Genomic DNA, 141847 nt, shown 5'->3' with positions numbered 1-141847 from the left:
TTTAGCACAAGTCTCTGTCAATAGTCTGCTGGGTCCACTGACCCAGAGAAGGGTTCAAGGTCGTGTGGAAATTAATGAGCAACTAACCTCATCGCACTACCTGCTGAGGTCACACCTGAACAGCCGACAGACCTGGCTGGCTATAGAGAGCACAGGCGAGACGTTAGACAATTCAGTGGTTTAAAACAGGAGAGCAGCCAGTAAACACAGCAGATAGGCTGACCAGTGGCTTCACGGTGGAATTCACCAGGCACTCAGACTGCATTTTGCTGCATGTGTGTGCACTATGAATCCTATCTACAAGCAAGCAAAAGCCCAGACAGAGCAGATAAAGACAAGGAGTGTGACGTGATTTAAACAAGTCAGGGTGGGGAGCAAAAGTTACTACACTTGCAGTGAAAAATCATGGTGCAGTTTTTAAAATAATGCAGTGTAGAAAGCAGTGTTGTGCTATTTGTGCAGTGGGGGGTGACACTTTGGATGTTTCAACACACTCAATGATGATCTGGTTAGCTTTTATGAATTGCGCAACATCCTCCTTTTTCCAATTCATCACCACTAGAAGAATGCTACACCCACATTTAAAAAACACAGTGTTATCCTACATAACAATAGCTGTAAGGAGCTGTGGTTTGGCTTCAGGCTTTCTGGTATGAAATGAAGCACGACAAATGACATGTATCATTTATTGCCCTCTTCAGAACCACATTTCTGGTCTCCAACGCTGTCTGAAGATTCTTTGAAACATTCTGTGCATTCTTTTCTTCAATGACCGCCCCCTCGCACGCTGTGTTTCCCAATACAGCCACGAGCCGCCCCACTCCTGCTCCTGGCCCCCCCAGTGCTCACAGGCGGGAGGGGGAAATTCCCACACAGGATGACCTCTTGTCTTCAGAGTTACGTCCGGCCTTCTTTCCTCGTTTTACCGTCAATGGGCAGTGCTTGTCAGTAAAAGACTCCTTGTTGCATCACATCCCCTCCAAACTGGTCTGTTAAGAGCTCCTCTGATGAACCAATACAAACACACACCTGTCATCCAATTGTCTTGTCCTCTCTGTGCCACTTGTGAAATGGAGGAGATTTTCCCTCCTATGAGTCATATCAGTGTGTAATAAGTTGGCCCTCAAAACACATTGCTTACACTGCTGTGCTTTAGGAACGTATTCTTCACCTAGATGATATATAACTCCAAATAGACTTATTAATGCTATCGTTTAGCAAAAAACATCCAATAATATCGCCTTCTCTGTACAGAAAGAAGAAGGCTTCTCTTTGACTCTTTAAAAACAGATGAAAAAGGCCAAACAAAAAGAATAACACTTATATAATGCTTAATAATAATGCTTAATGTACTGGATGAGGTACCAAGATCATGATCAGCAGTGTGATAATACTTATCTTTTCAATCATGACACTTTTACAGCAAATAAAGAAAAGAAAAATGCTTGTTTTTTGTTTATAGAATTAAATTAGCAATAAAACACCAGATTTAAGGGGAAAAATGTATCCTACCTTTTAGGTATTCATCTGTTTTGCCACAACACTTTTAATCACCCCCTATCTGGTGTACGAGGTGATTTTTTCCTGATGGGAGCGGTCTTCTCAGGACAACAATTTCCAATTCCACTGTCCTAAACAGAGGGTTTCAATGTGGTCTTAAAATGTTAAAGTGTAGAGTACACTTTTATCAATTTACACCAGCGATGCACTGATTTGCCTTATCTGGCTGATGCCAATTTTTGGTTTTCTTGGAGGTCTGAGCCAGATTGCTTTTTAAGGTCTGTAACATGTATAAAATTCACCTGAAAATGGAGTTAAAGTGAATAATATTTGTATTCCCATTTATGACTACAAGCATATGTCCCAAACTTTTGTCTGATTTTTACAAAACTCAAAAATAACCTTGCAAAAATAAATTTTAATTATCCGCAGTAAAACCATTATCACAAAATTCCATAAATATATCCTTATGTAAAAACATGGTCCATACAAAAAGCTTAAAACATCAATTAGACTGGAGAATTTTTTTCACAGATTTTCATCCATTTGTTTAGTTTGACCAACTTGAGTCAAATACAGTCAATATTTAATACATCAGACTGTTTACCCTCATCAACTCCATTTTAATATAAATGTCAACACCCACGTGAAACAGACTGTTGCTATATTACAGCCGATGAAGCTGAAGGACACGGAGCAAAATAAAACTGCTTCAAGAGCATAAACGCTGATGAACAGCCTCACAGATGACCTCATGATCTCCTCGCTTTGATAGATCAGCAGCACGTTCTTATCCTTCACCATCTAACAACCTCACCCCTAACATCTGCATCACTAATGTCAAAGTCAGCAAAAGGATGAAATCAATAACAAAAGGCACACTTTTCTCCTCCAAAAGGGTTTCTGGAGAGAAACTTTTATGTTTTCATATTAGATGTAGATAAATGATAGAAATGATGTCACAATTAGCCTTAAGTTTATGATTTTGAATGGACTGAGCTTATATATAGCTTTTCCATTCATACTCCAAGCATTTTACACTAGTCACATTCACCCAATCACACTCATTTGTGCACCAATATGCAGATCATTAGGCAGCCTGATGTTTGGTGCCTTAGCCAGGGGCACATCCACATGTGGTAGGAGGAAGCTGGAATTGAACCCACAACCCACAACGAGGTGACTGTGGCTCAGTGGGAAGAGTAGTCGATTCATACGCAATCTGCGTATCGGTGTATGAATGGGTGCGACTGGGTGATTGTGGCTCTGGTGTAAAGCACTTTGAGTCTTCCCATTGAGCCACAGCCAGCCTCTTTTAAGCAGCATTTCATGGATTTTGACATACTAATAAAACACATAGACTATCATACACCTTTATCTTTCATAACTTTATTTTACACATTTGTTTCACACAAGGCAAAACTAATAATGTCCAAACTGATCCCAGGATAGATAAAAAGTAAACAGGTCACCCAGGGCTAAATGACAGTCAAGAAAAATCATTTTAGCAGACGTTTTTAATCTTTATAATCGCACTTGTGTTGTATATGCAAAGAAGGCAAGGTAATCTAAAGGGTTACACAGGGACAAGAGGCCATAATTGACCGATCAGCAGTTCTGTCTGCAGTTGATTCCTGAATCCTCTGCTTTCCTTTTTTCCTTCCTCTTTTTGTCACCTCATATCTTTGAGCCCAAATAGTTTTTTAGAAATGGTTCTCACTGTTTTTGGAGCAGACAAATAATGAGCAAACATTGTATAAACCTTTAATGTGAATTTATAGTAAATGTTTTAACAGAGACATAAAAATCAACCTCAAAAAATAAAAGTGAAAGTAGAAACTGGGTCTGGAATATGTAAGAATCAACTAAAATGTAGTTTTTTGTGAGGTAACCCATGCTCCTTAGTTTTCAGGAAACATTTCACACATGACTGAACAGCTGAAACTCTTTTTAACTCCATTTTTATTGAGTTAGTTCAACATCAGAGCTGTATGAGACACAGCATAATCTAATTGTTTAAAGTGTTGCTGCACAGATATCACTTGTTACACAAATTGGTCAATTGCCACATAGGATTTGTTGACATATGGAGAAATAGAATAACACCCCTGGCTGCTCTGTTTAGTAATATAGGCCTTCAATTAAACCGTCCTTTACTGGTTCTGCATTTTGTGATTTATTGCCCCACATGGAGGGAAAACTTTTTAACCAAACACCTCTTCCGAAAATGTTTTATAACCTTGTAATTAATAGCTGAGAGGCAGTTCATATTGATTCTGCCTGAAAGATTTAATAAACTGGGCCCTGTTATCTTCTTTAAAAATTTTAAATTTATTTCAGTTGCTGTGTGTTGACTTCATCATCTAAGATTCCTATTTTTTGTCTCAGTTGAAGCTGAAACATTTTATTAACATCGAGTTATTAATATCAGTTTTACTCATCAGACCGATACCGATATGTTAAAACTTGGCTAACATCGGCCAATACCATTGATAATGCCGATATGCCTATCCATAAAAATACAGGTCCTTCTCAAAATATTAGCATATTGGGATAAAGTTAATTATTTTCCATAATGTCATGATGAAAATTTAACATTCATATATTTTAGATTCATTGCACACTAACTGAAATATTTCAGGTCTTTTATTGTCTTAATACGGATGATTTTGGCATACAGCTCATGAAAACCCAAAATTCCTATCTCACAAAATTAGCATATCATTAAAAGGGTCTCTAAACGAGCTATGAACCTAATCATCTGAATCAACGAGTTAACTCTAAACACCTGCAAAAGATTCCTGAGGTCTTTAAAACTCCCAGCCTGGTTCATCACTCAAAACCCCAATCATGGGTAAGACTGCCGACCTGACTGATGTCCAGAAGGCCACTATTGACACCCTCAAGCAAGAGGGTAAGACACAGAAAGAAATTTCTGAACAAATAGGCTGTTCCCAGAGGGCTGTATCAAGGCACCTCAGTGGGAAGTCTGTGGGAAGGAAAAAGTGTGGCAGAAAATGCTGCACAACGAGAAGAGGTGACCGGACCCTGAGGAAGATTGTGGAGAAGGGCCGATTCCAGACCTTGGGGGGCCTGCGGAAGCAGTGGACTGAGTCTGGAGTAGAAACATCCAGAGCCACCGTGCACAGGCGTGTGCAGGACATGGGCTACAGGTGCCGCATTCCCCAGGTCAAGCCACCTTTGAACCAGAAACAGCGGCAGAAGCGCCTGACCTGGGCTACAGAGAAGCAGCACTGGACTGTTGCTCAGTGGTCCAAAGTACTTTTTTCAGATGAAAGCAAATTCTGCATTTCATTCGGAAATCAAGGTGCCAGAGTCTGGAGGAAGACTGGGGACAAGGAAATGCCAAAATGCCAGAAGTCCAGTGTCAAGTACCCACAGTCAGTGATGGTCTGGGGTGCCGTGTCAGCTGCTGGTGTTGGTCCACTGTGTTTTATCAAGGGCAGGGTCAATGCAGCTAGCTATCAGGAGATTTTGGAGCACTTCATGCTTCCATCTGCTGAAAAGCTTTATGGAGATGAAGATTTCATTTTTCAGCACGACCTGGCACCTGCTCACAGTGCCAAAACCACTGGTAAATGGTTTACTGACCATGGTATCACTGTGCTCAATTGGCCTGCCAACTCTCCTGACCTGAACCCCATAGAGAATCTGTGGGATATTGTGAAGAGAACGTTGAGAGACTCAAGACCCAACACTCTGGATGAGCTAAAGGCCGCTATCGAAGCATCCTGGGCCTCCATAAGACCTCAGCAGTGCCACAGGCTGATTGCCTCCATGCCACGCCGCATTGAAGCAGTCATTTCTGCCAAAGGATTCCCGACCAAGTATTGAATGCATAACTGTACATGATTATTTGAAGGTTGACGTTTTTTGTATTAAAAACACTTTTTTTTTATTGGTCGGATGAAATATGCTAATTTTGTGAGATAGGAATTTTGGGTTTTCATGAGCTGTATGCCAAAATCATCCGTATTAAGACAATAAAAGACCTGAAATATTTCAGTTAGTGTGCAATGAATCTAAAATATATGAATGTTAAATTTTTATCATGACATTATGGAAAATAATGAACTTTATCACAATATGCTAATATTTTGAGAAGGACCTGTAGGTTCTTGATGTTAAAACGTTTCAAAAAAGTGCTAATTTTGGGGTTTAAGGCCAGGAGAACATTTTAATGTCATTTTTCTGTCTTTCTGACCTTTTATATATTTCAAAAATGAGGCGATATGAAGGCCACATATTTTCCTATTTTTAATTCAGTCTCAGCTGAGCTGTTGTTGTATCTTAACTCCTAAAGCTCCACATGTTTTCAGGCTGTGACAGATCTGCTGGGCTGCAGCTGGTACATTGATTCAGACTTAATAAGCCCAATGTTGTTGTAGGGTGATTTTTCTGTAATGAAATTCATTGTTCAAAAACCTGTGAGCATCAGCCGCTATTTCTGGGAATAAATTAACCAATGACATGCCACCTTATAACAAGCTAAACAGTCTCATTGGTTTTTAGAGGAAGAAATGGTGTTGAACACCTTGAAAGAAAGCTTCTATTGTGATTTGTTATTTCATTTACTTCTTGTTGTTACATTTTTATATGATCTGGAACATGACATTAAATTGCTACTGATAAAAGTAATGTTTTGTCCTAATTAGCTACTGGCTAATTAGGAGACTTGGTCCATCGTTAGGCTTTAAAATTACAAATACGAGATGACACAGAGGAGCAGAGAATAGGGCTGTCAGCTTCCCCTAGGACGTCTGGGTCCAAATGACCTTCTAGTGGTCATTAAAAGGCCAGGGTTGCTTGACATGAAACAATATGAAATACGTCATTTATTTGGTAGCATGTTGACTTGCTGCAGAAGGTCCTGGGTTTGAATCTTGGCCTGGGGGTCTTTCTGCATGGAGTCTACATGTCCTCCTCGTGCATATGTGGGTTCTCTCCAGGTACTCCGGCTTCCTCCCATAGTACAAAAACATGACTGTAAGGTTAACTGGTTACTTTAAAATGCCCTTAGAGTGTGCATGGTTGTTATTCCTGTGTGTCTTTCTGCTGCCCTGTGATGGACTGGTGACTTGTCCAGGGTGTATCCCGCCTGTCAGACCCAAATCCCTTCCACCCCGCCCTGCCCACAACCCTGCAAGGGTAAGTGGGTATATTATTAGGTTTTCTCTGACTTTGAGGTTATTAGGAGCTCAAACATTACATGTCTTGATGCCAAAACAGCAGGATGACTTACCTAAGAAGTCAGTGTAATTTCTTTGTCAACAATGTCTCTCTGCCGGTCTGCTTTCAGCCTCCATGATAGCCAGCTTTCATAATCCCTATTCTATGGTGGTATTCCTCACTAATTCTATTAGTGCTTTTTGTTTTGCTCCAAATATGTAGCATGACAACAGGACGTCATGCGACCGAGTGCTTTGTTGTTATGATGAAAAGATGTCAGCTAACAGCCCCTCTTCTGCATCCAGCTGGAGATGTTTCTATAGAGATGGTGAAAAATAAAAACAACGCTGTCTCATACTCATGGGGGTGCGTTCGACATGTGTACTTGAAGATGTAAATAATCCATCCTGTTATCCAAGGGATGGGATCATCAGCAGGCAAAAGCAGTGTTGTAACTGTTTCTTGGAGCTCAACTCAAACCCCTGCCTGGCTAACCCCTTTGGTACTCAGCTTTCAGGTCTAAGCACACCACATTCCTTGAGAGACTGAAATAATCTGAAAACCTTTGACACCTTGAACCTCAGATTTAAGCTGCAAATCCAAAATAATATGCAAATGTTTGACCTTATCTGGTTTTTGGATCTCCTTCTGACTGAAAACAGCAGTTATTATAAACTTAGAGCCTGATCATGAAATACATTGAGACACTTTTGATTTAGTTTACAAACACAAAGTAATTTTAAAAATCACTGCGAGTCTTTTTCTGCCATTAAATTCCTGGCGTGGAGTCTTTGCAGTTGCATCATTGGTATACTTCTGGCACTAAGCAACTTTCAAGTAGTTCGCTAATACTGAAGATTAGGAACAGAGATCATTAAGTACAGTAATTTCACAAGTTTTAAAAAACAACCTTATACCAATAACAAATACTCGCCATTCTCTTTTTAAAATGAATTTAACAAGAAAATTACGTTGTTTTATTGTCTGATAGTTGCATATGTATCTTAAAAATTTAGTACAAAAAGTAAAGTGCACACAGTATATTTAACAGAATACCTTCACATACTGCTGGAAAACTCCACCTCTATGATGATGATGATGATATTTTAATACCCAAATTTTACACATGTTGTAATGCATATTTTTAGTTATTTAAGAAACATTTACAAGGGTAAACCATTTTGTTTTTCTCCAGTTGTTCCTGATGTCTCCAGAAAGTGACAGAAAGTAGCCAAACTCATAATTATCATTGGAGTCTCCCTAAAATCAGAGGCAGGTTTGTGCCATTCTACCTCAGGTTTACATCCAGCTCCATAATTAATGGAAAGGCCCGCCGGATATCCGGACCATTGGCTGTGACGGGAAGCCAGGCCGGCTGAGATACCGTAAGACAGCCAGAACATGATCTGCCTTGAAGTGAACCAGGATTTCAACATCTTGGTTCACTTCTGCTATTTCACCGTAGATGACTGTGAAAACACAAAGCTGACGTGTGGAAGCAACTTGTGGTCACTACGCAGCAAGTAACACTGCCCAGATGTTGTGTAACAGCCCGCCATCTTTTTGCACAACGAACGCTGGCTTAATTATTGGAGGAATATTTGTGTTTTAATGAGTAGGGATTATTTCAGTGCAACTGCAGTGTGATCAAGAGCTGCAGTAAAACTTTTAAATGAATATATGATTGACGCCTGATAACACTTCAGTAAAGATTTTTATTAATCGTAATCTGACTTGACTTAATGGTGTCCTAGCTACTTCTTGTGTTAAAATAATAAAAGGTTTCATGTAGCTTTAAAAACGTATCAAGGAATGACAACTTCATGATCACCAGAAAGTATTTTAAAATTTAATTTACATTTTTCAATTAGTATTTGTGATCAAATTCGTCTTGTTCAGTAAATATTGATAAAAGTAAGCAGAGATAGAGGACACACTGACAGTAGTTATTGAAAGTAGTGATAAAATAAACAGCAGCTTTCACTTACGATGACAGAATATCCACTGTCAGAGCATAACATTAGGTCTGTTTGGTGGTTAGAGTTATAGTTTGGATGCATTTAGCAATTTATAGATTTCTTTGTGGGTTTTTTGTAAACTGAAGAATAACTTCAAAGATTTAATGAGTTTTAAAGGCTTCTATATTACATTTTTGTGAAGACTCAATATTTACCGTGTTTGACATTCTTAACTTCTGCAATGCTCTCTGAAATGTTTGGTGTCAATTTCTTGGTCACGCTCTGTCTAATGGTGACCCATTCTTCTCCTATTAGTGCTTGGAGTTGATCACAATTTTCTGGCTTTTATTACACTACTTGCTTTTTAAGACTTGACTGTATCTTCTTAAATGGCTTAAGATCTGGGATGTTTCTATGACAAAACTTTCAGCCTTATGGGTATAAACGGCCTCATGTATAAACGGTGCGTACACAAAAAAACCTTGTTTAAATCGGAATGTAAAAAAAATGAACGTTGCATTAAAGTGTGAAGCAGCTAAGCTAAGCTAACAGTTTTAGCCTAAATTTTTAGCCACAGTTTGGGGGAATTTTATTGATCTGGGCAATATACAGATTAAGCCGTCCCATACAGCACGGCTCAGGGATGACTGTAGAATACCCGGCCAGTCAGCCACCTCCATCTGAAAAGCTTCGGTTGCCAAGATTGCAGCATAGTGAGAACTTGAAATGACACCAGTTACACATGGTTCCTCCTAGGTTCCCTCTGTAGCACTGGGCAATCTAAACCAGCCAATAAGACACCCATCATCATGTGCCAGCAGGTCAGTACGAGCTCTGAACACATGCTCCTTCCAACTTCTTCCATTGGCAAAGTCCTCCAGTTATACCAAACCTGCCATCATTCCACAATTACGAGCAACTTTACATAGCTATTTCTGAACATGTGTGATTGTCTCCACCTTGTCCACTTTAGGAATCATCACACCTGATTTGTTTGGAATTAACCAGCTGAGGGTGAAGGTGCCGAGAGTGGTAGGAATAGGTCCTGTAACTGGTGGGTGGCCGTTTTCTAAATGTAATCAGAGCTAGGACTGCACTCAAATTGCTATGGGGGAAACGTCTGGAAATGAATTTGCTTTTGTGAGTAGAAAGCATCTTCATTCTTTCAATGTGCAAACTATTTGTAATGTGCAAATGTCTCACAAATGTAGTGGCATGTTGGCCTCCTCAACTCCTGATTCCTTCATACTATAATAATTATAATGATTATCATTATTCTAATTATAATAGCTGTGTTGGGAACAAACTTCAACAAAGTACTGTGTTCAATGGCTCCTTCTAGTTAATGTTTTTTGTTTGCCTTTTTATGTGACATCCTTGATCATTTTGAAGGTTTAATGTACTTCACATGGTTTGTGTGGTGACAGACCTCCTAAAAGCAAGATGGGAGGCATATCCACGTCACTACAATGATTTGGTATACATTACAATGATCATGAGGCGCTAGTCTTTGAGCCACCTTATCATTTTTGCCTTCTGATGGTGGGTCCCATCATAATGGAAAATACACATTCACCAAATTGTGTCTGAATAGCTTTTTATTGACAGTAAAGTTCTTGGGCAGAGTTGTGAAAAAGTCCACTCCCTTGGATATGACGCAACCCCAAACATGGATTGTATCAGCATGTTTGCACAACACAGGTTTTGTGGTTGCTCTCACCGGTTATTTTCCAGACAATTATTTTTCTATATGTCTTGAACAATTAAAAAAAGGATTCATCTGAGGAAATAATTTTGGAGTATTCCTTTTCTGTCCATCCCTGTACTTCCTGCAGAATTCCAGAGTACGCTGCGGTACTCTGTAAACACAGACGCGTTCACACCCACCTGCTGCAACTCTTGAGAAAGCTCTACAATGATGCAAGACATTCTGGGGCGCACTCCTCAGGAGTTGATGGTCCTGGTTATTGGTGGACACTGTTGGACATCAGCAAACTTGCTTCACTGCAACTTAACTTCTTACTGTGATATTTAAAAGATCTGGAAAACTACTCTGAAGAGTATAATATCCTTAGCAGCAATTTTCCTACATGTGAGGCTGTTTTCCTGCAAAGCATTGATAGCTGCACATCTCTTTCTTTTGAGAACCCAATTGCCAACACATACAGAGTTCATTTTCACAACATTTGTCTACTCATGTATAAAATGATTTTGCTAAATAGATGGAGTGATTTCAGCCTGATGCTTTTGATGTCCTGATGATATGATTAAACGGAAGAGATGTTTTAAGCCAATGAAGCTCCTTTCAAGGGATTATTATGCATCTGGTCACTCTGCACGGTAACTTTAAAACAGTATGAGCTGGCACCACATAAAACCAAAGCCACAACTAGAACGGGAGCTTGAACTTTCTGACCCAGAGCCCAGACTCTCTGCACATCAGGAAGCAAGACATCAGGTACTATCATGCTGAGTACAGGTGTCCCTCAGGGCTGTGTGCTAAGCATGCTGGTGTTCATGGTACTCATCCATGACTGTCCTGCAAAGTCCAAATGATTTTGCTAGTAAAACTGTTGTCACACGACAATAATAACGAAGGTCCACACAGAGGAGAAGTAGGACACCTGATGTGCTGGTGCCAGAACAATAACCCGTCTCTAAATCAGAACAAAAATGTCGAGGGAGTTGTTGACCTGCAGAGGAGACCTGCTGATGACCACCCGCTGTTCATCAGCGGCTTTGAGGCGGGAAAAGACAAAGCCACCAAACTATTTGCAGCTGAAATCTCCAGGAAACTTACCTGGAGCATCAACAACAGCTCAATTGTCAAGAGGATGCAGGAATGTCTTTAGTTCCTATGGAAGCAGAAAAGGTCTTAATACCTTCTACAGTGGCACTATGGAGAATGTTCTCACCAGGTACATCATCACGTGGTTCAAGAAATGCTCAGAACAGGAGAAGAACCTGTAGCATGTCATAAAAACACCTGAAAATATCATAGAGGGTCCTCTCTCATCCATCCAGGACCTTTTCATTACACACAGTGTAAGTTCAGCCTCTGCTATCATTGAGGACCCTTCGCACCCCTCTTTTGGACTGTTTGACCTGCTTACATCATGCAGCACGTTAGTCAGCATTAAAACACATTTCACAAGATTATGCAACAGCAGACATTTCATTCAACTGCATTTTTTAAAATTTAGCAGAACAACATTAAAGTCGATGTGACTTTCTCTTTGAAAGTTACAAAACACAACATCAGTGTCACTGCCAAGCTTCAGCCCATGGAACCACGCACTGTAAGTTAGATATAATTTAAGTACTACTAAATGCGGCAATATTGATGACTACTTAAACTTAAGAAGATTTCTGGAGTGGCCTAGTTAAAGTCTTGTCTGTGGCGTGACCTTAAACAGGCTGCTCATTGATGAAAATCCTCCAGTGTCTCAGTATTAAAACAACTGAAACCATTCCCTAAATACATATGATCAGCATATTAAATCTTTGTCTGATATTAAACTTGTCTGGTAATCCAAACCATTTCAGTGTAACAAAACAGCAAAAAAAAAGAAGAAACCTGAAAATGCAAATACAATTAAAACCAGATATTTACACACACTGAACAAACAGAAACAAAAAAGAAATTCCTGACTTACATGAAATCAAACTTAACTTGACAAAAAATATTTCTATTTACTTAATTCAAAAAAGAGAAAGAAATTGCTTTGGGTGTTGCTTTTTACTTTTTTCAAATTCACAGGTTTACATACACTAAGATTACCTGATGAGGCTGCCATTTATTGTTATGTTGTGCTCAGCAGTATTTTTACAATGTATTCTGGGTGGTAATGTTAATTTGTGCCCTGTTCTGTATTGTTCTGCCTGGTAATGGGAGTCCAGGGGCTGGTCTGTGGAAAATAATTTCCCTTTAGGGACAATAAAGTCTAATGTCTTAGATTACTATTCATTTAAACAACATAGGAAAGCCTAGATGATGTGGCCATGGCCTTTTAGGGTTCTCATGTGAAAATCTCCACTCATCAACAGAGATTCCTCAGATTTACATTTCATAGAATAGAGTTTGGGCTCACTGGATGCTACAAGTAGCCAGATTTGGACATCAGCTGATTTTTCTCCAGTATCTGTGATGTTTACACTCAGCTTGAGGTTGTTTCAGGTGAGTAATTAACTATAGAGCAAGTTTCTGTACGTTCCTAATCACTGTTAAAAACACTGATGTAAAGTTCGGGTTTGGTCCATCATTTTTTCCATTATCACTATAGCTGAATAAGAATCGTTAATGTTCTCAAATAGCAGACTTTGAAGATAGCTGAGGGTCCTCTTTGTTTAGTTTTATTTTGGCTTTGCTTTTTAAAGCTGTGAACTTAGTACTACACACAAATATTCTGCATGTAATCAGGTTTAACGCAGCGCAGTATTTGTTTTTCTATGCATGCATACTGAACCAACTGGGCTGTACCAAAGATTTGTGGAATTAATTTGTGTACTGTTACACCCCTCCCAGCCCTCAGGAAGGAAGGTTCAGGAAGGAGACGGATTCTGTGTCCGAGAGATGAACATATTTGGTGTGAATCTACCCCACAACAAAAACAACTTAAACTTAAAACACTTAAACTGTTAAGAGAATTTAATTTGTCACAATGAAGCAAGTCCTTTAGTAGCATGGTCTAAACAGCCAATCGGCAAGGAAAAATCCATTAGTCCAAAAGCAGCATGAAAAGCCAGATTATAGTTTGTAAATCAACCCAAAGTCAAAAAACCAAATTTTTTTTAAGACATGTCCTGCAGTCTGATCAAAACTGGAATACAATGTGTTGGTCATAATGACCATTGTTACATTTGGAGGAAAAGGGAGGAGCTTGAAAACCTGTGAACATTAACCAAGTAGATGGCATAATGCAGAAAGAATGTATAAATATTGAAACAACCTGTCAAGACATCAGCCAGGAAGTCAAATCTTGGGCACAAATGGTTCTTACAAATGGGCAATAATGCTAAGCATAGAGTCAAATTAGTTACATAGTGACTTAAGGACAACAAGGTCAATGTTTTGGTGTGACCTGATTTCAGTCACATTAAAATAATTTGGCAGGGCAGAAAACTTGTGTGAGAGCAAAGCAGCCTACAAACCTGACACAATTACACCAGTTCTGAAGAAAGGGCCACAATTCTAGCAAACTATAGTAAGAAGGTGGTGGAAGGACATCCAATTCATTTGACCCAAGTCAAACTAGGTAGTTCTAAAAAATAATAAGGAAAACCTCTGACTTTATGGAAAGTTAACAATATCCATCCATCCATTGTCTACCCTTTATCTGAGATCGGGTCACAGGGGCAGCAGGTCCAGGAGGGACCCCAGACATCCTTCTCCCCAGCAACATCTTTCAGCTCACTCTGGTGGATCCCACCGGGGTTGTATCCCAGTGGGACATACAGGTAAAACCTCCAAAGAGAGGCTCCCGAGGGGCATCTTGATCAGATGCCCTAACCATCTCAACTGGCTCCTTTCGATGGGGAGAAGCAGCAGCTCTACTTTGAGCTCCCCTGGATGATGGAGCTCCTATTCTATCTCTAAGACTAAACTCAGCCACCTTCTGGAGGGAGCTTATTTGGCCTGCTTGTATCCTTTGGTCATGATCCATATCTCCCTAGGTGAGGGTCGGAACGTCGACAAGTAAAATGAGAGCTTTGCATTTTGGCTCAGCTCTTTCTCCACCACAACAGACCGGAGCAGCATCCAAATACTGCATACAAAGCCCCAATCAGTCTGGAGAAAGATATAAGATCTCTGCGAGGTGGCAGAGGTGAAGCGTGTGCACCATGCACAGAGGCTAATAGTTCTCAACACAGCCGTTTGGGGTTTGATTCCCGACCGGCATTAGTGGCCTTTATTGTACAGTAAGTAATTAGACAGGAAAGAAGACAGAGAAAAGGGGAAGACATGCAGCAAATGGCTGAGATCGAGATTAAAACCCAGAACAACCATGTCAAGGACTATAGCCTCTGCACATGGAGCATACGTTCTACCAACTGAGCCACAGGCGCCCCATTCTGTCTCTGCCCATTTCCTGTCTTTATACAGCAAATAAATGCCACCAGTACCACAAAAAAAAAACCTCTCCCATTGTTCTGATATTTGGCAAATATTAATCTCCTTTTCTTTCGGCTTTTCCCTTTCAGGGGTCACCACAGTGAGTCATCTGTCTCCATCTAACCCTATCTTCTGCATCTCCTTCTCTCACACCAACTACCATCATGTCCTCTATCCATAAATATCCTCTCTGGCCTTCCTCTGTCCAAACAATCTCTGGCTTCTCTGGCTTTACCTCCAACACATCTAACATTAGCCATTTCACTGATATACTCATTCCTGATCCTAGCCATCCTCGTCACTCCCAAAGAGAACGTTAACATCTTCATCTCTGCTAGATCAAGCCCTGCCTCTTGTCTCTTCCTCAGTGTCACTGTTCCTACAAAAACACAATGCCTCCAACCTTCTCTGTACTTCTCCATCTTCAAAGCAAATATTGCATCTGTAGTACTTTCTCTTGGCATGAAACCATGCCTCTGCTCACACATGCTAACTTCTGACCTCAGTCTAGCTTCCACTACTCTTTCCTATAACTTTACTGCATAACTCATCAACTTTATTCCACTGTAGTTCCCACAACTCTGCACTTCTCCCTTGTTCTTAAAAATTGGTACATACACACTTCTTCATTCCTCAGGCATCTTCTCGCTGTCTTATATATGATTGAACAGCCTAGTCAAAAACTACTGCTATCTCTCCTAGACACTTCATACCTCCACAGGTATCATCAGGACCAACTGCCTTTCCACTCTTTATCCTTTTCCATGCCTTCCTTACTTCATCCTTACTCATATTTGCTTCTTTCTGATCCATAATTGTTGCTTCCCCTGCTCTTTGTTCTTATTTTCCTCATTCATCAACTCATCAAAGCACTCTTCCTATCACACTTGTTGCACCTGTCAGTACATTTGCATCTTGATCCTTAATCACCCTAACCTGCTGAATATCCTTCCCATCTCTGTCTCTCTGCCTCACCTACCAGCAACCCTCTCTCCCTTCTTTCTGTCAAACATATACAAGTCATTATATGTCTTTATGCTTTGTTTGGCCTTAGCTACCTCTACCTTCACTTAATGCTGAGTCTCCCTATACTCCTGGTTACTCTCTTTAGTCCTCACAGTGTCTCCCTTCTTCTTTGCTGATCTCTTTCTCAGTACACACTCCTGTACTTCCTCCTTCCACTACCAAGTCCTTATCACCAACTCCTTATCAACTTTCCTTCCAGAAGACATAACACATACTCTTCTACCTGTCTCCCTTATAGCTTTAGCTGTAGTTGTCCAGTCATCTGAAAGCACTTCCTGGCCACCCAGAGCCTGTCTCAACTTCTCCCTGAAAGCCACACAACTTTCTTGCTTTTCCAGATTTCACCACTTTGTCCTCTACATACCACCATCCTGTGCTTTCTGGCAACACTCTCACCTACGACTGCCTTGCAGTCACTGAGTTCCTCCTAATTACATCATCTACACAAGATGTAATATGCTCCTACCTCCGCTCTTGTAAATCACCCTGTATTCCTGTCTCTTCTGGAAGAAAGCATTCACTTTTCCTGTCATTATCCTAACTTTCAAAGTCCCTACTCTCAGTCCTAGATTCTTGCCTTTCCTCTTCTCTCTGTGCCTCTGGACAAATCTTTCTCCTCTTCTTACTTGCTGACTAACAGAAGCCCAGTTTCCACTGGTACCCTTTTGGTCACCAGCACCAATGGCGGTTTTTGATAATCCAGGCCTCGACTGATTCGTTATGGAGATTATGTTCTTGACTCGCATGGTAGATGTGGCAACAGTTTTACGCCAGATGCCATTCCTGACGCAACCCTCTGCATTTATCCAGGCTTGGAACCGACACAAATAAGGTACAGGACACTGTCCCCCCTTTGAGGCTGCATTATATTTAGCAAATATTAAAAACTTTGGTAATCTGAACTGTGCAAAAACAATAAAAGTTTAGTTTGATTTAATGTCACACGATGAGAAATAAAAGGTCAAATGTCATTTTATACAGTGTATATAAAAATCCAGTTCCAGTTGTACTTTTTATATGGCATTGTAACACCTCAGAGTCATACAGCCATTGCATATTTTAAAAATCTCAGGAACATCATGTGTGGAATAAAAGATGGTTCATCACAATCTAATGTCATAGTGAAGGTCTTTTCCAAAGCCTTGGTTACAGGAGTTAAATGTATGTGAAAGCTGAGATCTAAGTTGTTTGTACGCATAAATGTAACATTTAAATGTAAATCTAAGCGAGTAAATAATAATGTTACTAATTCAATTGCTTTGTAATGGGAGTTATCAAGTCCATCAGTGCAGCAGTTCATGTTTTTCCTTTATTTTGTCACTTGCTTCATAAAAAACGGAAAGTCTTTCTAGGTGCCGCTTCATTATCAATACTGAAAGTTCAATCCACTGCTCTGTTCCTCAAAACTCTGCCTCCAAAACTTTCCTAGATTACTAGACATCTGACTCGCTGCGCCAGTCAGGCCAACATCTCATTTTATTTTGACAACCGTGTTCCCAATATGTGAATATTATGGAAGTGAGACTTTTATCCTCTTCTATTCGGATCACTTTCAAGAAACACTTCCTCCTGCTGTAAAGCCTGATAGGGATAGTCATTGTGTCCTAAATATTTTTATCATAAATTATGTTTTTCTTCTTAAAACCAAAGCAAGTTGTTGATAAATATACAGATTAAAATGGTATTTTATAATCCAGTGCCTCTCCAGAAAGAACTGCGGTTAGATTGTTCACATCAGATCTTGTAATTACAGGAAACAACCTAAGGGAGAATATTTTCAAAAGCGACAAACGTTTGTAGCTGACCTAAAGCAGCAGGAAAGTGTTTTTTTACTTGCACTTGTGAAATCACAGAACAAAATAATAAAACAGCAATAACTGATGTTTAGAATTAGACATGAACAGATTACTCAACAGGAACCAGGGTGTGTTGATGCGGGTGGCAACAATGAAAAAAATGTCACCACCCACATTTGTTTAACTATGTGGCCATCCTCACGTTCGCTGCATCTTCTTCTCCAAGTTACAGGCTGGTTCAGACTCAGAGCTGGTGTGCGTAACGTGCATCAAGAAATCAAACTCACAGTTGTCACATGAAACACATCAAGTAGTTGTCTTATTTTTTACCGCTGCTAGGAGTCAAAAACATCAACACCAAACCAAAAGAACACAATGATGACATCTGCGGTGAGCCAGAGAGGTCAACCAAACTTTGTTTACATGTATGTCGACGTCAAACGTCTTCAGTGAGCCGAGCGCATAAAACGGGGAAGCACCAGCTCAAGTCTGTCAGTATTTACGCTTTGACCTACATGCATGAACTTAGATTGTGTGTGCGTGTGTGACGGTTGGTCCTCAAAGCAGCAACCAGAGGGGGGCAGGAACAGGAACAGGAACAGCTCACGAGTGAATGTCTCAACAGACGTAAACCAAAGACATCAGACTCTGAGGCTGCATCTTGAGAACAGCACAGTGCTTTTCCATTGCAGTTCAGAAACACTTCAGCTGCTACTTATGCAGAAAGATGTTTCCCGTGACTGAAAACTCATCATGCTGTTGTGTTAATCATGATGTATTTATGCTGAGGTAGCATGTCTAGCTTGGACCACCTTCAGACTTTTGTATAATCATCTGCTGGGATCAATTCAACAAGCTTCCTGTCCTCGGAGCCAAAGCTGTTAGAGGAGGGAAATGTCTTTCTGGCCAGTAAAGGCAACAACCAGAAAAGCCTAATAACTGATATCTCAATATGAGGTCAATAAATAAGCAACTAAAAATAGGTAATGTACAGATTTGCACTACATGACAGACATAAGGTGGGGCATAATTGTCAAGTGGGAGGAAATGGGATATGTGGTTTTAAATCTTTTCCAATAAAAATCTGAAAAGTGAGAGGCTGCAAAAGACAACAACCTTAAACATACTGTACTGCCAGAGCTACATGGTGTAACTCCAAGCATATATATGTGTTAGAAGGGCCCAGTCAAAGTCCAGATATAAATCCATTTGAGAATCTGTGGCAAAACAGATGGTAAAAGGGCCAAATTTATATGGGGCTTTTCTACTCACTTTGACCACACAAAGCGCTTTTCACTAGAGCAGCATTCACCTAGTCGCATTCACAAACATGTACACATTCATGATCAGATCAGATCGAATGGCAACTTGAGGGTAACTGCCTTGCCCAGTGGCACATCGACATGTGACAGGAGGACTGTCCAATCAAACCTACAACTTTCGGATTGGAAGACGACTACTCATTACCAACAGATGTTGACAGATGATCTCCATTCAGTCTAGCGACTGAATGCAAATGCATGCCACACTTTTCCGGTTTTTATTTATAACAAGTTTTTAAAAAGCATATGTCCATTTCCTTCCACTTCAGAGCTTTGTATGACTTTGCGTTCTCAACAACTCACAGTGAACTTTACAATGATAATGTGACAAACGTTAAAAAAGTAAAAGGTAATAATGACTGTGGAAGGTAATGAATGTGGCACAAATGATCTGACATGAGAGAGCTGTCTTTCAGCATGACAGGCAGAAAAGATAGGCAGAGTTAATCAGTGACCTTAAGGTGTGCAGGGAGATGGGTTTTATTTACTCTGGACCTCCAGTTTCCTCCTGTTTTCAGTCTGTGTAAGCTAGGCTTCCTCCACCAGTACCACTCCTCATATCCAACTTGTCCTAAAGGTGTAAAAACATGTTTTCATCGTAAGGTAAAATAATCAACAGCAGCCACATTTGCATTATATCCGACCAAACCCAGTCATTGTCATTATGCGTCGATGACAGCAAAAAAAAAAAAAGTCATTTTTGAGGTGTGTAAAGGGAGAACAGGGCATGAAGAGACAACAGCGCTGCGTCTGTTGACTCAGACTTTGCATAGTCACACTTGGAAAGACCTGACTCTCCTCAATTTCAGGAATTTCCACAATCCCACAGGCCTCCTGAAGAAACTCATCAGCAGGCTACAGGCCTTGGTCCCTCCCTCAAGCCGCCGCTCACAGCTGGCCAGCTATTGGGAAGTTCCAGGTTAATAACTAAACTCAGGACACATGCTAGAAGAGTCAGCAGGGCAGGGCAGTTGTACTTTTTGGATTGCCTAAGATTGTAGACTCAGCACTGTTTAGTGTTAGTCTGAGAGAACACACACTTCACACTAACTCAGCGTGAACGTTTCCACAAATCTATATTGTAGTAAGAAAAAACATCTCCTTTGTGCTATATGGTGTCACAGAAACACTAAAACCCCTTTAACTTTTCAACTAATTTGTTTACATTTTCAAAATAACAATATCCTCAACCACAACTTACATGAGTCATGGCAGCCCTGTCACATCACACTTTAGTTTCACTAAACAAGTGTGGCTTTGAAAGGACTTCCGGCCCCTGGCTACACCTTGATTGTAGTTTTCCTACAGCAGCTTGTTCTATCTTGTTGGTTGGCTTGACGTCAGAAGAACGCTGCTGGGAGTGCTATTACTCACTCTGCTCAAGTTGCATTCTTGAACAGCACGTACCAGCGCGTCCTTCTTCTTTCCCAAACAGGAAGTCCTCGCCAAGACAGTTGCCAAATCATCTGTGCTACACCCCAATGCGGTGGAGTTTCCTCAAGCAGACGCAGCAGCCTGTATCTGGACAACTTCATCTTATTTTTTTCTTCCAAAGTTCAACTCACCCCCCCTCCCCACACATGGTCAGTTTTTAAACCAAGGTTTGAACATCAACTTTTCATATGTTTGTATAAAATACAGATTGGGGAGAAAAAAAAGTGTTTATCCGTGATACCAGTTTCAAGAGCGGCCAGAATAAATATTGGAATATAAAGTCCAGGTTTTAAAGACAAGGACACTTTTATTAAAAAAAAAAAAAACTACATGAATACCAGAAATGAGAAGAAAATGTTCCAGGCAGGCTAACATTTTATCTCATGCGAACAAATAAATTTTCATACTGCAAAACACAACAAGATTGTTGTGCAAACACAGGTACAAAACATGAAAACAGGAAAGAGTGAGCCAGAACACACGAAGACTTTATTATTTAGTGATAGCAGGAGGTTGGTTTTACAGTCCCATAGAGCCACCCTGTGACCATTATTACACATTACAACCTGAACTTCAGGACACATCTAAGAGCGTTTTCACACCTATAGCTCATTTGCTTTGGTCCTTATCAGCTGAAGAGTTTTACTTGTGATTTGGTTTCTTTCCACACAGAGAAAAGAGAATCAAAACCTGTCACTACAAACCATGAGAGAAAGCTTAGTCTGTTTGTTGTGTGTCCAGGGTGGGAGAACCAAATGTACATAAAGGAAGCAGAATCTGTTCCTAACTAGGAGAAAACATGGAGAATTTGATCATATTATTAGTTTGTTTCTGGATACTAGCTCGGTCAAACATATCTGAGAAGTATACAGAATTATTTTTAGAAGACGTCTTGAATGTTGCATGGAGCCTTATGCTTTACGAAGAAGACACTCCGCCATTATTTATTAGATCATTGACAACGCAAACCTGGCAAGGCGAAGTCGTTGGGGTCAAGCTTGCAGTGAACACCGGGGCCTGTTTCAGAAAGCGGGATTAGTGAAAACTCAAACGTTCTGGGGTAAGTTTGTGCATACCCTGAGTTTTTGATTTCAGAAAGCCAGGTAGCTCTTACCCTTACAACATACTCCGTGAACCAACCCTGCATGTTGTAGGGTTTATTGAACTAACCCTGGGTTTGGTCTACATTTTCGCTGAGATCTGGCACAAGGAAAGTGTCAGAAATGGCGTGACCTTTTCTGGAAGAGCCTGGAGACATTGGAGCGCAAATAGACTAGATGTGTTATCAATTTAAAACCAATAATATTCTCAGTCTGCACATTGCTTGTATGACACAACTGCACTTCGGTTTTATGCCAACAGCAGCTTTTTCTATAACTTAGGTGAAAATCCTTCAAAGGCTATCTAACTGTATGTCATGGCTTCAGGAAAGGCACTGTTCAGGTTTGTACTGTTAAGATCATATGTGATGCAGCCCACATCATCACCAGTGTGGAAGCCAAGTGGCCGGGGTCTGTGCATGACTGAGTTTTTCGTGAGTCATCATTTAAAACAGAAGTGGCATTAAGCTGTACAGAGACGTGACTGTTGTGCAAACACAAGTACAACACATGAAAACAGGAAAGAGTGAGACAAACACACAAAACCAAATACCCTTAAACCCTTTTCTGTATTGTTAGAAATACAGATAGTCAGCGATAAGAGAAAAAACATTAAAAGGCTCCAAATAAAGTTTTATGATGACTTTTATCTCCCCCTTTTGGTGGGTCATACTTTTAATTATTAAATTCTAGGGTTTTACATAGTTTGTTTAGGATTTTCTTTAGCTTTCCACTTTTCCATTTTGGGTAAATCTTTGAATAATAAGTGGTAAAATGTATAAAATGTTCGTTCGTTCGTTCGTTTGTCGTCTTCCGCTTATCCAGGACCGGGTCGCGGGGGCAGCAGACTCAGCAGAGACGCCCAGACGTCCCTCTCTCCAGACACCTCCTCCAGCTCCTCCAGGGGGAGCCCAAGGCGTTCCCAGGCCAGTCCCTCCAGCGTGTCCTGGGCCGTCCCCTGGGCCTCCTCCCGGTGGGACGTGCCTGGAACACCTCCCGAGGAAGGCGTCCAGGAGGCATCCGGTATAGATGCCCGAGCCACCTCAACTGGCTCCTCTCGATGTGGAGGAGCAGCGGCTCTACTCCGAGCTCCTCCCGGATGGCCAAGCTCCTCACCCTATCTCTAAGGGAGTGCCCGGCCACCCTACGGAGAAAGCTCATTTCAGCCGCTTGTATCCGTGATCTCGTTCTTTCGGTCATGACCCAAAGTTCATGGCCATAGGTGAGGGTAGGAACGTAGACCGACCAGTAAATTGAGAGCTTTGCTTTTCGGCTCAGCTCTCTCTTCACCACAATGGACCGGCACAGCGCCCCCACTACTGTGGCAGCCGCACCGATCCGTCTGTCGATCTCCCGCTCCATTCTTCCCTCACTCGTGAACAAGACCCCGAGATACTTAAACTCCTCCACTTGAGGCAGGAACTCCCCTCCAACCTGAAGAGGACAAGCAACCCTTTTCCGGTCGAGTACCATGGCCTCGGACTTGGAGGAGCTGATCCTCATCCCAGCCGCTTCACACTCGGCTGCGAACCGCCACAGCGCATGCTGTAGGTCTTGGCTAGAGGGGGCCAGCAGGACCACGTCATCTGCAAAAAGAAGAGACGAAATCCTCTGGTCCCCAAACCAGACCCCCTCCGGCCCTTGGCTGCAGTCTAGAAATCCTGTCCATAAAAGTTATGAACAGGACCGGCGACAAAGGGCAGCCCTGCCGGAGTCCAACATGCACTGGGAACAGGTCCGACTTAGTGCCGGCAATGCGGACCAAACTCCTGCTCCGCTCGTACAGGGACCGGATGGCCCCTAATAAAGGGCCCCCGATTCCATACTCCTGTAGCACCCCCCACAGGGCATCATGAGGGACACAGTCGAATGCCTTCTCCAGGTCCACAAAACACATGTGAACCGGTTGGGCAAACTCCCATGAACCCTCGAGCACCCTGTAGAGGGTATAGAGCTGGTCCAGTGTTCCACGGCTAGGACGAAAACCACACTGTTCCTCCTGAAGCCGAGGTTCGACTATCGGTCGGACTCTCCTCTCCAATACCCTGGCGTAGGCCTTACCAGGGAGGCTGAGGAGTGTGATCCCCCTGTAGTTGGAACACACCCTCCGGTCCCCCTTCTTATAAAGGGGGACCACCACCCCAGTCTGCCAGTCCAGAGGCACTGTCCCCGACCGCCACGCAATGTTGAAGAGGTGTGTCAACCATGACAGCCCTACAACATCCAGACACTTGAGGTACTCAGGGCGGATCTCATCCACCCCCGAAGCCTTGCCACCGCGGAGCTTTTTAACCACCTCGGTGACTTCAGCCTGGGTGATGAAAGAGTCCAACCCCGAGTCCCCAGCCTCTGTTTCCACCACGGAATGCGTGGTGGCAGGATTGAGGAGATCCTCGAAGTACTCCTTCCACCGCCCGATAATGTCCTCAGTCGAGGTCAGCAGTCTCCTGCCCCCACTATAAACAGTGTTGGCAAAGCACTGCTTCCCCCTCCTGAGGCACTGGATGGTTTGCCAGAATCGCTTCGAGGCCAACCGGTAGTCCTTCTCAATGGCCTCACCAAACTCTTCCCAGGCCCGAGTTTTTGCCTCTGCCACAGCCCGGGCCGCAGCACGCTTGGCCTCACGGTACCCATCAGCCGTCTCAGGAGTCCCACAAGCCAACCACAGCCGATAGGACTCCTTCTTCAGCTTAACAGCATCCCTTACTGCCGGTGTCCACCACCGGGTTCTGGGATTGCCGCCACGACAGGCACCGCAGACCTTACGGCCGCAGCTATGGGCAGCAGCATCGACAATAGATGCAGAGAACATGGTCCACTCGGACTCTATGTCTCCAACATCCCCCAGGATCTGGTTGAAGCTCTCCCGGAGGTGGGAGTTGAATACATCCCTGGCCGAGGGCTCCGCCAGGCGTTCCCAGCAGACCCTCACTATGCGCTTGGGCCTGCCACGTCTGTCTGGCTTTCTCCTCCTCCAGCGGATCCAACTCACCACCAGGTGATGATCAGTGGACAGCTCAGCCCCTCTCTTCACCCGAGTGTCCAAAACATGCGGCCGAAGGTCTGATGATACGACAACAAAGTCGATCATCGACCTCCTGCCTAGGGTGTCCTGGTGCCAAGTGCACTGATGGACACCCTTATGTTTGAACATGGTGTTCGTTATGGACAATCCGTGACTAGCACAGAAGTCCAATAACAAAATACCACTCGGATTCAGATCGGGGAGGCCATTCCTCCCGATCACGCCTCTCCAGGTGTCACTGTCGTTCCCCACGTGGGCGTTGAAGTCCCCCAGCAGAATAATGGAGTCCCCGGGAGGGGCCCTATCCAGCATCCCCGACAGGGACGCCAAGAAGGCAGGTACTCTGCACTACCACTCGGCCCGTAGGCTGAAATGATAGTCAGAGACCTCTCCCCAACCCGAAGGCGCAGGGATACAACCCTCTCATCCACTGGGGTAAACCCCAACACGAGACGGCTGAGCTGGGGGGCAACAAGCAAACCCACACCAGCCTGCCGCCTCTCCCCGTGGGCCACTCCAGAGTAGAAGAGAGTCCAACCCCTCTCGAGGAGATGGGTTCCAGAGCCCACGCTGTGCGTGGAGGCGAGCCCGACTATTTCTAGTCGATATCTCTCGACCTCCTGCACAAGCTCAGGCTCCTTCTCCCCCAGCGAGGTGACATTCCACGTCCCTAGAGCCAGCCTAAGCATCCGGGGATCGGGCCGCTGAGGTCTCCACCTTCGTCCGCCACCCAATCCTCTTTGCACCGGTCCCTCACGGTTCCCCCTGCAGGTGGTGGGCCCACTGGGGGATGGCCTCGCGTCTCTCGTTCGGGCTTGGCCCGGCCGGGTCCCGCGAGGAGCAACCCGGCCACCAGGCGCTCTCCGACAAGTCCCGACCCCAGGCCTGGCTCCAGGGTGGGACCCCGGCTCCGCCGTACCGGGCGACGTCACGTGCCTCGATATTTTGTTCTTCATGAGGGGTTCTTGAACCATTCTTTGTCTGACCCATCACCTAGAGCCTGTTTGCCATGGGAGACCCTACCAGGGGCATTTAGGCCCCAGACAACATAGCCTCTAGGATCATTTGAGCACTCAAACCCCTCCACCACGTTAAGGTGACGGTTTTACGCATCATACATTTGTATAAAATGTATGATGCGTAAAACTTGGGAAAGACTGGACCATTTATAAGCTAAAACATAGATGCACCAGTCGGGCTTTAACAGGTGGCCAATACAGACTTCTGGTTTTTCTTTTAGGTCAAACCTGTCGAGTCTAATTTTGGACCGATTCAAATTATTCACACAATGACGCTCAGAAATTTGCTTGTGTAAATTTTGTTTTCCTTTAATAGTTAAACATGGCTTTTAAAGGTTTGCCCTGTTTAAAAATTATTAACTTTTGTTTGTGTCCCCCAGGTTATGAGGGGTGAAAGGGGGGTGTAAAGAGGTCTAAAAAGAATGTGAAATCAACTATTGCACTACGGAAAATAGTCTAAAAATGGAGAATCAAAACAAGCCCAGGTATGCCCTTCTAAGCAAGATCACCCGGAAAGCCATCTACAAAAACACTCTAAAATGTCATCACAGGATCTACAGAAGGGCCTTGCTGTTGTTGATACAAATGTTCATGGTTGTTTCATGGTCGGCAAGGAGTAGACCTTTGCTCTCTAAGAAAACTTCGGTCAGACTGAAGTTTCTCAAGGCCTGTATTCACTGAAGGGAGTGAAGGGCCTGTATTTACAAAGATCCCCAGAGTCCTCTCAGAGATCTCCTAACTTTGCCTAAAAAATCCTGCCAAGGAGTTTTAGCTTCAGAGTGATTCAGTTCGCTGCTGAAAGCAACTCTGAGCGAGGAGAGGAAAGAGATTCCTATCTTAGTGTGGAGGTTTGGTTGAGCACGTTGCTAGTCTTGAGATTGTCTTCTAAAAGCTGTGATTGGTTCTTGCAAAAAAAAAAAAAACAACCGCACTCCTAGTAATTAATGGAGTGAAATTAACTAATCATAGAATTTAAACTGGATTCAGAAATGTGTAAGTCATGATAAAACTCAGCAAAATTAAATTAATTCTCACAGCATCAAAGTGTTTAAACCTTTTTTACAACCTCATCATTATTTTGATTTGCTTATTATGTTTCCTTGCCACGCTGGTCGTTTTTCTACTTCATCTATTTAATATTAATGTGGACACCAACCTGTCAGCATTTTAATGTGATTTCCTTCTTGTAAAAAGAGGTTTGATTTGGTAAAACAACCAAAACAATACGGAGAAAAAAAGATGGAGAAAACGGTACGGACCAGAGGAGCAGAGCCTGCTGCTGGCACAGCTGGTGGGGGAAAAGAGAGGAGTCTTAAAAGGTTTGGGGGTAGATGACCATTTAGGATACAACAAATACTTATTCACATCATTTACATCTTTTTTCTTTGCATAGTGTTAAAATGACTTTATCTTGTCTAGAGAGTGTATTTATATATATTGACTTTGTTTAACCTTTTTCCAAATGTTTATTTTTGAAAGCATTTTACAGTCTGTAAATAATCTTTACATTTTCTGTACTACATTGTAAATGTTTTCACACTTTATTTATGATTATTATTTTTATTTATTCATCCTTCCTAACATTACCCTACTAGAGGTGCACCTTTGATCTGTCCTGCTGATAAAACTAGGGGGATCATAATCTTATCTTTATATTAATAATTTTATGATTGTTTTCAACATTTATGTGCTCATTTACTGTTTAGGGATTGGATCCCTGCACCATCAAGCCCGAAGCGGCTTATTAATTCATTGATATTCATTATACGGAGAATATCTCTCCTTTCTCTCTGTTCTTCCACCATCTTCTCTGCTTCAGACACTCTTAGGCTGACTAAATGTCCTCCTCACTACTCTTAATATTTGTTCATTTTAGGAGCTGTCTTCAGGCCTCAGATGCTTTGTGAATAACTTTTGTCTTACTGAGGTAAAAGTCTAAGAAAAATCCTATAATTCCAGAAATTCTAAGATTATCCCTAGAATGACGTCACTAGGAGCTACTTTTATTCTCAGGATTGTTTGTGAATATGGGCCCAGATCTTGATCTCACTGAGGTGCTGTGGGGTGACCTGGACTGAGCTGTACATGCAAGAAAGCCCTTAAACATCTCACAAATAAAAGGTCTGGGACAAACTTTCCTCAGACAATGTCAGAGACTGGTCGATGGCTACAAGAAGCATCTCACCCAAATTATTTCAAAGGGGCCAACACTAACTATCATGGTGGTAGGTGGTACTAACTTTGTCCTCAACTAGAAAAAACATTTTTTATAGGTATCTTTGGCTTAATTTCTGACGTTTAAATACAACTAATCCCTTTCTTTTCCAAAGATAAAGAAAAACCAACATTACATGTTAACATCTCTTAATTTATTTAATAATGGAGGAAATTCTGGATGCTGCCAATTCCAACAAAGCTGATAACTTATTAAAACGTATTTGGACCTCAGTTTGAATAATACAAGACAGCTTAGTCCATTGTAGGACCTTAGGCTTTTCTCTACTCACTCAACTAAGCTGATAATCCAACATATTAGAGCTGCACAATATATTACAAATATATCAGTTGGTCCAGTATGAATGTGGCAAATGACTGGAAGTATATTCATGTTTGCTGTTACTGTTTGCATACCAACAGTATATTCAGCCTGTTGGAAGGAGCCAAGCTGCAGTAAACAGCTGGATCAGATGAGCATGAGAAGCTGGAGGTCAGAGAACATGTTGGAAACCTCCTGGCAGATGAGAAAGAAAGGAAAATGTGGATTTATTGCAGCTGATATCACACTGCTTCCTTATACAAGCCAGAAGAAAAACAGGACACACTTTTTTGTTTTCTTTATTTAAAAATGAAAACAAATGTAAATAAAAAAATATGTTTCTAAGCCCAGCATACGTATAGAAAATGGGAAAACCTGGTGCAATTACTGCACAAGTGCTGAGGTTTAATCCGTTAAAGCAGAAAAGGAAGTCAGCACACTTAAACCTGATCTAAAATATATATGCTTATATAAAAATTTAATAAGGGTGCATCCCGTGGAGAGGACGTTCATACATTCTAAAGAAAGGTACAGCCGTCGGACAAAGAGCTGAACTGTCTCGTCCCAAAGGTAAACGAATGGTAGCAGCTTAACTAATCTCTTATTTGGACAAACCTGGTGACTCACAAACGCTGCATGCTTTAAAAAAACAATCGTACAGAAGAACACGGCCAGCTCAGGCTCACTCTATGACACATTAATAATCAGAACAGTGCGTCCTTTTCATCCCTGTGCTGGTGTTTGATTTTTTTATTTTGGTTAAGTTTTAAAATCCCTGGTCCCACACTCATTCTCAGAGACCTACATGTACCTCTCAAATTAGAATAAGTTCATTTATTTCAGGACTTCAACTCACAAAGTGAAACTACTATATAGAGTCATAATACACAGAGTGATGTATCCCAAGCATTTCATTGTTAACTTTGATGATTATGACTTAACAAGAAAAACCCAAAATTTAGCATCTCAGAGAATAAGAACATATCAGACCCATAAAAAAAAGGATTTTTAATACAGAAATGTCATGTTATGGACTACACAATTACAGGGACGACTGCTGTCTTGCAAATAGTCACTGGCACTTGGTTAGACCCAAAAGAGAGAGCTATGTCAATGTGTATTAATGGAAAACTAGGTGGAAGGATAAAGAGTGGTAGAAAAAGCACAAGCAATAAGTAGAGAAGCAGTCTTGAGAGGATTCTGAAGCAAAGCCTATTGGAGATTGTAGGAGACTCGTGTGTGGACTGCAGCTGCAGTTAGAGCTTTAAGAGCCACCACACACAGATGTGTAAAGTACATGGGTTGAAACTGTCACATCCTTTGTGATAAGTCACTGCTGAATCAGGGACAACATAAGAAACATCCATTTTATTTGGAAATTAGGGTCCCAGAATCTAAAGGGAGAGTGGAGAGGCACAGGTTCCTCCAGTGTGAGGTTTCCACAGTTGGTGCTGGTCCGCTGGGTTTTATCAAATCCAAAGTCAGCGCAACCATCTATCAGGGAACTTAAGAACCTTTCAAGGTATCACTGCTTGATTGATGAGTAAACTCACATGATTTAAGGCCCAGAGAAAATGTGGCATTTGTCAAGAAGAGGATGACAGGTTGATCCAATTCATGCAACATGGCTTGCGACCAAGTTCTGAGGACATATCCTGTACAGTACATGGACATGCTTTTCAGTGTGCCCACATTTCTGTATTAAAAATCCATTTTTATTATTCTTTACTGGTAATTTCATTGCCTGAAAAACAGAATGTTGTGTTTTTAGGACCCGAGAGATAATCATCAAAATCACCACGAAGGAGCAGTTGGAATATATCGGTGTGCGATGAATCTATGTTAAGTGAGTTTGGCTTTTTGATCTAAAATTACTAAAATAAATAAATATTGTGATATCTTCTATTTATGAGATGCACGTGTGAAGGACACCACGTCTGAGTTACTTTTATTGCTAGCATATGGAGCTGGGTGTGAGCTACTTTGTGTCTGACAGCTACCTGCAGGTGAAGGTTACACATTTTACATCTACTGTGAAACTACAGACAGTATCTAAAGCCATGTGTTGGATTCCATCTCAGGATGAAACCGATTCTGCCTGGAAAGTGGCGGAGACACGTCACCTTATCCCTGCACAATGTTGTTTCAGGCGTCACTGTCGAGGTACCAGGAGGAGAAAACGGAGAGACAGCCCCGACTCTAGGAGGCGCCTTTCTGCATCTATTATCAAACTTACTGTAAATGTTGCATTCATAGTTTTCACTGAGCAGATTCAAAAATGTACAAATGGGAAAAAAAAGCATACCCAACCTGCCAAACAGAGCCAAGTAGTGTGTAAAATCCACACTTTCCTTCAGTTACTGGGAGCAAACTGGATTTTTTTTTGTAGTTTCACTCAACTGCTTGAAGAAAACTTCTCCCGTTAGTGACATGTTTTCAGTCAAGCTCAAGCAAAATCATGATCAGTCTGTACTACTAAATGAGTTTAGTATAAAAATGGAAAAACATTCAAAGGTGTCATTTTGGTAAATAAGAAAGAAGATGCATGTAAATTAGCCAGGGTTCACTGGTCCTGGTGGTCAGACCAGCAGTCCCAATGCAAACCCCTTCACCTTAGCAGACTGACGTGTGTTTTATGGGGAGTCTGCGTTTGGGTCGGCACACACACACGACTGAGATGTGGCGCCTGAAAAACCGAGGCCCTGAGCGTTCGAGATGGCATACAGAAAGAACGTTTGGGTAAAGAGTGGCAGCTGACCATTTACAACATTATCACAGGTGAACCTGAATTAGCTCAGCGCCAAAGTATCGCCAACCACCACTTACAGAGTCAAAGCAGGCTGACTGGCCAGCCAAGTCCACTTTGCGACATCATGGAACATAAAAACGAAAGGAAGAAGAAAGGACAGACATCAGTGGAAATAGACGCGATAGCAGATATAAGCACTGAGAGCCAGTGCTGTGCACAGGCACACGTGGACTGTTAGAGGGGACCAAGCCCCCGGCATAGGACTGTTTCCCTTTGGCTGCTCCGGTCTGTCCGACAACTCCTCCGTCCCCTCCTGCTGCTGGGATTTGTTCGGAGCGCTGGGGGTTAGATCTTGGATTCCCACATGCCCATCCAGCAGATCCCCCTTGTCAGGAGGAGGCTCCGGGACAACTGGGTTTCTTTTTCGCAGCTCTGTGTCTTGTGAAGACCTGAATGAAGAAACGGAGGGAAAGCAGAACAGATCAAGGCTTTTGTTTTTCTTTTGGCAAACGGGTTTTGTATTGAAAACATCAGCATAGGCAGTTGTCCTTTTATGTGACAAGACTTAAAAAATATTATCTTTACCAGATTATATCTAATCTAACTACAAAAAAACTGAAACTTTGAGTAATCCCTTTCCGTCAGACTTCATCAGACCTTCACGTTGCTGTGGAGAAATTTGACGCCTTCTGTTTTGTACAGCGTTGCTTCAGTTCTTTGAGGTTTGTTAGCTATTATTTCTGTACATATTTCTTAAGTTCCCAGCACAGAATTTCAGTTTTGGGTTGAGGTCAGGACTTTGACTGGGCCACTGCAAAACCTCGATTCTTTTCTTTTTTTGCCATTCTATTGTAGATCTGCAACGTTGCTGTTGGGAGACTCCGTTTGGACCAAGCTTCAGCCGTCAGACAGATGGCCTCACATTTACCTCTATAGTGGTTTGGTAGAAGAACACAGGTTTATATTACTCTGTACGGTACCTAAGGCCTGTGGCTGCAGAACAAGCCCTTATCATCACGTTTCCACCACCATGCTTAACAGTTGGTAAGAGGATGTTGTGCTGATATATCTTCAAAACATGGTGCTGTGCATTAAGGAAACACGTCTCTACTTACCAAAATACGTTGTCCCAGAGGTTTTGATGCACTGTTGCCAATTTAAGTCATGCTGCCATATTCTTTTTTTTTATACAGAAGAGGCTTTCTGCTGCAACCCTTCCGAACAAGCCTGCCTTCTTCTGTCGTTTTCTAACTCCACCCTTTGACATGCTAACTGAGGTCTGTAGAGTCTGACATGGAACTCTTGGGGGTTTTGGAATGACTCTGAGCACTAGAGAGTCTCGGCTTGTGGTGAAGTTTTTGGGACTTTCACTCCTACCAAGATCAGAACAACAGTCTGTTCTCAACTTGTGGATGATCTTTGTTTTTCTGTTTAGAATGATGGACTTCATATAGTTTTGAAATGGCCTTATAAGCCTTTCCAGATTAATGTGAAGCAACAAGTGCTCCTATAAGGTCATTGTTGATGTCTTTCCACCTCGTCATAATGTTAATACACAGCAGTACATTTCTAAGAAGCAAGCTGCCAAACTCCTGCTTTTATAGAGGGTGTCGCTGTTGCTGATGACCACTGAAAATGAGCAGTCTGGTTGCAGCGTTTCTCTTAAATCCTATAGAAGGAGCAACTGGTGTACTATGTTTTCCACGCACCATTTTGGTTTCATTTCTTTCTAATAATGACAGTTTGTAATCTGCTGTGTGTTTATGTATACTTGATGTTAGATTTAAATGACTTTAAACCTGTTATAGATCAGATCATTTTTATTATGTCCCGATATGTAAAACCTGAGAACTGCCAGAGGGATATTTTCTTTAACTATGACTGTATTAAGTCATTTTGTCAAAGATGTGCAAAGTTTGAAGTCAACATTTTAAAATATGACTTTTTTAAGTTACAAAGTGCTTAGACTGTGGGCATCAACACAACTTTACAAATATTTAACCTCTTATTTAAAAGGTTTGATTTCATGCAAAATAATTTTTCCACAATTTCCTAAAATTATTATTAGATTACTCATGATTAATTTCAAATAATCGTTCAGACAAACATTAAGATTCACTCTCAGAAGTTCAGTTACCATCATGACTCGGCCTATTTGACATGAAAACCGCATGTTTCTTTATGCCTAAATTGGATCAAATCAGTTTCAAGCTTCAGTTTTAAACAAACAAAACCTGATTTGAAAGTACTTGTTTCCTATCCTCCTAAATTTGGCCCAAAATTAAAAAAAACATTTGCCATGCTGAGTTTTCAGCTCTGGTCTGCATGAAAACATTACATGAGACATTACAGTAGCAGTGAGCCGTCATAATGTCACGGCTCAAATCCCTTCAGACATAATTACACAGATAAATGAGAGCAACATTTAGTGCACAAGAGTTTACATGAACAACAAGTCCCCCTTCGTTAAGCAGGGACTGAGATAATTGACTCTTGATAGTTATTTTCCACTGCGTTAGACACAAATAGGCATTTATTTTTGTTAAGTTTTAATATCATGGCTTACAGCTGAAAAATCCCCAAATTCAGTTTCACTGACATTTAGAACAAATAAGACCAATCAGACGACAGATTTTACTGCTGAAATTTTAGCCAAGCTGAAAGCCACTACGAGATGGGGTAGGCCTCAAAAGGTCATCGCTGGCTGATCTTTGAGTGCTCCATCCAAGCATATTAAAAGGAAAGTTGAGTGGGCGGAAAAAGTATGGCGCAAAAAGGTGTGAAGAATTTAGAGGAACTTTATAAGGCATGAGCTGTGAATGGAGTCAGTAGCCCCTTTAACACAACATTTGTCAAAAACCTGCAAAGACAAGCCGCCTCAGAGCTGCCTCTGACTATTCATAAATTACAAGTAGAAACAGCTGGCTATGGGGGACGACAGGAGGTGTTGTGTAGCATCGACATCAGCATCATACTATATATATGCTTCCAATAGGTCAAATTATTAGGCAGCATGGGATAAATTTTCACTGTTACGCTGATGATACTTAGCTTTACTTCTCCATAAATCCTGATGAACCCAACCAGTTAGATAGACTACAAGCATGTCTTGAAGATGTAAAAACTTGGATGACTTTTCCTCACATATAAAGCCCTTAATGATCTAGCTTCATCATACACCAGAGATCTGATTGTTCCATATGTTCCTAACAGAGCACTTCGTTCTCAGACTGCAGGTTTACTGGTGGTTCCTAGAGTCTCTAGAAGTAGAATGGGAGGCAGATCCTTTAGTTATCAGGCTCCTCTCCTGTGGAACCAGCTCCCGGTTTTGGTCCGTGAGGCAGACACCCTGTCTACTTTTAAGGCTAGGCTTAAAACTTTCCTTTTTGATAAAGTTTATAGTTAGAGTGGCTTAGGTTATCAGGGAGGGAGCCTTCCTCCCTCCATGTTGGATGGAGTAAGGGGGAGTCAGGTTTAGTCTAAACCGGCTCAGTTATGGTTGAGGTGCAAACACACCCTTCATTTCTGCTACCTGTATGACCCCTTCTCTTTTCCAATGGTTATAATCAGTCTGACAGAGAGAGGTATCCCAATCCTTGTGGTTTTTAGTATAACAATGACCATCAGTGGGACCTTTTATGGGGTGCCTTGAGACGACATTGTTGTAAATAAGCGCCGTTTAACTAAATAATCTGAACTGAAACTATCTGTGTAGTTATGCTGCTATAGGCTTATGCTGCTGGAGGACATAACGACCACTTTCACCCTCTTTGCTACATTCTCACACTACTCTCCAATTTTGCATTATTTGCTGTTATTTCAGCTTTTAACCTTGTTCTCTCTTTTCTCTTCCTAGAAGCTACACCTGGCCTGGCTCTGTGTCTACCTGTGACACCTTTCTGGAGAGGGGAATCGTCCGAGCTTCTGCTAGTAACAACTTAATGCTCACCCTCTACCGATGATCCACATAGCCCTGTCTTTCAGTGTTTAACCCTTTCTCTCTCCTAGACATGGAAATTGACTGAGCTTTTACTGTAACTAATTATATGTGCTCTCTTTCAGACTCTAACCTTGAAAACTGGCTCAGAGTTTATCTGTTCTTTCTTTCTAGGTGAAACGACTAAAGGAGCTACATCATTAACATTTACTTTTCCTCCCCATAAAAAGGACTCCTGGATCAGTGCTTCTGTGTTCTTTTTGTGTCTCTGCTCTGTTCTCTCAAACCCCAGTTGGTCGTGGCAGATGGCCGCTTACACTGAGCCTGGTTCTGCTGGAGGTTTCTTCCTGTTAAAGGGGAGTTTTTCCTCTCTGCTGTCGCTACATGCATGCTCAGTATGAGGGATTGCTGCAAAGTCAACGCCAGTGACTGTCCACTGTCTCTACATGCTCATCCAGGAGTGAATGCTGCAAGTCACTGACTGGATGCAATCTGCTGGGTTTCCTTAGATAGAAAAACTTTTTATCCAATTTGAATAAATAACTGAATCTAACTGCACTGTTCAATGGTTAGGATTAATTGGAATGTATGTACCTGACTTTTGTGAAGTGCCTTGAGACGATGTGTTGTGAATTAGCGCTATATAAATAAATTGAATTGAATAATCAGCGTTGTCCTCCTTACTCTTCTTGCCTGAAATGACTTCTGAGTGTTGTTTTTGCTTGCTGGTTGGTTGCGCAAACCATATGTCGTCACTGCATAACTCCCCCAACCTGCGAAGCCAGCTCACTCTTAAGAAGTCTGCCGATGAGGGCCTGTGGCTATGTTGCAGAGGCAGGTTGACCTCTACCCCCGTTGCAGCATTAGTCATGTCACAAAACACATGGAGACATCCATGTGATCTGCTGCCGAGTCTTTTCAAGTCCAGAGTCAGACCAAACATCTATCAGAAAATCTTAGAGCACAACGGACAAGCTTTATTGAGATGCTGTTCTTATTTTCAGCACCTGCCCACACCAACAGAAGTACCAGTTCTGCTTTACTGACCATGACACCACGGTGCCTGATTGACCAACAAACTGAACTGACCTAAACCCACAGAGAGTGTTTGGAGGACTGTCAAAAGGTAGACAGAAAGCAGACCCAATAATGCAGACGAGCTGAAGGCTGCTATTAAAGCAACCGTGGGCTCCTTTAACACCTCAGGAGAGCCGTAAGCTTATAGCCCCCATACCACACTGCATTAATGCAGTAACTCATGCAATGTCGCCCCAACCAAGCATTGAGTGCATAAACTGTACAGCACATGGAAATACTTATCAGTAAGCTGACATTTCCATATTAAAAATCCTTTTTGTATTTTGTCTTTTGTACTATTTCTGGAGAAACTGAATTCTGGGTTTTCTTGGCCTTTAAAGATCATGAAGTTTAACAAATAATTGCTTGAAATATATCACTCTGTGATGAGTCTATTTAATGAATGATTATGAATTTGACTCTTAAATTACTGAAATAAATTTCCAACATTATTCTAATCTATTGAGATCCACATATACAGTGAGTGCCTATTTGTTAATGTGACTGCATACAACTCAAGTAGATTTGAACAGAGCAGCGGCTGGAGACCTCGGTTCCTGTAAATCAGTCAGACCTGAGAAACAGGTGGACTGGGAAAAACTAGTGTTAGAAATAAATGCAATCGGCTGGCATTCATGTAAATCGCTTCTAAGAAACTTAATCTAAATTAGATGGAACATTTGAGGCAGGTTACCTGCATGAAACCGGCCCTGGTTGCTGTGTTAATACTGGTTTGAGCACCGCGGTTTAAAGATGAGTAAAAATGTGATAAATTCTCATCTCATCATTAACTTATGAAAATGATTCAGCCTGCAGTCTTTGACGAGAAGTAAAACAATCTTCCTCTAAAAGGTACACATGGGCTGTAACTGTGTGATCAGTCTAGACGACATCAGAACGTTGTTCTAATTAAATCACTTAGATAAAAATAACTCTTTACGAGTATTTTATTGAGATGCACATGTACATTTCTAGATAACACAAATCAGTATTTTGGATGCTCACCCCTGTTGGGAAGTTTCCACACGTTGGATGAAGTCTACATTATCTGGGAAAAAAGATGGCGGCACTCTGCCGTTGTGAGGGCCTCTGGGAGGAGGAAGAGGAGGGGGAGGGGTGAACTCTGGAGGATCGTCTTCCTCATTTGAGAGCTCTTTCCATGACTCCTTAGGAATAAAAAAATAATAAATTTTTTTTTATTAATTAAAACACATTCTGCAAACATAGTTGGTTAATCTGAGAAAACAAAAGATGCTCCAATTAAAATTATGAGTTAAGAAAAAGAGCAGCAAAGAGGAACCTGCCTGGAGAGATGTGTCTCCTTTGATGTACTTGGCACCTTCAATGACAGCAAGGTAGGAGAAGCGAAGCTGATCTGCAGTTTGTATCAAACCCATTCGATAACGCCGCATCTCCAGCAGCACATCGCGAATACGCACTGAAGACGGGTCTTTACGAAGGGACATCTGCAAACACCAAAACACCATGCTTGAATTCTTGAAAGTGTTTAAATTAAGCTCCTATTTCCCCCATAATAAAACCAAAAGGCTGTGCTAATAAGTCTATACAACAAGTCTGTACAAACCAATAAAAGGCAGGTGTCCACGAGACAAAAGGTACCAGAGCGTCCAATACCAGCACTGCAGTGCACCACCACCGGTCCGTGCTCTGAATTCAGACAGCCCGATTCTCGCACCTTAAAGAGGAAGTTAAGGAAGGATGCGGGAGACTCTGGTACCCCAAAGTCAGGCCAGGTGGTGTAGTGAAAATGTAAAATTTCACGAGTCTGTTGAGTCTGCAGAGACAGATCACAGTGAAAATGTTAAGAGAAAGCCAACAACCAAGGGTATGTGGCAAAAAATAATAAGTGCATGTCGGTCGGGACTCTTTTCATTACGCTGAGAAATGGCATTAACAGCAAGAAAAAGGTGCAGTTTCAACAAATTTGAAACCGACAAAATGTGGATAAGAGAAGTGAAAAGAAGGAAATTTGTTTCATATGATGTTTCAGTTCTTCAGTTCTGATCAGTTCAAATACTTCTTTACAGGAACAAACAAAAAAAACATGCTTGTGGACTACAATCACACACATTGGCAGCCGTATATAGAGCTAGCACCTAGCTCCTGTATTTATTCTGCACCAGAATAGTTCTCCGTCACAAACCTAGTGGTTCTGAAACTTTTTCTGTTGCGCCTCTCTTTGAAGAATAAAAACTGTTTAGGCCCCAAAACTTCAAACAAAATGGGTAGAAAAAATGAAACTATTATAGAAGAAGATAAAAATTATGACTAGTCTTCTTCAAAACAGATAATAACATACAATGTGCAACCACATATTTTACAACAGCAAAAAAATCTATATATGTTTGGCAACAAAGATGAATGAGATGAATGAGCGTGTGCTAACTAACTTAATAGTATCACAGAATTACTCGCTACTAACTGCTTTTTATCGACTGCAAACACTACAAGAACAATAAGGTACAACCAGAGTAAACAACAAAGACAAGTGAACAATTTGGCAAAAAATATTAAGTTCTCTCATTCATTGTCCTCGTTTGTCTTTGTCCTGGATTTCCCCGACATGTTGCCTATTTTTCTTTTTGCCTCTGTAATATATTTCTCCATTTTACAAACAGAAGTCCCTCTCTGGATCCATCTGTGTTTCCCCTACTTGTTTTGTTTATTTTGTCACCCTCTGAATCATTCCAAGTCCTCCGACATTCACGTTAGTTCTGTGCGTTGTGTTTTCTGGACAAAAAACAGAAGGCAAGGCTGTTCTCACACCCCACGTCATGCCGCCACGCCACCCCTAGGGGGCGCGCCCCACAGTTTGAGAATAACTGCACTAACTCAAAGGAGAGAGGAACAACTCACAGACAGGTTTTCCAACTCCAGCTGCCGGACTGTGTAGTATGATTTGATGTCCTCTGAGACAAGAGTAACCTTGAAGTAGGTATCTTCAAAGATGGCATCTTTCTCCTCTCTGTGGGGCCAATATTGGGCACACTTGATCTAAATCCAAATGAGAGTGAATGAAACACACAAGGAACATGAAGGCAGAGAGATACAATTTGATGCACTGATAGAAAAGCCAACTGGTGCTTACAGAGCCTTTCTCTATGACCCGGTTCAGCATCACAACACCGCGGGTCCTTTGTTCCCACACCATCTCCCAGAAATGACCACATGTACTTGGAAGGGGTCCCTAAAAAGAAACAGCAGTGAAAACATTGAACCTTAAGCTTAGTCTTACTATATTAGCCAAGAACTTACTTATCTTTAGGAAAAGGTTTAATGGCAGACCCAACTTTTCTCCTATATTTCATAATTTCACTTAGAACTCCCAGGGCCGTCAATTTGACGGTTTTGAAAGTTTGACATCCCATAACTCTGGTTTATCAAAACTCTTATCTTCCTGGCATCCTGACTTTTTCTAAACCTGTGTCTTGTGTGTTCCTGTGTCTCTATTTTTAAAAAATAAAGTAAATGCAAGATCTAAGTATTTCTACTTCTAACTACCACAGCCGCTATTTTGACGGCCCTATTATTTACATCGATCCCCGCCCCCCCGCGGCGGGCGTTGCCTAGCAACCGCCACTCTAGGACGCTGTCTGAGAAGGAGATTACTGGCATCCTACAAATGGATTTTTAACTCAAGAGGCAGTGGAAATGCTTCAAAAACTAGATGAGTGTGATTCTGGGGGCGAGAAGGATGAAAGTGAGGCTCCCCCGGCTAAAACAAAGACGAGTCGTCCCTTCAGCAGGAGGGGGGGGTAACGCATTACTTCAAGTTAGTAAAGCACTAGCCTATGTAATGATTTTATCATTTTAGGCTATAGTTTACAGATTAGTAAACTAACAATCTATAAACTATTTATATAGCAACGGTGCCACAATCAGCACAAGTTCAGAGACAGGAAGACAAGCCAGCCGCCCAGTCCTCAGCTATAAACCCAGCAATCCAGCTCACTGGCAGGAGAGAAACTACAAAGCAAGGTACTGACAATGGACAAAAAAATAAACAATAAGTTAGGCCATAGATAGGTATAGTAGCCTAATAACAATGATCTATTCTGTGCTTCACAGCGTTTTCATCTCAAGACAAGCGCACAGCTGAGAAGGAGGAGGAGATAGGAAAGGATGGCAGTGTGGACAGTGGAAGGGAAGGAGAGGGAGGCGTCATAGCCAGAACGCGTTGACAGAGGCAGAGGGACCCATTACGCAAAGGGCCAGATCCAAGACGCCCACACCGCATTCCTCTGCTTGCTGGATGCTCATCCACATTCAGGGCTGCACTGTGGCTGAGGCCCGCAGAGTTTTAGGAGAGAATTCCTCCCGGGACATGAGTGTGGATGAGCTGAAGGCGTTTTAGCACTAGTTTATGTCCGCAGAGTGAAAGGAGGGCGTAACAGGGAGCTGTCCAGCTTTTGGTCAGATTAGTAAAGCTACCATGTGTTATTTTTCAATACTATTTATAAATAATAATAAAACATAATAGGTTTTGATCAAATACTATTTGCATAATTTTACAGCGTGCCAGAAAACCTTTAGGATTCTGACCAATGGAATGTGATGATGTCATCACCGCCCTCGCATCCAGAATGCGCGCCATCAAATTGACAGGCTTGGGAGTTCTGGTCGTGTTAGAATTCTGGGAGTCGTAGTGTTAAACAAGGCATATTTTCCAGGGTTAACATTTATTCTTATATGGAATCACAAGATACATCTTTAAAAAAGCTGGAAAAGAAGATGCACCTCTATGGGAGGTTGTCACATGACTGCCTGGAAGACAAACTCTATTATTTCAATTGTAACTTTGTAAATCAGTCATAGAATCAATGGTTTTGAACACATTTTAAAAGTTATGGACAAATAAAACAAAAACTACAAGTACGGCTGCAAAGGCCGACACATAGCCTCTAAGACCAAGATGCAGACACCTTCGGACCTGAGGATCACAGCCAGCCCCAGCTACATGTCCACCAGTTTCTGGGATGGTTCATTGCCAATCATGCAGCCTTGACACTTAAGGTCTAATTGTTCCATTCAAGGCACCCCATGAGAGGAAGTAAATGCTCAATACCTGCTGCCAAGACCTGCTGAGAATTTTAACCTGCAGTCTCCTTAGCTAGAATTGAAGAAACCCCCGAGCCAATCCAGGTTATACTTCAGGGTCCAGACTCCGGATACGCTGATTTTTACACAACCAGGTATCAGATTAACCTCAACTCCGGATACCTCTGTTGGTTCTCTGATTGTATATCAGCCACCTCCTCTGTAGGCCAAACAGTTGCATAAAAAAAAAATCAAACTAATTTTGATTTTCTTCAAACTATCGAACTGTTTTTTACTCTTTATGACTTCCAGAGTTAAAAGACGTTTGCAGCTTCCTGTCCATCTGTGTCATGTGACCTGCCCTGTGTGTTCAGATGTACACAGACAGTTCTCCGTTTTGAAGAGAGAGCTCTGCACAGCTCCAGCTGAAATATTAGTCGTTAAACTTTACAACCTTCAAAGGATGCGTCAACTCTATGAAGCAGGAAAACACCTTTTTCCCGTGCACAACTGGAGCAGCACTGAAACGGTAAATGCACTAAACTTATATAGCGCTTTTCCTGTCATAATGACCACTCACAAATGAGCACACATTCATACGCTGGTTCACAGATCGGTAGGCAGCTTCAACTTAAGGGCCTTGCCCAGGAGCACATCAACATCTGGCAGGAGGAAGCTGGAATTGAACAAAACTGTGGCATGCACTTGTATTAAGCAGAGGTAGGTTATAAAAACAGCACCCAAAGCTTTGAACATCTCACAGAGCTCAGTTCAATCCATCATCCAAGTATGGAAAGAGTATGGCAGGACTGCAAAGGAAGATGCAGCGGTCAGACGCAACCAAAACCGAACTTTAAGCAAACCCTACGGCTTTTAACCATCACCTCGAACACATCCTCACTGAAAAACATGGTGGCGGATGGTAGCATCATGTTAAGAGACATACCCCAAAAGTCTTGCAGTTGTAACTGTAGCACAAGGTAGTTCTACAAAGTATTAAGTCAGGGGAAATTAATACAAAAGCAAGCCCCTCTTTTTAGATTTTTATTTGTAAATAATTTTGACAACCCGTCTACCCGTTCCTTCCACTTTCATAATTATGCTCTACTATTTTTGTTGGTTTTTTCACATTGAATCAAAATGAAATTCATTTTAATGGTCGCACGGGACAAAATGAGATAAAGATAGAGTGGTATGGAAAGTTTTGCAAGGCTCCGTAACGTATTAATTAATTCACAGCATGCGTCAATAACGGGTGGCACCTCAAACTCGTCTTTCTAGTAGAAATGTGTAAATGAAGGTAGATATGTCTACTTGGACAAAGAAAAGATAAGATCAAAATATTCTGGATGAAAATTTTGTCATATTCTCCACATCCTATGAGCACAATACTGGAAACGCCAGTGTATGCTTTTTAAATGAAGTTCAATGTATTTTTCTATAGAAGCGTAACCAACAAAGAACTTTACATGACAGATGAATTTTATATCCAAATACACAGAATCCAGTTTATGCACAGCAGGGAATTTAAACCAGATTCTTTTGTCATTCTCTAGTGTTTATCTAATATAAATGTCACATTATCTAATCCATTCTTAAATTGTACCGAAAGGTTTGCATGTAGGTATGAACTTACGGTTGACACATTATTTGCATCAAGGCTGTGCAACATATTACAGATGTGTTTAATTATCAAACAAAGTAACATTCTGAGTACGCCTTCAGAAATGCAGTATTTCCAGTAGAATCCGGTGAATCTTCCTGGATGCTTACCTGAGTAAGAATATAATTTCTCTGTGCCTCTTCTGCAGTTATTAGGCTGGCATTAATGTAGTCATTTGAACCAAGCTGTAGGCATATTCTGCTGTGGTCAACTGTAGAAAGGGGGAAAAAGAAACTGTCAGTTTTGTTCTTCAATTTTAAACCTAAACCAACCCTCCCACACACCCCCGCTTGTGAGAAAACAATGTTGCTGGACAAACTAAAACATCAGTCCTGTGAATTTAACTCTGGGAGGTACCAGCCAAAGAATCTTTCAGATAAAAAGTAAACAGTACAACTAAGTTTCAGGTTCCTCATTTTCACATCTCGTTAAATGCGAATATGAAAAACTGTAACTATTTGCAACGCTGCCTGCACAATTTTTGCGTAGCTTATTCAGTGTTAAAAAAAAAAGAGGAAATCACCAAAGTTCAACTGTTAAACTCTGTAATAAATTATTTTAAATACTGACATTAACTTGATATAATTGGGTGAAAACATAACTTGTTCAAGATAAACGGAGTAATCAAACTAATAACGTATAAGAAGTGGCTTTTGTGGGCTCTTTTGTCGCCGGGATGAAAAGAAAAAATTATTTTTCGAGATAGGATCAGCTAAGTTTACAACACAGTCATAACCTGGCTTTATTATTACACTATAGTCATCTACTTTCACCTATGATATACTTATAGTCTTAGACTAATAAAGCTGACTTGTAGTACTTTGACAGCCCATTTGTACTAAAATACCACAGTGCCTTTACTTTTAAATAATTATTACAGTGCCTGAGGTGAAATGGCAGTAAGCGGCTGTATTTGTGTATATTCCACTGCGACTTATCAGGCATCATAATGCTGTTGCTTTGTAGAATGAAAACACAACACGTCTCAGTTATCTTGAATTTTGAGGTCTTTTCTAGCATCCAGACCATTTTAAACATCTGCATTGGTACAGGAAGGCAAAGAGCAACTCACAGGGGCTGACGTCCCTATAACGGTTCCGATTCTTGTTTTCGGGAAATTTGGCAACCTTGCAGGGTAATTCACAAGACTGCTGGCGAATCTCCTGTGGGAAAACAAGCCAAAAACAGTATTATATTAGTGTTAGTCTAAGTGTGAGTGCTGTGTGTGATAAAACTGAACCTATGCATGTGTGGAGAATCGTGTGAGGGGGGGGTGGGCTCTTCCTTTCTAAATTTACCCTAGAAACATCTGTTGCGTTTTCTCACATTTAACAATTGGCCTGTTAATGTTAAACACAAAAAGACAAACAAAAAAGTTGGGTTTTTCTGATCAAAGGTTTACAAATACTCATCAAGGGCATGAATATACAACATTTAGGCCTTCAGGGATTTACTTGTTCTTCTTCCGGGGTCAAATGATTATTAACATACAACTTTAGTTATTCTTTAAAATAAAATTCTGGTTTTACTTAATACAACAGCAACGGCCATGATGGAGAGACTGTTGGGGCACATACTAAGAGGTGCATGTGGAGGGAAAAAACAAGTGATTACCTATGAAGATTAAATAAAGAAGGTTTCTAGTAACAAAATAGATTTTTAAGATTCCTGTAATGAGATTCATATTTAAAATAACGTTTTAGTGTATCACCAACATTCAGTTTTAGAGCTCTGCGATGGGACGTACTTCAAGATTACGACCCGTGAATCATCAAAACGGTCCGACCCAAAACATGGATCGAGAACATGCTCGTTTGACAACTCATATTAAGTCTGTTTCTAAAAGATGAAAGCTTCGCCCTCGGCTTAATTTTTGCCCACCATGATCATCAGACAGTTCCAACCTCATATACGGAGTTCCAAATCCCATTTTCGTCGATTTCCCAAAACTCGGCTTCCATCGCTCAAACGGTCCAGCTGCCGTCGCCCGTTCTTGTTCCCGAATCCGAAAGGTTAACTCACGGCTCCCCTTGGTAATAAAGCCGCAGTAAACTGTAGTTAAGCAATTTCCTGTGTTAGCTCCCAACTGTCCGGCCGCTGGTAACTAACAGTAGGGCTGCATAGATCACCGCCTAGGCCTGTTCTTTAGCGGAAACACGCCGCTAGCTCCTCCTACACAGCGTAGCTGCCGTCCTTGGCTGGCTGAAAAACAGCGGAGTAAAGAGATTAACAAGCTGTCGTGCGATACCTGATGTTGATTTACAAGTTCTCGTCATATTCGGAATGTCACTCCGTTAGTAGGAGAGTCCTCTTACCATTCTTACAACAATGGCAAACACTGACGTGCGAGGGCGCGCGGAGGCATTTTGCTTCTGGAAATAAATGCGTTCGATTTGTTGGGGGAGCGCGCACGTACGCCAACGTAGGGGTCTGTTGGCTGTTTACAAGAGTGGAAAGGTTACGTCGGCGCGTCCGCCATATTGGGAATGGCAAGTCCGCTTTGGAGGCGACACAAATGTTTTGAAACCCGATTTTCGAACAAAACAAACAAACAAAAAAACACAACTGTTTTCATAACTGTTTAATTTTATAAAACCATCTATATATACGGCGATATATGTTTACCATATATATTAGTTCAGCCAGGTTGTTAGAACAATTAAAACCAGAAAAGTAGAAAAACAGACATATCCATTCTTTCACTGCCTACCATTAAATTAGACTTTAAAAACGTAGCCTGACAAACTGTCAGTGTGAAAATGGCCAAAAAGAAAAAAATATCTTTAGGATAAAATAAAAGTAAAATAAAATATTGATAAAAATGGGCTGCCCAGTCGGAAAGTTGAAACTGTTGTATTACAGCAATAGTGTTCTGGGTTTAAATTCCAGAAAATGGCCTTTCTGGATGGACTTTGCATGTTCTTCCCTTCGGCTTCTCCCCGGAGTCCAAGAAGAGTCCTAACTCCTTACATGTTATGCAAATGAGCTACTCTAAATTGCCTTAAGTGTGTGTGCATGCATGTTTCCTTTACCTCTGTGTTGGCCTGTGATTGTCCGAGGACCTGAAATATAAGAGAGAATTACTAAAATACAACTTAAAGGTAAGCTTGAAGAGTTTGATTTGCAGGAACGCTATTTTATCTATTCATATATTTCAATTATTTATGTAATATCTAATGTAAAAAAGAAGAGCTTTGTACGGATAATGCCTCACATTATCACAGCAGACCCTTGAAACTTGGTGCGTCTTAACAAACTTGCCTATCGCAATATGGCGGCGACGTTGACGTCCGATCGCGACGCCCGTGCAGCGTCTATTCTCCAGTCCCCTATGTCTGTTTACGTCCCATCTGAGGAGTCGTTGGTGCTGCTTCTTCTGCTGGTGGAACTGTGACCTGCTGCAGTTTGGTTACTGTATAAAGATCGTGTCCGACATAATATGAGGTTATTCTGAAACTGTAGACGTTTACGTCCCCGCAGAGGCCGAACATGGTGTGAACTGGCTGGGGCCATGACAGATTAGCTTATTCTGAGTTTGGCTAACTGACAGCATTCAAAAGATTAGGGACTTTGGTGCTGCTAACGTTAGCTACCAAAGCAACTTAGCTTAGGTGCTTTGAATCTGCCTTACTGCCTCCACAGGTATTATGCAAATTCTTGCCAAGTTCTTCTGTGTGTGCCGCTTTTTGTGTTGTCCTTCTGGGCCCTCCAGCCCGCTTCATATAGCTGTTTTCTTGAGTTGTTGTCTGGCGTTGGCGTTAGCCGTCAGCTGTCGTTGACTGCTGCTGACTGTTAGCTCATGTGTAGCTATAGTTATTGCCTCCCAGTGGTGGAAAAAGTGTGCAGATCTTTTAACGGTAAGTTGTATCTCAAACACACATGAAAAATGAAGAAAAAAAAAAAAATCTTTAGCATTTTAAAATGGAGAATTTATGAGTAGACAATGAGTCAGTCCTTAATATATATTTTAGATAAATTTGTTTCTATATTTTCTTACAAATGCAAAGATATTTTTTGATGCCAAAAAGTCTTATTTCCTATAGAATAAGTATGATTATCACAGCTGACCATGCTAAGGTGTAATTTATTTTCCTAAACTGGAATTAGACTATTATAATATCTTTTCCATTTATGTTCTCAAAGTAAATAGTCATGCAAGTAGTCTCATAAGAGAAGAGTCCTTGCTAGAATATTCAATAAATTACGATATTATGGAAAAGTTCATTAATTTCAGTAACTTAATTGACTATATAGATTAATTACACACTGACTGATGTTTCAAGCCTTTATTTTTGTTAATTAGGGCGATTTTCTCCTTACAGGTAATAAAAACACTACTATTAAGATTAGAATATTACATCAGACCAGTAAAAAAATATTTAAATACAGAAATGTGAGCTTAATCAAAAGTCTTTTTAATACCTGCTTAAAGGTTATTTTTAAAAGGTACTTTTAATCTGACAAATGATTGATTAAATATGACATTGTAGTCTGACCAGCAGTCCAGAGTTTACACTATATATATTATCATACTTTTCGTTAGTTTTCCCCCTTTTGACAGAAAGTAAGTCAACATCCAAAATACAGTTTCGATGTAAATGACATAAACAGACCTTTCCAGATATATTGATGGATTACTATAAAGTTTATTCCGGTTAATAATTAGAAACAAATGCTTTTATGTAAGAAATACATTTATTGTTTTAGACCATCAAACAAATGTTGACAGCAGACAAAGATAACCAGAGTTAATGAATAAAATCATCATTTGAAAACTGCGATTATATTAAGGGAATTTACTATCCGGAACAAGCTGTCCGTATGTGGAAAAATTTATTTTCCGCTAAACTTTGTAACCGGTTTTGCCACCTTTGGCGGTAACATCTCTCATTAAGTGTTTGTGATTTCCACCAATTAATTTTTTATGGTCTGGAATATATTTAGTCCAGCTATTCTTTACAAAATTATGTTAATTCAGCCACAATGGGGGGTGTTTGAAAATGGACAGCTTGTTTAAGGTCACGCCACAGCATCTTAATGTGATTTTTTTAAGTTCAGAGTTTGAATAGGTCGCTTATGTGCTTCAGAGCGTTATTGTCCCGCTGCGTAATCGTAAGGTCTAAAACTGATGGGGGACATTCTCTTTGAGGCTTTTTCTGCTAGAGAACAGAATTCATGGTTTCATCAATTATAGCAAGTCGTCCAATTCCTGAAGAAGCAAAGCAGCCCCAGATGACCACACTATCACCAGCAAGTTTGACTGTTAATGAGATTTTCTTTTTCTTAAATACTCCTCAAGAAAGTTCCACTTTTGTGTTGTTAGTTCACAGAATTTTTCCCAAAAGTCTCAGGGATCATCACTTTTGAAACTTTCCAGAATTTTAAAATGTTACTTCTGTTCTTGTGTTTCTTTAGATCTGGCATAATGTGGTTGTTTTTTGAGATATTTTAGCCTGTTTCATGTTGATAGACAGGCTCTATTTTATGACTCTACCGGTCAGGCAGCAGTCAGGGCTTGGTATGTCTGGAGAAATAAACCAGCAAATTTGGTTAATCACACTTGGTTTGAAGTGCCTTGAGACAACATGTGTTGTGAATTGGCGCTATATAAATCAAACTGAATTGAATTTAAAAGTTTAGGATTTAACTTGGAGACCAATTTTGTTTTCACAGAGAGCAAGTTAAGCTTGATAAGCTTTTCCCCCAATAAATAAAATAGTAAAAAAAGATGTTATATTTAAACAAGTTATTTTTTTCTAATAAATTTTTTTTTGTAATCTAAAACATTTAAGACAAAAAAATACTTTTTAAATCACTCTGGATTGTAAAAACTCACCTCGCTTGTATAATGTTTTCAAGACTGTTTAAAATCAGAAACCAACTGTAAGACATCTTCAGTAACATTTTAAAAATCTAAATGGCAGAAAAACAATATTGGATATTTACAGTACCTCCATCTGCTGGACAGAATTATTTTTATTTTTGCAGATCTTTTAGTGCAAGAAGGATTTAGTACGGTGTGGGTTGTTCTACAGAGATTAAGATCCAACAGGGGACACCAGCAGCATTTAAAGCAGTAAAATTCATTAAGAGTTTAGCATTTATTCATGCTGTAGTTATTGGGCTGAGATATTGGTAAGAGTACTAATCTGTACATTTCCTGGCCTCTTAGGCCTCTTTGTCAATGTCAGGGTTAGTTAAGATGGATCTCTAAAGGAAAGCCTGGATATATTTGACCTGCTTTGGAGTGTGGTGCCCAGTTTTATAAGTATGCTAACTGGAGTCAGTTGGCTGGAGTTTTTATTTCTGCTATTCTGCACAGAAACCAGCGAAAAACTTTTGTAGACACAGGAAATGCTCTGGTTAAAAGTTAGAGACAAAAATATAACCTAAAATATAAAACTTTACTACAATAACCAATTAGCTGGTGATTGATTTTCCAGTTTAAAAACCCATCAATCACAGTGAAGAAAATAGTAATTTTACTACATTGCATCTCTTTATAGCTTTTCGCAGGCACATTAAACTAACCACAGAGGTGTTATCTTGTTCTCTGAGGCTTTTTTGTTTGTCTTTTTCCAGATTCCTGTGGTAGTTTGAGATCCTTGACGGATTCCAGAGGCAGCATGGCTCCCAAAGACATCATGACAAATTCCCATGCCAAATCCATCCTCAATGCAATGAACTCACTGCGCAAGAGCAACACGCTCTGTGACATCACTCTGAGGGTGGACAGCACGGATTTCCCAGCTCACCGGATTGTCTTGGCTGCCTGCAGCGACTATTTCTGTGCCATGTTCACCAGCGAGGTAAAAATGTTCATCTCTATTACATACAAACATGATGACATTCACTTGTTTAATGAACGCTCACAAACTGTTCAAATTAGGTGAAGAAAAATTATAAATTCTAGGTATAAATGAAATGGGGTGTGAGAGAGCATCCTAATGCACAATATGCATCGTAAAGATTTCTGTATTCCTTTGCATGTAAAGAATAGTTAATCAGCCTATTTTTGTATTGCATATTTTAATGCAACCACAGCCACTGCAATTAAGTGAAATGCTTGTTATGCAAAACACAAAAACCTTAATAAAATCTGTATGAAAAGGGACGCTAGTTCATGAAATGATCACTGTTGCATAAAACAAACGTAGGCCTGGGATCGTATTAGCAGTAGTAACCTAGGAGATGTGGGTATGTATTTTAGTGTGAGCTGATATATGTAGGGATGTCCAGCTATAATCACATCAGAGGACAAATTATAATACCAGATTATAATACACCTCTTAGAGCGAGGCTGTAAACGACATAAGAAAGTTTTAGCCATCTCGGAGTAGACCGGCTGCTCCTCCACATCGAGAAGAACCAGTTGAGGTGGCTCGGGCATCTATATCGGATGCCTCCTGGACCCCTTCCTCGGGGACGTGTTCCAGGCACGTCCCACCGGGAGGAGGCCCAGGGGACAGCCCAGGACACGCTGGAGGGACTATGTCTCTTGGCTGGCCTGGGAACGCCTTGGGCTCCCCCCGGAGGAGCTGGAGGAGGTGTCTGGGGAGAGGGACGTCTGGGTGTCTCTGCTGAGTCTGCTGCCCCCGCGACCCGGTCCCGGATAAAGTGGAAGACGACGAGTACGAGTACGAGTACGACGACAATTCAAAGCGCTTTACATGATGAAAATACAAAATAAAGTACAAAGCAATGGCATAATAAAGGAAAAGTAAAGTTGGACTACAGACTGAAATTAATGATGTTTCAGTTAATAGCTTAATTAGAACAATCAAAGGCAACTCTAATGAGTTTTTAAGCTTGATTTAAAAGAACTCAGCGTTTCAGCGTTTTTGCATCATGCAGGAAGCTAGTAAGCAATTGTAAGAAGGGTTTTGTTGCTATATGGTTCAATGATCATTGAGAAGAGTGTAAATAATTTCTGACATGGCATTTTATAATAAAATGTAAATAAAAACCACAAAATATTTTTAGTCTTTTGAAAAAATGCCTTATTTCCTTTCAGAAACAAATGAGAATAATTTTAAATCTGTCTGCCAGGGGTATGAATCTTTTTTTTTTTTTTTGCAGAAAAACAGACCCACCGCATGATGCTGCCACCACCATGCTTTGAGGTTGGGACAGTATTCTTAGGGTTCAGGGCCTCACATAGACTCCTCTAAACATACGTCTGGTCAGTGAGGCCAAATTTCTAAATCTTTGTCTAGTCTGACCCTAAAATCTGTCTCCAGAAGGTATTTGTCTTGTTCATGTATGTCGCTGCATATTTCAGTCAGACTTGAGGATCTCTGCTCTGGAGCAGGATCTGCTTTCCTGGTCAGCAGCCTCTCAGTCTGTGGAGATTTAATACTGCTATAATGATGACAGTGTCATTTCCAGTCTGTGACTGGCTTATGCCTTGGTGGTTCCTGACATTAAGCTTTTGGAAAGCCCTGAAATCAACTAAACTGAAAATTTGAGGATTACTCTCAAAAGACAGCAAAAGACGGGAAACCAACAAATTTAAATTCAACCAGTTGTGCCAAAGAGAGTGGTCAGATATCTATTCAGAATTATGGCAAAGGCTTGTTGATGGCTATAAAAGGCATGTTGTTAAGGCGCAACTTGCCATGGGTATCTTTGACCAAATACTAGTGGGGATGTATGTATATATTTGGGTTTGTATGTATGTGATGGATTAGAGAAAAGCCCAAATAAATTCAAACCCGTGCGTCGAATTCTTGTATTTCAACTACTGGAGTTGTTCGTTGTGTGATCTTCTGGTGACACTTGAAGCTAACCTCCTAATATGATGTGTCATTGTAAATTTGCAGCTGGCAGAAAAGGGGAAATCTTTTGTCGACATTCAGGGACTCACTGCATCAACTATGGAGATCTTGTTGGACTTTGTGTACACAGAGACGGTGCTCGTCACAGTGGAAAATGTGCAAGAATTGCTCCCCGCAGCATGTCTGCTGCAGCTTAAAGGTGTCTTTTTCATATGTTCACTTTAATTTAAGAGTTTTTATTTGACTACCCTGAGTTCCTATTTACCACAGAGATTAAAATGTGTTAAGAGCCTTGCAAGTCTTTTAAAGATGTTGTCAGTCAGATCACAGACTCTTTTTCAGTTATAATTAGATTGTATGACTTCTGTGGTAATAAAAACATGTTTTGGTTTTCCTCAGGGGTGAAAAGGGCTTGCTGCGATTTTCTAGAGAGTCAGCTCGATCCGTCCAACTGCCTGGGCATTCGGGACTTCGCCGAAACTCACAACTGCCTTGACCTGATGCAGGCCGCTGAGCTCTTTTCCCAGAAGCATTTCTCCGAGGTAGTCCAGCATGAAGAGTTCATGCTCCTGAGCCAGACAGAAGTTGAAAAGCTCATAAAGTGTGATGAAATCCAGGTAGGACGGCTTGATCATTGGAGCTTTGACCTTGAATGCTTCTAAATCTGTTTTGCAGGATGTAAAAAAAAAAAGTTAAAAACTACCTTTTAATAGCAAGGTTTGTGTTCTGCTGGACATTTGCATGTTAACAACTGCACTGCTGATGCTGGTAAATTTGAAAAGTGTGAATTTAGCCTGATTTGTTCAGCTTTATTATCTGTCAAGAACCTGAGCATGAAAACAGAATAGCGAGTATCAACTTGCTGTAATCTCACTCAGTGTACCCTCCTCCCATCTTTGGTTTTGTGGATTGGCCTGACAATGAAATTGCAGAGAAGTTAACCTGATTTAAGTTTGCCTTTGTGCTCAGGAAATTCCTGTTTCCCAACCACATGCCTTGTTTTGTGAAAACACAGTTATTATCACAGGATGATTTATACATCATCAGTTGTGTCAAATTGTTGTTCCTGGGATTTTTGCTGTTTTTAAGAAAAAGCTAGACTGCACACGTGAAACACAGTCATGGATAATTTGCCCTCAGTTAAAGCAGCCTCTGTCATCTTTGAGGATTTTAGGGTTTGTTTCACCTTTGGCTGATTGCACTGTTTCATGTGCACATTGTGTTTTGGCTTTTGCAAAAAAATGACTGAAATTTGTTTCCTAGCTGTCTCCATCTGACAAGAATATTACAATCTGTGTTAAATGCAACCAAAAACTGAAAGTGTAACGGATATAAAATCTGCCTCGTATAAACATTTCAATACTAAAATCAAAAAATAGAGTACATTTTAAATTATTTCCAGTGCAGCTCTGTGGTACTGGGAAAAATATGAATTCAGTGTGCAAAAGAGGTTATTAATTTTGCAACGGAAATAAATGAGAGTGCCTTTTAACCTGTGCATTCATAACACGGCCAGTTGTCTTGCCATGTTGAGGCTGGAAAAAAACATGATTGAAATTCATTTAAAACGTTTTTCAAACAAAAAAAAGAGAGACAAAAATGTTTTACAGTAATTTTCAGAATTTGACTGCTTATTGTCACTCGTTTGACAGTTTTCATCTTCTGTCAGGCCATAACTGATTAGAATCAGCATACATTTTTACTGTAAACAGCTGATCATTAGCTGTTCTGTAACTTGATATAACAAGATTAATAACTGAGTTTAAATGTTGTTAATGAATGAATTTCCCACAGAAACGTATTGTATGTGATACTTTTAAGTCAAGTCAGAGATGCTTTTTTTACTAAACGAAGCTCTCGATTTACCGGTCAGTCTACGTTCCTACCCTCACCTATGGCCATGAACTTTGGGTCATGACCGAAAGAACGAGATCACGGATACAAGCGGCTGAAATGAGCTTCCTCCGTAAGGTGGCCGGGCACTCCCTTAGAGACAGGGTGAGGAGCTCGGCCATCCGGGAGGGGCTCGGAGTGGGAGCCACTGCTCCTCCACATCGAGAGGAACCAGTTGAGGTGGCTTGGGCATCTATACCGGATGCTCCTGGACGCCTTCCTCGGGAGGTGTTCCAGGCACGTCCCACTGGGAGGAGGCCCAGGACACGCTGGAGGGACTATGTCTCTCGGCTGGCCTGGGAACGCCTTGGACTCCCCCTGGAGGAGCTGGAGGAGGTGTCTGGGGAGAGGGACGTCTGGGTGTCTCTGCTGAGTCTGTTGCCCCTGCGACCCGGTCCCGGATAAGCGGAAGATGACGAGTATGAGTGGATAAAACAAAGGATTTGATTGTAGATTTTAAGAGAAACAGGAACAGATCAAACAATATTTCCATCATGGGACAAGAAGTGGAGGTGGTGGAGGAGTATAAATACCTTGGTGTTCACCTGGACAACAGCGTGGAGTTTAGATGCAACTTTGAAGTTGTCTACAAGACTTTCAGCATTTGCAGCAAGATGCTGCATATCTTCTATAAGTCTTTTGAGGAAAGTGTGATCTCTTCTGCCATCATCTGCTGAGGTAGCAGCATCAGAGCCAGGGACTTAAAAAAGCTCAACAAGCTGATGAAGAAGGCTGGCTCTGTTCTGGGGACTCCTCTGGAACCTCTGAAGATTATTGTACAAAGAAGGATTCTTCATAAATTGAAGAACATTATGGAGAACAATGAGCATCCTCTTCATGAGACTGTCCTACAACAACAGAGTGTCTTCAGTCAGAGGCTTCTTCAAGTCTGCTGTAAGACAGACCTCTAGAGGAGCTCCTTCCTGCCCACAGCCATCAGCATCTACACCAGCTCTTTAAAGAAACCTGTATGTGAACTACAACAACATTTAATTTTCCTTTGGTATTAATAAAGTCATATTGAATTGAATTGAATTGAATTGACCCGTGTACCCCGCCTCACGCCTATAGACTGCTGGAGATAGGCACCAGCTTCTGCTGCTCAGCGAGTTAACAAGGTACTCCACTAACTTTTAAAGAACAAATAGCTGACTGTAGCGCTGACCTGAAGGTAAAATCTAAACAGTTTGTGTCCAGGGTGTGTGGGGTCTGCAGAGATGTTAGCTGCCCTTTTCCTGACTCTAGACCTGTATAAGTCCTGGATGGAGGGAACCTCAGCCCTGATGATCCTCTCTGCAGATCCAATTGTTCATTCATTATAAATTGCTCTCGCTTTAAAACATTATTTTTATTTTTGAATTCTATATATGTTCTGTGATTAGGTTTGATACCCCTGGTTTAGATCAGAGCAAATATTAGCTAAAGTCCAGAACTATGGCCGGTCCTGAAAACTGTTGTTCACAGATGCTCTCCATCCCATCTGACTGAGCTTGAGCTCTTTTGCAAAAAAGAATAAGCAAAACATTTAAAATCTTGATTTGCAAAGCTGGTAGAGACATACCACAGAAGATCCAGAACTATAAGTGCCGTAGAACATATTGAATCAAGGGGATTGAGAGCTAATGCACAAAACCCTTGTCAGATTTATATCTTTAAAAAATTTAGAAAACCATTTTTTCTTTTTTCCTTTTCACAATTATGCACTGTAGTGTTGGTCTTTCACATAAAAGCCTAATAAATCTGTTTAAGTTTTAAGTTGTCATGTGACAAGATGTTTCAGAGGTACACATACTTTTACAAGTCACTAACTGGTGTTTACTGGTTGTATTTTCCTCCTTTGTTTCAACACTTTGTTGAGAGACAGAAACTCTAAATGAACCTATAGTTAAAACCAACCTGGTGTCTTTGCATTGATAAATTATACATTTCATTTTTGTCAAAATTATTCAACATTCCAGCTTAACTAAATATTGTCCACATCTCTTAAAGATATTAATTTTGTTTAATGCCTCTTTGCTGTGATTACTATTTAGTTTTAAACTGCAGGTGGTGTTTGTGTCCAGGTGGATTCAGAGGAGCCTGTGTTTGAGGCCGTGTTGAACTGGGTCAAACACAACAGGAAAGATCGAGAGCCCTACCTCCCAGACATGCTGGAGTTTGTCCGCATGCCCCTCCTCACCCCCCGCTACATTACAGATGTCATTGATGCTGAGGTGAGCCAGGTGACCCGCAACCAGGTTGTTGTATAATCAGGTGCCCAACGTCAGATGAAAGATCTTCTGCTGAAGCTTTTCTCACACCATAATTAAACAGGTTTTCACATGTTTTAGCCTCTCATTCGATGTAGCCTGCCTTGTCGAGACCTCGTTGATGAGGCCAAAAAATTCCACTTAAGACCGGAGCTGAGGAGTGAGATGCAGGGACCTCGCACACAAGCCAGATTAGGTAGGGGCCCTGCTTTTAACTGCAATTTATTTAAGTACATGTCTCTGATATTCAAGTGTTTTAATCACACTTTTTATTCTCAGGTGCCAAAGAAGTCCTGCTTGTTATAGGTGGGTTCGGCAGCCAGCAGTCGCCAATAGATGTAGTAGAGAAATATGATCCCAAAACCCAGGAATGGAGCTTTCTGCCTGTGAGTATTGAAATTTAAAATGAGTAGCTCGAAGTTTTAACTTCCCAAGTGGTTTAGCTGATGCTGACTTGCATCTCCAAACCAGAATATCGCCCGTAAAAGGCGTTACGTCGCCACTGTGTCTCTGCACGATCGGGTTTACGTGATTGGAGGCTACGACGGCCGGTCGAGGCTCAGCTCAGTAGAATGCCTGGACTATACGGCAGACGAAGACGGGGTTTGGTACACTGTCGCCACCATGAATGTACGACGCGGCCTCGCTGGAGCCACGACCCTGGGAGGTAAATATTTTCAGATAGTTTATTCACGTTTTGTGTCCGGAGATTCTGTTTCAGGAATAAAATTTATGAATTCAGTTACTCAACAGTGATATTATTTGCCTTTTGACAGATATGATCTATGTTGCCGGTGGCTTCGATGGCAGCCGACGGCACACCAGCATGGAGCGATACGACCCCAACATTGACCAGTGGAGCATGCTGGGAGATATGCAGACTGCTAGAGAGGGCGCTGGTCTGGTGGTGGCCAGTGGGCTGATATACTGTCTAGGTATGTTGTTCACATGTTTCCTTTTGTCAACACAGTTGCCTATGTTAGGGTTGCATTGGTATTTTTATGACCTGCTTCTGTGAAATAATATCTCAGAATTTGAAACATATTTAGAGGGAGAATAGTTTGTTTTATTTTGTTTTAAAAGTAAAACATGAGGTACAACTGACAGGGACACCACTAAAAAACAGTGTGTTTATTGAGTAATGTGATGTGTGCTACTTGAGCGTCCGGTCAGTCAGTCCTGTTCTGCACTGAAAATGTCTGGAGACACTTTGGACTTTTCTTCGGTTCCAATTCAGTGCAGTTTATTTAAATAGAGCTAATTAACATGTCGTCTCAAGGCACTTTACAAAGAAAAGTCAACTTAAACCAACCATACAGACAGGATTTAAGTCAATAACATACATTCCAAATTTATGTTAATTATCAAACAATGCGGTCAGGTTCAGTTTATTTTTAAATTGGTTAAAAAGTTTTCTGTCTAAGGAAAGCCGGCAGATTTCATCAAGTCATTGACTTGCATCATTCACTCCTCCCGGGTGAGCGTGTAGTGACAGTTGAACGGTAGCTTGGATTGTGTCGTTAACTTTGTAGTAGGGCTGCAACTAGCAATTATTTTGCTAATTGATTAATCTGTTGAGTATTTTTTCGATCAATCAATTAATTAAGCTATGCCACTTGAGGAGTTCTGGATAGAGCACATTTACAGACAAAGAAGGTTTTTCATCTGAAACGCAAAATATATTTGTTTTGGTACAATTGTAAAATCAGTGTGAGCAGGGAGGTGCCACAACCCACTGGGGGTTTGATAAGACAGAGCATACAAAATGACACAGAAGCACTGATCCTGTAGTACTTTCTATGTTAAAGAAAAAGTAGAGTTAATGGCAGTATTAGCCACTTTTTTGGCTTCATCTAGGAGAGAAAGACAGATAAGATCTGAGCCGGCTTTAACGTCTAGGACGAAACGTCTAGGATAAAAGTGCAAATACAGTAAGCCGCAGCAAACACTTTCCCAGTTGCTTTGTCTATGAGAGAGACACGGTTAAACACACAAATACAGGTCCATGTGTATTATCAGTAGAAATAGAACATGAAGGTAATAAGGTTAAGTTACGTTTTAACATTTTTACTTTAGTCATTTTTACTGATAAGGGACTAATAAATCCCCAGGATTTGGATGGTTAATACCGTAAATAATACTCTCTAAGCTCTAATTTCATGTTTGAAAACACTAGAAAATTCCACTACTTCTTAATATAGTGATGTAGAAAAGCCTACATTACTAAGGAAAGCCTATATGATTTGGGGTGAGTAGTATTTGTGTGGTGCTAGTTTAGACTGTACAGAGAGATAGAATACCCTGCAAAAGTATCATTGCTGCTTTTTTACATTTTGTCACAATGCAGCCACAAACATTAACATGTTTCAGTGGGATTTTATGTGAAAGACTTAAACAAAGTAGTACATAGTTGTGAAGGGGAGGGAAAATAGTCCATGGTTTTCTATTTCTTTCCAAATAAAAATCAGAAAAATGTGGCATATTCACTCCACTTTACTTTGATGCCCTAAATAAAACATAGTGCCTTGAGAAGTCACCTAATCAGTAAATGGAGCCAACGTCTGTGTAATCTAATCCTAGTATAAACCAGCTGTTCTGTGACGGCCTCAGGGGTTTAGAGATGTTTTAGGCAAGGCAAGGCAAGTTTATTTGTATAGCTCATTTCTGCAACAAGACAATTCAAAGTGTTTTACTTGATGAAAAAAAGTGCATTGCAGTGGCATGTTTCAGTTAAAAGTTTAAATAGAACAATCCAAGGCAACTTCAAAAAAATGGGTTTTTAATCTTGATTTAAAAGAAATCAGAATTCAGCATTTTTACATCTGGAAGTTTGTTCCAGATTAGTGGAAGAGCTGAAAGCTGCTTCTCCATATTTGATTCTGCGGATTCAGAGTAGACGTGAGCCAGAAGACCTCAGTGGTTCGAGAAGATGATATGACAACAAATCTGTAATTTATTTTGGTGCTAAGCCCTTCAGTGACATCTAGTGAAGTCCATTCTCTGAGATACAGGGAGCCGCTGTAAGGACTTTAAAACTTGGGTGATGTGCTCTACTCTCTTAGTTTTAGTGAGGACGCAGGCAGCAACTTTCTGGATCAGCTGCAGCTGTCTGATTGACGTTTTAGGCAGACCTGTGAAGACACTGTTGCTGTAATCAGTTCTACTAAAAATAAATGCATGGATGAGTTTTTCCCAATCGTGCTGGGATATTAGTTGTTTAATCCTGGAAATGTTCTACAGGTGATTGAAGGCTGACTTAGTGACGGTGAAGGTTCAGGTCTAAGTCCACCACTACACCCAGATTTCGGACCTGATCAGTGGTTCTAGCTGTAGTAATTGAAGCTGTGTGCTGACTCTTGATCGCTCCTCCTTTGGTCCAAAAATAATTATTTCAGTTTTGTTTTTATTCATCTGAAGATGATTATGGCACAGCCACGCATTGATTTGTTTTATGCATTTACACAATGCTTGAATGGGTTCATAGTCACCTGGGGGAATTGTAATGTAGAGCTGTGTGTTGTCAGCATAGTTAAGGAAACTTAACTTGTTCCTTATGATCTAAGCTAGAGGGAGCATGTAGATATAGAAGAGGTCCCAAGAGGACTTTTTTTAACCTGTTGACCGTAGCGAAGAAGGCACCAGCATTATTAATGTCTTTGCTGATCATCTCAGAAATTAAGCCTTTCATTGCATTTTTTAGTTGTAAATTATTTATGTGACGTCTCTCTTTGTAGATGTCCTGGTGAACCTGGAATGTTTGACAAAATCCAAACTGAGACACTTTTGATACTTTTTTTTCACTTCTTACCAGTGGAGTATCTCTCCACTGATATTTCTTTTTACCAGTGATAACTTTCACCTTAATGGGAGCAATGGGAATCAATGAAATCTGAAACTTTAGAATGGAAGTTATCTACCAGCTCATTTACTGAGTTGCAGGACAAACGGGAGTAAACCTGGTCAAAGGTTTCAGTTCCACTGTTCTTAAAAAAGCTTTTTCTTATTAAATCTCTTTGGCTAATTGAGTCAGTGGAAATGATACTTTTAAAGATAACCGAGAAGTGGTCAGATAGGGCAACATCAGTTACAGAGACCTTGGAAATGTTCAAATTCTTACTCATGATTAAGTCCCCTTTTGTGTGTTGGCTGTTTAACATGTTGAGTCAAACTTTTTAAACACTTTAAAGTGTGTCACATAGTTCTTCTGGCCCTCTGTCTTTGGGGTTGTCAACATGGATGTTGAAGTCTCCCTAAATGATTAAACAGAGAAACGTTGCTTTGAAATTCTGAGGCCTGTAAACATTCATAAACATAGTTCAAGCAGGGCCCTTTACCTGGAGAGCCAGATGTTCAAAAGAGTCAAATTTGCCGAAGAACACGTTTTTACACTTTAGTGACTCAAGAAACAATGTGGCCACCCCTCCTCCTCTCCTATGCTCCCTGCTCTCACTTAGAAATTTGTAATCGGTAGGTATTGACTATATCGGTGTAAGCGTCTCACTATTTTCATCTAACCATGTTTCTGTTAAAACCGTAACAATGTTTGAGAGAACATTAGTGAACAGACAGCATAGTGAGAACCAAGGAATAAATCACAGGTCAGAGGTCAGAAATGACACTAAGGAAAAGTTTAAACAGGACTAGGTTATAGAACACTATCTCAAGCTGTACTATGACATGGCAGTCCTCCTAAATTTAATCAAAGAACCAGCCCACAGGCTCATGATAACTCTGGAGGAGCTGCAGAGACCCCCAGCTCATGTGGGAGAATCTGTTAATCGGATAACTATTAAAAACACAATCAACAAATCTGGCCTTTATGGAAGGGTGGCAACAATGAAGCTACTCTTGAAAGAAAGCCAAAGGAAACTCTGTGTACAGTTTTCCATAATCCATACGGACACAGCAAAATGTGCATTGAGGTGCTCTCATAAGATGAAATAAAAATTAAGATTATAAAAACACCATCAAAGTTAGATTTATCCTGTACTCTTCAGGTATTGACAGTGATTTCACACCGACTCGTTAAAAACGCTTTGTTTCTGGAGTGCCAGTGTGAACCCATCCCAGACCCAGTAACAGACCAGAGAATTGTACCCTGGCACGGTTACACCTGCCGGTCTCGGCACAGTTTGTCTGGACCCTGGAGTGGTTCACTTACACTGTTGATGCATGCTGTTCCCAGCGTACCATACAGTGTGATATAGGAGCAACGCATTTGAGTAGCAGAAGAAGAAGAAAGACAATGTAGAAGCACGAATCTGAAGAGGAAAGAGTGTGAAAAATGTCTGGTGGGGCGACATGGCTTAGTGAAGAGGTCCAGATTCACAACCACATTTGGACATCAAAGTCGCAGCAGAAACCTCGATGAGATGGATTTTCTTCTTGGTGCTTTTTTTCTTCTCAATCATCGCAACTTGGAGCAATACCACCCCTGACATGATCCGTTGCAACTGAATGACATTGTTTGGTCTGGTCTAAAAATCTCCGTGTGAAAACAAACCGGGCCAACTGAAGGTGTGAATTTTCTTACTTCTACCGATCCCTGGACGGGATCAGCAGCGTGAATGTGCCCTTAAACTTAATCAAGCCACATCTATTGTAATGTATGATAAAAATTCATTAATGTCCTTAATTAATTACATCAATTAAGGACAATACAGATTTAAAAAAACATCTGAAGTTGGGGCGTGGAGGTGGTGCAGGGGTAAAGGCAGCTGCCCATGTACGCCTTTGTCGCAGGTCCGAGTCCCGACCCATTGACATTTACTGCATGTCCTCCCCCCTCTCTCCACCCTATTTTCTGTCAGAATCAGAATCAGCTTTATTGCCAAGTTCATGCAAACAAACAAGGAATTTGCCTCCGGTACACTTTGCTCTTTTGTTCTGTTTTTGCATTACAGAATATACAAATTTACAATTTACAATGTACAATATACACATATCTAATAAAAGGTGCATTTGCAACATCTGTATGCTGTTGTTTTGTACTATATTGAATGTTCATCAGAGAAACAGCCTGGGGGAAGAAACTGTCTTTGTGGCGGCTGGTTTTAGTAAACAGTGCTCTGTAGCGGCGGCCTGAAGGTAAAGCTCTGAACAGTTTATGTGCAGGGTGTGTGGGGTCTGCAGAGATTTTAACAGCTCTTTTCTTGACCCTAGACCTGTATAAGTCCTGGATGGAGGGAAGGTCAGCTCTGATTATTCTCTCTGCAGTCCTGATTATTCGTTGCAGTCTGGACCTGTCCTGTTTTGTGGATGAGCCAAACCACACTGAGATGGATGAAGACAGGACAGATTGAATGATGGTAGTGTAGAAGATGACCAACAGCTCCTGTGGAAGGTTGAAGTTCTTGAGTTGCCTCAGGAAGTACAGTCTCTGCTGGGCCTTCTTTCGAACAGTGTCTATGTGTGAAGACCATCTCAGGTCCTCAGAGATGGTGGTTCCTAAGAACCTGAAGTGGTCCACGGCCGATACAGTGTTGTTGAGGATGGTGAGGGGGGTATATGGGGGTGGTGTTCTCCGAAAGTCCACCACCATTTCCACAGTCTTGAGTGGGTTCAGTTCAAGGTAGTTCTGACCGCACCAGTGTACCAGCCGATCCACCTGCTGTCTGTATGCAGACTCATCACCGTCCTGGATCAGTCCAATGACAGTGGTGTCGTCTGCAAACTTAAGGAGTTTCACGGACGAGTCCGATGAGGTGCAGTCATTTGTATACAGGGAGAAGAGGAGTGGGGATAGAACACAACCCTGGGGGGCACCAGTACTTATTGATCTGGATCGGGAGAAGATGCTCCCCAGTCTCACCTGCTGCTGTCGGTCCGTCAGGAAGCTGTTGATCCACTGACAGGTGGAGGCTGGGACGTTGAGTTGTGTGAGCTTCTGGTGGAGGATGTCTGGTATGATGGTGTTGAAGTCTACAAACAGGATCCTGGTGTACGTCCCTGGACGGTCGAGGTGTTGCAGGATGAAGTGTAGACCTAAGTTAACAGCATCATCTGCCGACCTGTTTGCTCGGTAAGCAAATTGCAGGGGGTCCAGCAGGGGGCCTGTGATGTCTTTCAGGTGCTTCAACACCAGCCGCTCAAAGGATTTCATGACCACAGACGTCGACTCACTTAAAAAAAAATTAGGGCCATTAGTACCTTAAAAAATGTCCACATATGAAGTTATAATAAATACAACCAGTTAAAGACCACAGTAATCTAAACATATTTTCTCCTTCAACCTACAGGTGGATATGATGGCCTAAATATCTTGAGCTCAGTAGAAAGATATGACCCACACACCGGTCACTGGACCAGTGTGACACCCATGGCCACGAAGCGATCAGGTGAGTAAGAAAACAGATGGATTAAAACATCAATTTTGTACCTTGTCTGACACATCATGTCTTCAGGCGCTGGTGTGGCGCTACTCAACGACCACATTTATGTTGTGGGGGGGTTTGATGGCGTTTCACATCTCGACTCAGTGGAGGTTTACAACATCAGAACAGACTACTGGACCACTGTGGCCAGTATGACGACTCCACGGTGTTATGTAGGAGCAACTGTTCTCAGAGGACGACTCTACGCCATCGCCGGGTAAGATTAAGTGTCCTTACTTCTGTGTATATTGTGTCTCTTATGACGCATAAGTCTTGAGAGATGAAAAGGAGGGATTAGTTTTCCATCTTAGTTTGACCTCATCAGTAATAAATGTTTTTTGTATTTTAGTAAACGAAATGTGTGTTTTTTTTGTAGAGGTTATCGAGATTACATTGTAACAGCATTTTATCTCTGTATATTATTCTGTGCTCAGACTGACCTCGGTCCTGCTTGGAAACAAAAGACTCCAACATTAATTTCACTGACAGCTGCGAGGGCGCCAACACTAAAAGCTTCAGCTAACGTCTGCACATTAGTCAGGCATTAGTTGAAACACAGAGTAGAGTCACGTTGGGTGGTATATGTTGTATGTTTTGCACCACATGAGCCTTCACACCTCCTGAAGCTTGAACAAAGTCTTTACCTTTCGTTTGTCAACAGTGCTTGAAGGAACACGGCTCCTCCAGTGCAGAACCTCACAATGGTTTAACAAGTGGACTGTGGGCTTTTCATCACTATTTAATCTTCCTGTGTTTTATTAGAGCTCCATACCGGAAGGCTGCAGAGCTGAGACTTTCAGAGCAGGTTGCTTTATTGAACAGTTTTAAACGCTTTGATTTATTTTGAGGTCATTCCCCTCTGTTTTTCTGATTTTTAGGAATATTAAAAGATAAAATTTAACTTTGAACTTAAAAAAAAACACATAAAATCCCAGATAACCTCAGATTAGCAGGACAAATTATTTACCCCCTTACTAGTTTGACTGTCACATCAATAACTCAGATTATTAAACAAATTTTAATATCAGACAAAGATGACCTGAGTTACTACAAAAAGCAGTTTTCAAATGATGAAACCCCCGGTTAAATACTCAGTTAAATGGGATTAACCACATTTCTTTGGGTTCACTCGCTACACTCAGACCTATTACTGCCTGACATGTAAAACAGAAGAAAAAACTTGGAGACAACATGAAGTAGGGCAAAAGTTCTCAAAAAGGCACATAAAAAGACCCTGATCTAAAGAAATTCAAGAACAGGTCAGAAACAAAGTATGAGTACATAATGCAGAATCCAGATCACAAACTATGATTGTAATTTGAAATCGTGTCACCCCTGAGGATCAAACTCATTTCCTCTGTTTTTCCTTAGTTACGATGGAAACTCCCTCCTCAGCAGCATCGAATGTTACGACCCGGTTATTGACTCCTGGGAGGTCGTCACCTCCATGGCAACCCAGCGGTGCGATGCAGGAGTCTGCGTTCTGCGAGAAAAGTAACCCTTGGTCCAGAACAACAAGGACGAACACAGGAGACAGGCAGCTAGACTAAAATGTCACTACAAACAGAACCACTAAGAACGGATGCTGATTTACCAGAATAAGCAAGTAGGTTCTCTGAACTGGAGGTTTAGTCCCTCAGCAGTCGGACTGCGCTACAGAGATTGACCCTTGCTGTGGTAGACTTCACGTCACTTCCAAGGAGCCCATCACCACCTGCATGACTCTACGGTGGTGTCTGTTGTCACATGTGAGATTATTTTTTCAGAACATTTTCCGAGTGCAATATATTTTTATCCATCAAAAGAAAACGGTGGAGCAGATTAAGACTCTACCTGCTGCTATATGCCTTATAACTTTCACCTGCCTCCCATTTTACTGATAATACATCGTCTTATTATGGAGCGAACTGATTCAGCATATGCACGCTCATCAGTGCGCAATAATGTAAACGGGACTTTTATATGGAAATCACTTTAACACAGAAGGTTTATTTCTTTCAGTTGAGTTATATTTTGAGATGAACATTGTTTTAGAAAACTGAACTGTGCTACTGCATTTGTATTTTCCTCCAATTCAGCAACATTGAGAAATCAAGGTATTACATTTCAGATGCATGTAATTTGTTCTGTTTACACCCTACCCCCATCAGAAACCAGATTTAGACAGACTTGTAGGATACAATGCCTGAATGTCACTGTTGTCTGAAAAAATAAAAGATCTAAAAGACTTGAGACACAGTGTTGCTTGGTTACTTCACACAATGAGACAGTGGCAACCCAGATGAGAAATGTCAGCATTTTCACCTTTCAAAGCAGTTTGAGTGAGTTTCACCAAGTTAATCCATCATTGTTATAACCGTGTAATACAGTTTTAGCAGTTCAGAACAATAAAACCAAAGTTTATGTACCAATTCCCTTCAAATTTCATTTTTTAAATGATAATTTTATGTGATTTTGTTTCAAGAAATGTTCTCAAGCAGTTTAATTTAGTAAAAACCACATCAAATTCTTCATGAATTATTACTGAACATTAGGTAGAACAGCAACAGCAAATGTCCAACAAGTTGTTCTAGTTTTAGCTGCCTCATACATTAACCTTACACATTGATGTATTATCTGTCTTTTTCTGCACCTTTGTCCTGTTAAGCACAACCATGCAGTCACTGACTGGCAGCAAAGTATTTCAAGGACATGAACATGAAAAGGTTTAGGTCCTAACACTGAGCCTTGTGGTACTCTATATTTAATGCTTTTGAGCTCTGATAAGTCTTCATTAAACTGTAGAAATAATTTTCTGTTCATCAAATAAGTGTCCAACAACTTGTGAACAACTACTCTTTTCCCCCCGAGCCTGTAATATTGTGTAAGAAAAAGCATGATGTATAGAAATATGACAAAAGTACTGCTAGAGTAAATTAACACTAAGTCTATCGTGAAGTTTTACCTCATATTTCCTTTGGACAGACTTCTTAGATGAACCAAAACTCTAAAGTATGATAATAAGGTACTTTTTTCTGATTCTTGTACATCAAGATTTCATGATAGAAAGTTTAGTAATTAATGAGGATTTCAGGCACTTCCCCGAATCTTAAAAAAAAGCTAAGTTCTGCATATTTTTCTTAACGTCTGCAAGTGACAACAAGCCTTTAACATGACCAAAACAGCACTTTGGGTGAGAACTGGAATAATGTGAAAGGAAAGTTACCATTCTTCCCTCCCTCCATCCATTAGCTCCCTCCTCCTGAAGCCTCTAATCAGCACCAACGGACGAACGCAGCGCAGAGGGCGTATATAAAGAGCGAACACTGCGCTAAGTCGCCTGAGACGTGTCCCAGGACGTTACACTGTCTGCAAAATATCTTTCTTTCACCCTCTGGATCAACATGGTAAGATAATGTTTAGGATATTTAGTTGTTTTTTTTTTAGTGCATCACTCTTATTTTACTTTTACTAAATTACCTTACCACTGTGTGAATATGTCATATTTTAACCTATCAACAAAGCATCTCCAAGACTGCACTTAAAAAAACTTTGTGCTTCTGTGTTAATGACATATATGTTTAATAGAAATAGTATTTATTATTTTTGGTAAGCAAAAACTACAATTACAGCCCATGATTCACTTGTGGATGTGTTTCAGAAGAGATCTACTGTGCGTTCTCATCCTCTTCAGTCTTCATGTTTATCTTACACATCACTCAACAGTGAAAAATCATCTAATGGGATGTTTTCCCTGCATGAGAGACGAGATCAAATTCTCAACAAGTTGAAACAAGATTGCTGGAATTGCTTACAAAATGCAACAAGAAACCGCTGGAATAAGCTCGTCTTGTCTTGTCAGATTACAGTCACTCCAAATTACTGAATGTAGTTTATTTGTATCATTATAAATAACTATTTGTTTCTAAATGTTCATAAATTAACCATAAATAGAGTCCATGTAAGACTTTTTTTTAAAAACATTAAGGAAATGAAGAAGAAATTAAAGGATTTAATTAATGAAATTATATATATATATATATATTAACAAATTCTAATAAACAGTAGTGATTGATCTTACATTTCTACTTTTGTCTTTGAGCAAAACCTTGAATAAAGCTTTGTTTGGTTATTTAATTGAATCCAAGAATAAAACACAAATAAAACAATTTAGAAAATTAGATTTTTAAATATTTTATTTTGTTTTTTATTATAAAAACAAGAAAAATATGTAACATTTTCTAATATACTCTGCAATATATTATCGAACTGTTTACTTTAAATCAAACTGTTTGTATAAAATTATTTTTTCGGTTGTAAGATTTTACAGTTATTATTGTACCTTTCTTTACTTTAATCTAATATCTGGTATTTTCATTTCCCCGGTACTCCACATGGGTTTATTTCTTTTATATATTAGACGTCTTCAGGTGCTTATGAAGCAGTTCTTACTTATGGATGACCAACATTTCGAGGAGAACTGATGTGAAAAAAGGAATGTTTTCAGCATGTTGTTGCCCTGTTCTGCCTTCATTCTTTAAACTTAGTTGGATTTGACTGATTTGTCTTATTTTCTGTTTTTTACTATTGGAAACATCCATCTTCATTACATTCCCTCCACAGAGAGAGTGCATCTCCATCCATGTGGGCCAGGCAGGTGTTCAGACTGGAAATGCATGCTGGGAGCTCTTCTGCCTCGAGCACGGCGTCGGTCCGGATGGCGTTTTCCTGGAGGGCCCTGTGGCTCCAAATTCCCGTGAAGATCCGTTCAACACTTTCTTCAACACTGGGAGTTTTGGCCGTCACGTTCCCAGGGCACTCTTCATAGACCTGGAGCCCACGGTAATCGGTGAGCAGCTCTGTAACACAGCTCATTAGTGCCTTGGATACCTGAAAGATGAAGGTTGAAGGTTATTAAGTGAGAATTAAACCTAAAAACAATGAAACAAAGATCATTTTGTCACCAGCTGTGACTCCTGCTGGTTCAGCTCAAGTTTCTTTTTTGTGCTGCAGCAGCAACTCCTTGTAAGAAATCTGAGATATGGGGGCCTATGGGGGCTCCCTGTTATCACAAGAAATTCTTGCCCTTGCTCATTCTTTGTGCCCTTTTAATCGTGCCTTCTCATCTGTAGGTTCAGTTCTTTGCTACAGACCGTCTTGAGAGATTCCTATGTTGACTTTATGTTCTTGTTAAAATAAATGAGTTTCTCTGGTTGTACCTCAACGGGCTGAAAGTCGATCTGAATGAAAGTTCATTTGGATATCTTCATCCTACATGTGATAAAAAGGTCTGTGAGTAGTTTAGATTCTGTCGTGCAATATTTAATTTTAAACTAAGCTATAAAATAAATTTTTAAATATTAATTTTAGGCTTATAAACCTCAAATATGTGACCCGTTTATCCTTTAAATTATGTTTCTGCTGGTAAATATAAGGACCATGGAGGTCCAATGAGGGCTGTGTTTTCATTCATTCTGCCAAAATGTTTTTACAAGTTAGAGGGATTATTTTTCAGCTTTCTCTGTAGGAGTTTTTAGTTGAATCATGACAATGTATTGATACCAATAGTCATAGCATTTGATTCCCAATTAAGCAACTTTTTTAATGTATTTTTGGCAGTAAAAAATAAAAATGTCCAACCCTGTGTGAGGAGTAGATAGTCAGAAAATACTGATAAAATCAGAAGAATAAGAAATACACAGAATAGTAGTGAGTGTGCTTTATAGGTTTTGCAATGACACCCTAAAATAACTTGAGATTAATTAAATATAAATAACACCATGAACAATTCAGAGCCAGAATACAAAAGGAGGAAACCAGACTTTATGATTGTGAGCAGTGAAAACTTAACTGTACTGTAGGGGACTAGTAGAATTAAGGAAAACTTTACTGCAGATTTATTACAGAATAGCTGAATGGAAGCTCAGCCTCTGGAGTGATGGTAAAGTAAAAGTACAGCCCCTTTAAATTCAGTGGTTTTATTTATTTTTCCCAGTTTGCGTCATCGTGTTTTTTTCTAAAATGGCTTCGTGGTGGAGTCTGTTTTTGTACAATTGAGGTTAGATTTAAATAATTTTAGAACTTGGTAAAGACTGGATTATTTCTACACTTTTATCTAAAAAATACATGATAATCGTCCTGGAAACCTATAGATGGATTAGGAGCACTGTAATGAGTCGTGTAGGTTTGAACAAACCCTGGTTTTGAGGAGTTCAAACGTCTTACTGGGTGTTTCCCATAACTTTTCTGGCTGCAACTATTTTATAACCAGATTAATATTTGTCTTGTGTGAAGAAATAACTTTCATAAAAACTTTTTTTTTCTGCATGTGTTGTAAAGGGCCACTCTCATTTCTCACAGTAGTACTAGGATACAAAGTAATGCTACCTTTTTAAAACTACCGTTTTATAATCTCTCTGTCTAATAGTCAACTCCATAAAGGCTGATTGGGAGCAACAGGCTTGTTGCTCGATGTATCTTTAAGAAATTCAACTAAATTTAACTCATCTGAGATAAGAAACGAAGCCAGACACCCAGTTAGATTCTGTCTGATCTGAATTTAACTTTTCTCTCCAGATGAAGTGAGAGTCGGAAAGTACAGAGAGCTCTTCCACCCTGAGCAGCTGATCTCTGGAAAGGAGGATGCAGCCAACAACTACGCTCGAGGCCATTACACCGTCGGGAAAGAGATCATCGATCGTGTCATGGAGCGGGTTCGGAAAATGGTTTGTAATCACGTTTATAAGAGTGCTGGAGGTTTTTAAATAGCCCATACGGCTCTGTGCCCTGGGTGCCATTCTATCGGGGAGTGGCATGAGCACTAGGGGGTAGTGATCCTCCCGTGTTGTTGTTGACTAACAATAGTAAACAAAATATAGATGCTATAGCTATATATGTAGCTATTAATAAGCCTTAAGACCCTAAAGTTAGTGTCTGATTTGTAGATTTTTATTGTATGCTAAATTAAAGGACCAGTTCACTCTTTTTTTTTTAAAGAATCTAGACCAGATTTGATCACCTTTTAGTTTAAAATACAAAGTTATTACACTTTATCCTGTTTATTAAAACGCAAAACAACCGTTTCCAGTGCTTGTTTTGGCATTAGGGCCACCATTGATTGAGACAAACTTGAAAAGCAGAATAAGTCCTAACTGGAGCAAATTATTTTACACTGACGACAGATTCTTAAAAACTAAATAAATAAAAGGGTTTTAGACACAGAAGGAATGGCTCATTAAATCCAAGAAGCCTTTAGTCAGTTTTTTTATTAACCATTAAAACACTGATTGTTGCACCTTTTTAATAAAACTGAAAATCTTACCAAAAAACTGATTTTTATGCTTTGTTTAAAATTTAAGCAAAGTGCATGTAACTAAATTCACCTACACGTGGCCAAATGTGAGAAACTGTACCGTATTGTAACCGTAATCTTAAACAGCCAAAACACCAAAGATCACCTTGTTGACATTTTTAATAAAGCTGAACTTGCTGAGACTCATTCATGTCTGGCTCTGATACTATGGTCTGTGGCAGACTATTGAACTGCATATATCTGATTATTTAAGGTAAAAGGTTTTCCATGAGGTCTGAACATGTTTGACTCAAACACAAAAACTTAAATGAAAACCTACTAATTATTCTTTCACATGACCTTTCTCTGCATCTCAAGGTCGTCTTCTGCATAGAGATTTGCTCAGTTTTCAGCATACTGCTAAATTTTGCTCTCTAGCACCACCTTTAGTTTGCTAAACTTAGAGCAAACTGATGAAAATCAAACTGTTTTCTTTCTTCAATTTTTGTCCATCTTATTATTCTTTTAAATGAGTCTTAGTTAAAGTTGATGCAGCTTTTTTTCAACATTTATTTGATAGCAACAGGCCACAGTAAAATTACTTTGTGGTTTATTGAAAATTTAGAAAAAATTATTTTTAACATAAGTTTGGTTTATGTTTGATTAATATTTGATTTTATATAATAAAAAAACCCAATAAACATTTAGATGCCAAAACAAATACAGTTTGAGACGGTTTGATTCAGAAGCTTCTTATTGTAAAAGAGTTGATATGTTGAGTTTTTCACTGTAAATCTACAAACTTCGATGCGTTTTGCAGGGATTTTATGTGACAGACCAACAAAAACAATGCATAATTATAAAGTGGGAGAAAATTATGCATGGTCTTTCAAGGTTTTGACACATAAAAACCTAAGAAGTGTTGGGTGCATTTGTGTTGTGCGCCGGCTGCGAGTCAAATCGTTTTTTAAAACCACCTTTCCCTGTGGTTACAGCTTTATCAGAATCAGAATCAGAAAAGCTTTATTGCCAAGTACGTTTTTGGACATACAAGGAATTTGTTTTGGCGTAGTCGGTGCAATACAATACAAATTAAACAGTATAAACATATCTACAATATAATATAAATATATGTGCACAGTTTTAAGTGAGTGAAAGTATAGAGCAATACAACAGTGCAGATGATCATTGTGCAAGTAAAGCAGGAGTCCAAGCTGAGCGTTAATGTAACGCATAGAGTTGCAGGTTACAGGTGTCCTGTCAGCAGAGGGGAGAGTCTCAAAGAGTCTGTGACCGGGGTGGGAGGGATCAGCCAGAATCTTCCCTGCCCGCTTCAGGGTCCTGGAGGTGTACAGTTCCTGGAGCGACAGTAGACTGCAGCCAATCACCTTCTCAGCAGACCGAATGACACGCTGCAGCCTGCCCTTATCCTTGGCTGTAGCAGCGGCGTACCAGATGGTGATGGAGGAGGTGAGGATGGACTCAATGATGGCTGTGTAGAAGTGCACCATCATAGTCTTTGGCAGGTTGAATTTCTTCAGCTGCCGCAGGAAGAACATCCTCTGCTGGGCTTTCTTGATGAGGGAGCTGATGTTTGGCTCCCACTTGAGATCCTGGGAGATGATGGTTCCCAGGAAACGGAAAGATTCCACAGTGTCAATTGTGGAGTCACAGAGGGTGATGGGGGCAGGTGGGGCTGGGTTCTGCCTGAAGTCCACAACCATCTCCACTGTCTTTAGAGCGTTGAGCTCAAGGTTGTTCTGGCTGCACCAGTCCAACAGATGGTCCACCTCCCATCTGTACGCGGACTCGTCACCATCAGAGATGAGTCCGATCAGGGTGGTGTCGTCCGCAAACTTCAGAAGCTTGACAGACTGGTGACTGGAGGTGCAGCTGTTGGTGTACAGGGAGAAGAGCAGAGGAGAGAGAACACAGCCTTGGGGGGAACCGGTGCTGATGGTCAGGGAGTCAGAGACGTGCTTCCCCAGCCTCACGCGCTGCTTCCTGTCAGACAGGAAGTCAGTGATCCACCTGCAGGTGGAGTCGGGCACACTCAGCTGGGAGAGCTTCTCCTGGAGCAGAGCTGGGACGATGGTGTTGAAGGCAGAGCTGAAATCCACAAACAGGATCCTGGCATAGGTTCCTGTGGAGTCCAGGTGCCGGAGGATGAAGTGAAGGGCTAGGTTGACTGCATCATCTACAGACCTGTTGGCTCTGTAGGCAAACTGCAGGGGGTCCAGGAGGGGGTTGGTGATGTCTTTTAGGTGTGAGAGCACAAGGCGCTCAAAGGACTTCATCACCACAGAGGTCAGGGCGACGGGTCTGAAGTCATTAAGCCCTGTGGTCCTTGGCTTCTTGGGAACAGGGACGATGGTGGAGGACTTGAGGCAGGCTGGCACATGACATGTCTCCAGTGAGGTGTTAAAAATGTCTGTGAAGACTGGAGACAGCTGATCAGCGCAGTGCTTCAGGCTGGCTGGTGAGAGTTTGTTTACGTCCCTCTCCTGGATGGAAAGAGCCGTCCTCGGCGTGGGTAGGGGGCTGGTGGGGGGGAACTTCAGGGTGGGGGTTGGAGGTGCCAAGGCCCCTCTTGAGGTTGGAGAGATGGGGGTGGTGGATTGTGGCTGCAGCTGTTGGGGGGTGTCGTGGGGGATGGTTGCAGGACTGTCCCTTTGTCTTTCAAAGCGGCAGTAGAACTCGTTCAGGTCGTTGGCGAGGCGTCGGTCGTTGATGGAGTGGGGGGCTTTCGGCTTGTAGTTGGTGATTTGCTTGAGCCCTTTCCAGACAGACGCAGAGTCGTTGGCTGAGAACTGGTTTTGGAGCTTCTCAGAGTACAGTCGTTTGGCCTCTTTCACTGCCTTGTCAAACTTGTACTTGGCCTCTCTGTATATGTCTTTGTCCCCACTCCTGAAGGCCTCTTCCTTATCCAGTCTTAACCTTCTGAGTTTAGCTGTGAACCAGGGTTTGTCGTTGTTGTAACTCACCCTGGTGCGTGATGGTACACAGCTGTCCTCACAGAAGCTGATGTAGGAAGTCACAGCCTCTGTGTACTCGTCCAGACTGCTGGTAGTAGTCCTGAACACATCCCAGTCTGTACAGCCTAAACACGCCTGGAGATTCTCCACAGCCTCACTGCTCCACTTCCTTGTTGTCCTCACAACAGGTTTGCAGAGCTTTAGTTTCTGCCTGTATGCAGGAATCAGGTGGACCATGATGTGATCGGATTGGCCCAGTGCAGCACGTGGGACGGCGTGATAAGCGTCTCTGATGGTGGTGTAACAGTGATCCAGAATGTTGTCCTCTCTGGTCGGACATTTAATAAACTGTCTATATTTGGGGAGTTTGTGGGTCAGATTACCTTTGTTAAAGTCACCAACGACGATTACTAAGGAGTCCGGGTTGGTCCGCTCCACACTCAGTATCTGGTCGGCGAGCATGCGCTGTGCGACCTGCACGTTAGCTTGCGGCGGGATGTAAACACCGACCAGGATGAACGAAGCGAACTCCTGTATCTACCAACTGTACACATCTAGAGATTAAAATCTTTGCCCATTCTTCTTTGTAAAATAGCTCATTCAGAATGGATGGATGCTTCTTTAAAAGCAGTTTTCAAGTGCTGCCACAGATTCTTAACGATATTTAGGACTTCAATTTGTGTTTTTAACAAGACAAGATGTGAAAAATTACAAGTGATATGAAAACTTTTGCCAGGCACTGTATTTTTGTCATTTTACCTACTGCTACTCATGACAGATTGACTGTACCATTTTCCTCCACTGACCCTGCTGCATCTTTCTTTCAGACAGATCAGTGCACAGGCCTGCAGGGCTTCCTCGTCTTTCACAGCTTCGGAGGAGGCACTGGCTCCGGCTTCACTTCCCTCCTAATGGAGCGTCTCTCATTGGACTACGGCAAGAAATCCAAGTTGGAGTTTGCCGTCTACCCGGCTCCGCAGGTGTCCACTGCAGTGGTGGAGCCCTACAACGCCATCCTGACCACCCACACCACCTTGGAGCACTCTGACTGTGCCTTCATGGTGGACAACGAGGCCATCTACGACATCTGCCGCCGCAACATGAACATCAAGACCCCTGGTTATATAAACCTCAACAGGTTGATCGGTCAGATTGTTTCCTCAATCACCGCCTCGCTTCGCTTCGATGGTGCCCTCAATGTCGATCTGACAGAGTTCCAGACCAACCTGGTCCCATTTCCACGTGTCCACTTCCCACTGGTTACCTATTCGCCCATCATCTCAGCCGAGAAGGCGTACCACGAGCAGCTGACCGTGGCAGAGATCACCACCTCTTGCTTTGAGCCGACCAATCAGATGGTCAAGTGTGATCCTCGTCGCGGCAAGTACATGGCTTGCTGCATGCTGTACAGAGGAGATGTTGTCCCAAAGGATGTAAACACTGCCATAGCTAATATAAAGACCAGACGCTCCATCCAGTTTGTTAACTGGTGCCCCACTGGCTTTAAGGTTCTTACCACACATAGAGTTTGAATTCAGTGTTTCATGTCTGCATAAATCTGGAAAATGTATGTTTCTTTCCCGACTTAGTGCCCTGTCCAATTATCTCGCTCTGTTCTTCCTTCAGTCCTTCCTTTTCTATCCTTCCTAACTCACAGTTTTCCATCTCTCCTTTCTTCTTTCATTTGTCCTTGCTTGTGCCCTTATTTTCTATGTCCTTGTGTCCTTTCTTTAATTCTCTTCTCATGTCCTACTTTCTTCCTTCCTTTCCTGTGCGCTTCCTTCCTCCTTGCCTGGTGGTCATTATTTTCTTTCTTTCTTCCTTGTGCCCCACCCTTTTCATGTCTTGTTTCTTTTGTTACTTCTGTCATTTTATCCTTGTGTCCTCCCTCTGTTCCTTCTTTGTATTGTTCCTTCCTTGTTGTGTCCTACTTCCATCAATGGTTTGGGTCATTCTTCCTTCCATTCTTTGCTTCCATCCTTGTCCTACCTCCTTTCCTTCCTTGTGTCTTTCCTTCCTTCGGTGTGTCCTACCATCCATGTGTCCTTCTGTTTTTTTGTCCTTTCTTGTATGATTCCATATTTCCATCCTTGCATCCTTTCTTTCATTCCTTTTGACCCACTTCACTTCCTTGCTTTGATGTGTCCTTCCTTTCCTCATTGACTCCTACCGCTCTTCCTCCCTCATGTCTTTTCTTCTTTTAAAACCTGCCCACTGTAGAGATATCTGCCACAAATCTGATAGTGAACTTTAGTGTCTTCATTTTCGAAATGAACATGAAGAACTGGAAACTTTGAGAACTTCATTCTGGACAATTCTGGATCTTTTAAATGAAACATAGAGGAACCTGTCAGCGCTATAAACATAAAAAATGTGGCTTTAGATACATCAAATCCCTTCTAAATATTATCTTCCTCTCAACAGGTTGGCATTAATTACCAGCCTCCCACTGCAGTGCCCGGCGGAGACCTGGCCAGTGTCCAGAGGGCTGTGTGCATGCTGAGCAACACCACCGCGATCGCTGAGGCCTGGTCCCGTCTCGACCACAAGTTCGACCTCATGTACGCCAAGCGAGCGTTCGTCCACTGGTACGTGGGCGAAGGCATGGAGGAGGGGGAGTTTGCAGAGGCCAGAGAGGACCTGGCCTGTTTGGAAAAGGATTACGAGGAGCTGGGTCGAATGAGCTCCGACTCTGAAGATGAGGAAATCTGAAAAATAATTTAGATTTTTCTTAATATTTACCAAGTTGGTGCTAAAAGGACAGTATTGGAGCCTTGTAATGCTTTTTTCCCCCCAGCCTGTTGTTTCAAAAGGCAAAAAGTTAAACCAGACTTGAATTGTATTTTGAAATTAACTGAAATTAAATTTGTTTTGCCATTTTTTTCATGAACACTGACCTTTCTACTTATTTGGAGAAATATTTGGAGAAGAAAAAAATAACAAAAGAAAAGGCCACTGGTGCTGCAAAAAAAGTAAAAAAAAACAAAAGGGGTTCAAACGTTTTGCTATGGGGCCAGTTGAAAGTTTTTGATTGTTTTTTTATTTAAATTGCAGAAACTATTTTATAGAGTTTTTAATATTTACCTGCTCAAAATAAACGAATTGCTCAATATTTTATTGAAAAAACAAAGACTGATTTCTGTAGAAAAAAGAATCTGTAATCCAAAATTGTAGATCTGAATAATAAAAAGATTCTCACAGGTTCGCCCTGTAAAAAAAAAAAAAAAAGTGGAAAAAAACAACATACGATGTCCTAAATTGTTGGGGCTGATTATCTTATTATATGTTTTTTTTATTATGCAGGTGTGTATTTTTGGCGAGATAAACAGGATATGCTTCACTCTTGCTTTATTAAGGCAATAATAAATGGCTGTGCCAAACTACTTTTCAGTAAAAGTCACTGGATGATTGTGGTCCTATTTACTATCACATTAAATTAAAAGCAGAAAACACGGTTGGTAAAAGATGAACCATTTGTTTTGTACCTTACATTTTCCATCTTAAGAAGATTTTAATTTGTATCTTTTTTGAAAGGCCTAAGATCAGTAAAAATTCAACCTAACAATTATTTCAAGTATCAGCATCAACCATATTAGTTAGCAAACCAATTCGAGGGCCACAAGTAGCCCCCCCGTGCTAAACTTTGGACACCCATGTTAAAAAGGCATTGTTAGAAGAAGCAAACTGGCCCACCTTTGATTTTGTGTTGAGATGGATACGTTTAATCACCTGGGGGTCAACCATTCAAAACGAAGAAAGGGAGGCATGCAGGATGGAGTGGATCATGTAGATATTTGTCAGGGTTGATTCATGGCAGAAGGACAGCATCTTTAATTTAAATAGTGGTGAGATCGACTGCCATGTTTGCTTTGGAGATGGTGGCACTAACAGAAAGACAGAAGGTTTGAAGGCAAAATTAAAGATGCCAGTCAGGGGTGGTTTAGACATGTGCAGAGAACACTGGACAAAGAATGCTGAATGTGGAGCTACCACATTTGATTTAGTGGAGGAGGACATGCAGAGGTGTATACTGGAGTTGTGGTGAGATGGAGGCGACTCCTGACAAGTAAGAGAGTAACTTTATACAATTTTTCAAAGGAGAACTATCAACAAGTACAACAATGAGCAGCGGCAGATGGTGAGCTGTGACCTGAACATAATGGAGTCAGTCTGAAAGAACATGAAGAGACAGCCAGAAACCAAAGAACTGACTCCCCTGATATGTTTCGAAGGTCACAAGAGAGATTAATTCAGTTTGGTGAGTTTTAAACATGATTCTCAGCTTTCTAAAAATAGAATCAAGTAAAATACTCAAAACAAACTCCTCTGAAACTATGGGAAGTGCCGTTTATGATTATTTAATTATTTAATGTGTTTAAACCAACCCGACAGCTTTGCGACTGAAAACATGTCTGCGGTTGTTCTTCTGTTCAGAAGTAGATGTTTTGAAACCGTCGGAGAGGAACAACCAATCAAACTTCTCACTCTGGCTATTTAAACAACGAGTCCCGGCACCCTCTGAGGTGTCACCTGCTCAGATCCATCCGCGTGAATATAAACATAAAACATCTTTTTTTAATGACATATTTATACTGCTCCATATGTTTTAATGACCTGTCTTTGGTGCTCGATGCGGCATTACTGTATGTTGTCACCAGCTGTTAGGCTGAGGTTGTTGATGAAGTGGAGAAAAAGTTAGGAGTCGTTACATCTGCTGGTTTATGACAGATTTTACACTCACGAAAAGGCGTCGCCTGGTTGGCTGATCATGTAATGGCGAAAATTAGCAGTACACAAGAAATAATCCACCTTTTAATTTGTGTCCAAGTAAAATGAAATACAAATGTGTAAAAATATCTAAAATGCCGAGGTTATATGAACACAGTTAAAGGATGTACACGTTTTAATAAAGTGAAAGTAAAGCCACGTTGAACCTAGAGTGGAGGTTTTCATGTGAAGAACACAGAAAATAAAATTGTATTACTGCCTTTAAACACATTTTTATTACTTAGTAATAAATCCACTGGGCTGGTTTAGAATAAAAAACATTTTGTTATTACTGACTCATTTAGATGCGACTTATACACACATATCTTACTTAATAAATAAATTAATGTTTGTTGAATGTATATTATCATCTATCTTTGTCTTATTTTGATCTGCAACGTAATCAACAAAGCAAGGCAATGTTTTTCTCTAATTATTGGAGCAAATGTGAATGGTAGAAAGAGTCTTACTACTGAAGATGTTTATTCATTTATTTATAAATGTGTTGATTGTGTCTTATTCTACTTTTATTTTTCAATTTTTGTTCTTTTAGTAATGAATTAGCAGTTTCCCACAAACCATGCAGGGGACTCAACAAACATACGGAAAAAGATAGTCTAATCAGATGAGTCAAATGCTGAATATCATGCTATGTGTGAGGAAAAAATAACTGCGCAAAAACCTGAAAACACCATTCCAACAGTGGAACATGGTGGTGGTAACATCAGGATGTGGGTATGCTTTTCTGTGGCAGGGGCAGGGAAGCTGGTCAGAGTTGATGTGAAGATGGATAGAGCTAACATCACTAATTAATCACACAGACTGATGTTTTCAAACCTAAACTTTTGTTAATTATGATGGTTTTCTGCTTACAGCTAATGCACACATGACATTTAAGATTAAAATATTGCTTAAAGTCATGACCTTTACATCTGGTCTTAAGGATCTATGTTAACAGACACTCTCCAAACAAACTGACTAAGGTCCAGCTATGGACAAACATTCTGAGTGTAGATGTGCAAAGCCAGTAGAGAAATATCCCAAAAGATACACACCACACCTTTAAGATTTTTCTTTCAAATAAAGAACTTGAAGGAATTGAAGCAAGGCAGTGTATATTGGTGAAGAATGATAAGAATGAAATAAGGGACCTGTGCAAATATAAAACAATTTTTTTAGTGTGGCTTTATTTAATTCTTATTAACTAGTTATTTCAAGATTATTATGTTACTTTATTTAATCAAGTTGTTTCAATCCTAAACTGGTGTTATTTTTATTAGTAACTTTTTATAACTTTGTAACTGATTTGTGTGTTTCACGTCGGGGTGTTACCTTAATGCATTATAAATCTACAGGGAGGCCTTTATTTCAGAGCACTTCTCCTATACAATTCAATGTATTATTTTCGATTAGGACTATTTACAAGTCGCAACTGTTATAAACTGGCTTATTGCAAGACAAGTAATAAACAGTATCTAGGCAGTTATTAAGGTTTAAGACTGCAGAGACTGCTGTATCTGCCGCGCATCACGTAGATACCGTGCGGTGTCTAGTTTTTCGGGCGGACGTGCTCACTGCCTTGGAACATTCTCTTCACTGTGCGTGGATGTGTGTGTATGTGTGTCGGTTAAGTGTGTGTCTGTAATCTGGCTCCTCTCATGTTGATGTCGACGCGCTGCAGATCGACCGTGACTGGTGAATAAACGGGGCAGAAATAAAACCAACCAAAACAAAAACACATTCAGCTGGACCGCAGCACGCCGATCCCCCCCCCCCCCTCCGAGTCACAACTCCACCGGGTCCGAACGACCATGAGCCTGCCTCGGCCGGACGAGTTCAAGCCTCCTCCGGAGTGCCCGGTCTTCGAGCCCAGCTGGGAAGAATTTCGAGATCCCTATGCTTTCATCAACAAGATCCGGCCCATTGCAGAGAAGACGGGGATCTGCAAAGTCCGTCCGCCGCCGGTAAGTCCGGAGAGTTGTTTTCTTCGGTACCTGGGGACGCGGATGCTGAGTTAGTTCGGCTTTAGATGGACCGAGCGCTGGGATTTAAAGGGACTGTTCAACATGGCGGATTCACACCGCCGTGCTCATTCTTTGTGCAGCAGCCGTTAGCTACTTCTAATTTACGCGATCTTAACCGAAATATATATTAACGTAGTTGAAGTTTATCAGCAGTGGTATATTTGTTGTTGGTGAATTAAATCCGGATTATAGTCGGAGGTCAACAAAGCCTCGGTGGTGGTCCGGTCATTGATCCTCTCCGCTGGCAGGCTAACGTTAGCTACCTGTCATAGTGAGGCTACCAACGTTGACATTTGGAGCTATGCGGAAGCTATTCGGCTCCTGAAAGTACAACAAGACAAAGCGAAGAATAAGATTATGTAGATGACATTCACACCACTCCGTTTTTACCCTATTTGCCCTTTAATGGCCCCAAAGCAATATAGCTGGCTTTGATAATTATTTCTTTATTTAGTTGAGGAGCATCCACAGAGTGGCTACCATCACTTTTCTGGTCACTTTCTAAGACCTAAACTGAAACAGTGTGGTTTGTTTTTTTATTATCTACGGTAAATACATTTTTTCCCTGTTATGTAAGATGTTCTTGCTAATTATGGATTTTCTAAAAGTGGAAAAAAAAAAAAAAAAAAAAGTATTTCCCATGGATCAAGCTATGGCCTTTGAAGTATTGTTATAAACGCAATATTGCCCTGTATTTCGCTGATGCAGGCGATGATAATATGAACTACCACACTATCAGCCAGTGTTCATGTTTGAGCCTGTGTTGAAGGGTGTTGTCCTCCATGTTGGCTTTGTGGTAAGCTGGACTATTGAGTTGAGTCTTCCATCTGGCCATTTTGTCTGTCAGTGGGGGATGTTGGCCACAGACTTGAAGCAAAGAACTTGGGGCCCTTCTTGTATGTTAAGGTGTTTTTGACACTATTTGTTAAAAATGTTTTTTTTAGATTACAAAATGATCCACGGTGCTGTGAACAATTATTTCCTCCCTTGCACACTTCTTATGTTTTTGTTTCTTTGTCACTCTTGCATGTTACACATAATCAAGCAGGAGTTAGTGCCAGATAAACTAGGCGAATAAAACATGCCTTTTTCAAGTTATGATTTCATTGATTAAAGTCTAAGCTAGACAAACCAACCTGGCCCTTGTTGAATAAAAAGTAATGGCTCCCTAAACCTAATAATTTGGTGGCAACAGCTGCCATCAGGTATTTGGTGAATCTTTAAAAATGTAGCCACATCGGAGGGTTTTCAAGCATGAACAACCAGTTTAAGATCATGGCCCAGCATCTCAATCAGATGTAAGTCTGCACTTTGACTAGGCCCCTTCAATACCTTTTCTTTTTTTTTTAGCCATTCAGAGGTGGACTTGGTTGTGTGCTTTGGATCAGTTGTCCTGCTGTAGGACCCAAGTGCACTTAAACTGATGGTTGGACATTTTCCTTCAGGTTTTCCAGGTAGAGAGCATCATCCCATTAATAACAGCTAGTCATTACACTACCACCACCATGTGTGACTGTCAGTAAGATTTTCTTTTAATGAATGCTGTTAGTTTATGCCAGATATAATTGGCGCATACCTTTGTCTCATCAGTCCACTGAATATTTCCTCCAACACCACAGCCTCATTTCTCAGGGAAGTGAGGGCTGTGGTGTTTTAGATGTTGTTCTGGGTTCTTTTGTGCCTGGAAGGGTTCACCACTGTCCCATGTTTTTTCTACTTGAGGATAATGGCTCTCACCGAGGGTCACTGGAGTTCCAAAGCTTTAGAAATGGCATTGTAACCCTTTTCAGACTGATAACGTCATCATCTGCTTCTAAATATGTTTAGATGGAGGCATGATGTGTTGATTCTTGAAGTCTTTTAGCCTACTTCATGTTGTCAGACAGTTTCTTTTAAGTAATTTCTTGAATTTAGATGTTTGGACCTATTCCTTCCTGGGTGTTGCTGGTGAAATTAAACTCAGCTTTCCAGATTTAACAAGGAGAAATGATTCGTTTTTCACATAAGGCCAGGTCGATTTAGTGTTATTCCTTTTAATGAATGAAATTCTCATTTAAAAACTGCATTTTGTATTTCCTCAGGTTCTGTTTGTCTAATATTAGAATTTGTTTGATAATCTGAACCAGTTTGGCATAAATTAAGTTAGTTAGGGGACTATTACTGTTTCGCTGGACTGTATCTGTCCTGAGAGCCTACAAGCATGTTGTCTATCAGTTGAAATAACTGCATATAACATAACTATCAAACTAAGCGTATTTTTGTCTATATGATTATGACTGGTACATTTATCATTTAGTTAAACCCTAAATAAATCTAGTTTGAAGCTGCTAGAAGTTTTAGATTAGCATTCCTTTACGTTTGGTACGGAGAAAGCTTCAGAGCAAATGTAAAATTTGAAGTTCAGAAGTTTGAGATCAATATTCTGGGGGAGAAACTCTTCCCTGTTGACGCAGGAGCCATAAGCAGCAGTTTTGTTTGCTGAAGCCTTGGGCTGGTGCTGGGTGCAAAAATGAAACCATAAAGCCTGCCTTCAGGCTGCCAGGTATGATGACCTCCACGTTCCTTTAAGTGTGTCATTGTTGCTCTTCAGGACTGGCAGCCACCATTTGCCTGCGATGTTGACAAGCTTCATTTTGTTCCTCGGATCCAGCGGCTCAATGAACTGGAGGTAAATTTTGTTAATCAGATTATGCTTTATTTATTTGAATGGTACTTATATACTTGTTTATTTATATATTTGTATTTTATTTATGTGTTAGTTTGTTGTTTATTTTTAGATTGTTGGCACTCTAACAATGTTATTTCAAGATAAGGTTGATGGTTTTGGGAAGAGTACAATGCTTTTTAGTTAAAAAAGACACTTTTACGGCACCACACCTAAATCTTGGGGTAAATAAATCGTCTTCATGTTATTTTTACTCCATCCTGTTATGATAGTCATTCTAGTCGTTTGTTATCTTTGTCCTGTTTGTTTTTAGGCACAGACGAGGGTCAAGCTCAATTTTCTGGACCAGATTGCCAAATTTTGGGACTTGCAGGGATGTACCCTGAAGATCCCTCACGTGGAGAGGAAGATTTTGGACTTATATAAGCTAAACAAGGTTGATTATTAAGGGGACTTTGCAGTATTCACAGACAAGTATATTTCTTAGTTCAGAAACAGGGCCCGTTGACATGTCTCTGTGCCGTTTCAGCTTGTTGCAGATGAGGGTGGATTTGACATCGTCTGCCAGGACAGGCGGTGGACCAAGATTGCAGTTCAAATGGGCTTCTCTCCCGGCAAAGCGGTCGGCTCACACCTGCGAGGGCATTACGAAAGAATCCTCTATCCCTACAACCTGTTTCAGAGTGGAGCTCACCTACTGGTAAGTTGCACACATGTATCAGCTAGACAGCGGTCTGCAGCCACATCTGAAATGATGCAGGTTATTCAGTCAGTCAGTCAGTTTCTACCACTTATTCCATAGCGGGTCGCGGGGGAGCTGGTGCCTATCTCCAGCAGTCTATGGGCGAGAGGCGGGGTACACCCTGGACAGGCAGGTTATTCATTCAACCTTTAAAAAAAAAAAAACAAGCAAGTCTTTCTCAAATATTCAGAACAAATGTACAGTAGATTTCTACATTTTTAAAGATAATTTTGAATCTTGTATTTCTTAGGTTTTGTTTTTTTAACTAAAAGTGTGCATATAGGTTGCTCCTCAGGTCCACAACTGACCTAACGTCTCAGATCTCTGCACTCCCACCTTGACCCTATTCCTAATTCAATACAAAATTAATACAAGAAGAGAAGGAAGACATGTTTTTCCTTGATTTCATTTAATGTTAAACAGAAACTGAAGCAACTACATTGACTTTTTTCTTCTCTGTAAAAATCTAATTGACTCAGAGTGCAGGGGCCTGAAAGTGAGGCCATTTAAGGGACCAGTGGACCGAGGTCTGCCGCTGGAGCTTATTGTTATAGTTTGGTGTCTTGTTGTGACTTTAATTGCATTTGCACCTTAAAAAACAAGAGGGCTTATCTGATTATTTATCTGAACTAGTCATTTAAATTGGTTCTGTGTGGCCTGCTGGACAGGTCACTCTAAAATGTTGTATTACCTAAGCTCTCTTTTGCCTCAGGCACAAGAACCAGCTTCCAAACTGATGCGTTTGGAGGCTGATCCTGAACTTGAAAAGGTATGTTTGTCTGATGATTACAAAGCTAAAAAAGCCTAAAATTAACAAAATGCATGTCCTGTGTGGGTGGGCATTGTGCCGTACTTACAGCTTACCTTGGCTGTATTTGCAGAGAGCTTTATTCTGATGCCCTCAGGTTAACGTTGCCTCGGTATTTCCACGTGCATTCAGGAGGTTTCATGGGTTTTTTTCTGTGACAGGCAGGTAGGAAGTCAAAAGTTAAAACATTGTGGGGTTCTTGACTCTCAAAAAGACAGATGCAGGAGTGTTTATTAAAGATTCTGGTGCTGAAATATCAGTTAATGTACAGTTACTTGCAAAAGTAGTCACCCCTGTTGAACTTGTCATGTTTCAACCACTAACCTCGGAGTATTTTACTGGTGTTTAATGTAATAGATTAATAAAAGCAGGTGTGTAAAAACGATACATGGTTTTCCAAACTTCTGACAAAAAGTCTGCATACTACATTTCACTTATTTACAGCTTCAGTTCAGTTTTGGTGTATGTTTGTACTCGCTTCACACATCTAGAGACTACATCTTTGTCCATCCATTGCAAAATACTTCAAGCTCACAGATTCTGAATTGGATTTACAGTAGGTTTGTACTTTGATTGAGCCATTTAATACCTTAAATATTATTTGGTCTAAGCCATTCGATTTTAGCCGTGGCTGTATGCTTGGGGTCGGTGTCCTGCTGGAAGGTGAACCTCCGTCCTAGTCTGGAGTCCTTTGCAGCCTCTAACAGATTTTCTTCCAAGGTTGCCTTTTATTTATTTAGTCTTCCCCAGCTTATCAGTTTAGGCGGGCAATCATGTATTGGTAGGTTTATAGTTGCATTATACTCTTTCCTTGATTGATTTATGGATTGAACTGTTCTCCGCGAGATCTTCAAAGCTTAGGATATTGTTTTATAACCTCACCCCGTTTTAAACGTCTCCACAACTTTATCCCGGACCTAACTGATGTGTTCCTTGGTCTTCATTATGCTGTTTGTTCATCAAGTTCGCTGAAAAACGTCTGAGGCCTTCTCAGAGCCACTGGATTTATACTGAAATTGAATTAAACACAGTTGGACTCTGTTTACTAATTGGAGTACTTCTAATTGCAGTCGGTTGCATTGGGTTTCATTTAGGCCTGGCAGAGTAAAAGGGAGCAAATATAAATGTTTCAGATTTCATTTTTGTAAAAATAATTTAAAAGCATGTTTCCTTATTCCTCCAGTTCACAACCATGCACTACGTTGTGTAGATCTCTCATATAAAATCATACTAAAACATAAAGTCTAAGCTTGTAATGTGTCAAAATGTGAAAAAGTTCAAGAGGTAGGAATAATTTTACAAGGCACTGGAAAAAGTCTGAACCGTCCATCTGCTCACTATTTCTTCTTTTTAATTTCCAGAAGTTAATGTACCATCTGGTATGGTTGAGCATTGTTCAGTTAGTTTAAAAGATTTGTACTCAGTGAATCTCTGCTGTTATGTATTAAACCCTAAAAAGTTAAAGGAAAGTCACTGCCTCTGCTCCGACCTGGGCTTATTGTAGACTCGACGTGTGTCTTGTTTGAGGTCACAAACTCACTTACCACATCCTTCTTTTGACATTATTGTCTCCTGGCTTTACAGCCAAATACCACGCGATACATCTTTCAGCCACATTTAGTACCAGCACTAATTGACACTTGAAGTATCACAGTGTTCCCACTAAAGTCGTAGATACAGACTTATTATAAAACACATTAGCGATAGCCTCCCTCTTCCTATTTTTCCAATTCTGTCTGTGTTTAGAACTTCCTCATATCTGTATTTTCAGGTATTTCCTGTCAACTATGCAAATGCCTCTAAATACCCAACAGGTTTTAGTTTTAAAATTGCTCTGTTTCCCTCAGTGTGTTCAGAAGCCCAACCAGCCAGCAGAGGACATGGACAGCAATGAGTCCAAGCTGCAGGAGCAGATTCAGAGACCACCAGCCCCCACGCCTGATGCTTGCCCCAGTGCTCGCCGAGCAAAGCGGATGAAGATCGAGGTGCGAGCCACAGACTCCCAACTACAAAGGCTTCACTTTTCATCACATTTCCAGAATAGCTTCACAGTTTTTACAGTTTGAGGTTGCCTCTAGTTTCACTTCTCATTCTGTTTTGGGCAGACAACCTGTGTAAAAACTGAGCCAGGTGAGACGGGTGAGAGCAAGCCCAATCTGAGGAGGAGGATGGGTTCTATTGTTGTCAAGCAGGAACCAGGTAAGACATCTTATAGTAAAAAATAAAGCGTGTAACCAAATATACAGTCTGTATGATTCGACTGAATTGACTTAGTCCATTTTAAAGTTACCCACCTTTCACACAATCCAACAGGAAACAACACTCGCCAATTATTTTAACCGCTGCCTTCCTTCCTCCCTCCCTGTTGGTTGGAGTAAGGGAGAGTCAGGTTTAGCCTAAACTGGTTCAGTTATGATTGAGGTGCAAACACACCCTCCATTTCTGCTACCTGTATGACCCCTTCTCTGTTCCAATGGTTATAATCAGTCTGACAGAGAGAAGTACCCCCAATCCTTGTGGTTTTTAGTATAACAATGGCCACCAGGGGGCTCCAGATGGACAAACTTTATCAGTGTATTATTTTACTTAGTACCCCTACACATAGCCCATTCTAAAATGGCCAAACTCTAACACTCAGTAGTTTAATCTAACCTCCCAAACAACCCCACACCATTCCAAACCCTTTGTGAAGTGCCTTGAGACGACATGTATTGTGAATTGGGGCTATATAAATAAAACCGAATTGAATTGAATTACAGTTACATTCAGTAAATTATAGTATTATTTAAAAGTTCATTTGGCACGTGGCATAGAGGTAGAGCACGTGACCCATAAACTGAAGTTTCAGTCCTCATCGCAGCAGTCCCTGGTTCTAGTCCCAACCCCCACGACCTGGGCTGCATGTCTTCCCCTTCGCTCCACACAGTTTCCTATCTGCCTACTTTAAAAAAAATTACAAAAAAGGTCTTAAAAAAAGTTTTTTTATTTCAGTGACTCGGTTCACTGTGTGAGACACATTATCAAGACTAACTACACACAGACTGATGTTATCAAGCCTTTAGTTCTGTTAGTTATGATGATTTTCAGCTAACAACTAATGAAAACATGACATTTAAGATCAGAAAATTACATCAAACTACTAAAAAAAGTTTTTAAAATAGAAATGTGGGCTGGATGAAAAGTATGTTCAATACCTGCTTTAAGGTTGTTGTTCTCAAAAGGAGGAATGGTGGTCTTGTGTTTAGAGCAGGGCGCTTGCCAGTTCCCTGGTTTGACTCATACAGACTCTGGGTCCCTGAGCAAGACCGTAGCCCCAGAGGGGTCTCCGGGCGCTGCACAGCAGCTCATTGCTCCCTTAGGGATGGGTTAAATGCAGAGGACAAATTTCATTGGAAAGCACAGGCTGCAAAGACAAGTAAAGATAATGATTAAGGTACTTTTAATTTGACAAATGAGCCTCATTGGAACGCGTGTTCTAATTGGTTGAATATGACTGTAACATATTAGAACAAATTAATTTAAGTTGTCATTTGCATGTGAGAAGCTGAAGTGTTTCCATATTTTCTTGTTGTGTTAAAGGAAATTTGCTGCTCTTTGTAATGTTAAGGTTTCCTACTGCCTTGCAGAAAAACCGATTCCCATTCTGGTGAAACAGGAACCAGTTGAGTTTAAGGAACCAATAATCGAAGCAGACAAATTCAAGTCACGCTACAAGAAGATGATTCCTCTCGTTCCTCCAAGTCCCGTAAGTACAAACATCTTCAGTGGTGAGAATTTCAAATGCTGAATAATTAATAATGATGAAAGCTTCAGTGCAATGTCAGATATCAGTGTTCATCAGCAGCCTCATGAAGGACCCATTCAGGATTATTCCTCTTTCTTCACATGTTCTGGCAAGGTTTCCTGGTCTTAGAGGTACAAAGCAATCATTACATCCAGGGTTCGTGTGCAGCCAGAAAAAGTCTAGAAACTTTCAGAATTTAGGTATTTTCCAGAAGCAGGTCTGGAAAACTCTGCAACAAACTAAATATCTAAATAAGTGTCCATCCGTCCGTCCCTCCATCCATCCATCCATCCATCCATCCATCCATCACTCATCATACCATCCCAGCCATCCATCATCCATCCATTCCATCCATCCTCCATCCATCCGCGAGCCATCCATCCATCCTCCATCCATCCGCGAGCCATCCATCCATCCTCCATCCATCCGCGAGCCATCCATCCACCTCATCATTCATCCATCCCATCCAGCATCTCCATCATCCATCCATCCAGCCATCCATCCACCATTTCATCCATCCATCCAGACCGACCGACCGACAGACCGACAGACAGACAGACAGACAGACATGTCTGCCTTAAATTCGAAAAAAGATTTTTATATTTCTCCTTTTAAAAATGGGCAGAAATGGGATGAGATCTATGGAAATTTAAACCAAGACAAAAATACATTTTGACCTGAGTCATGATGAGGAACCCTTAACATAGGAAGAATTACTGGTAGAGCGCTTAAAAGCCATCTCAGTGTTTTGGTGAACTGCACAGTTGTTGAAGATAATAGCAAAGGAAGAGGTTTAGCCTCCTGGTTATAAGCTACAGTTGGTGCTGTAGGACCAAGTGGGCCAAAGTCAACTCTGTAAAATCCCATCTATCAAACATCTACTTTGAAGTTGTTTTATTATTTTGTTAGTGACCTGGGATTCAGTTCACATATTTCCCCTTGTCACCCAGGTGGATCTGGTGGTGTGTCTGGTGTGTGGCAGTGGGGGTGATGAGGACCGGCTGCTGCTGTGTGACGGTTGTGATGACAGCTACCACACCTTCTGTCTAATCCCTCAGCTGCATGACGTCCCCAAAGGAGACTGGAGGTGCCCCAAGTGTCTGGCACAGGTGATGACAAACAGCAAATTTAGATCAAAGTAATCCTAAAACAAATATACTATTTGTAATTGATACTAAATAGTATAGTACACACCTGAAACAAGGGGAAATATAACGCAAGTTTACGTTTTTATATGGGAACATGCATGTTGTATCAGCTTTTAATGGGTTAAAATAGCCTGGTAACATTGATGTAGGGAGAACAGTCCAGATCCTATGACCCCTGAAATATTAGCCTGTATTTTTGTTACAAAACAAAAGACTTACACACCTCTTCAGTGAGCAAACATATAGGCTGGGCTGTGATTTGTTTTATTAGCATACAAAGACAGCTCTGTAGTGTTGGTAAGAGTTACAAATTTTGTGAAAGTAATCATGACCTGAAGCAGCCTCTAGTCTCAGGCTCTCTCAGCCACTGTGTAGGCCTGACACTAACATGGCGCCATGCTTACTGCAAATGCTCGTACCTAGCAGGGAAATCTGTCCTGAGGGATGAGATCTTAATGCAAATAATCAATCCAGGAACAACAGGATCTTAGTGAGTATTTTCCACAAAGTCACAAATTAGCCGAAGTCTAATATTTCAGATCCACTCAAGGTTATCTTTAAGTTAATTACAAAGCAAACAAAGCAAAACACAAAAACACGCAGAAAGTGAGAGAGCAAAGCTCCCAGTCTGCCCTCAGTGACCCCTTCTTGAATCTTGGAAAAATATATACTATATTTAAGTAAAGTAAAGGAACAATGAACTTGTGTCAAGGCCTAAACCCATAAATCTCCACCTCAGGAAAACAGCCAGCAGCTCGCTTGAAGGTTTTAAGCAGTTTTTATTTTATTGTTTATTTTTCTGTCCAGCAGTCTGTGGATGAGAAGCAGGCTACAACCTGGACAGGTTGCCTGTGCATCTCAGGGCCAACACAGAGACATACAAGACAAATTTGGCAAGTCTCCAATTAGCCTACATGTGTTTGGACTGTAGGAGAAAACTGGAATGGATCAGTTCTACTCGGTTTGGCCCAGAAAAGATTATTGTCAGACTGTGAAACAAATGCTGAAAGAAAGTCCTGACAGCTGAGTTAAATTTTTTCCACGTAGTTCATACTTTAATTCCCTCTTGTAGACTAAAAGTGTGCCCTAGAACTTTCTCCATTGTCCATTATAACAGCCTTAGTTGGAGTCCTGCCCAGTTAATCTATATACCACTCTGCTGAGTTTCTTCTGATTCTGTGAAGAGCTAAAAGCCTAAAGCTGACAGATTACATGTTTAGAACGTAAACATAAAACCAGTATTTAATTGTACCTGCAGGAATGCAGCAAACCTCATGAGGCGTTCGGGTTTGAACAGGCACACAGGGACTATTCTCTGCGTGCATTTGGGCAAATGGCAGATGCGTTCAAATCAGACTACTTCAACATGCCAGTTCATGTAAGTTGTATATTTCCCTACATAAACATCCTAGTATCTGTTGCTTTAAGCCTTTTTAAATTCAAATTTCACCCCTCTTGTGTTTGTGACAGATGGTACCCATGGAGCTGGTGGAGAAAGAGTTCTGGCGCTTGGTTGGAGCCATTGAGGAAGATGTTACTGTAGAGTATGGAGCTGATATTGCCTCGAAGGAGTTTGGGAGTGGATTCCCTATCCCAAATGGAAAATTTAAGGTTTCCCCAGCAGATGAGGTATTCCTTTGAATCAAAACCTTCAAGGTCTTGTTTATGTCAGTTTTGACAATATCTCACTGCTTTAATCCATGTTATGAAGAGGTGGATTTATTGCAACATAACATTTGTTGTATTTTTTTCGTCTCCTGCAGAAATACCTCAAATGTGGCTGGAATCTAAACAATCTGGCGATGATGAACCCATCTGTACTGACTCATGTGACAGCTGACATCTGTGGGATGACGCTGCCCTGGCTTTATGTTGGCATGTGCTTCTCCTCCTTCTGTTGGCACATTGAGGATCACTGGAGCTACTCTATCAACTACCTGCACTGGTGCAACTTTATGAATACTTTACTTTTTGCTGCTTTATTTCGGATGGACGATACTGATTCCCTACCCTTGAGAAAACATGATCAGTATCGCTTGAATTCATTTTTAGGGGAGAACCTAAGACCTGGTATGGCGCTCCTGGTTTTGCTGCTGAGCAGCTGGAGAAGGTGATGAAGAAACTGGCTCCAGAGCTGTTTGAGTCTCAGCCGGACCTGTTGCACCAGCTGGTCACCATCATGAACCCCAACACACTAATGGCGCACGGAGTCCCGGTACGTATCAACAGGGCTGCTTTCATTATCACATCTGTCTTTTACACATCTCGTATATAAAATGAACAATTTGTCTTTCTGCTTCAGATTTATAGAACTAACCAGTGTGCTGGTGAGTTTGTCATCACGTTTCCCAGAGCTTATCACAGCGGCTTTAATCAGGGCTTTAACTTTGCTGAGGCGGTCAACTTCTGCACCGTGGACTGGGTATGTAGCTTTACTCAGAAATATTTATTTAAAAATAAAAAAATAACAAAAACCTAACCTCTCATCCCAGAAGAGAGATATATGAAAAATAATATAAAAAGTATGAAGGGGCATAAAATGATGCCTCTCAATAAATCAGAATATCATTAAAAGTTGATTTATATCAGTATTTCAGTTCAAGAAGTGAAAAACATATTCTATCATACATCCTTACACACAGAGTGTTATATTTAAAGCATTTATTTCTGTTAATTTTGATGATTCTTGGCTTACAGCCAATAAAAATACAGTTATGGGGATGACCCCTGACTTGACAGTTGCTAACCCCAGTTATTGACACCCACTGCAAGGAGTTTTAGCGACAAAAGTAATCACTATTAAAGCTGCCTGTTCTTAGATTGCTGAATTCAGGCTTAATAATGGAAAGTTAAGTGGAAGGAAAAAGTGTGATTAGAAGAGGTATAACGGCAGGCATGGCAGAATTGTGAAGCAAAGCCCAAGAGTGTGTGGGGGAGATTCAGGATGCATTGAGTGCCATGGAAATAGACAAGAACTGTTGGATTCAATGTGTTAAGCCAGTCTTGAATCAGATACAACACCACATCAGAAATTTCCCACTGGGGTTAAGGAGAAATGGGGCTGGACTGTTGTACAGTGGTCCAAAGTCCTTCTTTAGAGGAGTCTTGCAATCCACTGGTTTTGGTCCACTGTGTTTTCTGTAGTCTATCTACCAAGAAATTTTAGAGCACTTTAATCATTTGTTTGTTGACAAGCTTTATGAATTTGGTGATTTCATTTTCGTTACCGCATTGATGCAGTAGGTCAGACAGATGGAGCCCTTACCAAGTATTGAGTGCATATACTGTACAGTACATGGACTTACTTTGATATCTCTGTTTCAGTGATATTCAAAATTATTTAGATTCACCTGTGTAAGACCTTAATACAGCTTCACCTTCACATTTAATAATAGTTAAATATTTTTTTATGACTAGTACCAAATATTGCTGAGGTAGATGTCAGACAGTGATGATGTGCTGAAAGCAAACTCAAAACCAAATCCGAGGAAGATTTATTGAAGCAAAAACACAGAAGGGGAAAAAAGGGAGGGGTCAAAACAGGAAAGAAAAGAAAAATAATCACTTTTCATCGTGTGAGATGATCAGTTATTTATGGATGATCTGTGTAACTTATCAAATTATAGTGCAGCAGGCATAACTTTCAGCCTTTTTTTTCTTTGTTGTATACCCAGATGCCCCTTGGCAGGCAGTGTGTGGACCACTATCGTCTGCTGCATCGGTACAACGTCTTTTCGCACAATGAGATGGTGTGCAATATGGCCACCAAAGCAGACACACTTAGTGTGGTCTTGGCCTCAGCCGTCCACAAGGACTTGGGTCTCATGATCAAAGAAGAGCAGGAACTAAGGGACAAAGTCAAGAAAATGGTAAAGTGCTCTGCATTTTCTCTAAAATGTGTAGATTTTAGAGGATATTTCCTATTGCGGAGGCCCTTTGTTGTTTGTTTTTCTATTGCACTTTACATATCCTCAATGCAGACATGATGCAAAATAAAAAAAAACAATTATTTTCAGTTTGTCATATTTTAACACCACCAGGGGTTGCTGAATTGCAAAGAGGCAAAGTACGATCACCTCCAAGATGATGAGCGGCAGTGCGCCCAGTGCAGGACCACCTGCTACCTTTCCGCCATCACCTGCCCCTGTAGCCCAGGAGTCCTGGTGTGTCTGTACCACATCAACAACCTCTGCTCCTGCCCCATCTCCAACTACATACTCAAGTAAGTGCTGCTGAGATGGCTTCTTCTCTCACGTTGTGTAGAGTTTGTTAGTTCACTTCTTAGGGTTATTTATCCTGAGGAGCACCCCAAATGACAACACACCTTAGAGGGTTACGTTTTTTTCCTAAAAGTAGCTGCATCATGAATCTGCTGCTTCCCCAGAGCTTTTGTTCTTTGCGGCATATTAAATTTAACATTGTGTTTGCTCCTGCAGTTACAGATACACCATGGATGACTTGTTCCCTATGATGAATGCCGTGAAGCAGCGAGCTGAGCTATATGATGAATGGGCCTCTCGCGTGACGGAGACCCTGGAGGCCAAACTGGAGAAGAAAAGAGGTCAGTAAAACAAAACATTGAAGGACTGTAGCAATCGTCTTTCCTGTTTAGGTTTGATACCTGCTCTCTGCATTAATCATTTAAAATATGTATGTTATTTTCCAAATGCATTCTTGTGAATTTCAAGTTGGTTTAGGTGGTTTCTGGTTGGGAGCTGGGTCAGTGATGAAAAGCTTGTAGTGTGTTGTGTGCCGTGCTTCATTCCTCAGCTGAACATTGCAGTGCTGGCCCGTTAATCAGACGGCGTCTAACCCATCGTTGTTTTCTCAGGTCTGCCCGTCTTTCGCTCCCTTCTCGCTGAGTCAGAGTCCAGGCTGTTCCCCGACAACGACCTGCTGCGGCGGCTGCGTCTGGTCACACAAGATGCAGAGAAGTGCGCCTCAGTGGCTCAGCAGCTGTTGAACGGCAAAAAGCAGACCAGGTAACATTCCCCTGCATAAAGAGTATAGATGTTATACGTGTTCCATTGGGCCAGGGAACAGCATTAACGGGGTGGATCTCCCCGTTTTTGCAGGTATCGGTGTGGAAGTGGAAAGTCACGCAGCCAGTTAACAGTGGAGGAGCTCAGCTCATTTGTGAGGCAGCTGTACAACCTCTGCTGCAGCCTCCCTCAGGCGCCTCAGCTGAAGGTACGTTAGGGAAGAGGAAGTTTTGCATTGTTGGTTTTACCCAGGATATTTTTCACGTTTTTCACATCAACATTACAAACTCCAACGTTTTTTTGGGTTTTATGTGATAGTCCAACACAAAATAGTGTGTATCTGTGAAGAAAAGAAAAATGCATGCAATGTTTTTATGATAATATCTGAAATGTGTGGTGTATATTTGTTTTCAGCCTCACTGAGACAAAACTTTGTAGAACCACCTTTTTGCTGAGGTTATAGCTGGAAGGGGTTTGTTTTCAGCAGCTTTGTACATCTAGCGACTGAGGTTTTTGCTCATTATTCTTTGCAAAATAGTTCAGGCTCAGTCAGGTGGGATGGTCTTTTTGTAAACATCAATATAGACCTGGGCTTTGACTGGGCCATCCTAACATGATTTGAAACCATTCAATTGTAGCTTTGGCTTTATGTTTAGAGTTGTTGTCCTGCTGGAAAGTGAAACTCTATCCCCAGTCTAAGTCTGGCAACCTCTGAAAGATTTTCTTTAAAATTTGCCCCCGAATTTGACCTGCTTCCCTGTCCCTGCCGAAGAAAATCGTCTCCACAACAGGATGCTGCCATTACCCTTAGTCATCATGGGGATGGTGCTTTCAGGATGATGTAAAATGTTAGTTTTGGTCTAAATAACTTGGGGCAAATTGCAAGCAGTGGTCATTATCAGTAGTTTTCTTCTTGCAACTCTTCCAATAAAATGCAGGTTTATGGAGTGAACAACTAATAGCTGTCCTGTTAACAGATTCTCCTACAGCTGTGGATTTTTGCAGCTCCTCCAGAGCTACCATGGGCCTCTTGGCTTCTTGTTTGATTAATACTCTCCTTACCCAGTCTGTCAGTGGAGGTCAGGGGTCTGCAACCTGTGGCTTTTAAGGCCCTCTAATGTGGCTCTTCATTACTTTGGACAAATGGATGCTACTTTGCGCAGGTTTGCTGTGTATTTTCTTGGAGTACAAGAAATCTTTTAAAAGAAAATACAAAATATATTATATTCTCCCTTTGTAAAAGATAGTTGGTTTCTTTCTTAAGCCAAAATATAGAAATAAAATGATTAATTCTGAGACGTAAATCTAGAAATGAAAGAATGCCTCTACAATCAAAACAAACACCTTTTCTGAACTCTGTGAAACAGTTGTTGAGTTTTCTTTTTTTATAGGTCATGTGGGTTTTCTGGATCTAGAAAAATGGTTCTTTGGATTGTGATGGTTGCTGGCCTCTGATTTAGGTTGACGTCCATGTTCACTACTTTCAGATGCAATTGCTCACTGGATTTTATGCATGGGAATCAGAGGGAAGGGGTTCTAAATGCATATCACACTTTTCAGTTTGTAATTTGTAAAAAAGTCATTAAAAACCATATGTCTTTATTCTTACACTTAAAAATCATGGACTACTTTGTGTTTGTCTGTCACATAAGATCCTAATAAAATACATGAAGGTGTGTGGTTCTAATGTGACAATGTTTAAAGTAAGTTAATGGGTATGATTACGTTTACAAAGCACAGTATTTGCTGCAGCATATAATAAATATCAAATAGCAAAATAATGATTTTTCTCTTTAGGAACTCTTGAATCGGATTGAGGACTTTCAGCAGCACAGCGAAAAGGTCTTAGCAGAAGAATCTCCCAGCGTTGGAGAGATCCAGAGCCTCTTAGACGTCAGCTTTGATTTTGATGTGGACCTGCCAGAACTGCCTCAGCTGAGGGAGAGGCTGGAGCAGGCAAGGTGGCTGGAGGCAGTGCAGGAGGCCAGCTCCCAGCCCGCCACACTCACGCTGGAGGCCATGAGGAGGCTCATTGACCAGGGAGTCGGGTTGGCACCTCATCTGTGTGTGGAGAAAGCCATGGCATGCCTTCAGGAGCAGCTCACCTTGTCTGAGCACTGGGAGGATAAGGCGAGCAGCCTGCTGAAGGCCAGGTGAGCTCAGCACCAGCTGATCCATGTCTATGTCTGTGTCCATGCCGACGGGGAAGAAAAAAACCCATCTGAGACACAGATAACATCACGTTACGGTCTCGTGGCTTTGCTCTGATTTTAAACCAAAAGATGATGTCCCGTTTCTCAGTTTTAACAACCGTTCCAGCTGTTTGCACTGAATCTAACTGACATCTGTAATATTGCGTTAGTGCTTCTGATTTTGCTTCGTTTTAATTACAGCTAGTGCAAAATGCTGCTGCTAGAATATTCAACAAGATCAACAAAAAAGTGAGCATCATGTTTAGTTCTGCAATCATTCCATTGGTTCTTAAAGCTGTTCAATATTAACCGTCAAAGATGCTTATTAAAGGCTTCTAATGGCAGGAATATACTTATTTTCTGTCCAGTTATCTCAAACTAAAGCCAAGTTAGGGTTTCAATTCTTTTTATTGTACTTCGTTTACATCAGAGTTTGGGGTTTTTTGAAGTGTATTTTCAGCTACTTGACTCCTAAAAAACAATAAAAAAAATTATTTTCTAAAAAAAAACAAAAAACCTTATTCACTTTAAACTTGTGTTTGCAGCAAATCTCATGAGTTTTCATTTTGTTTTAAGAAATCTTATAAATGAAGCATAAATACAGATATACACGGCTGTTTTAAACCATGTAGCTGAATTAAACAATGTCCCAAAGTTGATGTTTTATCACACATTTTATCTCCATCACCAGACCGCCCCACTCTATAGAGACACTTAGCGCTGCTGCTGAAAAGGCCTCTGTAATCCCAGCTTACCTCCCAAACTGTCTCCTTCTGAAAGACACCATCAGGAAAGCACAGGAGTGGCTTCAAGAAGCCGAGGAGCTTCGGGTGAGGACACATCTCTGGATCCCATGGTCACTGCAAAGGGGGATCAGAGAGGTATTTTTACACTAAAACATTCTTCTTCTTTCAGGCCAGTGGCTGTCTAATGATGGCGGGCAGTCTCTCTGACATGGTGCTGCGAGGACAAGCCATCCAAGTCCAGCTGGAGCCCTTAGAAAAGCTGGAGTCTTTGATGGTGGATGTGCAGGTGTGGAAAGAATCTGCAGCAGCAACCTTCCTTCTAAAGGACTCAACCCTTACATTGCTAGAGGTATCATTGTACTTTTGTTTATTAACCATATGTCACTAAAACACATCCATATGAAAACGTCATCAGGAGAAGACGGGGCTAGAGGTGCAGTCTGTTAAGTATTATGCTTTCACATCACTTTGAGTTATGACATTTTTCAGGATTTCCCTGGTGTTTGTGTATGTATAAATCATATCTGATAATGCTTTTCAACACGATACCGTAAAATATCACCATCCATTAGATAAGACCCCAAATGTCTCAGAGTGAGCTTAGCATGCAAGTAATCAGCATCGGTACACTAAACCTCACATGGTTGTCCATCTGTTTCAGATTTTCCAAGATCGTTTCAAAGATCACGCCAATTTAAACACATTATTATTAATGTTGACTTTGTTATTTTCATGATAACTTCAAAATAACAAAGGTGTTGCTTATTGAAATGTTTTCCTAATTATTTTCTTCTATAAAGGTCCTGTGTCCAAGATTTGAGGTTGGGACCGTTGGTTCTCCGAAGAGGAAGGCCAAGAAGGGGAAAGAATTCCCGAAAAATAACAAAAAGAAACCAGCACGACTGAACTCTCTCAGTGATGTGGAAAAAGCTCTTTCAGAGACCAAGGACTCTAACTCTGCAGTGAGTAGAGAAAACTATTTGTTTGACAGTACAGGTGCATCTTAATAAATTAGAATATATTCCAAAATGTAATTTATTTCAGTAATTAAGTTCAAAAAGTGAAATTCATATATTATATAGATTCATTATACAGAGTGAAATATTGTTTATAGTGTTTATTTCTGTTAATTTTGATTATTGTGGCTTACAGCTTATGAAAATAAGACCAAAAGAAAATCAATACAGAACTGTCAGCCCATGTATTGTACAGTAGATGCAGCCAGTTGTTGGTCAGAGCTCCTTTTGCATCAGTTACTGCGTCAGTGCGGCGTGGCATGGAGACGATCAGCCTGTGGTTCAACTTTATTGTTATCTGAAAAGACGTTTTTGTTCATTGAGTAACAATCTAGTTCTATTTGTACTGTAATAGAATAGGATAGAATAGAATACAATAGAATTGTGGGGAAACTTTCAGTGTACAGCAACAAAAAGGATAGGTTAATGGAAGCAAACAAATAGCCAAATTAAAATAATAACAGCATTAACAACAATTAAAAAACTCAAAGATAATTAAGAATACAAACTGGAGAACAAAGCAGTAAGGAATATAAACAGGAAATTTAATTTGGAATGTGTACCTTCATATTGGAGTAAGGTGTATCTGTAGAAATTGTGCTTTGCCTCAGTTGCCTCGCTATCTGTCTGCAGTGGCTCTTGAAGACCCGACTCCAGCTTTAGACCCCAAACTCTTGAGCTTTGCTTCACAATCCTCTCAAGGCTGCAGTTATTCCTGTTGATTCTGCACCTTTTCCTAGCATATATTTTCCTTCCACTCAACTTTCCATTAAAATATATGACTGTTCACAGAGTAGTATATCCTACTTCTTTAGTAATAACTTTTTGTGGCTTGTGGAGACTGCCAGTGACTGTCTGGTAAACAACCATTAATTCAGCAGTCTTTAAATATGTCCCTCAATGTTTAATGAATCCATTTGAGTTTTATATTAATTTTAGATGATATTCTAATATATTGAGATGCTCCTGTTTTTACTGAGGAAAGGTCCAGCTGTGAAATCCTGACATGAAGCAGAATGTATAAAGTGATTCAGAAAAAAGCAACGTTAATTCAATGTATTACCAGTGTTTTTAAGGTGCTCCACATGGACCAGAATCCAGATAACATTTTTTACCTATGCAGAAATAAACTGATTGTCTGCATTTTATTAACCAGCTGGCGACTCTGGAGGAGCTGCGTGTGAGGGAGATGGAAACCTTCTTTAATCTCAGGGCAGCGAATGAGTCAAAGCTCCTTCCCACAGCGGACTGCATGGACCTGAGGGTGTGTTTCTGCCAGAAGGCGCCCATGGGAGCGATGCTGCAGTGCGAACTCTGCAGGGACGCCTTCCACAGCGTGTGCGTCAGGGACCCGTCTGACTCGTGTGAAAGCCAGCCGTGGATCTGTCCGCGCTGCCATCGGTCAGAGAAGCCCCTGCTAAGCAAAGTCCTCTCTCTGCTGACGTCTCTGCAGAGCGTGGGTGTGCGTCTGCCAGAGGGCGACGCTCTGAACTATCTGGTAGAGAGGACACTTAACTGGCAGCAGCGAGCGCAGCAGATTTTACAGACGTGTAACCTGCCGGAGTTAGAGGAGAGACCAGAAACCCCTCCAACACTAACCCACTGGGTGTCAAACTGCAACAACACTTACAACAACACTCAGGTCCTTCTTTGGTTTTTTATATTTTTTCCAGCCAGCATCTTGCTGCAGATACTGATTTTTGGTTTGATGTTTCTTCATCCAGGCTCCATGTTTGACTCCAGAGTGGAACAGGACAAGTCATGCTCAGACCGTCTTTTACACTGAGCAGAGATGCATCCCACTGCAGGGTCAGGGTTCTCTCAGTCCAGACTTCAAATATGTCTGAAGAAAAAATCCCACATTTGCTCAGTAGAACATCTCTGTGTTCTTTGCATCTCACAGGCTTGAACAACGAGCTGGAAGAGGTGATGGTGGAAGGGCTCCTGCTGCAGGTGTCTCAGCCGCAGGTCCACAGCCTGTATCACATTTTATTGGACAGAGCCAACAGCCAGCACACCAACAGACCCGCATCACCATCAGAAGAGGAGCCCTCAGACCTCAGCAAACACATGCAGTTCATCTCTCAGGGAACAAACATGACACTGAACCAGGTAAATTAATCCTCCTGCAACTGAACAAATTCATTAAATACAGCCACTATCAGCAATTTTTGTTATTTCAATATAATAAAAATAATAATAATATCCAATAATAATTATAATCAAAACTGAAGGGTTGACCTGTCCCAGGGAAGGATTTTATTACAAATTTATGAAGCATAGAAATTATTAATATTTATTTTAATAATAACATTTATTATATTTATTGCTAATCAAACTATAGCCTAATGATTTATTTTAGTAAAAGAAGCATAAATTCAATAAAACAAAACTTATCTCACATTGGTTCTTTCAAATGTTACTAAGACGAGCGAACTTTCTGAATATTAAATGAACATTCAAAATATGATCTCAGCTGGTTACACGTTTAATTTTAATCAAAGGTTGTCTTGGTCTCCTTCTGGAGTTTAAAGAAAGAACTTGTGGCCTAGTTATGGTTCCATTTCTCAGCTAAAGTCTTGAGTGATTTCTATGTACATCGCTTTGTCTCATTTTAAATGAAGTGGGTTGTTCTAACACCCTTTAAAATATAAAACAATCAGAGCACAGCAGTCAGTAACAGTTTTGTGAAGGAATGTAATTTCCTAGCTGTCACATTAAAGCACCATTAGCTGACAAGATGCAACTGCAGGATGTAAATGTTTCCTTTCTGTGTTTGTTATCAAACTGATGATTTTTTTTAGATGCGAAGTTTTGACCTCAGCACACAAAGGTCAGTCAGTCATTTTATATACCACTATTGCAGGGCAACATACAAACAACCGTGCACACACTCATTCATACACCTAAGGGCAATTTACAGAGACCAGTTAACCTAACAGGCATGTCTTTGGATTGTTGGAGGAAGCCGGAGTACCCGGTGAGAACCCACACCGGGAGTTAAACCCAGGACCTTACTTGCTGCAAGGGAACAGTGCTACCAACTGGGCCACCGTGCAGCCCGCACACAAAGGTCTTACACATTATTGGATGTCACAGTCAGGATTCCTATCTAGTCTGGAAAAGTCTGGGATTTGATTAAAGTATTTTCCAAGTCTGGATAGGTTCGGAAAAAGAAGAGTATGGAAAATATGTCTGACTTTCTCTGTCCCATCTTTTAAATGTTCCGTTCCTTCTTCCTTTATCATCTGCTTCCTTTCTTCTTCTCTTTTGTCCCTCTTTCCTCCCCTCTGTACGTTGTTCATGCATGTTGAAGGTATTTGGAAAAGACCGTTTAATGCGTGTGAAATGTCCGGTCTGGGGTCTTTTTGCTCATCACATAAAGCTTTCCTCTAAGAGTGAGTTTTTTGGCATGGATTTTGTTTTCAGGATGGGAGCACCAGCACAAGGGAAACCATGACAGGTCCAGAAAGGAAAGCTAAGAGGTGTCTGGAGAGGGACGGTTTACCGGATGGAGAGCGCAGGGGGAAAGATAAAAAACACTCTCACAAAAGACAAAAGGTGGATAAAAAGAAGCCCCAGCGCAGGCCGGCTTCTACCTCATCCTCCCCGCGCTCCGACTTCTCCCAGTCTGACGACTCTGACGAGGAAATGGCTGCGTGTCCTGCTGAAAGCTGTCTTCTGCCAGAAGGAGACGAGGTGAGACTAAAGTGATAATGTGACTCCTTTAAATAGAGTATTCAGTCTCCTGGTATATTTAAGAGTCCATGATGCTAACCAGGTTCTCGGGGCCTTTGCAAGACAAACAGCCCCACAGCACTGCATGACCAAAGCACACAATTCCAGTTGAAGTCCCAGTAGAGTTTATTTGTTTATATTTTAACTAAATTTTAATTCAGTTTATTTATAAAGTTCCAGTTCACAACAAATGTTGTCTGAAGTTACTTTATAAAACTAACAGATGCGGTTTACTGACTGAAACACGTAAGCAACTCAAACCAATCATATACAGATGTTAGGCCAATTTTATGCATACCTACTCAGTCACAGTTCAGTTAAGGTGATCCACTTCAGCTGAAGAAGCAGAACACCTGACTGTGAGGTTCGGATCTTGTGTCATCTCTGTGTGATCTGGACTTGGTCTCTTGACCTTCACCTCTCTCTCACCTTCCTGTTTCTGAGCTCAGCTAATAGGGGAATATGAGCACAGCAGCTGTTCGAACCGGCCTGAGAGTGGTCATGTGGCAATAAAGTACAATATTTTCTCTCTAAGAAAACCCAGCTGGTTGCACTAATTCACTGATGCTGCAGCAATACCTCCTCCTTAACGAGCGTGTAGCACTGGACAGTTGATTGCACTGAGCCAACTTTGCACCAATCCCTTATACTGACCATGCATATGGTCAAAGTGGAAAGGAAAACTTCCTTTAAATGGGAACAAACCTACAACAGAACCTAGCTTGGTGTGTGCAGCCATCTGGTGTGACTGGAGTTTGAAAAGCAGGAGCAGATAAACAAAAACCACAGAAGCGCTGGTCCAAGATTACTTTCCTTATTAAAGAAAAAGTTAAAAGTTCAAGTCAACAACATCTCTTTAGAGCCTTCATCTATGAGAGAAACACAGCTAAACATATATGCTCTGAGTAAGTAGTGAAATCTATGGGATGAAACACAGCAAAACTTCCTCAAGAGGGCTGTTGTCAGTGTGACCTGGTTAGGCTTTGTATGGTGCGTTCAATGACAGGGAAAACATTAGGTTTTTGAGTTTCACTGGTCAGGACCCAATTTCTTGGTCATTCTCTCTTTTTAAGACCTTTTAACCATCATAACTAGTTGTTCCAGTGGAGGACGGACGCTGTATCATTCTGTCATTCATCTCACCTATTATGCATTCTTTACATGGTTTTTGAGAGCAAACATTGATACAGAGCTGCAGCAACTTTATTTGACCAGAATAAACAAAATGCAAAAGACGTATGAAAGGCGTCTATTCTTTTCCTCATAAACTGACTTCCTTGTTCAGGTTTACTGCCTTTATAAAGTTGTTTTCAGCCTCACACCAAGGGCCTGAAAATGTTCTTTACACCAGCACATGTACTCAGGACAAAACAAGAAACAGAACCATACCACAGAATATTGAATCGAATTTGACCTCACATATTAAACTGTAAATCGGATGTTTATTCAGACCAACAAAGATTTTGTGATTCCTAATTTATGTGCCTCTGCAGGTGTATTGGGTCCAGTGTGACGGCAGATGCAACCAGTGGTTCCACCAAGTCTGTGTCGGTGTCACGGCGGAGATGGCCGAGAAAGAGGATTATGTTTGTGTTGCGTGTGCGCTGAATGATCGACAGATGACAAAGTGAAGAAAATGAGTTTTTAATTTTTGTATTTTATTTTGGGAAGTCTGCAGGTCCTCTGTCCGTTCCTGGAGCCTGGAGTCAGGCTGTGCCACTGATCCCGTTTCCTTCTTTCCCCACACAGTCCCACCTGCCTGACCCTTTTGTAACAATGGTGCTATCTCCTCTTTGACTTGTTGTCCAGAACTATAATGTTTAGGGGTTGTTTTTTGTATTTTTACACACATATTTAAGTATATATATATATATATATATATATATATATATATATATATAATATATATATATATATATATAATTTCTTTCTTATAAATTGTTTGGGGTTGTCTAAATGGAAAACAGAAACACAGGACTGTCAGTGTGCTAAATAGGTTTGAATTTCATCAGCACCAAGGAGTCTTACACCACAAAACCCCAATTAAAAAGCATTGGGGATTAAAATGTATTTTCTTTGAATCCTCTTTGCATGTTTCACAAAGCTATGGGGAATGAAAAGGAGTTATTAACCCCGTTAAAATCCCTCGTAAATAACTATAATAGCTTTCTTTTCTTGAAACCTCAGTGTTTAGTCCATGCATCTTAATATAATTATTCCCGTTTTGTTTTGTAGAATAGGTTTTATTTATCTGAGCAATCCTTTTTTGTTGTTGTTGGAATTGACTTTGATGGCTTGATCTCTGCAAAGTTGTGTTTTAGCGATGATGTTGATGTGATGTGATGAAAGTTACACGGACGGACAGATGGGTTACGGCTGCGGAGACGCACCGGAGCACGCTGAAGGAAAAAAGCAACAAAAAAAAACCTGCTGCTGACATGCAGATCCGCAGGATGGTAACCTAGCATAAGATACAGAGGAAAGGTGAAGATGTTACAAGTTTATATTGTGGAATAAAGCCCTTTTGTTCTATGGAAGTTTTCTCATTTCACTTGGTGCAAGGAAACTACAATATTTCCCAATATGCTCTATTTATGAACACCAGGATGGATTCATTTCACTTCTACTACTGTAATGATTAAAAAAAACAAGACTTGCGTGAACAAACTTGAATTTCATGAATTTATTCTGAATTTTTCTGATCCACACCTACAAAATAGTACATACAGGCTTAAGTAAATACATACACCCCATTAAAAGGTGTTGCAGAAACAACATGCTGTTTATAGCCATCAGCTGGCATAACAATGGCCGCCTAAAAGACAAGCTCAAACTTTAATTGTCCCAAGAATCTCAATTAATGTGTTACACTTGCTCAGACAGAGCCATTGTAACAATATAGCGATAATTTAACAGTCAAATAGTGTTAAAATTAGAAGTTTTGGTCTTATTTATTTGCAAAGTAAAGAAAAAATCGACCTAAAGGAAACAAAAGAAAGTGTTCAGTTGAGATTTAAATAACCCAGAGGGTTTGTAAAATCTCCCGTATGAACTAGATTAAAAATACATTAAGCAACTCCACACATACAGAATTAGACAGATGACATATACAATGCTAAAAATACAATGGCATTATCTATTATCTCTTTATGGGATTATATTTAAATAAAATTGATTATATGAAAAACAAAATCAATGGCATACTCCAGAAGATGATTACTTCATCCTCAGCAAGTGAGACAACATTGGAAATAAATGCAGAACCTGATTTGTGTTTGGACTGTTTTGATCCTGTGGAGCTTCCTGAGTTATCAGAAATATTAGCTTCATCTAAACCTTCAACTTGTATGTTAGATCCAATCCCAACCAAATTATTTAAGGAAGTGTTCCCTCTGATTACCAGACCCATTTTAGATATGATTAATTTATCTTTATTAAATGGATATGTACCACAGGTTTTTAAGGTAGCTGTAATTAAACCTTTACTTAAGAAACCTTCGTTGATCAAGATGATTTACTAAATTACAGACCTATATCCAATCTTCCGTTTTTATCTAAAATTCTTGAGAAAATAGTTGCTAATCAAATGTGTGAACATTTACACAACAATGACCTGTTTGAAGAGTTTTAGTCAGGCTTCAGAGCTCATCATAGCACTGAAACAGCTCTGCTGAAAGTCACTAATGATATTCTTATGGCCTCAGATAATGGACTTGTGTCTGTTCTGGTTCTGTTAGATCTCAGTGCTGCATTTGATACAGTCGATCACAATATTCTCTTAGAAAGGCTGGAATATGCTGTAGGGATCAGGGGAACAGCGCTAAGCTGGTTTAAATCTTATCTGTCTGACAGATTCCAGTTTGTTCATGTAAGTGATAAATCATCTTTAAACTCCAGGGTTAATTGTGGAGTACCACAGGGTTCAGTACTTGGGCCAATTCTCTTTACTATATATATGCTTCCAATAGGTCAAATTATTAGGCAGCATGGGATAAATTTTCACTGTTACGCTGATGATACTCAGCTTTACTTATCCATAAATCCTGATGAGCCCAACCAGTTAGATAGACTACAAGCATGTCTTGAAGATATAAAAACTTGGAGGACTTTTGTTATTTTTGACCAGGACATGTCATTTAAATCCCATATTAAGCAGGTTTCTAGGATTTCCTTCTTTCACCTCCGGAACATTGCCAAAATTAGAAATATCCTGTCCAGGAGTGACGCTGAAAAAGTAGTCCATGCATTTGTTACTTCAAGACTGGACTATTGTAATTCGTTACTATCAGGATGTCCACAAAATGCAGTTAAAAGCCTTCAGCTGATTCAAAATGCTGCAGCAAGAGTTCTGATGAAAATTAAAAAGAGAGATCATATTTCTCCTATTTTAGCTTCCCTTCATTGGCTCCCTGTTAAATCAAGAACAGAATTTAAAATTCTCCTCCTCACATATAAAGTCCTTAATGATCTAGCTCCATCATACTTCAGAGATCTGATTGTTCCATATGTTCCTAACAGAGCACTTTGTTCTCAGACTGCAGGTTTACTGGTGGTTCCTAGAGTCTCTAGAAGTAGAATGGGAGGCAGATCCTTTAGTTATCAGGCTCCTCTCCTTATAGTTAGAGTGGCTTACATTATCCTGAGCTATCTGTGTAGTTATGCTGCTACAGGCTTAGGCTGCTGGAGGACATAATGACCACTTTCACTCTCTTCGCTACATTCTCACACTAATCTCCAATTTTGCATTATTTGCTGTTATTTCAGCTTTTAACATTGTTTTCTTTCTTTTTTCTTCCTAGAAGCTACACCTGGCTTGACTTTGTATCTACCTGTGACACCTTTCTGGAGAGGGGCATCGTCCGAGCTTCTGCTAGCAACAACTTAATGCTCACCCTCAACCAATCATCCACATGGCCCTGTCATTCAGTGTTTAACCCTATTTTTCTCCTAGACATGGCTATTGACTGAGCTTTTATTGTGACTAACTGTATGTGCTTTCTCTCATATTCTAACCTTGAAAACTGGCTCAGAGTTTATCTGTTCTTTCTTTCTTGGTGAAACGACTAAAGGAGCTACATCCATTAACATTTACTTTTCCTTCCCATAGAAAGTACTCCTGGATCAGTGCTTCTTTGTTCTCTTTGTGTCTCTGCTCTGTTCTCTCAAACCCCCAGTCGGTCGTGGCAGATGGCCGCTCACACTGAGCCTGGTTCTGCTGGAGGTTTCTTCCTGTTAAAAGGGAGTTTTTCCTCTCCACTGTCACTACATGCATGCTCAGTATGAGGGATTGCTGCAAAGTCAACGTCAGTGACTGTCCACTGTCTCTACATGCTCATCCAGGAGGAGTGAATGCTGCAAGTCACTGACTGGATGGAATCTGCTGGGTTTCCTTAGATAGAAAAACTCTTTATCCAATTTGAATAAAGAACTGAATCTGACTGCACTGTTCAATGGTTAGGATTAATTGGAATGTATGAACCTGACTTGAAATCTGTATGATTCAACTGAATTGACTTTGTGAAGTGACTTGAGACCGCATATGTTGTGAATTGGTGCTGTATAAATAAAACTGAACTGAATTGAATCTAAAAGAAAATGTTACATGCTGTTAAGCATATTATATTAATCTGCACAATGCTTGGCAAATCTATTCAAATCCCTTGAATTTTTGTCAACATTGTAACATGTTACACTTCTTAGTTTCAATCTGTTTCAAATTAGATTTATTGTGGTAGATCAACACAATGAAGTGCATACGGTAGCTCTAAAGAGAGAGATAACAGCATCACTGAAGGATTTACAGTAATTTCCAACAAGGACTGCTTGTTTTCTATATGGGAAAACACTCTCCTGTATTCTCCATACAAAACCCTTTTATTCCTTAAAAACTTTCCAGGCCTCGCTACAATCTCCAAAAACTTTGTGGAAGCATGTGTTTTTTTTCTGATTAAACTGGACTTTTGCGGGAGATACTATCCCAGAAGGATTGTTTGGCACAAAAGCAGTACTGGGCATCACCAAGAGAACAACACATGAACAGTGAAACATGGTGGTGGCAGCATAATTCTGTGGAGTTACTTCAGATGGAGCAGAGGTTTTAGTGAAAATTGGAAAAAATTATGAACAGCTTTAAATACCATTAATTCTGGCCCCTAACCTTCAGTTTTCAGTCAGAGAAATGACGATAAAGAAGGAGGTTTGTATTCAGAACCACAGTGAGACCGTAAAAATCTGGCCAAGTCAGAATCTGCTAACGAACTTCAACCGAGAATCCTACAGATTTGTTGTTGATTTTCAGTTTATTTTTAAAGGACAAACGTCATATAATAAATGAAAAGATTAAGAATAATGTATTGTCTCTCATCAGAAAAACCTGAGATTTTAACAGGAATGTTTACACATTTATGAGCCACTGTACTTGTTAAGTGGAAGGAAAATGATAGGTGGTTTTCAAACATTTCTGCCAATAAAAATTGGAAAAGTGTATTTGTGTTCAGGCTCTTTACCCACGTCTACTTGTGCACAGCTGGGAAGGACATATTACAAAAGACTTGCAGTGAAAGGTATTTTTACAGTGGGGTACGAATACTTTTGCATCATATTCACATCCTTAATACCAAATTAAAAACACTAGGCAAATGTAAACATAAAAAAAGTTTAAAACATAAGAAAATGATTGTGTTGAATAATCACTAAAAAAATATTACATGAAAATACCTGTAAAATAGTGAAAAGGTAATAGAAATGCGTAGAATGCATATTATGGCCTCAGATCTAAAAAAGAAACAGTTTTAAATAAAGATGTTGCACGTTTACATTTCTAGTGATATTGTAGTAAGAAAAAGACACAACAACAAGCCAATAATACAGATTAAAAGCCACTGGCAGAAAAAGCTTCTGGGATGTTTTGTGGTGTACTTCAGTGGCCGAATGAACTGTTGTCAACGTTGCCATACCTTGGCCTGATTACTGCTTGTTTTCTAGAAAAAGGAAAAATCACTTCAATAGAACCTGTCTGACAGCATGAAGTAGGCTAAAAGATCTTTAAAAAGCAACATGTTATGCCTCAGTCTAAAGAAATTCATGAGCAAATGAGAAACAAATTCACTGACATATCAAGGTTCAAGGTTCTGGTACTCCAGTGAGGCACAGTTATCCATAAATGGAGGAAACATGGAACAGTGGTGAACCATTCCAGGAGTGGCTGTCCTACCAAAATTACTGCAAGAACACATCAATAACTCCTCCAGGAAAATATAGAAAGACAGAGAACTTCTAAAGCACTACAGGCCTTACTTGCCTCAGTTAAGGTCAGAGGTCATGATTTCACAATAAGAAAGAGACTGGAAAAATATGGCATCCATGGGAGGGTTCCAAGGCCAATACCACTGGTGACCAACAAGAACACAAAGACCCATCTCAAATTTGCCCAAACAAATATTGATGATCCCCAAAACCTTTGGGATAATATTCTAAGGACTGATGAGACAAAATGGGATTTTTTTTGCAAGGTGTGCATCCAGTCACATATGGTGTAAAAATCAAAACAGCCTTTCAGAAAAAGCTCATAATACGGACAGTAAAACATGGCGCTTGGTAGCGCGATAGTCTAGGATTGCTTTGCTGCTCCAGGAAGTGGAAAATGTGCTTTAACTGATTGAAACATGAATTCTCCTCTCGAGCAGAAAGTCCTGAAGGACAATGTCAGTTCATGATTTTATGCAGCAGGACAATGAACCGAAGCGCATCATCAAGTCAGAAAAGCTGAGTACATTTTTTTGTAGTTACCCAGTAAAGGTATAGACTTAAATCCATTTGAGATGCAAGGCCGAAATTCCTCCAAAGTGGCGTAAAAGACTCACTGACAGTTATCGTACACGCTTGATGGCACTTCTTGTTGCTGAGGATGGCACAACCTATTATTAGGTTTAGGGGGAAATACATTTTTCACATAAGATCTCGTTGGCTTGGTGAGTTTTTTCCCCTTAATAAATCAAAACATCTTCTGAATTATGCTTTTTGTATTTTCTCAGGTTATCTTTGCCTGAAATTGTAAATAAGACAATAAGAAATCTGTATGGGGGAAATTATTTTGCCATTGCACTGTATCAACTATGATACAATGTATAAAACACGAATTGCTTACATGATTGAAAGAAGATTTAATCAGTAAGAAAGGGAAAACTTATTGATGTTTCAATGTTTTTTGCTTTGTTTTGTTAAAAGCATCTAACAAACAGTAACATTTCAATTATAATTATTTCTTGTGCTCCTAAAGAGTTAAGCTGCTTCGTTTCCTGGTGCAGACCTGGCCTTTAAGCATATTCCACAAATTTTCAATTGGGTTCAGTTCAGGGTTTTGAGGAGATCACTGAAAAGGTTTAATGTTAGGGCTTAGGGTTCTGGTGTGTGTTTGGACTGGTTGTCCTGTTGGAAAACCAAACTTTATCAAAGTTTCAACTCTCCAGCGGATGATTTAGGTGAAGGTCAAGTGAAAGCAAATCTAGTTACTAAAAGTATAAATTTGGTAATGTACTTGGTATGATCAATATGTCTGGTTAATGACTGGAGCTGTTGCAAGATTGTTGTTGTCTGATTAAATAAAGGCAGGAACACTTTGTTTTGAAATCATGGCAACACTCCCTCTGCAGAGCATTTAATAATGCCCCGCTCTAATAAGTCATAAGAATATGAGCAGCCTCAGTGATAAACACGACTTCCATATTTAGTCAGTGTAATAAGAAAGAAATACTTCAAGGCTAACTCATCTAATCCATTCAGTAAATAGACCAAACACAATCACTGTAGAGAACAGTGGAAGAGCATTGAAAAGGAAATCTCTACTGATGATGTGACACAGATACATTACAGATAGACTCTGGAATTACAAACCACAAGGACCATTTCCATGGTTCAGCATCTAGAACCATGGAAATGTTGTTTTTGAAAAGACAAGCAAGCATTGCAAAACGTGACAAACTTGGACCCTTAAAAGCAAGACAATGTTTAACCCAAAATCAAATTAAAGACCTGTCATAAAACAGGCATAAGCATAACAGAAAACAAGAGCCAAGGCCTCAAAGTCCAATGTCCCCAACTGGAAAAAGGGGGGGAGACATGGATTGTGAATTGAAGAACTGGATCCCAGATATGACCAGCTGGAATTAGCTTAGAGATAAAGTGAGGAGCTACTTCATTCAAAGGAGACTGGGACAGTGTGACTACTTATCCACATCAAAACAAGTCTGTGAGGTTTGGGCATTTCAGGATACCTAACCTTTTTGAGGTTTTCCACCACTTCACACTAGGAGAAGACCTCAGAGCACCTTCTCTTATCTTTCTCTCCTACATAGCTTGTGGCTAACAGGATTTCTTGTGGCTTTCTTCCATGAGTGGAGTGCGTGACTAATAGTTGTCATGTCAACAGATTTCCCCACCTAAGCTGTGGATATCTGCTGCTCCTCCAGAGTTACCACAGGCCTCTTGGCTGTATGATTAATGCTTTCCTTTCTCTGCCTCTCAGTTTAGGTCAGGAACCAGCAATATTTACAATCCAAAGAGCTATTGTTCCCCTCGCTCCTTCTAAATAATATTTGTCCAGAGCCTCAACACCTGCATGCCATTTTGGAGTTTTAAGATCACCTTCTACATTAAGTTTCTGGTTGTTTTTTTTTTTTTCTTTTTTGGTCAAAGAACATCTAATGTCAGGTTTTAGAACAGAGAAAAAAAGCCATTCTTTAAAAAAAAAAAAAAAAAAAAGACAATTTAAACACATTTTTAGAAAATAAAGAAAAAAAAAATCATATAGTTTAGAAACTATGTCATGTCATGCCATTCTGAGGAAACAGGAAAAAAGCTAACTGGCGTTTTTTGCACATTTGCTTTGTCTAAAGTTAAGATTTCATATAATATCCCAATAAAATACAGCAAAGTTTGTGGTTGTATCGCGTTCAAATGTATGAAGGTTCCAGGGGTCTGATTACTTTTGCAAGGCTCTGCAGTTTCTACAATTTGAAGTCCGGAATATTCATTTCTAATCGTACTTGGATCGCTCTGATTGGCTGCTTCTGCTCCAATCAGTGGCCACAGCCGGAGCTCTCCGCATATCCAGTGCGATTTAACACACACACATAGCGGAACACGGTGAGTCCCTTAAAAAGCTCGTACATCTGTAAAAAAATGTAATTTCACGGCTAATTATACAATGTGTGTCTTTGTTAGATTAGTAATTATTGCGTGAGCATTTGTTTGTTGCTGAGCTTTCGTTCTTTAGGATTTTTATCTGCTTAGTGGTAACATAGCTTAACTCGGCTAACTTAGATGACCTGCTAACAGCAGAGCTAGTGAGTAACTGACGGGTTCTCGACGCGAACATCCTTTCGGTTTAAGTGACAACATTTAATTATAACCTATCGGTATTCACGCTTGTGGTGGTTTATCCGCGTATCGATGCTCTACACAGCCAAGACGTAGGGCTTAAACTTTTGTAAAAAGCCGATAGTTTCAGAGTAGAGACTGATGCTAACTGGCTAGCTAGTTAGCACTCCGTTTTAGCTAAAAAGTGGAGTGAACCTTGCTGGAGCCTAAACTGCGAGTCAAGTCACCGCTAAACTAAAACTGAGATATTCACTGTGTTTGGGGGGTCAGGCTAAAGTTAGTTACCACCTTGAGTGCTGTTTGCTATATTAGATATTTTCAAGGCTACCAATCAACGGCTTTGGTTAGCATTTACCTCCGTGTGCTAACTAAATGCTAGTAAATAAGTTGTCAAAGTTTTTCCTGGCTAGCTACTTGTAGTTTCTGTCTACATTGTCTCAGATTTTGTGATAAATCACGCTTTAGTGCGTGTTTGTTTTTGTTCCTGTGAGCTAGGGGTTGTTAAACGGTGTCTCAGTGTTGGGTTTTTGAAACTAATAGCCACACCCTTCCTTTCGAAACCAACTACGGTACAAGATGTCAGTAGTTAATTTCAGTAACTTTAAACGTTAGCTGCCCAAACTTCTGGTATGTTTTAAGCCGAACTTATAAATGAAGAGGTTTAAATAAATTCTTTTAAGACGTCCAGACTAGAGGTATATTTGATCATTTCAGTCAAGTTAAAATCCAGTGCCCCCTCCCTCCGTCCTCTGGCGCTGACACATGATACTTTCTCTGAGCTGAAAATGTTGTCTCCTGGTTTGCCACAGTGGGGTGAAAATGAATACCTTTGTTATTAATGATTCAGATCAGCCTTTATTATTATTATGTATGTGTCAGACAGCTTTAGTTATCTGAGAACTCTTGAGGTTTGTGATATAAAGTTACATCATATATCTGGGTAAATTAATAATAAGCCAACCTAAAACAAATTAATGTGCACCAAATTTTTCATCTATAATTTTATGATGTAAACTATTTCTCAAATATTGTTTTTTTTTTTATTAACATTTTATTATAAAGCTAAACACAGTACCATTGTTTTTAAGTTAAAGGTAAAATCTGGTGATTTATGAACATTACAAGAAAATTTAAAGGCCAAAAGCACAACTTTCTGTTAATCTAGCAATGACTTATTAACAGAAAAATATATATTGAGGTTTTTACAGTTAATACTGGTAAACAATCTTATTGTAGTTGTGTAACAATGGTCTGCAGCTGCCGTTTTTGCTCCAATCCCTTGATTTGTTACAATACCAACTGCGCCACCCCCTTAAAAAACAGCTTTTTATTTGTTACGGGTTGCTTTGTTGAGAATTTCTTATGACAGTATAAACAGACCCAGAATATTTGTTATTTTTTATTATTCCTATTTGCCAGGGCTTTTAGTAATGGTCCAAAGAAAACTAGAATTTTTAAAAGCAGCCCAATAGTCTGTTAATGAATGTTTCCATTTACCTACATATCAAACATTAATTGATTTTAACATATGAGGACAAGTTTAATTATTCCGTGGTACATCCAGATTCCATCTAAAATTGGAAATTTGTATCTTAATTTCAGTTTTTAACTATAATGTTTAAATTGGAAGGAAATGCCTTTCTGTTAACAGGCAGAATGTTCTCTGCCCCTGTTTTTTTTTCTCTTTAGGATCTATTTGAACAGATTTGTTCAGCCTTGCTCTTTGGCTCTTTGCTACATCTCATCGCCTTGGAGACTGGTGGACATCAGTGAGCCTGAGGATCCAACAGGCCCCCCCCTCCCCAGATGTAGAGGGAGTTTCTGTCATTACAACTGTGTACAAGGTACATGAAACAGCCTTATTAGAATAAATCAGATTGGTGGTGGATAATGCAGTTTAGTAAAAGCCTTTGTTCATTTGTAAATTGATTATCTTTATCAAACTCTGGAATTAAATTATTCATTAACTGTTGGCATGAACATAGAGACCCTTTATTATGAAAACTAAGAGCAGGCTTGGTGAAAACCGCCAGCCAGTCCTGGCTCTTTTATAATTAGGGGAAGATTTCAGCTACTTATCTGATGTGAAGACTTAAAAGCAAGTTTGTGACACCCACATAAATTTATATTTTAAGAGCAAGAGCACTTGCAACTTTATCAGCCATGTACTCTCGTTATCTTTTGGTGCACCTCTTCCTCATTTTTGTGACAATTTCAGTTGTGTTGGTCATGCGTACGCTCTCTGATCTCCGTTTTCTGTCGTGGTGTAGTTAAGTAGATGAGGGTCATCACAATAGCTCTTTGTGAAGTGCCCTGTGTGCCTGTCTCTCACTGTGGTGCTTCATACATCGTATTTAGAATTGCTAATGCTGGCCGATTGCGACAGAGTGGGTTTTGTGTTTGTCACAGCATTTGACAAAGGTTGCACAGACAAAGCATAATTAGTGCATTCAGAGGTTTTTAAATGCGATTTTACTGTACATCTCACCCCCACTTTGACATTTTAAATATAAAACCGATTTGATGTAGAAATGTACATTTAAGGTTTATTTTAAATTCAAAATTAGGTCTCAAGATCAAATCTCCCGCATCTTGGTATTGTGTATATGCTTATTGTCAGTTAACTAAATGATAAAATTAAATTACATTTGTGAAAGAACTGTCATAACTACTTAAGAGAAGTAAGGCAGATCTTTATACATATACCGTTGTTTCTGCTAAAGTCCGTGCAGTTAAACTAAAATTATCTCCCAGTTTTTTTACGAAAACATTTTGTTCAGTAATCTCTCTGCTGTATTGTGGCATCATGTGCACGTCTTATGTAGGTGTAAAAACAGAAAAAGCTGAAAATATAAATTCAGAACATTTTACTGGCCACCTGCTGGGTCAACTTGCTAAAAAACCACCACATTTTTAAACCTGCAACAGAATATTTCAGTGCATACCATCAAGGTGGAACATAGCCCACTGCCGCTTTATTTGTGCCAGTACCCAGTTGATGCTTAACTGTGAAATTTGTCTAAAAGAGTCAGACTTCTGGAATCTGCCAATTTCATGGTTTTATCATTCAGTTTTTATTATATATACTAATCACACTTGTACAGTTAATTTTCAAGATTATGCAGAAGATTTAACATTTTAATGTACTTGGAGTGTCCTAAATCCTTGGATAATTACTATTCATTTCCAAATAACATTCCTATCTTCATCGGAAAATGCCAGTGACAGCTTCTCTTTGTGCCATATTATTTCTAGGCCATATAGGCTGTCTGATGTGTGTCAGGCTGATGAAGCAGTTGATGGGTTATTCACTGTGACCTTTTTCTTCTGTATTGTAATGAGATGATGCTATTTGTGAAACTGGAACACTTAACAAGGGCTTGAACTTTAGGGTGAGATTGTAGGTACTGTGCATAACTCTTCATAACTGCCAAAAATATATAATACTAGAACATTTTGCAGTGATTTACAACAGTGTCCTTTTATTTATATAATCAGCAAGTAAAAAGTGGCCGAGACAAGGCTAGTTGAATTATGTCCTGGAGTGCACTGTTGATTACAGCAGTCTAAATGATACTCTGAGGTCTTGCTCCTCCTGAAAGATCTTTCTATGACATAAACATTATTATCAGCATGAATTTATGTCTGGGCCTCTAAACTTTATGCTCCACATCAACCAGACTATAGTTTAGATCCTAATTGTTTGATATTCACAAATAATCATCACTTTAACAGAGCTAACCTCTGCTAGCAAGAGAAGCTAAACTTATAAACGAACTTGTTTAGATTTCAGCTGCTGGTGTAAGAAACTGGAGGAGGAAGTGAAAGAAAAATGAGTCAGAATATAAATATAACATTTAAACAGCATGCAAAGGATTTTACATTTGAGTTTGCTACTTTGTGGTGTCTGCATCACTTAGCAACATGAAAAATCTGTGCAGTCACCTGAAAACAAATGTGGAGGGATCTATGAGCAACAGTTAATAGTAAATAGTTTTATAAATTATTTTAAAATGTATATATTTTGAGTTTTTTACATTTATTTCCAGTTTAGAGAAATTGTTTTTGCATAAATGAACCAGAACAGCGGAACTGTTTGTCTCTGAATCTCTCTTTAACTCTATCTTTTCACAGACTCTTGTGCTGTCCAGTGAAGTCGCCCACCATGCGTGAGTACAAGCTAGTTGTGCTTGGATCAGGAGGTGTGGGAAAATCTGCGCTGGTAAGTATTCCTGGAAAAATCATGATTTTTTGTCTTTACTCACTAAGGACATCATTACAAATATCCAGCAGTAATTTAATTTTATGTTAATTCACAATTCAAATTGTAAAAAGTGACAGAGTTGAATCAACACTGATGTAAAATTTTAGTAAAAGCTGAGAGTATCGTTTTGTTAAAATACTAATTAATTTAGCTCAGTGCTGTTACTGCAGTTTACATTTTTCCTTTTTCTTGCCTGATTCCAGACGGTCCAATTCGTGCAAGGAATTTTTGTGGAGAAGTATGACCCCACTATAGAAGACTCTTACAGAAAGGTATAATGTAAAAAAAAATTACTACATAAAGTCTCCTGATCATCTTCAAAGAAGTCTGTAATTATCTGTAGAAATAGCTCCTTTGATCTCCTAAAAATGCTCCTGCTTTTCTAATACTACAGCAAGTTGAGGTGGATGGGCTGCAATGTATGCTGGAAATCCTGGACACTGCTGGAACAGTAAGTCTGGCCTAACGCTACATTTGGATGAAAGTGTTTTTCCAGGTCACTGATGCCGTCTCTCCTCTGCTGTTGTTCTGCAGGAACAGTTCACTGCTATGAGGGATCTGTACATGAAGAACGGGCAAGGCTTTGCTTTGGTGTTCTCCATTACAGCACAGTCAACATTTAACGACCTACAGGACCTACGGGAACAAATCCTGCGAGTAAAGGATGCCGAGGATGTGAGTGCAACACATTTTTAAAATGAGCACCAAAAAAATGTTTTGTACGTATACAAACATTAATCTTAGCCTTTCTGAACACTATTTAAACTAGGTGTGGTTTGTTTAAAAGGTAAACACCTGCTGAATACACTAAAGATTTGGAGATTTCCTTTTTAAATCCTGTAAATGTTGTTGTACTAGTTTGGTATAACTTGTTATATCACCTGCGTGCCTGAGTAACAAAATAGCTCTGCTTACATTTGTATTTTTCTGGATCTACACATCTGTATAAACTGACAGACTCTGTCTTTAGGTCCAACCCCCACCTTGTTAGACTGACTGCTGTAGAAGTAAGCTGAGGGGGGGCAGCAGCTCTGTGACAGGGAGGAAACATCGGAGGTGTTGTTAGATGCTATCTGCCTCTTTGAGTCTTCGTTGCTTCATCTTTTGCTGTAGAGGAAGGATGTGGATTGTGTTGAATCTATGCTTCATTTATTCAGAACAGGTTGTTTAGAAACAGCTTTATTTATTTTAATTTATTTACTAGCATCTCTGTATCTTAATTGAGGCTCATTAGTATGGTCCATTATCTCATTTCTATGGTGGAAATGAGTTAAATAAGTACCAAGAATCCAATCTAACCTTTGAGCTGGAAGTGTTCAAGTTTATAATGCACTGTAAAAGCTTTATTGTAGAAATACTCAGCTTTATGTTGCATACTTTTCTTTATTATCAGCCTCAGTTAACAAATGCTACCCATAAAAAGTAGGGCAGAAACAACAGCTGCCAGCAGTCCTGACATAAAGCAAAGCATTTCTTGGGAAAGCAAATGTTGACAGTAATAACCTGTGAGTCATCGGCAGGTGTGTTCTCCTTCTGTTCAGGTTCAGGAGCTTGTCTCACTGGTTGTTATATTTTAAAAAAAAATAGCTTCCATTCAGATGCGGCTCATCGATCAAAATACATTCAACTGTCAGAATTATGTTTGAGTAGAAATCTTATTAGGGAGGTCTGCATTGTGAACAGGCTGAACTTCATTCCCTGTGAACTGTCTGTGTAGGCTGTAATGGTTATTAATTAGCCAATCAGAATCATAGTAGACCCAGAAGATCTGTTTTGCTTCCTAATTTTAGTTAGCGTTGCAAAAAGATACAATCCCCGACTTTTACCTCTTGCCCTCTCATAGTGAAGATTTGATAAAACACAAATACACTGAAAGGTGTTGATTAAGATTAAGTATTTGGGACGCTCCAAGGCTCAGTGGTGGAGCAAGTGCAACATATGTAGAGGCTACCATCCTCAATACAGTTGTCTCTGGTTCGATTCCCGGCGCTGGGCAATTAGCTGCATGTCTTCCCCTTCTCTCTGCCCTCCTTGTCCTGGTACTAATGAATAAAGGCCAATAGTGCCACAAAAACCTTAAAAAGGACTACATTTTTAATATTAACGCACTGCGAGTTTGGCATAAATTAGTGAAGATTTTGTCAACTAACTTGTGTAAATTGGAAACTGACTGTGCTGTTATTTCACCCATACTTAACTTTAGTCTGAGAGAAAAGTTATATATGACAGAATGCAGTAGACTGCAGCTTCTTTCCTCAGCTATTCTCTATGTTTTTTTCAGCTGGTCTGCCTGCAGCAGGTTCATTAGGTGTAATAGAACCAGGATGCAGTATCTACTGCTTTTTTCTAACCATCACTTTTGATGGTTTGTGTTTTAGCTTTCAGTTTGAGCAAAGAGGGAGGCGTCCTTTTTTTTTTTTTTTTTTTTTTTTAAGAACAGAGCAGAGCAAGTACAGAAATGTGTGGATAACAGCTGGATCCATGCCCGCATGCACACCCACACTCTGCAGTCTCCAAGCTGTTGTCTTCAAGGGTTAATCCTCTAGCTCTTCTGTTTAAAGTAGCCAAAGTCTGTCCTAAAGGTTTCAGTTTACAGAGAGCTTATACATATGGTGTCAAATACAGCACCATTTAAAATCACCTGGTAGCTCAGTTCAAGCTGGTCGGGCAAGAAATGGCATGATTCATCAGTCATATGCTTAATGGATATAATTTCAACTGTTTAACAGAAAAAATCATTCCTTTTTATTTGGATTAGGTACATTTTTTTGTAAAGCTCTAACATCTGTTGGTTATATGCAAGTATTTTTATAATTTAAAAAGTACACATGGTTAAACAAAGATAAATATTGCTTGTAAAATTAAAGCTCTTCAGGTACAAACTTAAAATTAACAACACATTTCATCAATATCAGACATGTTCTGCAGTAGTATTGGAATTGAAGCATTTAGAACATTATTATTGGGCAGTTAGATAGCTAATTAGCTTACAGTCCTCCTTACCATAGTTTCTGGACCAAGCTTCTATAATGCTGTAGCAACACATCCTCTAAGGTTTTCATTTTCTGTTCCTCTATTCAAAATGCTTTATTAATCCTAAAGGGAAAGTAAATATTGTTGTAACTCATATTATATTCAAGTGTTTTCAAAGAGTAGTTGTTGGTGCTGATGGCCGTGGGCAGGAAGGATCTCCTGTAGCGACTGAAGACACTGTTGTTGTATGATGCTCCAATGAAGAGGATGCTCTGGGTTGATTTTATGAAGAATCACCATCATTTTCTAAAGGTTCCGGTTTGGGCTGAAACAATTAATCAGCTTAATCTCGTACTCGTCGTCTTCCGCTTATTCGGGACCGGGTCGCGGGGGCAGAAGACTCAGCAGAGACGCCTAGACGTCCCTCTCCCCAGACACCTCCTCCAGCTCCTCCAGGGGGAGCCCAAGGCGTTCCCAGGCCAGCCGAGGGACATAGTCCCTCCAGCGTGTCCTGGGCCTCCTCCCGGTGGGACGTGCCTGGAACACCTCCCGAGGAAGGCGTCCAAGAGGCATCCGGTATAGATGCCCGAGCCACCTCAACTGGCTCCTCTCGATGTGGAGGAGCAGCGGCTCTACTCCGAGCCCCTCCCAGATGGCCGAGCTCCTCACCCTATCTCTAAGGGAGTGCCCGGCCACCCTACGGAGGAAGCTCATTTCAGCCGCTTGTATCCGTGATCTCGTTCTTTCGGTCATGACCCAAAGTTCATGGCCATAGGTGAGGGTAGGAACGTAGACAGACCAGTAAATTGAGAGCTTCGCTTTTCGGCTCAGCTCTCTCTTCACCACAACGGACCGGCACAGCGCCCCCATTACTGTGGCAGTCGCACCGATCCGTCTGTCGATCTCCCGCTCCATTCTTCCCTCACTCGTAAACAAGACCCCGAGATACTTAAACTCCTCCACTTGAGGCAGGAACTCCCCTCCAACGTAAAGAGGACAAGCCACCCTTTTCCGGTCGAGTACCATGGCCTCTGACTTGGAAGAGCTGATCTTCATCCCAGCCGCTTCACACTCGGCTGCGAACCGCCACAGCGCATGCTGTAGGTCGTGGCTAGAGGGGGCCAGCAGGACCACGTCATCTGCAAAAAGAAGAGACAAAATCCTCTGGTCCCCAAACCAGACCCCCTCCGGCCCTTGGCTGCATCTAGAAATCCTGTCCATAAAAGGTATGAACAGGACCGGTGACAAAGGGCAGCCCTGCCGGAGTCCAACATTCACCAGGAACAGGTCCGACTTAGTGCCAGCGATGTGAACCAAACTCCTGCTCCGCTTGTACAGAGACTGGATGGCCCCTAGTAAAGGGCCCCCAATTCCATACTCCTGGAGCACCCCCCCCACAGGGCATCACGAGGGACACAGTCGAATGCCTTCTCCAGGTCCACAAAACACATGTGAACCGGTTGGGCAAACTCCCATGAACCCTCAAGTACCTTGTAGAGGGTATAGAGCTGGTCCAGTGTTCCACGGCCGGGACAAAAACCACACTGTTCCTCCTGAAGCCGAGGTTTGACTATCGGCCGGACTCTCCTCTCCAATACCCTGGCGTAGGCCTTGCCAGGGAGGCTGAGGAGTGTGATCCCCCTGTAGTTGGAACACACCCTCCAATCACCCTTCTTATGGAGGGGGACCACCACCCCAGTCTGTCAGTCCAGAGGCACTGTCCCCGAACGCCACACAATGTTGAAGAGGCGTGTCAACCATGACAGCCCAACAACATCCAGAGACTTGAGGTACTTAAGGCGGATCTCATCCACCCCTGAAGCCTTGCCACCGCGGAGCTTTTTAACCACCTTGGTGACTTCAGCCTGGGTGATGAAAGAGTCCAACCCCGAGTCCCCAGCCTCTGTTTCCACCAGGGAATGCGTGATGGCAGGATTGAGGAGATCCTCGAAGTACTCCTTCCACCGCCCGATAATGTCCTCAGTCGAGGTCAGCAGCTCCCCACCTCCACTATAAACATTGTTGGCGAAGCACTGCTTCCCCCTCCTGAGGCGCCGGACGGTTTAACCGTCCAGCTTAATCTTGATTAATCAATTATATAAATTATCGTCTACTAATTCAGTAATCGCATAATCGTTAACTGAAGTATGCAGAATCTAAAACATGCCATTTGCTGAGTGAACAACCCACTTAGAGCAGTAATTAAGCCTAAACTGTACAAAAATATATTAATTTTTCATTTAAGAAGAAAATCCTTCTTTATTTGCCAATATGCTCAATCCAGAACTCCTCAAGTTTCTTAGATTTATAGCTTCGCCTGGTTCAAATTCTGTGTAAAAAATCTCCTATTAAGCACCTTTTGCAATCCAAATATTAATCGATTGATCAAAAAAAATGTCAACAGATTAATTGACTAGCAAAATAATAGTTAGTTGCAGATGTAGTTCCAGTTCTCAGAACTGAATCAATCTTCAGTAAGAGTGCATTCTCACTGCTGGTTCTGTTCTGGGAATCTGTAGGAATGAGAGAATTCAGTGTCAGTTACCCTGGTTTGCTTTTACACAGAGATTTGTAGACTGGACTGTATGACGTTTGCGTCATACAGTCCAGTCCAGATCGTTTTGGGGGCAGTATTGCTCCAGTATTGCGCTGATTGAGGAGGGAAAAAAGCACGAAGAAGAAAGTCCGTTTCATCTGGTTCTCTGTTGCTACTTTGATGTTCAAATGTAGTTGTGTGCCTGCACCTCTCCGCTACGCCACGCAGCCCCACGAGACATTTTTAAACTCTTTCGTCATCGGATTCGAGCTCTCATTTGGTTTTTCGTCTTCTACTCAAATGTACGGTGGCCGACAGGTGAAAACGGTTAAACGAGGTGCAAACATACAACCACAAACAACAACTGCAAGTTACAAAAGTAGTGCAAAGGAAAAATGCTCTAGCATTTATATGTTTGCAGTGCGTTTTGTGTTTGCAGCGCTTTTAGCTGTTTGATGCACGTTTGCACCTGTCGGCCACAATACAAATGTGCTGCTCTTACGTCACATCCTCTCTTCCTGCGTTTGGGACGCTGGACATGAACATCCTTCTCTGCAGAGAAACTTATACAGGAGGATGTTTGCTCAGATTGTACCCTAAAGCTAGCTTGCTTCATCACTGTTTTGATGTGACTGGATTGGGTCCAGACCTGGAGAACGGATGCTGCAAATACTGTAATGGTTAGACAAACAGGACGCACTATTTAACAACTTTCAAGAAAGCAAACTTGGACATGATTTAAACATTAAAATCACAATAATTGTAAAGTTCGTCTCAGTCTTACATTAAATTTGTGTTTGGGTCCAATTGAGTGGGACGGCTACACGCCAAAAAGGTCAGCATCTGCCTGAAAGTAGCTGTGTGTGTCTCCCATTAGGAACAGAAACACCAGACCAGAAAAAAAACAAGAAGAACATGGGCACACCTCTCCACAGTGCTTTCATGTTAGAGTAAAAAAAAATTGCAAACAAGCTACAAGCTCCTGCATCGGATGTTTTGCTTCAGCTCTTTTAAAAATGTTGTTTTATTGAAAATGATGAAAAAATAACCTTGACTTAATAAAATCTACAAAGCTGGGTTTTTATACCCTGATTTAGCAGTAAAGTTTACTTCTTTGCTTAAGTTATTTCCTTTGCTTTTATAACCCGGGAGGTCATGGGCATAGAAACGAACTACCGCTGTTGATCTCACTTATCATCATAAAGCCTGAAAACCAGTCTGTTGCTACATAACTTAAATGTCTGATCATTTCTTCTGATCGATCAGGTTCCAATGATCCTGGTGGGGAACAAGTGTGACCTGGAGGATGAGCGCGTGGTTGGCAAGGAGCAGGGTCAGAACCTGGCTCGTCAGTGGAACAACTGTGCCTTTTTAGAGACTTCAGCTAAATCAAAGATCAATGTTAATGAGGTATGTCCTAAATCCACATAGAGGATGCATTTTGCATATGCCCGTTTAGATAGTAATGCTTTTCCAATGTTTACTAATGTTTGTACTATATAAATAAGTGTTAATGATTAATTCCTGGAGTTTAACTCCATCCATGTTGGCGAACATACTGTATGTAAAAGTTTCTGTGTTGTAGATTTTCTATGATCTGGTGCGACAGATCAACAGGAAAACGCCGATGGTAAAGAAGCCAAAAAACAAGTCAAGTTGCACACTGCTCTAAAAATGCTCTCCCACGGTTGCTCCAGGCCAGGTGAGTGGGAGTTTTTACTAAATTTATTCCAGACGTTTGCATGGCTCCGGGATTTCTGAGCTTTAGGTTGTTACCGAACATTTAAAACATGCAGCAGTTACTAGGGCAGTCGTATAAATGGATCGTGAAGGAGCAAATGTCTTCTTCCTGTAACAAAAAATATATTTATACTTGAAAAACAAAGTGGGAAAGAAAGTTTTAGGAGTTAAATTGAAATAATGAAAACAAATGAGACATTTTTTGCCATTTATTATTCTGATGCGTTTCTAATCAAGTAAAGGAAATGTAGATCGGCCATTTGATGTTGGTTTAACCAAACAAATCCGAATTCTCTAAAAATAAAATCCGGTTAAGGGTTCCGGCTTTTCATTTAATGATCAATTATTTCATTTAACCAATTTCCTCAAATGTAGAATGTTACTGCTGAACCCAATACTATAGCAGGGGAATTGTAATATTACCAAAATGTTTTCATTAGAGGTTTAGGTGATGAACCAGGTCTGCTGAAGCTAAAATACACCCAACATCAGCCTGAAGACACTCCTGGTTACCATGTTATTATGTTCCTTAAAACTTAGGAATAATTCTTGCTCTAAAGTCAAAAAACCTTTGCAGATTTCCAGAGATGTTTTATTTGTTTGTTTGGCCACTAGCCCTGATTATTGAACATGATTTATCAGCTCCACCTGTTCTCCGAGTTCAGACTCGGCCTTTAGCCTTACTAGACATTCACATTAAAACAAAGTCTGAACCAACTGCTGAGCTTTTGAGTGTAGCTGAAGTGTAGTGAAGATTGCATGAACAAATATCTGGAAAAATGTTAGAATATCACCTTTCTTATTGAACAGATCCAGTCGTTCCTGAAAACCTTGATCCCGGATCACCCCTGAACTGTATTGGTTGTGAATATTTACAAAGTCGTGCTCTGATGATGTTTTTATTTTTTTTTCCTTGCTTGCAGAAACTCGTAATGATTAACTGTTTCCCAGCGGATGGTGCCGGCATTCCAAGTCCTCTACAGAGCATTTTGAAAAAGGCTGACAGAAAAAGCCACTCCACTTGCAAAACAGCAGGAAGGCACATACTTTAAAGAAAATGTTTTGCTTTTTACTGGCAAAGAAAATCGACCTCTCTTCTATTGTCAAGCTTGATGACAATGTTGTTTTTTTTTTCTTCTTTTTTTTTTTTCTCCGATGTGTCTTTTCTTCTGGAAATAACAAAGTAAAAGAGGAAACTGTGGATTCTAATCCCTTTAAGGGAACTAATAAGAGTTTTATTATGAGTAACAACAGCCTTTGGCATATTGTGACAATATATTTGTAAAGGAATCCATGTAAAAATGTTGATCTTCTTGTACATTTCTGCACTAACAGTGTCAATGAAGATGCATCATTGTCCATAATTTACTCACTCCTACTTACAAGGATGTGTATTAACATCTCTCCTAAGTGACTTTGTTTTATATTGAAAGCTGCAAGCCTTCCATATTTCCCATAATATATTCTACTTCCATTTTTGCATAATAAAGTTAGGGAAATTAGTGTTTTATAGACTGATGGGGGTATGGGTGCGCTCCGATTTGTGTCGAGGCTGAAAATATATTGTACTAAACCACCTCTAATACTGCTTCTTGTTACCCTTTCACAGATGATTTTCCAGCTTTTATGAATGATTAAATTTTAGTACATTTTCATTATTTTTCCTTCTGGTTTTTGTCCTCGTCCTTGATGTTTTAGTCAGTTGTTTCAAGAGAAGTTTGCCAGTCTTGAAAGTGTAACCGGAGTGTTTCCTGTTGGCAAAAATGACTTGGCTCAAACCTTCTAGAGGAGGTCCAACAGATTAGGATTGAACCGAGGGAGGAAGCGGCAGAAAAAGAGGAAGCCAGACATCGGTCCCGACAGCAGGGAAGATGTGGAGTAAAAAGCTGAATCGAAACCGACTAAGGCCTTTGCAGTGTGTGTGTATTAAAAACATCAGATATAAATAAATATCAAATTTAGGCTGCTAATGAGCAGATCGTTTGAATTTATAAATTTATTAAATCCACAAAGGCTCAAATTTATACATAAAGACTTGAACTTACTGCCTACACACCCAGTTATATTTGGTAGTCATCAACAAGCTTCTGGCACAATTCTGTCTCCTTGTGTCGGCAGAATTGGTGGAGTTCGTCTAAATTGGTACAGCCTGATTTTTAAGCATAGTCCACAAATGTTAAGGGCAGTTGAACCCAGGCTTTTCTAAAGCTCATGGTTTATTAGGTACACCTTGCTTTTATCCATTTCATACCCAGTTTTGAAGTCTTGATTGTTGTTCTGTTGTGTCCCAGTTTCAGCTAAGGCTGCAAATAACGATTATTTTGCTAATCAATTAATATGTTGACTATTTGTTCGATTAATAATCAGACACCAAAAGGTGCTTAATAGATTTTTTACTGAATTTGAACCAGGTGAAGCTAGAGCTATGCCACTTGAGTTCTGGATAGAGCACATTTACAGACGAAGGTTTTTCATTTTAAACGCAAAATGTTTTTATTTTCTGTACAATTTGTGCCTAATTATTGCTCTGAGTCAGTTCTTTCATCAAATGCCATGTTTTAGAGTCAACGATTATTCAATTGCTAAATTAGTTGACAATTATTTCAATAATCAGTTGATCACAATTAATCTAATTAATTGTTTCAGCCCTAGTTTCAACCATCTAGTTGTTGAATTGAGGAAAGTAGAAAATGTTTTTGTCTTCATTAGTCCATCCACTTTATACACCAGCAGCGGAGTAGCCCCAGGGCATAATGCTGCCGCTACCATATTTGGCAGCGGACCCGGTATTTAAAAGCTTTACCTTGACCCCTCCAAAGATCGTATGTTTTTTTGGTGGCTTACTCCAGGGGATACCAACAATGGGCTACGCTTCCCCTGGGCCTCCTCCCGGTGGGACGTACCTGGAACACCTCCCGAGGAAGGCGTCCAAGAGGCATCCGGTATAGATGCCCGAGCCACCTCAACTGGCTCCTCTCCATGTGGAGGAGCAGCGGCTCTACTCCGAGCTCCTCCCGGATGGCCGAGCTCCTCACCCTATCTCTAAGGGAGTGCCCGGCCACCCTACGGAGGAAGCTCATTTCAGCCGCTTGTATCCAGGATCTATTTCTTTCGGACAAGACCCAAAGTTCATGGCCATAGGTGAGGGTAGGAACGTAGACTGACCGGTAAATTGAGAGCTTCGCTTTTCGGCTCAGCTCTCTCTTCACCACAACAGACCGGCACAGCGCCCCCATTACTGTGGCAGCCGCACCGATCCGTCTGTCGATCTCCCGCTCCATTCTTCCCCCACTTGTGAATAAGACCCCGAGATACTTAAACTCCTCCACTTGAGGCAGGAACTCCCCTCCAACCTGAAGAGGACAAGCCACCCTTTTCCGGTCAAGTACCATGGCCTCTGACTTGGAGGAGCTGATCTTCATCCCAGCCGCTTTACACTCTGCTGCGAACCGCCACAGTCAGAGACCTGTCCCCAACCCGAAGGCGCAGGGATGCTACCCTCTCATCCACTGAGGTAAACCCCAACATGAGACAGCTGAGCTGGAGGGCAACAAGCAAACACACCCCAGCCTGCCGCCTCTCCCCGTGGGCCACTCCAGAGTAGAAGAGAGTCCAGCCCCTCCTTGAACCGCCACCTTAACGTGGTGGAGGGGTTTGAGTGCTTGAATGATCCTAGAGGCTATGTTGTCTGGGGCTTAAATGCCCCTGGTAGGGTCTGCCATGGCAAACAGGCTCTAGGTGACGGGTCAGACAAAGAGCGGTTCAAGACACCTTCTTTATTAATTATAATAAAATACTTTATTAAAGAGAAATTAAATGTTATTGTAGCTCGTATTATCCAGGTTTCTTCAAAGAACCGTTGTAGATGCTGATGGCTGTCGGCAGGGTCTCCTGTAGCAGTCTGTCTTACAGCAGATCTGACGAAGCCTCTGACTGAAGACACTGTTGTTGTATGATGCTCCAACTGTGCCACCGTGCAGTCCACCACTAAATGTATTAGCCAAAATGTGGTATGTAAACCCATGTGCAGAAAAACATATCTCCTAATTATGTGGCAGTATCTCATGACAAGTAACTCATTTATTATCAATTATAAAACTGTATTTCAAATTCAAAATTACTTTATTCATCCCAAAAGGAAATTAAATGTTGTAGCTCATATTATGCAGGTTTCTTTAAAGAGCCGTTGTAGATGCTGATGGCTGTGGGCAGGGTCTCCTGTAGCAGTCTGTCTTACAGCAGATCTGACGAAGCCTCTGACTGAAGAAGCTGTTGCTGTACAACAGTCTCATGAAGAGGATGCTCAGGGTGATCTGTAAAGTTCTTCATTTTATGAAAAATCCTTCTTTGCACAATCATCTTCAGAGGTTCCAGAGGAGTCCCCATAACAGAGACTCTTAGATTCTTGAGCTTTTTTAAGTCACTACTCTGATGCTGCTACCCCATCATATAGCAAAACTGTATTTTCTGTAAGGGCATATATCATGATTTTTGTATTTTTTCTTTTTAAATATGTAAAAAAAAAAAGCATCAAAGAAATAAGACAAGCACAAGGGAAACGAAAGAGCAGCTGAAAGTTGCCGTAGAGGGATGATGTCATGTTTGGAAAGCCGAACTGGCAACAATGTATAACACAATGGTAACCAAAGACAAAAGTATTAATAGCAATCCTTCCATCTCCAATGGGCATTTTTAAAATAGAGATTTTATTCGCCAGTTTATCTGGCGAAAAGCAGGAAGTCAGGATAAAAGCTTGAAGACCTAATAAACTGACACCCTACACAGATATTTAAAAGCAAGCTCAGTCTACCTGTAATTATTTTGTCCTTCAGGAAGAATGCTTGAAGATACGGCTTACATATAGAAAGGTGACCCATTATACTTCTGTTTAAACATCTGTCTATGGGCTATACAAAACATGTTAATTAAATGTTTTGCACAAAATCATTCTCAGATAATGAGATTTCACCTCCTCAGTTTCCCCTTTTTTGAGTTCCTTTCAGAATGAGCTGTTTTAGGGCTATGTCACTTTTATGCAGATTAGATTTATCTGGCCGAGCCCCCAAACAGCACTTCTGACGTGAAAACGAAACAAAAACATATTAAACATGGTCATGCATACTTGTTACATACTTAAACTGCTCAGCAGGTTTCCACATAGAACTGTTTTATATGTGACACACAGCTCGAAGCAGCTGGTCGCGAGTACCTGCAGCGTCCCGGCCACTCTCTGCCTCGCACTGAGAGGTTTATTCCTCTTCTTCGTCCCTAGTCTGGTTTAATGGCCTTTAACAACACCTTCTTTTCTTTTTGTTTTGCAAGCAGCATGCCTGACTATGTTCTGCCCTTAAGACACAAGAAAAAATACTTACATTTCTGTCATCTCCAGATTTGCCATGAACAGTAGGGACTGAATTTCTCTTCAGTCTAAGTCTTTCTGCAAATCCTGACGTGTACTGATGCAAGTTCTCAAAGCAGTCCATGGTGAAGTGATTCGCAATGTAACAATTGCCCTCAAAAATAAAATGAAGCCACGAATCTCTGTTATCCAATGGTGGGAGAACGTGGATGAACACGTGGGTCTTTGTAGCCCGCAACAGAACATCTGCCTTTGGTGGTAGCCATTGTAAAGCCCATGTAAGGTTAAACCACCCAGTGAGATGTGATCCTCTGGTGAAAATCAAGTGGGTGGAGCTCCGCTTCAGTTGCTGGCCAGGGGCGGGACTCGTGAGGTCACAATTACACAGCTTTTGAAACCTTGCATTTTCTAAAAAATATAAAACATTCATTTTTACCCAAAAAAACGGCTGAAGGTTTTGGGGCTTTTTTTTTTGCGTTTGGACTAGAAGCATTAGAGACCCAAATGAAAGTATAAAAATGATCAAAAAGTTAATTTTGCATAATGGGTTCCCATTAATGTGGTTTACAGACATCTATAGACCTATTCACAAACACGGGAAAAATAAAAAGTAACACCAACTAAAATAAAGCATTTTCTTACCTGGTAGACTTTAAGCTCACAGATTACAGATTGTTGCCTTAGTGGTGTGTCTGTTGACTCCCTGCTTGAGCTGTCTAAGTAATGGCATGTTTTTAGAATTTAACTAATATTGAATATGACATCTAAAAACTCATACAAAAACATTTAAAAAGTTTATTAGCTAGTATTTGATGTACTCCAAAAATAATTTTTATAGTGCATAGATCTTTTTAAACTGTATTTCTGTGTCCTACGTGAATGTAGACCTTATGCTAAACAGATCCTCTACTGATGCGGTGAAATCCTGATACCATTACACCAGACCAGCGGGTTTTTGTGCCTTTAAATTGAATTTATTTGCATTAAACTCCCTGATTGATCAGCAGTGGTGGCTCCCCAGCTCCCCGCCTGTCCCGGCCCTCCTCTCACTTCCTTACCCCTCCTTCTCCCCCACACGCCTGATGGTCCATCAGGCTTCTCGCCCCCTCCCCCTCGCTTCCATCATTTTACCATCTCTTACTCTCTTCCCCTCAACAAACATGGCCGCGAAATCTGATGGTGTTCCTGTCTCTCCGCAAAACGAAATCCCACCCGAGTGTCCCGCCAGGTCCGACCCGGCACCCCGGGAGCGCCGTCTGAACGAGCATCGGTACAGCCTAGAGGACTTCTGCTGGACGCTCTGCGTCCTTTTAGTCTTTTTCTCGGACGGGGCCTCAGACCTGTGGCTGGCTGCTGACTACTACATAAGGAAGCAGTACTGGCGCTTTGCCTTGACTCTGGTCTTTGTGATAGTCCCGTCCGTGGTCGTCCAGGTGTTGAGCTTTCGGTGGTTCGCGTATGATTTCACGGAGACCGTGGAGAGCGGCTCCGCCGCGGCCGCTGTGGTGGCAGCGTCGGGAACGGAGGGAGGCGACTTCAGCACCAAGGACAGCGGCGAGTGGGGCGCTGGCCGGGCTGCCGCGGCCGGGGTGCTGCCGGGGCCGTCCAGCGGGGGGCGAGTCCGGGGCTGCTGCAGAGCCTTCATGTGGTTCTTTCAAGCCCTCATTCACATTTTACAGCTGGCACAGGTCTGGAGGTAAGTCTGAAAACTGGTCATGATCTGGCAGGTTCGGAACACTGTCGCTGCTATTGTGTTGGCTGTTTTTGTGTGAGCACACCCTGTAAAGTCCAGCACCCCTCTCTGCTGTTACAAAACCTAATCATTTAGGGAGAATTGTGCCAAAAAAGGATGATTGTTTTTGCATTGTATGACATGTCTCCCCTGGTTTACAAGGGGATTAGACTCCACCCACTCACTCTAACCCCCTGGCTGGCCTTGGGTCAATCATCCCTTGGAAATGTTTAAACAAGTCCACATCATTATAAGATCATCTCTGCATAAACCTTTTATTTTGTATTTTTTTTGAAAGAATGGCTAATCACTCACAAGGCATTTTGCTTTTTGCCTGTGTTAAATACTTTTCTCTATCAAAATGTGAATTCTCAGTCTTAACATGAAAACAGTTATTTTGACACAAACGTATTTATGACACATGCCCAGACATTACAAAACCCCAGATGGACAATAGTAGGTCTGTAGGTCATTTGGTCGGTCAGTGATGGTGAGTTGGTACTCAGACTTTAAGTCCTCAGATGGTTTTTGACAGGTTTGAACTATTGCTAGTTGAAGGAGGGGTGTAAGACAATACTACTTTTTTTAGAAAAATATATAAATACTTGGCGATTGGGAGTGTTAAAGAAACACAATGTGGATTCATATTGTTTGATGTACCTGTAGGACAACATAATATGTGTGTTTCTGTGCCCATTGTCTTCCTTCCTCTTGAGACATCAGTATTGATCCCATACTTCCGCCCGGAGACAGAGACTGAGTGAGTGTGAGTGTGTCCAGGAGCACATTAAAACATTGTGGCAGCACAAAATTACCGGTAATGCCATTAAAGCTGTGTTGTGTGTGAGCGCGCGTGTGTCTGCGTACCTTGTTCGTGGGTGCCACACTCACAGCACTGTGTCTGCACATTAAAGAGGATTAGTGCTGTGTGTTTTACCCCGAGCTGTTAACTCACGAATGATCTGTCACTGATACACATTTAGTCAGGTGAACGGGGATCAATTGAAGCCTGCAACCTGAACTGAATGTCAGCTCAAATGAGATGTGATATGTGTCATGGATGGAGTGCAGTGAAACCATGAGCATCCTTCTGTGAGTCTTTCACCCTCATTACTGCTCTATTTTATCGGTATGTGTACATTTCAAGGCTTGCTTTGTGTTGAGGAAACTGGGGAAAAAAAGCTGTTACAGAGATTTTATGTGATGGATCGACACAAGGTAGTGCATAATAGTAAAGTAGAAGGAAAACGATACATGGTTTTCAAAATGTTTAACAAATACAAATCTGAAAAGTGTGATTTGCATTTGTATTTAGCCCCTTCAGCGCAAACAATTGCCTTTAGAAGTCACTTAATTAGTAAAAAAAAAAATCACTTTTGTTTAATTCAATCTCAGTATACACTCACCGGCCACTTTATTAGGTACACCTTGCTAGTACCGAGTTGGACCCCCTTTTGCCTTCAGAACTGCCTTAATCCTTCGTGGCATAGATTCAACAAGGTACTGGAAACATTCCTCAGAGAGTTTGGTCCATATTGACATGATAGCATCACACAGATGCTGCAGATTTGTCGGCTGCATCCATGATGTGAATCTCCCGTTCCACCACATCCCAAAGGTGCTCTATTGGATTGAGATCTGGTGACTGTGGAGGCCATTTGAGTTCAGTGAACTCATTGTCATGTTCAAGAAACCAGTCTGAGATGATTCGTGCTTTATGACACGGCGCTTTATCCTGCTGGAAGTAACTATTAGAAGATGGGTACACTGTGGTCATAAAGGGATGGACATGGTCAGCAACAATACTCAGGTAGGCTGTGGCATTGACACGATGCTCAGTTGGTACTAAGGGGTCCAAAGTGTGCCAAGAAAATATCCTGCACACCATTACACCACCACCACCAGCCTGAACCGTTGATACAAGGCAGGATGGATCCATTCTTTCATGTTGTTGACGCCAAATTTTGACCATTTTTCCAATCTTCTATTGTCCAATTTTGGTGAGCCTGTGCGAATTGTAGCCTCAGTTTCTTGTTGTTAGCTGATAGGAGTGGCACCCAGTGTGGTCTTTTGCTGCTGTAGCCCATCTGCCTCAAGGTTTGACTTATTGTGCGTTTAGAGATGCTCTTCTGCAAGCCTTGGTTGTAACGAGTGGTTATTTGAGTTACTGTTGCCTTTCTATCAGCTCGAACCAGTCTGGCCATTCTCCTCTAACCTCTGGCATCGACAAGGCATTTGTGACCACAGAATCTCTCTTTTTCGGACCATTCTCTGTAAACCCTAGAGATGGTAGTGCGTGAAAATCCCAGTAGATCAGCAGTTTCTGAAATATTCAACCAGCCCATCTGGCACCATGCCACGTTCAAAGTCACTTAAATCACCTTTCTTCCCCATTCTGATGCTCGGTTTGAACTACAGCAGATCGTCTTGACCTTGTCTACCTGCCTAAATGCATTGAATTGGTGCCATGTGATTTGGCTGATTAGAAATTTGCGTTAACGAGCAGTTGGACAGGTGTACCTAATAAAGTGGCTGGTTAGTGTAAATACGCCTCTTTTGTGAAAGCTTCAGAGGTTTGTTGGGGAATGTTAGTGAACAAACAGCACTATGAAGAACAAGGAACACATCAGGGATCAAAGATCAGGGATACAATTCTGCAAAAGTTCAAGCAGGGTTTGGTTATTAAGCAATATAGTAAGCCTTTAACTTCTGATTGAGTAATGCTCAATCCATCATCTGAAAATGGAGAACATATGGCACAGCTGCAAAGCTATCAAAACAGTCATCAACCTAAACTAAGGCAAAGAGATTACTCAAAAAAGCAGCCAAGACACCCATGGTAACTCTGGAGGAGCTGCAGAGATCTACAGCTCAGGTGGAAGAATCTGTTGACAGGACAACTATTAGCCCCCACTCCCATGAGCCTGTCCTTTATGGAAGAGTGGCAAGAAGAAATACACTGTTGAAAGAAAACCACAAGAATACATGTTTGCAGTTTACCAAAAGCCATGGAGGTTAGACAGCACACAAGTGGGAGAAGGTGATTTGGGCAGTTGAAACTCTAAGATAATTCTTAGGCCTACATGCAAAACATTAGTTGCGTTCACATCACGCTTCACACACCATCCTCATTGTGAAACATGAGGGTGACAGCATCATGGTGTGGGGGTGGGGATTTTCTTTAGGGAAGCTGGTCAGAGCTGATGCAAAGCTTCATGGAGTTAATGCAGGATAATCCATAAGAAAACCTGTTAAATGCAGCAAAGACTAAAACCATTCATGGAGGTTCATCTTCCAGCAGGACAACAACCCTTAACCTACAGCCAGAGGGTTCAGATCAAAGCATATTTATGTGTTAGAATGGTTTAGTCAAAGCCTTGAACCAAATCCAATTGAGAATCTGTAACAAGACTTGAAAATGGATAATCACAGATGGTCTCCAACCAATCTGACTAAGCTTCAGGGGTTTTAAAAAGAAAAATGACCAAAGATTTTTAGTCTTCAGGTGTCCAACGCTTGTAGCAACATTCTAAACAAAGCTTGCAGCTGTAAATTAAGCTAATTCTGTCTGAATTCAAATGCATTCACAAGTCAAACATTTTCAGCTTTTATTTGTAAAAAATGTCGAAAACCATGTATTCTTTTCCCCCTTGACACAGTACAGCACATGCCCTACTATTCAGATTTGTATTTGTACAAAAAATAGAAAACGTACCTTCCACTTTACAGTTATGCACTGCTTTATTTTGTTCTATCACTTAAAAACCAAATAAAACACGTTGAAGGTTGGAGTTGTAATATGACAAAATGTATCTCTGCATAGAGTCTCTCTTGTGGTTCAGTAGTCTCCTTGACATGAATCTCTTCTGACCCTCTTTCCCAAGGCAATTACAGAGACATTTACTGCTTCAGTGCTCACTTGCTCACTGAAATTTATCAGCATTTTCCCAATGTGTCCAGTTCTCGTGAAGCCAATCATTTAAATACAGTAATTTTGCATAAAAACGGATGCTGACAGCATTTATTTGGATTTGTTTCTCTCTTTCTTCCTGCTGTTTCTGCAGCCTTGTTCCTTTTTTTTTGAAGAAAAGAAATTAAAGACAAGTTCCATATTTTTCTCTCTAGTCTGCACTAAAATTATAACTAGCAAACTGTTTAGTTGAGTTTCAGTTTAATCTAAATCCCTTTTCAAACATCTCCTTTTCCTCTGAAACTAATGCTCTGGTGACAGCATGTGAATCTTCCTCTAATGCACAGGTATGTCCACACCTTGTATTTGGGAGTGCAGAGCCGCTGGCATGGAGACCCGGAGCGCCGGCACTATTACTGGCGCATGATGTTTGAGAGTGCAGATATCAGCATGCTGCGTCTGCTGGAGTCCTTCCTGAAGAGCGCTCCGCAGCTGGTGCTGCAGCTCAGCATCATAATCCACACCAATCAGGTGCTGCCTCTTCAGGGTGAGTGCCCCCCAGTGACCAATCACCACAAAGACCATTAGCATCACATCTGTCAAACACAATTTTGCAGCCCACACAGTGAACACACTGTGCATGATGAGTCACTTGAGCTCTCCTCAATCAGAGACCATGCTGAGGTGAAGACATTTACAAAGCCTTGCAAAAGTATGTGTACCCCTTGACCTCTTTTAACATTACAACCACAGACTTTAATGTATTTTCTTGGGATTTTATGTGGTAGGCCAACACAAAGGAGCATGTAATGATGAATTGGAAGGAAAAGGAAATGTGGTTTTCAATTAGAAAAAAATCCAAACATGAAAAGTGTGCCGTGCATCTGTATCTAGCCCCCCTGAGTTAAAACCTCAGAGAATTACCTTTTGCTAAAATTACAGCTACAAGTCTCTGCCAGCCTTGCACATCAAGAGACTAAATTATTTCCCCCTTCTTAATAGTTGAAGCTTAGCCAGACTGGAAAGAGAGCATCTGTGAACAATTTTGAAATCCTGTAACAGACTATCTGGTGGATTTAGGTCTGGGCTTTGACTGGCCCATTCAAACACATGATTACGCTTTGATCTAAGCCATTCTGTTGTAACTCTGGCTGTATATTTAGGCTTGTTTTCCTGCTGGAAAGTAAACCTCCACCTTATTCTCAAGTCTTTGCAGCATGTAACAGGTTTCTGTCACGGATTGTCCTGCTTTCAGCTACATCGAGCTTCTTGTCAACTCTGAGCATTTTCCATGTCTCGGCTGAAGAAAAGCATCCCCACAGCATGATTTCAAAATGTGTGTGTTCGAGAATCCCAGTAATTACAATGAAGTTTGGGGTTATAATACGGCAAAAATGTGAAAAAGTTAAAGGCGTTTGAATATTTTTGCAAGGCACTGTCAACTCTTTTTGTTCTCAATGGTGAGAAAATCGGCCCATCCCTCTAATCTCTCCTGATCTTGTCTGTGCAGGGATTTCAGCTTCTACCTCACTGCTATCCCTCGCCTGGATGATCTCTTCCTACCAGAAAGTCCTGAGAGACTCAAGAGATGACAAGCTTCCCATGACCTACAAAGCCGTGATGGTCCAGATTCTGTGGCACCTGTTCACCATCGGTGCTCGCGCGCTGGCCTTTGCTCTGTTCGCCTCCATATTCCAGCTTTACTTTGGAATCTTCATCGTGGCCCACTGGTGCATCATGACCTTCTGGATAATCCAAGGCGAGACTGACTTCTGCATGTCCAAGTGGGAGGAGATCATCTATAACATGATGGTGGGCATCGTGTATGTTTTCTGCTGGTTCAGTGTCAGAGAGGGGCGCACCCGTTGCAGGTTGCTCATCTACAGCTTGACAGTGTTCACTGAGAACGTGGCGCTCACCACTGCCTGGTACATGTGCCGTGGAACCACAGAGCACCACGGCGGCCCAGACTTCTACACCGTTATCATGGTGTGTGTGGTAGCCAGCAGCTACGCTCTTGGCACCTTCTTTATGTTTGTGTATTACTGCCTGCTGCACCCTGATGGCTCCATGTCAGGGTGGGGTTATATAGTACAGAAGGAGGTACCTGTGGACATGCTGGCTTCCCCAACCTCCAGCCTCCCTCCAGATCTAGTTAGCAGCCCTCCGAGGACCCTTCAGAGAACTAAAGGGTTGGACAGTGTGCCTGGGATGGATGGAGACGTCTTTAAGGTACGCCCTCCTAGGGGAGCTAAGCCCCTAATGCCTCATCTCAAACCCAGGACAGAGGGGCCCGTCATCCGAATAGACTTACCAAGGAAGAAATACCCAGCGTGGGACGCTCACTTCATTGACCGCCGGCTGCGTAAAACCATCCTGGTGCTCGAGAGCGCCGCGCCCGTCACGCCAAGGATTCAGTACCGCTGCTTGAGCACAGCCAAAGAAGTGATGGAATACGAGACCACAGTGTGATGTGCCGAAGATGCTGTGACTCACAACCACGTGGACATCCAGCCTTAAGTGAAGATGGCAGGAAGACTGCTGTCGGTGCACAGTCTGTTTCAGCTCCATAAGCTCTGATTGCTCTCTTTGCTGGCAGGCAGTGCACACAAACAGGCAATGAAAGGTGTGGAGTGATGTGTCTTTATGTTCTGCTAGAAAAAGGGTAAAAAAAAAACCTTGCAATGTTGTGTACAGAAGGAGCATACTTTGGTTTCTATATCAGTTCTCAGGTCATAATGTGGCACAAGAGGTGAACTTAGAGAAAAGCACAGGCAGGCAGAGAAGTGACGCTGTTAGTAGCTCCTCCGTGAGGGAGCACCAAGGCGTCTTCTGCAGGGGGTCGACAGCGGAGACAAGCCTTCAGCATGCAGGATTATTTATGGCAGCTAGAACACTGCTGAGTGACTCTGTGAGGCTGTTAAAAATGTTAATCCTGCAAACAATCTATAAGAACCACGGCACTGGTAGTTTTCTTGGTGTTTGTCATTTTCAGTAGCTTAGAATCATTTTGCAAGTTTCTGAAGAGTGGAAGGTAAAAGCAAGATTTAGGCTGAATGTAAAAACTGGGGACAGTGTGAATATTTAAAACAAGGCTTTTTAAGCATTTTCATCTTGTTAGTAAGTTTTTAACATTCCTGTGGTTCTTATTTCAGCTAAAATGGAAAAAAAAATGAAATTTGTTTACAAGCAGTGTGTTAAATCATTATTTTCTCTTTTAAGAATGCATGTGTGCTGAAAAACATTTTTGTTGTGATTTTCATCATTTTTACAGGATGTAATTGTGATGGACTTTACATGTCTTTACTTACCCCATCTTAAGCAGCAAAAGCTACATGACAGATTATTATTATTTAACATGTAAATTACTGTAAAATGAAGAGGATGTTTTAGAGGGACAGCAGTGTTTGTTGTTGTACTGTACTGATACTTTCTTAGAGTAACTATCTTAAAAAATGTAGAATAAACAAGCAGTTCCTAGTTCTTGAATCCAAAAATCAAAGCCATGATAGTAGTTGTGGTACAAATATGAGGCTTAATTTTGGTTGTGCTTTGATTTCCTGACATTTTATAGTTGTTACTTTTCCTTACTCAAATTTCCAAAGTTCTTAATCATTTTTGCCCAATTTAAAAGTACAACAACAAAAGTACAGTAGTAAAATATAAGTTAAAATGGAGAATGGATGGACAGTTTGTTGCTTCATTATATTTCCTGAAGTCTATAATGTGACACAAATCTTCTAAAAGTCTTTGTGTGTTTTTGTTTTCTTCAGCGGTCTAATTCCTCAGACCAGTCTGGTTCAAAGGTTAAACCTTGGAAGCACAATCACCTTTAGACACTTAACTGATCTTTTCCAGTTTACCATCCTAGCACAATCTGGGCATTTTTAAGCCAAAATTAATGACAAAGTGTTTTTCTTAGGATAAAAGATATATGAGTTTCTGACCTGAAATCTAAATCTTACCAAGGTTTTGTTTCTATAATGTGGACAGAAAATTGATATTTCTGAATCTTGTGTTTTTGGGGTGTCTGTCCGAGCTCACAGACCAGCATGTGTAAAGATAGTGGAACTGGGTGGGGGGGTTAGGAGGAATTCATCTGAAATGATGTCATTGAGATGTTACGCTTCTCTGGTAAGACCTTAGTTTGTTCTTCGAAACGACACTAAAATAGATCCACAGCCCACAGAGACTCTTTTTTTTGCTATCCCTGCTGCAGTTTCCCAAAGCCAGTCAGGCTTTAGTTTTGGTGCTAAATGTTTGAGTCCATCATGTGAGAACCATAAAGTGTACTGTAAAAAGAGCTGGTTGTGGCAGGACCTGGGTGGGGCTGTACCTCAGAAACAAAGCTGAAATCAAAAGCCTTAAGCTGGTTGTGCCAGCTGTTCTGATACAAAAAGTAAAAATTTATCAACAAGAAGGTGATGACAATTTCATTGTGGTATTGTTGCTAAAATAAAGAGCAATTTGTTTACCTGAACTTTGCTGTTCCTTGCTGATTCAAAACACGCTTTCTATACGACCTCTGGCAACAAAAAATATAGAATCAACACTCTGGGAGGATTATCAATTCACTTATGGCAACAAATACAAATCACAGATATGAGACAGAACTGATTTTTTTAACTCTCTCGCCTTCTATTACGTAACTCAAAGTAATTAAATAGCATTGTCTTAAATATTCCTTCTCCAGATCAAGTAGACAAAAAGGATGGATTCACTTTTTACTTTACCTGTAAGTCTAATAATGCTAATGAGTATGGTGTCTGAAGACAGTGTTTGCACACCGTAATGAGCTTTCACAGCTGGCGGATAGGAAAAAATGTCCCCAAAAGGGGGCAGTTAGTTTAAATTATATAAAACATTTTCAGTAAGATAAATCAATACAGTAGCTAAAAATAATAGTTATTCTCATTCAGCTGGGTAAACAATTTGGACTGTAAAAAGGAAACATTTAGGTAACGCCAAGAAAGAAATCAAAGCCTCTGTGCCAAAAACTCAAAGCACTATGCCTTGAAAATAAAACAAATCACAACAAAAAAAGAAAAAAGACAAATGAACAAATATAGGAGTCAGTTTTTGTGACCAAACTGTATGAATTCAACTTAAGAAAACAGGATTTACGTTACCTTGCAAAGGTATTTGTACCATTTGAACACCTTTGCATTTTGTCATGTCACAACCACACACTTCAATGGGTTTTAGCGGGATTTTATGTGACTAAATAAAACAGAAAAGTATAACTGTGAAATGTAAATGAAACATGAATTTTAAAAATGTTTTATACAGAAAATTGAAAAAGTGGTGTGCATTTTTATTCAGCCACCAAATACCCCTAAATAAATCCAGTGCAAACTTTTAAAGTATTCTTAATGAGTACAAAGTGTCCACTGGAGTGTATTTTCATCTCATTATGAATGCAGCTGTTCCGTGAGGGCTTCAGACGTTCGTTCGTTCGTCGTCTTCCGCTTATCCAGGACCGGGTTGCGGGGGCAGCAGACTCAGCAGAGACGCCCAGACGTCCCTCTCTCCAGACACCTCCTCCAGCTCCTCCAGGGGGAGCCCAAGGCGTTCCCAGGCCAGCCGAGAGACATAGTCCCTCCAGCGTGTCCTGGGCCGTCCCTGGGCCTCCTCCCGGTGGGACGTGCCTGGAACACCTCCCGAGGAAGGCGTCCAGGAGGCATCCGGTATAGATGCCCGAGCCACCTCAACTGGCTCCTCTCAATGTGGAGGAGCAGCGGCTCTACTCCGAGCCCCTCCCGGATGGCCGAGCTCCTCACCCTATCTCTAAGGGAGTGCCCGGCCACCCTACGGAGGAAGCTCATTTCAGCCGCTTGTATCCGTGATCTCGTTCTTTCGGTCATGACCCAAAGTTCATGGCCATAGGTGAGGGTAGGAACGTAGACCGACCAGTAAATTGAGAGCTTTGCTTTTCGGCTCAGCTCTCTCTTCATCACAATGGTCCGGTACAGCGCCCCCATTACTGTGGCAGCTGCACCGATCCGTCTGTCGATCTCCCGCTCCATTCTTCCCTCACTCGTGAACAAGACCCCGAGATACTTAAACTCCTCCACTTGAGGCAGGAACTCCCCTCCAACCTGAAGGCCCTCCATTATTCTGCTGGGGGACTTCAACGCCCACGTGGGGAACGACAGTGACACCTGGAGAGGCGTGATCGGGAGGAATGGCCTCCCCGATCTGAATCCGAGTGGTGTTTTGTTATTGGACTTCTGTGCTAGTCACGGATTGTCCATAACGAACACCATGTTCAAACATAAGGGTGTCCATCAGTGCACTTGGCACCAGGACACCCTAGGCAGGAGGTCGATGATCGACTTTGTTGTCGTATCATCAGACCTTCGGCCGCATGTTTTGGACACTCGGGTGAAGAGAGGGGCTGAGCTGTCCACTGATCATCACCTGGTGGTGAGTTGGATCCGCTGGAGGAGGAGAAAGCCAGTCAGACTTGGCAGGCCCAAGCGCATAGTGAGGGTCTGCTGGGAACGCCTGGCGGAGCCCTCGGCCAGGGATGTATTCAACTCCCACCTCCGGGAGAGCTTCGACCAGATCCCGGGGGATGTTGGAGACATAGAGTCCGAGTAGACCATGTTCTCTGCATCTATTGTCGATGCTGCTGCCCATAGCTGCGGCCGTAAGATCTGCGGTGCCTGTCGTGGCGGCAATCCCAGAACCCGGTGGTGGACACCGGCAGTAAGGGATGCAGTTAAGCTGAAGAAGGAGTCCTATCGGCTGTGGTTGGCTTGTGGGACTCCTGAGACGGCTGACGGGTACCGTGAGGCCAAGCGTGCTGCGGCCCGGGCTGTGGCAGAGGCAAAAACTCGGGCCTGGGAAGAGTTCGGCTTCAGACGTTCATTAAAAAAAACAATAGTGAACAAATAGCATCATGAAGAACAAAGAACACACCAGACAGGTCCAGGATACAGAAATGGGGAAGGTAGGTTATAAAACAATCTGCCCAGCTTTAACCATCTCACAGCGCACGGTTTACTCCACAATCTGCAATATTAAAATTATGTCACAACTGCTAACATACCAAGATATAGCCATGCATCTAAACGATGAGGTGAGGAGATCCACAACTGAGGTGGGAGAACCCACCTAAACTAACAGGCTGAGGAAGAGGAGCATCAATCAGAGAAACTAATACTGCACATCACTCTGAAACATGGTGGTGGCAGCATCATGCTGCGGGGCTGCTTTTCGTTAGAAGGAACAGGGAAGCTGGTCAGAACTGAAGGGAAGATGGATGGAGCAAAATAGATGGCAATTCTGGACAAAAACCTG

The 141847-nt window shown here is 41.0% G+C and overlaps 6 protein-coding genes across 11 annotated transcripts; 5 read left to right on the top strand and 1 right to left on the bottom strand.

The window, feature by feature from the left end:
• Nucleotides 1–28301: 28301 nt before the first annotated feature.
• On the bottom strand, nt 28302–44930 carry ptpn1 (protein tyrosine phosphatase non-receptor type 1). 2 transcript variants are annotated; one of them, XM_047350619.1, is made up of 10 exons: nt 44818–44930; nt 44384–44704; nt 43575–43665; nt 42613–42713; nt 38891–38989; nt 38659–38796; nt 37367–37576; nt 37086–37247; nt 36787–36947; nt 28302–31216 (listed from the first exon to the last, which is right to left on the bottom strand). In XM_047350619.1, the coding sequence occupies exons 2-10, from the start codon at nt 44390–44392 to the stop codon at nt 30931–30933; spliced, it is 1257 nt and encodes a 418-aa protein (XP_047206575.1). In that variant the 5' UTR covers nt 44393–44704; nt 44818–44930; the 3' UTR covers nt 28302–30930. The 2 variants fall into 2 exon arrangements, with proteins under 2 accessions (XP_047206575.1, XP_047206525.1); XM_047350569.1 differs by having other exon boundaries at nt 44407–44704.
• Nucleotides 44931–45494: 564 nt separating this feature from the next.
• Nucleotides 45495–65026, top strand: LOC124858270 (kelch-like protein 12). 4 transcript variants are annotated; one of them, XM_047350395.1, is made up of 12 exons: nt 45495–45603; nt 49085–49311; nt 51325–51478; nt 51679–51896; nt 55236–55385; nt 55503–55617; nt 55701–55807; nt 55893–56088; nt 56198–56356; nt 62660–62758; nt 62825–63011; nt 64166–65026. In XM_047350395.1, exons 2-12 carry the CDS (start codon nt 49129–49131, stop codon nt 64290–64292), a joined length of 1695 nt encoding a protein of 564 aa, XP_047206351.1. In that variant the 5' UTR covers nt 45495–45603; nt 49085–49128; the 3' UTR covers nt 64293–65026. The 4 variants fall into 4 exon arrangements, with proteins under 4 accessions (XP_047206351.1, XP_047206225.1, XP_047206286.1 ...); XM_047350269.1 differs by lacking the exon at nt 45495–45603 and adding an exon at nt 45803–46359; XM_047350330.1 differs by lacking the exon at nt 45495–45603 and adding an exon at nt 45804–46144.
• A 1018-nt stretch (nt 65027–66044) lies between these two features.
• Nucleotides 66045–76439, top strand: tuba5 (tubulin alpha 5). The gene is made up of 5 exons (XM_047374633.1): nt 66045–66180; nt 67397–67622; nt 69350–69498; nt 73867–74547; nt 75464–76439. Exons 1-5 carry the CDS (start codon nt 66178–66180, stop codon nt 75749–75751), a joined length of 1347 nt encoding a protein of 448 aa, XP_047230589.1. The 5' UTR covers nt 66045–66177; the 3' UTR covers nt 75752–76439.
• A 2972-nt stretch (nt 76440–79411) lies between these two features.
• On the top strand, nt 79412–104188 carry kdm5bb (lysine (K)-specific demethylase 5Bb). 2 transcript variants are annotated; one of them, XM_047368138.1, is made up of 28 exons: nt 79412–79770; nt 82421–82498; nt 82809–82931; nt 83025–83195; nt 83950–84006; nt 85893–86030; nt 86151–86244; nt 87672–87790; nt 88780–88938; nt 90236–90355; nt 90448–90606; nt 90741–90922; nt 91030–91192; nt 91280–91399; nt 92652–92846; nt 93018–93199; nt 93414–93538; nt 93809–93959; nt 94053–94167; nt 95757–96112; nt 96843–96981; nt 97067–97246; nt 97698–97859; nt 99070–99555; nt 99638–99722; nt 99817–100025; nt 101343–101612; nt 103145–104188. In XM_047368138.1, the coding sequence occupies exons 1-28, from the start codon at nt 79618–79620 to the stop codon at nt 103280–103282; spliced, it is 4629 nt and encodes a 1542-aa protein (XP_047224094.1). In that variant the 5' UTR covers nt 79412–79617; the 3' UTR covers nt 103283–104188. The 2 variants fall into 2 exon arrangements, with proteins under 2 accessions (XP_047224094.1, XP_047224103.1); XM_047368147.1 differs by lacking the exon at nt 83950–84006.
• A 7460-nt stretch (nt 104189–111648) lies between these two features.
• LOC124875123 (ras-related protein Rap-1b) lies at nt 111649–125196 on the top strand. The gene is made up of 9 exons (XM_047376989.1): nt 111649–111794; nt 113718–113872; nt 116163–116250; nt 116496–116564; nt 116687–116743; nt 116827–116967; nt 123068–123211; nt 123387–123503; nt 124465–125196. The coding sequence occupies exons 3-8, from the start codon at nt 116194–116196 to the stop codon at nt 123471–123473; spliced, it is 555 nt and encodes a 184-aa protein (XP_047232945.1). The 5' UTR covers nt 111649–111794; nt 113718–113872; nt 116163–116193; the 3' UTR covers nt 123474–123503; nt 124465–125196.
• Nucleotides 125197–130006: 4810 nt separating this feature from the next.
• xkr7a (XK related 7a) lies at nt 130007–139022 on the top strand. Its single transcript, XM_047383595.1, has 3 exons — nt 130007–130596; nt 134890–135089; nt 136053–139022. The coding sequence occupies exons 1-3, from the start codon at nt 130061–130063 to the stop codon at nt 137012–137014; spliced, it is 1698 nt and encodes a 565-aa protein (XP_047239551.1). The 5' UTR covers nt 130007–130060; the 3' UTR covers nt 137015–139022.
• The last annotated feature ends 2825 nt before the right edge of the window (nt 139023–141847 follow it).

Source organism: Girardinichthys multiradiatus, chromosome 1, assembly GCF_021462225.1.
Source record: "Girardinichthys multiradiatus isolate DD_20200921_A chromosome 1, DD_fGirMul_XY1, whole genome shotgun sequence".
Classification (NCBI taxonomy): Eukaryota; Metazoa; Chordata; class Actinopteri; order Cyprinodontiformes; family Goodeidae; genus Girardinichthys; species Girardinichthys multiradiatus.
This window is presented reverse-complemented; position numbering and strand designations above follow the sequence as displayed.

What these genes read in the sequence shown, in the direction of transcription:
- tuba5 (XM_047374633.1), top strand. An exon ending in TGGAGCGGGTTCGGAAAATG is followed by an intron (nt 69,499 to 73,866) that starts GTTTGTAATCAC and finishes TCTTTCTTTCAG; the next exon opens with ACAGATCAGTGCACAGGCCT. An exon ending in GGTGCCCCACTGGCTTTAAG is followed by an intron (nt 74,548 to 75,463) that starts GTTCTTACCACA and finishes TCCTCTCAACAG; the next exon opens with GTTGGCATTAATTACCAGCC.
- LOC124858270 (XM_047350269.1), top strand. Translation starts at nt 46,302, where the DNA reads ATGTGTAGCTATAGTTATTGCCTCCCAGTGGTGGAAAAAGTGTGCAGA. An exon ending in ATGTCTGCTGCAGCTTAAAG is followed by an intron (nt 51,479 to 51,678) that starts GTGTCTTTTTCA and finishes GGTTTTCCTCAG; the next exon opens with GGGTGAAAAGGGCTTGCTGC. An exon ending in CATGGCCACGAAGCGATCAG is followed by an intron (nt 62,759 to 62,824) that starts GTGAGTAAGAAA and finishes TCATGTCTTCAG; the next exon opens with GCGCTGGTGTGGCGCTACTC.
- ptpn1 (XM_047350569.1), bottom strand. Translation starts at nt 44,463, where the DNA reads ATGGAAGCCGAGTTTTGGGAAATCGACGAAAATGGGATTTGGAACTCC. An exon ending in TGGAGTTGGAAAACCTGTCT is followed by an intron (nt 37,577 to 38,658) that starts GTGAGTTGTTCC and finishes CTGTCTCTGCAG; the next exon opens with ACTCAACAGACTCGTGAAAT. An exon ending in AAGGAGACACATCTCTCCAG is followed by an intron (nt 36,948 to 37,085) that starts GCAGGTTCCTCT and finishes TTTATTCCTAAG; the next exon opens with GAGTCATGGAAAGAGCTCTC.
- kdm5bb (XM_047368138.1), top strand. Translation starts at nt 79,618, where the DNA reads ATGAGCCTGCCTCGGCCGGACGAGTTCAAGCCTCCTCCGGAGTGCCCG. An exon ending in ATCTCCAACTACATACTCAA is followed by an intron (nt 93,200 to 93,413) that starts GTAAGTGCTGCT and finishes TTGCTCCTGCAG; the next exon opens with TTACAGATACACCATGGATG. An exon ending in CAACCCTTACATTGCTAGAG is followed by an intron (nt 97,247 to 97,697) that starts GTATCATTGTAC and finishes TCTTCTATAAAG; the next exon opens with GTCCTGTGTCCAAGATTTGA.
- LOC124875123 (XM_047376989.1), top strand. Translation starts at nt 116,194, where the DNA reads ATGCGTGAGTACAAGCTAGTTGTGCTTGGATCAGGAGGTGTGGGAAAA. An exon ending in TAGAAGACTCTTACAGAAAG is followed by an intron (nt 116,565 to 116,686) that starts GTATAATGTAAA and finishes CTAATACTACAG; the next exon opens with CAAGTTGAGGTGGATGGGCT. An exon ending in GAGTAAAGGATGCCGAGGAT is followed by an intron (nt 116,968 to 123,067) that starts GTGAGTGCAACA and finishes CTGATCGATCAG; the next exon opens with GTTCCAATGATCCTGGTGGG.
- xkr7a (XM_047383595.1), top strand. Translation starts at nt 130,061, where the DNA reads ATGGCCGCGAAATCTGATGGTGTTCCTGTCTCTCCGCAAAACGAAATC. An exon ending in CAGCTGGCACAGGTCTGGAG is followed by an intron (nt 130,597 to 134,889) that starts GTAAGTCTGAAA and finishes TCTAATGCACAG; the next exon opens with GTATGTCCACACCTTGTATT. An exon ending in TCAGGTGCTGCCTCTTCAGG is followed by an intron (nt 135,090 to 136,052) that starts GTGAGTGCCCCC and finishes TTGTCTGTGCAG; the next exon opens with GGATTTCAGCTTCTACCTCA.